Genomic DNA, 144179 nt, shown 5'->3' with positions numbered 1-144179 from the left:
AATAAATACTTCTAAAAGTGTATAAAGATTGGTTCCAGTTCTTTAAGTTACCACCTAGTTTTCTGAAATAGGACAGTGGGTTTTGTGGATTGTGAGTGTTCTGTCCTCCAAAGGCTGGACACTTAATGAACATATATTAATCAGGCTCCAATAGTACAATTGGGAACCTGGTTTAAATTTAACTGCTGCTTTGAGGGTTTGCTACGACTTAGGAAACCTGGCAATAAAAGGGTGGCAGGAATTGCCAACTCAAGAAGGCCTTTTACAGCACTCCTCGTGGGCCAGGCAGGGGAAAAGTGCTGCCTCAGTCCCTCAAGAAAATCTTTGGCCATCCCTTTACTGATCGCAAACTTTTTCTCCTCCCCCAACAACTTGGTTTGATCTCTAACTACCTTCCGATGGCCTCCTTACTTCTCAAGCCCTGATCTCTCCCTTCCTCTGACTCGTGATCTTCACTCTCCATCCGACCCCGTCGACAGCCCTGATCTCCCGCTCTGTCCTTCCCACACTGGCCAACCTCTGCCCCAAGGCCCAATCTCTCACTTCCTCACCCCTCCAGATTGTCAGAGTCCGTCTCCAAGGGCTGTTGGTTTTCCCACCTGACAGCTGGCTAGCCCGTCAATTCGTCCAGCTGCCAAGTGGTAGATGGAAGAAAAAAATTATAAGGTCCTGCTGTTAAATTCAGCAGAACCTCCACATCCCTGGCCTTGCCGGCTTTCCCTACAAGGCAGCTCTTCAACACAGCCTCGCTGCCTCTCCATAAGTATTGAGGCTGTTGTTTTAGTACCTTTCTTAATGCAGTCTGGGGTACAGGAATTCAGCCATCGTTATATGGTATAGTTTGAATGTCCAAAGAGCCAGTCCTCCAAACTTTCTTTTCCTTCAAAGACATATATGACATTTGATTGCCATAGAATAGTAGTGCCTACCAAACATCCATTTAAAAATAACTTCAAATGGATCTTTCCATTTGAAATGAAAATGCAGGCCCATCATTTTAACATAAATACTGGGTAAAATTATGGAATTGATGATCAAGAGTAAATTTGAAGATCTCCTCTATTATAATAATATAAGTTACATCCAACATGAATTAGAGAGAATATCCTGCCTAACCAACCATCCTGACTTACTTGAGAAAATGACAAGCCAGCTCTACAATGTAATGCACCTAGATTTCCAAACTGCTCTTGATAAATTTCCACATGATGTGCTACTTTCGTTTAAAGCAGAGGGGATTTAAGTAAAATGTAGACTAGATAAGATATTAGCTGAAGGTTAAGAAGCAGTGAGCTCTTGTCAGGGCAGTAATACTAGGTGAGCAGAAGTGTTAAGAGAAGTACTCCAAGGATTAGTGTTGGATCAGCTAATCTTTCTACTTTTTATTAATGGCTTGGATTCACGAGTTCAATGCAAACTGGTCGCATTTGCACATAACAGCAATTTGGAGAGGCTGTTGAACATGGAACCCAGAAAACTACAATAAATTAGACAAAATATGTGATTGGGTAGTACTATACTGCAGGCAAGCAATGTGTATGATATAAAGGAAAAAAGATGGCATAAATACTCAATTAATGGTGTTAAAACAAAAAAAATGAATTTTAGATAGGTATTAGTAGATTTGGTACCATTGATACGGAACATGTTCAGTTACGAGAGTAGCAATCAGCAAAGCAAATAAAATGCTGAGTTGTTAGCTGAAACAGTGGACAACAAGTAGAAGTATCCATGGTTCATGATTAAGCTCTATAGACCACTTTATACATGCTCTCTGCAGTTCTAATCTAGGCACAAGGCAGCAGTCAAGTACTGGTGGTTGTGCAGAAAAGAGCCACAACACTAATTCCTAACATTAGAGGTCTGAATAATTATGAAAGATTGGAGAAGCTTGGGCCTCTCTGTCTTCAAATGATGTGACGGAGGGGGTGATCTCATTTTTACTATATGAGACCCATGCTGGCACCACCAATTCCCAATACTCAAGTCTCATAGTTTGCATAGAATAAAAACAGCAAATTTAAGACAGTCAAGAAGTTTTTATAAAATGAGTGATCAACACATGGAAAGCTTTTGGTAGAGTGGGAAAGGCAAATATTCAAATTATTGAGACATTTTTGGATGCTGTGATGGAGGATCGGGAATGCACGGCATTTTTTAGAAAGATGGGCCAGATTAGCCTTCCTTCATCTACATTCTGTTACCTTGTAACACAGTTGTTTGAATGTTCATAGTAAAACTCATAAACTGTTTCTCATTTGTCCCTCATGTTTAACGTGCTCAGGTATGGCTGTCACACTTTCCACAGGCACTACAGTTTGGTTGCAGAGGTCTGAGAGATGCTTCCCTAACCCTAACTTCTTGATCGGGGTTAGTGCATGGCTAAGGAAGACAAGTGCTGAGTTGGGGACTGGGAGAAAGAATTCTGTTTTTTATATGCCAATTGGATCAGATCGTCCATAATTATATGCTGGTCTAGATTTCTGAGTCAGAATGGTATTACATTATTTAAACAATGATCAACATGCAAGACCAGAAAGAACATTGACTAATAATAGTCTATTAAGCATTACTCATCAACTTCCTGTATTAATCAGTTGTTCCATGAAAAATTACCGAATAGGCATCCAGGAGATTGCCAGTGAGAACAAACAGAGAGGAAAAGATTTCCCTGCACAAGTAGCAGAACTAATTAATAATGCCTTCATAACAAATTATATATGAGGGAAGAAGAATTTACTTTGTAGCAATGGCTGGGATTTTGTCTTGGCGATAGGGGTCTTGACCACCGACAGAAGTGCCAACGAGAGTGCTGTGTCGCCACATCTGGGGAAGGCCCACCAAATCAAGTGCCAATTAGGCACTTAAGCAGTCAGCAGTAAGCTTTCCCCAGGATCAAGGGCCAATCAGAGGCCTGCAGCTCTTTAACTGAGCAGGGCTACCACAGAGGCAGTGGCTACTGCTGGTAGAGCACTCAACCAAGGCCTGGAACCCGGCCACAGATAAGTCCCAGCAGATAGGGTTACGGGGTTGGGATTGTAGGGGGTCGGCAACAAGGGCAGGGAGGTGGCTCTCAGCTGGCCCCCCTTTCCTGATGCCAGGTCCCTCATTCAGGCACTAAGAAACCTTTAACAAGGGACCCCACACCACCCCCACCCCCACCACCCCAGAGCCAGTAAGTAACCTGCATAGGTTTGCTTGGCATGCTCCCTGTGCAGCGACATGCCCATCTGCTACTGGGCTAATTCCAGCAGCGTGGGATGAGGCCCTTAATTGGGAATTCATTGCCCACTTAAGGGCTTCAATGGTAGCAGGGCAGGAAAACCTTTGGCAAGGAGGTGGATTTTAAGTTAGGTCAATTCAGCACACTTGGGTGATGTTAATCCTTGACAGTGCAGCAAGGTAGAGAGCTTAGGCGAAAGGAAGCAGTTGGCATAGGTGATTTATTGGACACTGAGTTTGAATAATGTGAAGTTTCCAAGAGAGTTAAGAAGGAGGTGGAATACTGAGAGGCTCTTGCTCATTGGTTAGTCCCTGATGCTCTTTGATTGTGGGAAGATGATTGGAGTGTGTGTTATGCCAAGAATATAAATGAATTTTATTTTAAGGCCTCATGACCAATTGCTGGTGACAGGAAAACTGTTTTTGAGTCATTTCACTATATTTCCACTGCTCTGGTGTAACAGAAATAGAAATTCACGCTGTCACAGAGTTAAGTCTTTGGAGCATTAACTGACCCTGTTCTGGGAACTGATTGACCTAGGATACAAATGGTAGCAATTCCACCAGAATAAAATAACCTAAAATACTTTTCCTTTTGCAATTTTAGCTGCAAACAGCAGTCATTCAGCAAGCCAGTAAATTAATAGATTGGTATCACCTGAACTGATCTTCTTGTGCAAGGTGGAAGAAAATTTGGTTTGCAGCTTTCATTTTAATAAACTCCCTAGTGCTTTTGTGAGCAGTAGCTGTTCAACAAAGCAGGGTGCCAAGTGAAGTAACAGGATAATTACAGTGCACAGAAATAATGAACACACCCAGTACATACAGCAAACCAACAATTATGAACCTTGTAATTAGCTGGAATACAGGACTTTAAAATGAATGGATTAATAGCTGACTTTAGCAGCTTTACAATAGACCACAGTGCAACCTTGCAGTATATGGTATCTGCAAATGGCCACTGGCTGCAGCTTCATTTTAATTAGACTAACTGTTTTTATGAACTGCAGACCTCAGTGAGTCAAAACAAGTAAGCATTGTCTACAACTCTAACAAAAAAAAAAGTTTCTCAGTTTGTGGCAGCCTTACGTCAGAAATGATTTAATAACAATTTAAAAATTACTGAATACTGGTTGTCAGTTTTACTCTGTTGATAGTGCTCTTGCTTCTAAGTCAGGAGGTTGTGGGATCAAACACACACCTCAAGATTTGTGCATACTATCTCAGATTGAGGCTGCAAAATTTGGCTCTAAGTGCATGGTTTTTCGGTGCTATGAGTGCTGTTTTGGCTGCAAAATGGCATTCACGGTGTGCAAATCATGTCAGATGCCATTTTGGTGAGGGCATGCACAGCTGACAGATTGTGACGACAATCAGTGTAAATGCTGATTTGACACCAGCGTTGCTATTTTGGAGCTCAACATTCCAGCTAACGTTCTCTCTTAAAAATACACAGCTGAACATGCGTTCAGCAGCAGAAAGAACCCCCACTAGAACTACATAAAGGGGTCATCAACTACTTACAGGATAGTTGCTGATTGATTACTAATGGCTGTTGCTGTGATTGTAGAAATGTTTGCCGGTTTTCAGAGTTCTTTAACATTGTTAAAATCGATAGGGAATTGATAGATGATGGGATAGAAAGATACATATCCAAATTTGCCAACAACACAAAGATAGGTGTCATTGTAAGCAATGTATATAGAGGCATAAAATTACAAAAAGGATATTGAAAGATTAAGTGAAAGGGAAAAACTGTGGCAAATGAATTTCAATGTAGGCAAATGTGAGGGAATCCCATTTTAAACCTAAAAAGGATAGAATAGGGTACTTTCTAAATGGTGAAAAGCTAGAAATAGTGGAGGTCCAAAGAGACTTGGTGGGGGGGGGGGGGGGTCCAATTACATAGACCTTAAAATGTCATGAACAGGTACAGAAAATAATCAAAAAGGCTAATGGAATTCTGGCTGATATATATAGAGGCCTAGAATACAAGGGGGTAGACGTCATGCTTCACATATACAAAACCCTGGCTAGACCACACCTGGAGTATGGTGAAGAGTTCTGAACACCACACCTTAGCAACGATATACTGGCCTTGGAGGGAGTGTAGCAAAGATTTACTAGAATGATACCTGGACTTCAAGGGTTAAATTATAAGGAAAGATTACACAAACTAGGGTTATATTCCCTGGAATTTAGAATGTTAAAGGGAGATTTGATTGATGTATTCAAGATATGAAGAGGAACAGATAGGCTGGAATTTTATGGGCCCCCGAGGGACAGGAAAGGAGGCGGGGGTTCGCATAAAATAGCAGCAGAAGGCAGCAGGTGGAGTGCCCTTTCCATAGGGGGCGAAAAAGGTCGAAGATGGCCTTTCAGCCCAGAGGCCAAATGAGGCCCTTAAGTAGCCACTTAGGGGTCTCTTGCCACCGCCACTCATATTTTACCAGTTCCGGGGGTTGGGAGGGGGTGGTGGAGGGAGGCCTCTGCTACGTGAGGAGGTGGCCTCCTTGTGGGCTTGAATGGGGGCCTCCTCTGCGGGCAATCTGTGGCCCAGGGACGGCCCCCAGCGACAAAGGCCGCTACTCCATGAAACCACCACCTCCCACTCCCCCTCACCCTCAACGACCACCCTCACCCCACCCCCATCACTGGGGCTTGCTGGACTGGTCCCGGTGACCTCACCACGCTTAGCTGGGGTCCAAGGCTAGAACAATGGTCCTGGTCCTGGACCTCTTGTAGTACTGGCTTTGGGCCAATGCTCCAGGTGGCGCTGCCAATATAACTGAGCTGCTGGCCCTCTTATTGGCCAGCAGCTCTTGAAGGCAGGATTCCCATCCTTAAAGGGATGGGGACCATGGCGCCAGGCAGCTAATTGCCCGAGCACCAGTAATTGAGCTATGGGAGAGTCTCCAAAGGGCCGAGGCAAGGTTCCCCTCATCTTTTAGGCCTGGCTTCGGGACCCCTGACCCCTGAAATTAAGCCAATACAGTCGATGGAGAGAGACTATTTCCACTGGTTGTGAAGTCTAGAACTAGGGGGAATATTCTAAAAATTAGAGCCAGACCTTTCAGGAATGAAAATTGGGAACACTTCTAAAGCCTGGCTCGGGTATAAAATTAAAACCCAACCCGACAACAGCCAACCCGAACCCGACCCAGACCCAAGTCCTTTAATTTTTTTAGATGCCCGCTCCGACCCGAAAATAACAAACATATTATTGCAGCAGAAAAAAATCATAGATTGAAACAAAAACAATATGAAACAAAACACCACAGTCCAGCCCGAGGTGACCCGAGCCTGAATGATGGACACAGAATACAGACCCGACCCGACCCAAGGCCGACACATGTAGTTGGGTTTGGACGGGTTCGGGTTGGGTAGCCAGGCTTTAAACACTTCTGTACAAAAAGGGTAGTAGATGTTTTGAACTTCCTTCTGCAAATGCCAACTGATGCTAGATACGTTGTTAAATTCAAAACTGAAATTGATAGATTTTTGTTAATCAGAGGTACTAAGTGATATGGAGTTAGCTCGTGGATCAGCCATGGTCTCATTGAATGGCAAAACAGGATTGAAGAGCTAAATGGCTTACTCCTGTTCCTATCTTCCTATGTCCCTATGTGGCATGTGCTGAAGGACTTTGTCCTGACTTCAAAGCTTCTGCTCAAACCAGAAATAGGGTGCAGTCGTATGACTTTCCCTTGGACTACAGCATGACAGGGAGAATGAACAGAGGGCAGGGAGAGCAGGGCAAGCTGCAGAGGAAGAAAAGGAGTTGGAAGAAGAGGAGGAGGAGGAGGAGGACAAGGGCTCTCAGCAGGAGGTCATATTCACCCAAGGGTGTTCAGAGAGCAATTCTCGGTTTCTCGAACCTCACGGTTAACAGTGAGTTAGATGTCTGTGCTTCTCTAAGTACGCCCTCATTGAAATCTATTAAATGTTGCAGCCACAACTGCAATCTCAGAGCAGGGAAAGGATGCTTGCCAGTGGCTGTGGAGGGGATGGTGGTCATGAACTTTTATGCAGCAGGCTCCTTTCAGGTTGGAGCAGGGGATATTTGCAACAGCTCCCAGTTCACTGTCCTCTGTGACATAAGCGTAGTCACTAAGGCTCTGTATTCCAAGACAGCTGAAAACATTTCATTCTCTCTTGCCAGAGAGAAGCAGGCAGAGTGAGTATGTTGCTTTGCAAGGATGGCAGGCTTTCCCATGGTGTAGGGTGCCATTGACAGTACACACATTGCTATGCGAGAACTGTATGTCAACTCTGAGATGTATCACAACTGAAAGGGATTTCATTCCCTCAATGTTCAGAAGGCATGTGACCATACACATTATATCATGCAGTAACTACAAAAGCAAAATACTGAGGATGTTCAAAATTTGAAATTAGAAACAGAAAATGCTGGAAATACTCAGCAGGTCAGACAGTATCTGTGGAGATGACCTTTCATCATTGACCTGAAATAATGGGGGAAGATCTAACCTGTCATGGTGGGTGGGTTTCTTGTGGGCAGCAGTTCTGAAACTGTTGGGCCACCAGGAATCCAGCAGGAGCCTTTCAGCTTCCTCCTTTAACCCAGGCGCGAACTGCAGCATGCTGGAATCCCCGATGAGACAAGTGGGTCTTCTGGCTAAATATGTAAAATATCATAAGCTGCTATCACAACCCAGGGTTCTGAATTTAACAGTGTGGCACAGATTTTCTGGGCTTCCTGAAGCTCGCCAGAAAAACAGGATGAGAGAAGAATGGGATTTGACGGGGCTGAGCAACTGACCAGCAAGAGATGTGCTGAGATCAGACACACACTTCCTTGCCTAAGTGAGAGGATTTTGCTCACAGGACTTGGTCTGAGAGTGTGCTTTTACTGCTTTGGAGGTGATTTCCAGGGCTTTGGAGATCATTTCTGCTACCTTGAAGCTTGTTGCCTTTGATCTGCACTTTCCAGCTGTCAACGTTCAGATCAACATGGGAACCGCTTATGCAACTTTACTTTGGACCTCTGATGGGGAACAAGGGAAGCAGTGGCAGCAACACCAATAGAAGTAGGAGCAGAACCAGCAGGAGCAGCAGCAGCCTTCTCCGCTAACACCTGCTGCTCCACAGGACAGAGGGGATGAGCGCAGAGCTCCAGCTTGCAGGAGGCGATAGCCCCGGCACAGAATTTTTGGCAGAAGATAAGCTTCCTGGACATGATTGAGCACCAGTACCTTGGGAAGCTCAGAGCTTCCCATCAGCTCATTGTTGTCATTTGCAGCCTCCTGGAAGAAGACCTCCAGCCAAGTGTATCAGGTGAACACACATTGCTAGTAGCCATCAAGGTCATCACAGACCTGAATTTCTTCACCTCCTGCAGCTCTTTCCAGGGTTCTGCTGGTGATATTTGTAGAATCTCGCAATTTGCAGCCCATGAGTGCATCTCCCAGGTGACCAATGCCATGTTTGCCAGCGATGGCACATGCATGCACTTCGTAACTGATGAGGCTAGTCAGAATGAGCGAGTGCTTGAATTTGTTGTCTGTGCCAAGTTGGTGCCAGAATCCTCCCATGCTCCTTGACATTGAACATAGGCTTTCTGGTTGGCATCCCAATGCACCAAGCATTTCATCATGCAACCCATCAGCCTTCTTCCATAGGCTGCCCCATCGAAGTCCTCATCTGAGTGCTCTGCAGCAGAACTCATGTGCAACCTCACCCTCTGGCATGCTGGCAACAGAGCTATCATTACGGTCTGCCCTGGCTGCAGGCCATTTGTGTCCTGTGTCTCATCACGGGTAGATTGGGACCTGAAGCTATCCTTTAAATTATATGTAGTGTCAGTATCTGACCTAGTGGCTGCAAGTGTATGAGCAATTGATAGTGTTTCTTCTTCATCAACGTCTTGCTGCTCTTCCACCTTTTGCTCTTCTACCACTGTCTGGACAGATGACAGTTCTTGGGTATTTAAAAGGATAAAGGTGCAGAGGTAGGGCTGTGGAGAGTGGAGTGGAAAAGAGCCAAGTGCATGTTTACACCATCTGCAAATTGTAAATCAGAAGAGAATGTAGGATGATGGGGAAGTTGGATGTGAGAAGGATGGTTAGTTGTAAGGAAACCACTGATGTCTTCAGCCCCACTGCTGCCCATGTCCTCACCAATGGTCACTCCAATGATGGCAATCACCATCTCCTCCATCGGGGTAAGGAAACGCAGCTGTGCCTGTCCTCCACCAGTTAACTCCTACTACCTCTGGTTATGTGCCAACTTGCCCTGCAAGAGAGAGGGAAATGTGTCAGTGAATGTGGTGCAATGTGTTTGATGGTTTGGTGAACCTACGAATGTTAGGAACCAGTCTTGATTGAAATAGATTGTTGGTAGGTGAGTGATAGGTGTGTGGTGAATTGAGCAGTGTGTGAGGCTATTGGCGCAGTTGATGGGATATGGCATTTGAAGATGCATTCCCTGACCATTACCACTCATGTGAGTTCACTGCAATTTTTGCAGCACTCCATCCAGGTCCTCGGGGCTAGGCTCCTAGCATTGACCACCATGACTATCTAGTCCCACTGCCTTCACAAAGTTTGTTTGGAGGACCTCCTGGCCCCTATGGATAGATCACCTCTCTCTCTCTCCTCCTCTTCACCTGCTTCACTAACATCTCCAGTGCAGCATTGGCTGCTCTTTGCCATTTTGTGCCTTTACTGAGTATTCACCATGTCAAAGTCACTTTTAGAATGACTTCTAGCACCTGCCTCAGCCACAATGCATTTCCCCTTTAAGTAGTGTAGGCTGGTTTTAACTTGTGCTAACCTCTCATGATTTTACACCCCCTACTTAGACATGCAACCACCCAACAGCTACTCAGCACTAGTGCACACGACAATCATTTAAATTGGCAGGCAGCATAACGTTTGTGTATTGCCTGCATTGACAGTAATGGCTTGGGGTAATCCCACATCAGGAGCCTCACACTCATTTTTGGGGCCTGTCCAATTGTGCCCTCTAACACTTCAATGTTGCACTGAACAAGTGCTGGATTCTTGGGAGTGCCATCTAGCTGATGAGATGTTAACTGAGGGCCTATCTGCTGATTCAGATGGATATAAAAGCTATGAAGAAGAATAGGCAAACCATGGAATATTCAGCATGGAAGGAGGCCAGTCAGCAAGTACCAATGCGAGCTATTCAACTGAGCTTAACTACTTAAATCTCCTTTCTCCTGTATTATTTAATATTCCATTCGAAATCATAGTTCTCTCGATGTTCTGGCCAACATTCCTCCTCCAAACACTGTTACCAAATTAAAATAGCTTAACTGATCATTCAAATCACTGTTGTTTGTAAGATCATAGCTTGCAACATGGCTACTGCATTTGCCTGGGTAAAACTCATCAAAAGCAATTCATTGCAGGTGAAGTGCTTTCCAGCAATACAGCACTTCTTCAGTACTGCATGCAAGTGTCAATCTAGATTGCATGCTAGTCCAAAATGAAGGTATCAACCCACAGTCTTCGGATCCAGAGGCAAAGAACTATTAACGAAGAGATGCGATAAATTGCTCGATAAATGTAAGTCTTTTTTCCTTGTTTATTCTGACAAAAGTCGATAAAGTCTTGATTTTAACATCCTGCACCAATGAGAACAGGATGTGCATGGGGTTAAAAGTCTTGCATGAACTTAATCATCCGATCTCCACTGGACACACACTGAGTGCCATTTTAACAGGTGCGTTTTCGAAAGCCAGCGCAACCCTCGCATCAGGCAGGTGAGGCGTCATTGAAGTTTAAATGTTGCAGTCTGATGATGTCATTCGACCCCGACTATATTTTAGTCCCCAGCAGCGATCTCCTGCTGTGCTTGTCTGCTTCCCTGCTTGTAGACCTGACATTATTGATGCTGGGTTTGGGGGGCAGTCAGGCCTGGTATATTTAACTGAAGGACAGGTATTTAAATTGGCCTGGGCCTCAACTGGGCAAGACTGACACTCTCTCCTCTGGACGCACGGGCAGCTCTCGCCCCCCAGTTGAGTGAGGAGTGTGGCTCTTTGGACTATGAGTGAGTGAACTTGGGCAGATCTGAATTTTCACTTTGCTTTGCTACCCAAATAATAACAAAATAACACACTTTTTTTAAACTGACTAGTAGTTTATCAGAATGTTAAATAAAGTTCCATTATCAAACCTGTACTGAAGGCAGTCCTTCAGTAAACCGTAAACAGGGGAAGGGAGAGGAAGATGTGTTTGGTCGCTTAGGCCTAAGAAAAGGTTTGGTGTATTTTACGTGTAATTGGAGAAACACCTGCACCTTGACAGTTCTTGATTAATGTGGTTTTGTTTCTTCATTAGATCACAATATACTATTTTAAATCACTGTTCTGTGAGCTGGTTTATCTTCCCACCATTATTGCATTGCCTTAGGTAAAATTGTTGAAATGCAATAGCTACATTCTGTCTGCAGTAATTATACCATGCAGTGAAATAAGTCAAACATCTGAGTTTAAAAAATAATGTTAAAAGAAAAGTAACCTTGTGGTTATTAATGAAAATGTGATACATGTACTTCAAATTGAGCGAACAATTCATACTGGTATTGGCATAACCTGTAATATAACACTACTGCATTACAAACCAGGGCCTGGCACCACTCCCAGCCAGACCCATGGAAAATGTCAGTCTATGGATTCATGTCCTGCTCCGTCTAATATAAGGTGAGCATTCAAAACAATTGTCTTGAAACTGTGGGCTGGATTCTCCTTTTTTGCAGTGGGGTCAGATTTCTGATTGCTTCCCTGCTACTTCCATGACCCTGATCGAGTCCCCTGGTTCAGGTTTGATTATTTATGTAGGGAGTGGGCAATTGGGAAGATTATTGTGGCCAAGAGGGATCCCAACACTGTCAGAGCATGAAATTCCAATGCTGATGCAGCCCCTGAAGAAGTAATTGAGGATTTAAAGGGAGTTGAAGAGCCTGATGAGAGATTCTAGAATTTCTCCTTTAGCCTTAGCAAAAGCCCAAGTTACAGGGACAGGGTCATTTACACAGCCAGGCCGGATGCTTCATGCCTATAAGAGTACTTCAATAACTCCTTTCCCAAAATACTGGCCAGAATAATGAAGTTTCACCATACTGGTCAAAAGGCAAAGAGGAGGTCTGGCAAGGCTGTGAAGAAAATCATTCTCCTCACACCTTGTACTCCCAAAGGAGCAAGCAGGCTTATGGGGATGATAACCATTACTCTCTGGGCTTGATTATCACTCCCTTGTAAAGCCCCTCTGTAGGAATCACGCTAACTTTAGTTTCATTGAGGCCTATGGAGTGTGTAAAGCATGGAATTCCCAAGATAACTTGGGAATTGCCCCAGAGGATCTGCCCACAGTCCCACTTTGTAAAATTTAAAGAGCCAATCTAAGCAGGGCCTAATTTGAGTGTAGTCTGTTCCAAGCTCCTGGCTCAATATGGGTGGATGTTGGGACCCCAGGAATTTCAAGATCTGAGTTTTTCTTATTTGTTCATGGGATGCGGGTGTCGTAGGCTAGGCCAGCATTTATTGTGGATCCCTCATTGCCCTTGAGAAGGTGGTGGTGAGCTGCTGTCTTGAACTGCTGCAGTCCATGTGAGGTAGGGACACCCGCAGTGCTGTTAGGAAGGGAGTTCCAGGATTTTGATCCAGCGACTGTGAAGCAATGGCAAGATAGTTCTAAGTCAGGATGGTGTGCCAGTGTCAGAAGGCTGTTTGATCACAGTGATGGCAGTAGTTGGAAAATTGAAAAATAGATCCAATGGAGCGAATGACCTCCTTCTGTGCCATTATGATTCTATGGCCGGATTTTTACGTTGGGCGGGAGGCACTGTCCACTGGCCGAAAGGTCGGTAGCAAGCCCGCCTCTGGCGGGTCTTGGGAACGAGGCCGGAATTTTTCACTCCCCAGGCCCTTAATTGGTCTTGGGTGAGACTTCCACCTCCTTGAGGCAGGAAATCCCACCTAATGGAGCTGCCAGCCAATCAGCGGGCTGGCAGCTCTTAGTCCCAGCAGCATCACCGGGAGTGGTAGCCACTGCTGGGAACCCAGCCATCAGACAACAGGAAGGATGGCCCCAGAAAAAAGGAAGTTTTTAGGATCTTGCCGGCAACAATCGGCCAGACCTCCACGTGGCAAGATGGGTCGGTTGTGGGGGGAGTTGTGGAATATGTGTTCGGGGCGATTGGGGCTTCAGGGGCTGCCCTTCATGGAGCACAGGGTGTCCAATCAGGAGGGCCCTCACCCTCCAGCCCACAAGAAGGCTGCCTGATTTTACCAATTTATCAGGCAGGGTTCTTGAGGCCTTTGCTGTCTGGCCACTGAGGATAAAATACCCGCGGCGGAGGAAGGAGGCCCTTAAGTGCCAGTTAATTGGCCACGTAAGGGCCTTGATTGACCTGGAGTGGGAGGGCCGTTTCTCGCTGCCACCCTGTGTAAAATTGCAGCTGGGGCGGGAGGGGGTCAGGAACTGCCTCCCGCCTTGAACTCAATTTTATGCTCCCCCCCACCAACCTGCCACCAACCCGCTCGTTTGGGGGCCGTAAAATTCCAGCCAATGACTCCAAAATACTGAGTGTTACCTGTCCTTGCTTGACACCACTTTTCACCAAGAGTCACTGTATTATAATCAGGAATAGAAACTCTCAGCAATTATTCCCCACCTTATGCCAAGGATACTATCACCAATTTTAGTGTCCCTACTGTTGCCTCTGTTCAAGTATTTTAGCTCAATAATGACCACAGATTGAATGTATTGTTAATCAAGGAAAGTATTACAGCGGCAGAAAGGACGTTTGAGGACTCGTCTACTGAGGTAGTCTGGGCCGAGGTTAGAAACAGGAGAGGAGAGGTCACCCTGTTGGGAGTTTTCTATAGACCTCCAAATAGTTCCAGAGATGTAGAGGAAAGGATAGCAAAGATGATTCTTGACAGGAGCGAGAGTAACAGGGTAGTGGTTATGGGGGACTTTAACTTTCCAAATATTGACTGGAAATACTATAGTTCGAGTACTTTAGATGGGTCTGTTTTTGTCCAGTGTGTGCAGGAGGGTTTTTTGACACAGTATGTAGACAGGCCAACCAGGGGCGATGCCACATTGGATTTGGTACTGGGTAATGAACCCGGCCAGGTGTTAGATTTAGAAGTTGGTGAGCACTTTGGTGATAGTGATCACAATTCGGTTAGGTTTACCTTAGCGATGGGCAGGGACAGGCATATACAACAGGGCAAGAATTATAGCTGGGGTAAAGGAAATTATGATGCGATTAGGCAAGATTTAGGATGCGTAGGATGGGGAAGGAAACTGCAGGGGATGGGCACAATCGAAATGTGGAGCTTCTTCAAGGAGCAGCTACTGCGTGTCCTTGATAAGTATGTACCTGTCAGGCAGGGAGGAAGTTGTTGGGCGAGGGAGCCGTGGTTTACTAAAGAAGTTGAAGAGCTTGTCAAGAGGAAGAAGAAGGCTTATGTTAGGATGAGACGTGAAGGCTCAGTTAGGGCGCTTGAGAGTTACAAGCTAGCCAGGAAGGATCTAAAGGGAGAGATAAGAAGAGCAAGGAGAGGACACGAGAAGTCATTGGCGGATAGGATCAAAGAAAACCCTAAGGCTTTCTATAGGTATATCAGGAATAAAAGAATGACTAGAGATAGGTTAGGGCCAATCAAGGATAGTAGTGGGAAGTTGTGTGTGGAATCGGAGGAGATAGGGGAAGTGTTAAATGAATATTTTTCGTCAGTATTTACAGTGGAGAAAGAAAATGTTGTCGAGGAGAATACTGAGATACAGACTACTAGGCTAGATGGGATTGAGGTTCACAAGGAGGAGGTGTTAGCAATTTTGGAAAGTGTGAAAATAGATAAGTCCCCTGGGCCAGATGGGATTTATCCTAGGATTCTCTGGGAAGCCAGGGAGGAGATTGCAGAGCCTTTGTCCTTGATTTTTATGTCGTCATTGTCGACAGGAATAGTGCCGGAAGACTGGAGGATAGCAAATGTTGTCCCCTTGTTCAAGAAGGGGAGTAAAGACAGCCCTGGTAATTATAGACCTGTGAGCCTTACTTCGGTTGTGGGTAAAATGTTGGAAAAGGTTATAAGAGATAGGATTTATAATCATCTTGAAAAGAATAAGTTCATTAGAGATAGTCAGCACGGTTTTGTGAAGAGTAGGTCGTGCCTCACAAACCTTATTGAGTTTTTTGACAAGGTGACCAAACAGGTGGATGAGGGTAAAGCCGTGGATGTGTTCTATATGGATTTCAATAAGGCGTTTGATAAAGTTCCCCACGGTAGGCTATTGCAGAAAATACAGAAGTATGGGATTGAAGGTGAATTAGTGCTTTGGATCAGAAATTGGCTAGCTGAACGAAGACAGAGGGTGGTGGTTGATGATAAATGTTCATCCTGGAGTATAGTTTCTAGTGGTGTACCGCAAGGATCTGTTTTGGGGCCACTGCTGTTTGTCATTTTTATAAATGACCTGGATGAGGGTGTAGAAGGGTGGGTTAGTAAATTTGCGGATGACACGAAGGTCGGTGGAGTTGTGGATAGGGCCGAAGGATGTTGTAGGGTACAGAGGGACATAGATAGGCTGCAGAGCTGGGCTGAGAGATGGCAAATGGAGTTTAATGCGGAAAAGTGTGAGGTGATTCACTTCGGAAGGAGTAACAGGATTGCAGAATACTGGGCTAATGGGAAGATTCTTGGTAGTGTAGATGAGCAGAGAGATCTTGGTGTCCAGGTACATAAATCCCTGAAAGTTGCCACCCAGGTTAATAGAGCTGCTAAGAAGGCATATGGTGTGTTAGCTTTTATTAGTAGGGGGATCGAGTTTAGGAGCCACGAGGTCATGCTGCAGCTGTACAGAACTCTGGTGCGGCCGCACCTGGAGTATTGCGTGCAGTTCTGGTCACCGCATTATAGGAAGGATGTGGAAGCTTTGGAAAAGGTGCAGAGGAGATTTACTAGGATGTTGCCTGGTATGGAGGGAAGGTCTTACGAGGAAAGGCTGAGGGACTTGAGGTTGTTTTCGTTAGAGAGAAGGAGGAGAAGAGGTGACTTAATAGAGACATATAAGATAATCAGAGGGCTGGACAGGGTGGATAGTGAGAGCCTTTTTCCTCGGATGGTGATGGCAAACACGAGGGGACATAGCTTTAAGTTGAGGGGTGATAGATATAGGACAGATGTCAGAGGTAGTTTCTTTACACAGAGAGTAGTAGGGCGTGGAATGCCCTGCCTGCAACAGTAGTAGACTCGCCAACTTTAAGGGCATTTAAGTGGTCATTGGATAGACATATGGATGAAAATGGAATAGTGTAGGTCAGATGGTTTCACAGGTCGGCGCAACATCGAGGGCTGAAGGGCCTGTACTGTGCTGTAATGTTCTATGTTCTATGTTCTATGTATGACCCTGCCTGATGTTCTATTCACCTTTCCCTGACAGTTCTCACGATGTAAAAGACTGTCCAGCATTCTATAGGGACAAGCCTCAAGCCTCCTGTTATTTGTAATGAGTGCAGTCAGATGTTTGCAATCCAGGATTATACATAAGCAGAAATTTCAGCCTTGTGAGCCAACTAGTCCTGTTCTAAAAATATATTGATTACATTAGTTATGCACATTAGCAGCCATCTTAATAATAGTAAAGCTGACTGAGGACTTATTGAATCTGTTTGGTTTCTTTTTGGAATTAAGCATATTTTAATCTTGGTCAGACTCAATTTTAATCGGGCAAATCTGCTGTTAAAAAAAATTCATTCATTTATGCAAAGATTCCTAATGATATCAGGCCCTTAAATACAGATTGCAATGGATGAAACAGTCGGCTGGGAAGAGAATTCTGGGGAATTTCACCGATCGAAGAACAGAAGAGCACTTTAATCAACATTGTCCATTTCTGTGGAAGTAAACATAAACAAATCAGCAATAAAAGAGCCAAGTGACTTTTTAAAAAAGGACACTTTAATAAATGACATTTAACAAGATTAAAAACTGCATTCAACATAAAAGCCTTTAAGGGCCAGAGGATTGTGTTTGTTTTCTTATTCTGAAGCATAAATTTTCTTTTATGTAAAAGGAAACTAATGTGCTGAATCATAGTAGTAAAATATTACAGGAAAAATTAGATCACACAGATAATAGTTAGATACAGATAGATACATTTATTATAAGGAATTGACAGCTCTAAGGATGAATTACATCCATAAATTACAGAAATATTTAATAAAATACAAGCATTTCAGGCTATTTAATGTTATTACTACATTTAATACACTTATAGGCTACATTTTCGTAAAAAATGGATTGGAATAAGTGCTTCTTGTTACTCATATGGAGCTATTTGCAGAGCAATATATTTTGACTGTCTTTTTCATTCTTTCATTTTTTTTTACATTGATATGTTTGGGTGATTTTTTCCCCAGTCATCAAACTGAGATGTTAGCTCATTCTTGCAAGAATGATCATAGCATACTTTCCCCACTTTTGTTTTCCATGTCAGTACCAAGCACTCCCAGGTCGGGTGTACTATAGCCAGCTAAACAGTAAAGCTCACTTTACTGATCTGTATTTTCTTCTATTCACTACTTTAGCAAAGAGTGGATGTGAGTAAAAAGTGGAGTGATGATGAATAAATGAACAAATGGAAATAATCTTAAAATTAGAGCTGGGCCATTCCAAAGTAAAATCAAGCAGCAATATGTCATACAAAGGGTAGTGGAAATCCACAACTTTTTCTCCTGAAAGGTTGTGGATTCTGGGTTAATTGAAGCTTTCTAGACTAAAGTAGATAGGTGTTTGTTAGATCTAAAATATAAGCAAAGGCAGGCAAAAGGACCAGAGGTGCAGATCAGCCATGATGTAATTGAATGGCAGAACTGGTTCGAGGGGCTGAATGGCCTACTCCTAATTCTAATATGCCTGTTTTCCTAGAAAGCACTATTTCTAAGAACTGCTATCACTCCACAAATGGAAAAACAATCATTACAGAGAAGTGGGGGTAACAAAACTCTTTTTTTGCTGGTTACAGACCTTATAAAGTTAATAATGATTCTCTCACTGAACACATTACAGTTGATCAGCCAAATCAAAAAGTGAGTATTTCACGAATATTCAGACCTGAATTTAGTGAGTTATTCAAAGGAGAAGCTTTTAAAATAGCACCAAAGAAGCTAAAAATAAAAATATAGAGACATTTTTTGTTTTACTTAACAGGGAAATTTCAAATGATCACCACAACAATAATAGAAGTCAGTAGGACAAAGGAGATATCTGTTAGAGAGCTTGGTTGTTGACGCCTCTTATATGTATATTGCTGAAAACAGAGACGTTTTGTCGAAGCTTTTTGTCTTGCACTCATCAGGACAACTCGCAAGAAGGGAAAGTAAGTAAGGGAAAGTAACCAGTTTGTGGGTGGCACAGCGGTGCAGCGGTTAGCACTGCAGCCTCACAGCTCCAGCGACCCGGGTTCAATTCTGGGTACTGCCTGTGTGGAGTTTGCAAGTTCTTCCTATGACCGTGTGGGTTTTTACCGGGTGTTCCGGTTTCCTCCCACAGCCAAAGACTTGCAGGTTGATTGGTAAATTGGCCATTATAGATAGGTGGTAGTGGTATTGAGGGGATGTGGTAGGAATATGGGATTAATGTAGGATTAGTATAAATGGGTGGTTGATGGTTGGCACAGACTCAGTGGGCAGAAGGGCCTGTTTTTAGATTTTTTTAGATTTAGAGATACAGCACTGATAAAGTGCTGTATTTCTAAATAAATTATACAATATGAGATGACAGTGCTGGTTGGTTTGCAAGTGGACTCTGATTGGTGGAGGTGTTGCCATGGAGAATGCACCAGTTTATGGTGATTGACAGTTAACTGCCAAGCTTTGTTTGAAATTTAAAGCAGGCAGCTTGACTCTGATTGGTCAAGGCATTGCTCTGAGGAATGAACCAGCTTCCAGTACATGCCAATGTGCCACACTGTGAGCCCGAAGGACAATCTTAAATTGGTTGTCAGCGTAATTCTTAGCACACTGAGGATTATTTAGCAAATGTTGTCCAGTCAGTCGGGTTTGCAGGGTGACGCATTTGCACATACTGGAAGCTACATATATTAATATACAGGGCCCTTTTATTTGCAGACAGAAAGAACATGTACACATATTGTGCCAGTATAAATTTGTTATTTTCCCTTACATTGGTATTCTTGTGAATTGTCCTGATGAGTACAAGATGAAAAGCTTCAACAAAACATCTCTGTTTTCAGCAATACTCAAGTTCTATACTACCAAACGACTATTATATATATGTTGCAGTGGAGTAGGAAGAAGAAGATATGGTATCTGACACACATGGGGTATAACAGATGCACAGCAGGTACTATTAAGGTAACAGGCACACTGAAAGAGAGTCAGATATGTGGGGGTATGGTGGAAGAGCAGTACATGAGAAGCTTGGGTTCACCAGGGAGTTTGTGACAGTGTCATAGTTATAGAGTCATTTACGGCCTTTCGAGTCCATGCGGGCTTTCTGTAGAGCAATCCAATCAGTCCCATTCCCCTGCACTATCCTCGTAGCCCTGCAAGTTTATTTCCCTCAAGTGCGCATCCAATTAGCTTTTGAAATCATTCATTGTCTCCGCTTCCACCACCCTCATAGGCAGTGACTTCCAAGTCATTAACACACGTTGCAAAAAAATGTTCTGCCTCACATCCCCCTTGCATCTTTCACCCAAAACCTTAAATCTGTGTCCCCTAGTTCTTGAACCTTCAGCTAGTGGGAATAGCTTTTCTTGGTCTGCCTTCTCTAAACCTGCCATAATCTTGTACACCTTGTTATGAATGCTGAAGTTTGTAGCATGATTATATTTTTAAAAAACTGTGATTTATAATGTAGTGTAAGATGGAGTTAGAGGAAACATGTGACCTCACACCAAGTCTGCTTAAAGACAAAACAAGAATCTTAGTTAACAGGACAACAACAAGGACAGATCAAAGACTCCTTTGAAAAGCAGAGAATGCAAGATTATAACACCACGGACAACGGGTTTCACTTTCCCAAACTCTCAGATCGCAAACAAGGAACCAGTGGCTCTGAAAATGCATCTGCGAATTGCACTCGTTAACTCCTGGAAACAAAGCAAGGCCCCAGTGGCTTGGCTGTAGCCAGTCTGGTGGGCTCTGCATATTGAGAAAAAGACTATTGACCTTTTGTTTCTGGATAAATTCACATGACTTTGAGAAAACTGCAGGCTGTAAGGAAGACCAGAAGACAACAACCAGTGGTGGTACCCTCAGAAGGAAGAAAGAGAGGGAACACCTGCTCTCGAAACACTAATACAGTGAAAGGCTGCAAAGACCTGAACCTGATCTGAAAGTTGAGGTTTATGGAGAAGGAAAAGACTAACAGGGTCACCAGAGATTGTCTTATTCATGGATGTCCAGCTCGAAAGTGCTCTGAAGAAGTTAGTAAAGAAGACATTGACTTTGAGAATGTCTGGGAGATCCAACCCATTGCAACTGGGAGGAATTTGGCACTTTTAGTTGTAAAGATTTCACTGCAAGAGGACTTTGTAACATATAAATGTGGTGTGAGGTTGTCAACTATATCAATAAGTGAAGAAAATACCTTTCTCTGTAATTTAGAGTATTAGCTACTTACAAATTACCATTTAGCTAATGGTGACTTTTAGTTTAGTTGTTATAAGTCTTTCAAAGTGAAATCTTGTCTGGTAATTCCTTAAATTGGTCTGGGGAGTTCATATCTTGTGTTTTACCGTGAACAGTCTCACTGAGGTCATAACAAATTGGGGACTTGTCCGGGTAACAAATTCAGAGACTATAAAATGGGTGCATTGGATTTTGCGAGAATTTAAACAAACAAGATTTCACAATTCCTTTTGCTATACTCATAAATAAAAGTCACCACGTCTACTTTTAACACTCAAGCCTTTGCAGAGAGAGAAGATTTGACTCTCCATGATTTACCACAGTTAACAGTGGATGCATTTATAGCTATAGCAGAGCAAGTGGAGGTTGGTTTAAAATCAAAAGATAAAAAGGGAGAAATTATTGAAGTGTTTGCTTGGTATTTTAACCTTGAGGAGGAAAAGAGTGATCCTGGTAGCTCTCAGATTGAGTTAGCTAGAATTCAGTTAGGAATGAGGCGATTGGAACTTGACAAAAAAGAAAGAGAAAGGGACAGACAATTACAACTTGAAATGTGGAAGCTTGAATTCAAAGTGAAAGAAAAAGAGAGGCACAAAAAGAAAGAGAAGCCGGGAAATTTACACTGAACAAAAAAAAACTTAGTTTACATGAACGGGGGTAGCAGCAAAGTTGAATCCAATTTATCTCCTGGGTTTTGATTTGGTAAGGAATATTCGCTTAGTGCCTAAATTTGTTGAGAAAGGAGTTGAAATGTACTTTGGGTCCTTTGAAAAAATTGCTACAAATGTGACTGGCTGACAGAAAGTTGGACAATTTTATTTCTAAGTGTTTTAGTGAGAATATTCAACATATCTTTCCACAGATGCTGCCAGACCTGCTGAGTGATTCCAGCATTTCTTGTTTTTGTTTCATTAATACTGATACCTGCTTTTGATGAACCATTTCATAGGGTTCTTGTGGATTGTGTCAGACCCATACCCACAACTAAGTCAGGTCACAGCTTTCTCCTAACCATCATGGATCTGTCCACTCGATTTCCAGAGGCAATATCTTTGAAAAAGATCACAGCTAAAGTTGTGATTCAGGGGTTAATTTAGTTTTTCACTCAATATGGATTGCCAAAAGAAATTCAGTTGGTCCAGGGGTCACATTTCATGTTAGGGGTATTTCAAGAAGTCGTGTGTAATTTGGAATTGAAACAACTCAAAGTGTTCGCTTATCACCCGAGTCGCAAGGTGCTTTGGAAAGGTATCACCAAAACCTTCCCTCCATCATAAGTGAAGGTGTTCGTTGATGATTATATTCAATACCATTCACAACTCCTCAGATACTGAATCAGTCAGTGTCCATATGCAGCAAAACCTGCACAACATTCAGGCTTGGGCTGATAAGTGGCAAATAACATTTGCACCACAAAATGCCAGGCAATGTACATCTCCAACAAGAGAGAATCCACTCATCTCCCCTTGACATTCAACAGCATTACCATTGCTGAATCCCTATTATCAACATCCTGGGGGATACCATTGACCAGAAACTGAATTGGAGCAGCCATATAAATGCTATTGCTACAAGAGTAGGTCAGAGGCTGGGAATTTTGTGGCAACTCACCTCCTATCTCCCCAAAACCTGTCAGCCATCTACAAGGCACAAGTCAGCAGTGTGATGGTATACTCTCCACTTGCCTGGATGAGTGTAGCTCCAACAACACTCAGGAAGTTTGACACCAGGACAAAGCAGCCTGCTTGATCGACGCCCCATCTACCACCTTAACTATTCACACCCTCCACTACCGATGCACAGTGGCAGCGGTGTGCACCATATAAACGATGCACTGTAGCAATTCAGCACGTTTTTTCAACAGCACCTTCCAAGCTTGCGACCTCTTCCACCTAGAAGGACAACGGCAGCGGACTCACGGGAGAACCACCATCTGCAAGTTCCCCTCTAAGCCACACTCCATCCTGACTTCGAAATATATTGCTGTTCCTTCGCTGTCGTCGGATCAAAATCCTGGAGCTCCCTCCCTAACAGCATGTGGGTATACCCACACCAGATGGATTGCAGCAGTTCAAGAAGGCAGCTCACTACTACCTTCTCAAGGGCAATTAGGGATGGACAACAAATGCTGGCATTGCCAGTGATGCCCACATGCCATGAAACAAAATAAATAAATAATGATTAAGGCCTATTATTTTAAGTATCCTCATGATTTGGATCAGGAGATATCATTATTATTTAGCACCAGGGACACATCAAATGAGTCCACTGGTTTCAGTCCATTTGAATTGGTCTCTGGGCATGAGGTTAGGGGTCTCCTTAAACCCATTAAGGAGAGATTTTTAGCATAGGAAGAGGAAACTACTCTCTTAGATTAAGTGTCAGAGTTTCAAAAGAGACTCACAAAAGCTTGTGAGGTATCCAGAGAATTCTCAGCAAGTGATGAAAACCCAAGCAGATAGAATGTAGTTTTCAACCCAGAGACAAGGTGCTAGTTTTGTTGCCTTTGCCTTGGGAACCATTGAAAGCTAGGTTCAGTGGATATTACTTCGTTAAGAGGAAACTCAGTGAGGTGAACTATTTGGTTAGCATGCCCAGACAGACAGAAAGTCAAAAGGTGTGTCACATGAATATGTTGAAAAGATACTATGACCATGAATCTTGTCAGCCAGTAAATGTATGTCAAATGATAAAGAAGGAGGTTAAGGAGAGTGTTGCTTTCAATGAGCTGAATGAAGGGGCAGAGACTGAGAACTCTCAGATTGAATCCCCTGCGGTGCAACTGACAAACACTGAAGTGTTAGAAAATTTAGATACAGCTCTACACTATCTTTCTGAACAACATAAAATGGACACAACTGATCTGTTAGAAGAGTTTAAAGCATTATATGTAGATAAGCCATGTAGAATTCCTCTGGCTATTCATGGGGTTGATGTAGGGACAGGGACACCTATTAAACAGAACCCTTATCAACTCAATCCTGATAAATTGGCTCAGGTCAGATAAGAGGTTCAATATATGCTAAAGAATGATATAATTGAACCCAGTCAAAGTAGCTGGAGTTCTCCAATTCTGCTGGTACCAAAGCAAACTTTCATGACTCCAGATGGCCTATTTCTGTGTAAGGTCATGCTGTTCAGTATAAAAAATGCACCAGCCACGTTTCAAAGATTGACTAACCAGGTGATTGATGGACTAAACAATTGTGTTGTGTACACTGATGATCTGTTGGTATACAGTGACACCTGAGAAGATCATATTAAACACTTAAAGGCTCTGTTTACAAGTTAGAGAAAGCCAATTTGCTAATAAAGAGCACATTTGCCAAGACATGTTGTGGGCCAAGGTCAAATGTTGCCCAGAGAAGCTAAGGCTAAGGTTCAGGCAATAATAGACTTTCCAGCCCCCAAGACAAAAAAGGACATACTACGATTCCTAGGAATGTGTGGGTTCTACCAGAAGTTTGTTTCCAACTTCAGTACAGCAGTTACCCCTCTGATGAATTTGTTAAAAATTGGTGTGAAGGTCCAGTGGACAGAATCCTGTCAAATGGCATTTGAAAAATTAAAGGCCATTTTAATAAATGAACTCATCCCTGGCGGCACCAAATTTTAGCAAGCCCTTTAAAGGGCAATTGATGCCAGTGATGTAGGAAAAGGAGCAGTGTTACTCCAGGATGATGATGGTGGTATTGCACAACCAGTCAGTCATTTCTTTCAAAAACTACATAAGTACCAAAAGAAGTACTCTGCTATTGAAAAGGATGCTTTAGGTCTTGCATTGGCTCTTCAATATTTTGAAGTATATGGCAATAATGGCCAAGGGGAAATAACCGTTTATACTGATCATAATCCATTAAGGTTTTTAGCGACGTTCAACACAAAGAACACCAGATTATTTCAGTGAAGCTTAATGTTACAACCATTTACCCTAAAAACTGTACATGCAACAGGAAAGAACAACGTAATTGCCGATGCTGTATCCAGAATTAAAAGAAAGGATATAATGGAGGAAAACAACTCAGGGATATAAAATATTGTTGTCACCTATGTAAAGTGTAGAATGTTAATAATGGGAATATTTACAATGTTATATATTGATAATGTCGTAGAAAAAATCATTATTATGGTAATAAATCTTCTATTTTTAGGGTGAGGTATTATGAACACTGGACTTTGTAATATTATTATGTTTTAAAAAACTGTGATTTTTCATGTAGTGTAAGATGGAGTCAGAGGAAACATGTAACCTCACACCAAGTCTGCATCAAGACATGACAGGAATCTTGATTACCAGAGCAACAAGGAGGACAGATCAAAGACCTTTTTGAAAAGCAGAGAATGCAAGATTATAACGTCTGATGGACAATGAGTTTCACTTTCCCAGATTGTCAATTCGTAAACAAGGAGCCTGTGGCTCTGAAAATGCAAATGCGAATTGCACTCGTCGACACCTGGAAACAAAGAAAGGCCCAGGTGGTTCAGCTGTGGCCAGACTGGTGGGCTCTGCATATTGAAAAGAAAGAAATGACTATTGACCTTTTGTTTCTGGATAAATTTTACAGCCTTTGAGAAATCTTCAGGCTGAAAGGAAGACCAGAAGACAACGATTAGTGGTGGCCGCCTCAGAAGGAAGAGAGAGAGGGAACACCTGCTTTCAAAGTGTTGATCCAATAAAAGGCTGCAAAGACTTGAACGTAATTTGAAAGTTGAGGTTTGCGCAGAAGGAAAAGACTAACAGGTTCACCGGAGATTGTTCTATTCATGGAAGTCCAGGTTGAAAGTGCTCCGAAGAAGTTAGTAAAGGGCATTTAAGTGGTCATTGGATAGACATATGGATGAGAATGGAATAGTGTAGGTCAGATGGTTTCACAGGTCGGCGCAACATCGAGGGCCGAAGGGCCTGTACTGCGCTGTAATGTTCTAATTCTAATGTTCTAATTCTAATTCTAAAGAAGACATTGACTTTGAGAATGTCTGGGAGATCCAACCCATTGCAACTGGGAGGAGTTTGACACTTTTAGCTGCAAAGATTTCACTTCAAGGAGGACTGTGTAACGTATAAATGTGGTGTGAGGTTGTCAAGTGTTTCAATAAATGAAGAAAATACCTTTCTCTGTAATTTAGAGTATTAGCTACTGACAAAGTACCATTTAGCTAATGGTGATTTTTAATTTAGTTGTTATACTAAAAGTCTTTCAACATGAAATCTTGTCGGGTAATTCTTTAAATTGGTCTGGGGAGTTCATATCTTGTGATTTAACATTAGCGTTCTCACTGAGGTTTCAACAACTTTAATCAAATTTCCCCTCAATCTCCTTTACTCCAAAGAGAACAACCCTAGCTTCTCCAGCCTAACCTTCTAGTTAAAATCTCTCATCCCTAAAACCATTCTGGTAAATCTCCTTTGCATCCTCTCAAGGACCCTCACATCCTTCCTGAAGTGTGGTGACTAGAACTGGACATAAAACTCCAGTTGTAGCCAACCAGAGCTTTATAAAGGTTTAGCATAACCTCCCTGCTTTTGTGCTCTATACCTCTATTTATGAAACCCAAGATCCCATATGCTTTGCTAACTACACTCAATATGTCCTGCTACTTTCAAAGATCTATGCACATGAACACCCAGGTCGCTGTATCTCTGCATACTCTTTAGAACTGTGCCATTTAGTTTATATTGCCTCTCCCTAACCCTTTTGCCAAAATGCATCACCTCATACTTTTCTATATCAAATTTCATTTGCCACTTGTCTGCCCATTTTGCTAACCTGTTGCAGTCAATTGGTATCATCCTCACTGTCTGCCATACCTCCAAGTTTGGTATTATTGGTAAATTTTGAAATTTTACTCTGTATTCCAATATCCAAGTATTTTATATATATCACAAAAGCACTGATCCTAGCACTGAACCTTGGGGAACAGCATTGTCCACCATCCTCCAGTCTGAAAAACAACCATTTACCATGTCTCGCTATTTTCTGTCCTTAAGCCAATTTTTTTAATCCAAGCTGACACTCCTATTCCATGAGCCCCAATTTATTAACCAGACTTTTATGTAGTACATTGTCAAACACCTTCTTAAGATCCATATAGACAACATTCATTGCCTTCTTCATCAATCTTGTCTGTTACTTCATCAAAAAATTCAATTAGGATAATCAATATCATTCTGCCTTTTACAAATTCATGCTGGCTCTCCTTAGTTAATTCAAACCTCTTCAAGTGTCTGTTGATTTTTTCCCCTGATTATTGTTTCTAAAACCTTACCCACTGCTGATGTTAAACTGACTAGTTTGTTGATATTAGGAATGTCCTTACATGCTTTCTTGAATAAGGATGTCACGTATGCAACTCTCCAATCCTCTGACACCTCCCCAGTATCGAAGGAAGATTGGAAGATTATGGCAAGCCCTTCCACTATTTCTATTCCCACTTCCTTTAGCAAGCTCAGATGCAAGCCATACAGACCAGGCAACTTATCCACTCTAAGCATAGCCAGCCCTTCCAGTACATCCTTCCTAACTATTTTCACCACAACCATTACCTCTACTATCTCCGCTTCTACTGATATTTTCTCAGCATCCACTTCCTTATTAGACACCAATACAAAGTACTCATTAAGTATTCTCACCTTGTCCTGTGCCTCTAAGCGTATATTGCCCTCTTTGTTCCTAATATGCCCATCCCGTTTACTATTTACATGCCGGTAGAAGATTTTTGAGTTCCCTTTTATGTTAACTGCCATTCTATTCTCATATTCTCTCTTTGCCAGTCTTATTTTCCTCTTCACTGTGGTGTGGCACAGTGGCGCAGTGGTTAGTACCGCAGCCTCACAGCTCCAGTGACCCGGGTTCAATTCTGGGTACTGCCTGTGTGGAGTTTGCAAGTTCTCCCTGTGTCTGCGTGGGTTTCCTCCGGGTGCTCCGGTCTCCTCCCACATGCCAAAGACTTGCGGGTTGATAGGTAAATTGGCCATTATAAATTGCCCTGAGTATAGGTAGGTGGTAGGGAAATATAGGAACAGGTGGGGATGTGGTAGGAATATGGAATTAGTGTAGGATTGGAATAAAAATGGGTGGTTGATGGTCGGCACAGACTCGGTGGGCCGAAGGGCCTGTTTCAGTGTTGTATCTCTAAAAAAAAACTTCCCTTCTTAACTTATTGTATTTGGCCCTGTTCTCACTTGAAGAATTCACCTGATATGCATCATACACCCACTTTTTTTGTTTCATGATATTCTCTATCTTCCTCATCTTCCAAGGACTCCTGGCTTTGGTTCCCTTACCTTTTACTCTTGTTGGAATGTACCTAGTCTGCAATTGAAACATCCCGTCCTTAGAGATCACCTATTGTTCCATTACAGTTTTTCCTGTCAATCTTTGTTTCCATTTTACTCTGGCTTGATCCCCTTTAATCCCATTGACATTAGCCCTTTTCCAATTTAGAAGTTTTACTTTAGATTGTTCCTTGCTCTTCTCCATTACTAATCTAAACCTTATGACAAGTGATCACTCATACCCAAGGATGTCAAGGAGCTTACAGGGTAAGTTAAGGCAGAAAAGGAAAGCTTATATTTGACACTGAGAACTCAATACTACAGAAAATCAAGAGGAGTATAGAAAGTGGAGGGCTGAAATCAAAAAGGAAATTAGGAAAGCAAAGAGAGAATATGAAAAAATGTTGGCAAGCAAAATCAAGGTGAACCCAAAGATATTTTAGCAATACATTAAGAGTAAGAGGATAACTAAGGAAAGAGTAGGGCCCAAAAAAGACCAAATAGGTAACCAATTTGTAGGGCCGGAAGATGTTGGTATGGTTCTTAATGAATACTTTGTGTCTTAAGGAGGAGGAGTGTGAAGTATTGGATGTGATATTCATAGGGAGAGAGGAAGTATTAATGGGATTAGCATCCTTGAAAGTGGATAAATCACCAGAGCCGGATGAAATGTACCCCATGCTGTTAAAAGAAGCCAGGGAGGAAATAGCAGATGCTCTGACCATCATTTTCCAATCCTCACTGGATATAGGTGTGGTGTTGGAGGATTGGAGGACTGCTAACGTTGTACCTTTTTTAAAAAGGGAGTCAGGGATAAACCGAATAATTACAGGCCAGTCAATCTAACCTCAGTCGTGGGCAAATTATTGGAATCAATTCTGAGGGACAGGATAAACTGTCACTTAGAAGGGCACGGATTAATCAAGGATAGTCAGCATGAATTTGTTAAGGGAAGGTTGGTACCGAGGAGATTTACGAGGATGTTGCCAAGACTGGAAAAATGCAGCTATGAGGAAAAATTGGATAAGCTGGGATTGTTCTCCTGGGAACAGAGGAGGCTGAGGGGAGATTTGATTGAGATGTACAAAATTATGAGGGGCCTGCATAGAGTGAATGGGAAGGGTCTATTTACCTCAGCAGAGAGGTCAGTGACCAGGGGGCATAGATTGAAAGCGATTGATAGAAAGATTAGAGGGGAGATGAGGAAAACCTTTTTCACCTAGAGGGTGGTAGAGGTCTGGAACTCACTGCCTGTAAGGGAAGTAGAGGCAGAAACTCTCAACTCATTTAAAAGGTGTCTGGAAGTGCACCTGAAGTGCCATGACCTTGTAGGGCATGAGAGTCCCCTGCAGGGCTCCAGACCAAATGCTGGATAGTGGAATTAGGGTGGGTGGTTCTTTGATTTTGTCTGGCGCAGACACGATGGGCCAAATGCCCTCTTTCTGTGCTGTAAACTTTCTATGATTCTAAATGTTTCCCCACAGACACTTGGTCTACTTGGCCCACCTAATTCAACAGCACCAGATCCAGCAATGCCTCCTTCCTAGTTGGACCGAGAACATATTGGTCAAGGAAGTTCTCCTAAACACATTTCAGAAAATCCTCCACCTCCATACTCTTTATTCTAACATTATCCCATTCGATATTTGTGTAATTAAAGTCTCGCAATACCACCACTCTATAGTTCTGGCACATCTCTGTGATTTCCCTGCAGATTTGCTCTTCTATCTCTCTCTCTCACTATTTGGAGGTCTATAGAACACCCCCAGAAGCATGATCATCCCCTTTTGCTTCTCAACTCTAACCAAATGGATTCTGTCTTTGCCTGCTCAAGGGCATCCTCCCTTTCAAACACTACAGTGTCTTCCCTAATCAGTACTGCCACCCCATCTCCCTTCTATCCTTCCCGATCTTTTTTGAACACTTTGTATCCTTGAATATTAAGCACCCAGTCATCACCATTTTTAAACCACTTTCCATTATTGCCATGACATCATATTACCACATTGCTATTTGTGCTTGTAGTTCACCAACCTTATTCACCACACTTTGTGCATTTACATACATGCACTCTAAATCTGACTTTATATTCCTCATAGTCACTCTTAGTCTGCTGCTGTCGAATATAGTACTACTTCCTTTTCTAGTGTTATCCAACAGTCTTACTCCTTTATGCACCTTATTCCTCTTTTCTACTTCTTTATATTGGTGCCCATCCCCCTGCCAATTTAGTTTAAACCCCCCCAAGAACATTAATGAACCTTCCCATGAGGACATTGGTCCCACTCCTGTTGAGGTGCAACCTGTCCCTTTTTAATAGGCGCCTCTTACCCCAGAACTGGTCCAATGCCCCAAGAAACTGAAGCCCTCCCTCCTGCACCATGCATTGATCCTCCCTATCTTCCTGTTTTTATTCTTGCTAGCATGTGGCACTGGGAGTAATCCAAAGATTACAACCTTCGAGGCCCTACATTTTAACTTTCTCAGTAGCTCCTGAAAATCTGACGAAAGAATCTCAATACCTGCTCTCTCTATGTTATTGGTACTGACATGTATCACAACCTCTCACAGAGTCATAGAGTCGTACAGCATAGAAACAGGCCCTTCGGCCCACCGCGTCCATGCCGACCATAATGCCTATCTATACTAATCCCACCTGCCTGCATTAATTCCATATCCCTCTATGCCTTGCTTATTCAAGTACCTGTCCAGATGCCTCTTAAATGTTGCTACTGTTCCTGCCTCCGCCTCAGACAGCTCATTCCAGATACCCACTATTCTTTGTGTGAAAAATTTTTCCCCTTTGATTCCCTTTAAACCTCCTCCCTCTCACCTTAAATCTATGCCCTCTAATTTTAGTCACCCCGACCATGGGAAACAGACTCTGGCTATCTACCCTACCTATGCCTCATACAATTTTATATACCTCTATCATATCCCCTCTCAGCCTCCTTCGCTCAAGGGAAAACAGACCCAGCCTATCCAATCTCTCTTTGTAACTCAAGCCCTCCAAACCAGGCAACATCCTTATGAATCTTTTCTGCACCCTCTCTAGCTTAATCACATCTTTCCTGTAGTGCGGTGACCAGAACTGCACACAGTACTCCAAAGTGCGGCCTAACCAACGTTATGTACAACTGTAACATGACGCCCCAACTCTAGTACTCAATGTCTCGGCCGATGAAGGCAAGCCTGCCATACGCCTTCTTCACCACCCTGTCTACCTGTGTTGCCGCTTTCAGGGAACTATGTACTTGCGCCCCAAGGTCTCTCTGCTCAACAACACTCCCCAGGGCCCTGCCATTCACTGTATATGTTCCCAAAATGCATCACTTCGCACTTGTCGGCATTAAATTCCATTTGCCAATCCCTTGCCCACTTTCCCAGTTTATCTATATCCTGTTGTAACCTTAGATAACCTTCTTCACTGTCCACTATACCATCAATTTTGGTGTCATCTGCAAACTTACTAATCATGCCCCCTACATTCATATCCAAGTCATTAATATATATGACAAACAACAAACAACAGAGGGCCCAGCACCGATCCCTGCGGTATACCACTGGTCAACGGCCTCCAATCTGAAAAACAACCCTCCACTACCACCCTCTGCCTCCTGTCACCAGGCCTATTTTGTATCCAATTGGCTAGCTCACCCTGGATCCCATGTGTTTGAACCTTCAGGACCAGCCTACCATGCAGGACCTTGTCAAAGGCCTTGCTAAAGTCCATGTAGACAACATCCATCACCCTGCCCTTGTCAATCCTCTTGGTCACCTCCTCGAAAAACCCAATCAAATTCGTGAGACATGATTTCCCACGCACAAAGCCATGCTGACTATCCCTAATCAGACCATGCCTTTCCAGATGCATATAAATCCTGTCTCTCAGAATCCTTTCCAATAACGTTCTCATAACTGATGTAAGGCTCACCGGCCTGTAGTTCCCTGGCTTATCCCTGCTGCCCTTCTTAAATAAAGGCACAACATTAGCTATCCTCCAGTCTTCTGGTACCTCACCCGTGGCTAACGATGATACAAAGATCTCTGCCAGGGCCCCAGCAATCTCCACCCTTGCTTCCCATAGCATCCTAGGATACACCTGGTCAGGCCGTGGCGATTTATCCACCTTAACGCTCTTCAAAACCTCCAACACTTCCTCCTTTGTAATGCTGATATGCTCTAGGATATCGCTGTTCCCTCCCTCAGCTTCCATGACCTTCCACATGGTAAATACAGACGAGATGTATTCATTTAAGACCTCGCCCATTTCCCATGGCGCCACACATAGATTACCACATTGATCCTTAAGGGGACCTACTCTTTCCCTAGCTACCCTTTTGCTCTTAATATACTTATAGAATCTTTTAGGATTCTCCTTTATCTTATCTGCCAGGGAAATCTCATGGCCCCTTTTCACCCTCCTAATTTCCTTCTTAAGTGTACTCCTACATCCCCTATACTCCTCGAGGGACTCGCTTGATCCTAGCTGCCTATACCTGACGTATGCCTCCTTCTTCGTCCTGACCAGAACCTCAATATCCCTTGTCAACTAAGGTTCCCAAAACTTGCCAGCCTTGCCCTTCCAACTAACAGGAACATGCCGGCCCTGAACTCTTCCAGTCTCACTTTTAAAAGCCTCCCACTTGCCAGACATCCCTTTACCTGTAAAGAGTCTCTCCCATCCAACCTTTGAGAGTTCCTGTCTGATGCCATCGAAATTAGCCTTTTCCCAATTTAGGACTTCAACCTGAGGACCAGTCCTATCCTTTTCCATAACTATCTTGAAGCTACTAGAGTTATGGTCTTTGGTCCCAAAGTGCTCCCCCACTGACACATCAACCACCTGCTCAGCCTCATTTCCCAAGAAGAGGTCGAGTGTAGCTCCTTCTCTAGTCGGGCCATCCACATACTGCTTCAGAAAACTATCCTGGACACACTTAACAAATTCTTCCCCATCTGATCCCTTAGCACTAAGGCAGTCCCAGTCAATATTAGGGAAGTTAAAATCACCTACTATTACAACCCTATAATTCCTGCATCTATCTGTGATTTCCCCTATATATATATATGCTCCTCCAATTCCCTCTGACTATTGGGGGGCCTAGAGTATAATCCCATCAATGTGATCACCCCTTTCTTATTTCTAAGTTCTGCTGATATGACCTCGCTGGACGTTCCCCCTGGGATATCCTCTCGAAGTACTGCCATGATGTCCTCCCCAATCAATAGTGCAACTCCCCCTACTCTCTTACCTCCACCTCTGTCACGCCAGAAGCATCGGTACCCGGGAACATTGAGCTGCCAGTCCTGCCCATCCCTCAACCACATTTCCATAATAGCTATAATATCACAATCCCATGTACCGATCCATGCTCTGAGTTCATCTGCCTTACCTGTAAGGCTTCTTGCATTAAAGTAAATGCAGTTTAGCCTACCAGACCTTCCACGTTCCCTGTCCTGCCTCTGCCCGGCCTGCCTACTGGACTTGCTTGCTATAAACGCCACATTTGCTTCAACTATCTCATCGGAGAGACTACTACTTTGGGTCCTACCCCTCTGCAAGACGAGTTTAAACCCTCCCAAGTATTACTAGCAAACCTCCCTGGAAGGATATTGGTCCCCTTCCAGTTCAGATGCAACCCGTCCCTCTTGTACAGGTCACCTCTGCACCAGAAGAGATCCCAATGATCCAAGTAGCTGAAGCCATCCTGCCTACACCAGCTCTTCAGCCACGCATTCATTTGCCTTATGCTCCTATTCCTACCCTCACTAGCACGTGGCACAGGGAGTAATCCTGAGATTACAACCCTAGAGGTCCTGCTTTTTAATCTTCTGCCTAACTCCCTCTATTCACTTTGCAGGACCTCATCTCTCTTCCTGCCTGTCGTTAGTACCAATATGGACCATGCCTTCTGGCTGCTCACCCTCCCCTTTCAGAATGTCCTGCAGCCGCTCCGAAACATCCTTGACCCTAGCACCAAGGAGGCAACATACCATCTAGGAGTCTCGTTTGTGGCCACAGAAACACCTATCTGAACCCCTTACGATAGAATCCCCTATCACAATAACTCTTCCACCCCTTTTCCTCCCCTGCTGTGCAGCAGAGCCCTCCGTGGTGCCACGGACCTGGCTGTTGCTGCTTTTCCCTGGGAGGTCATCCCCCCCAACAGTATCCAAAGCGGTATATCTGTTTCAGAGGGGGATGGCCACAGGGGACTCCTGCACTGCCTGTCTACGCCTACTACTGCATCTGGTGGTCACCCATCCCTTTTCTGCCTGTGCAGCCATTACCTGCGGTGTGACCACCTCACTAAACGTGCTATCCATGACGGCCTCAGCATTGCGGATGCTCCACAGTGAATCCACTCTCAGCTCCAGCTCCGATATGCGGGTATCCATTAGCTGCAGATGGATACACTTCCTGCACACATGGTCATCAGGGACACTGGAAGCATCCCTGATTTCCCACATAGCGCAGGAGGAGCATATCACAGGGCTGAGCTCTCCTGCCATGACTTACCCTTAGATTAATTAGTTACTCCCTTAATTAAAAAATACTAATTACACTCAGGGCCTTGTTCTCCCCACTACAATCTAAAGTCCTTAATAAGCTACACTGAATTTTAAAAAAACACTTTTGTAGTACTCACCTTATCACCAGAGGTTTTATTTTTCAACAAAAAAAACTTTCCCCTTATTTTTTTAAAGATATCTAAATGCACTAACAGCAGTGACTCACCAACCAATCAGCTTGCAGCTCTCCTCTGATGTCACAGTTGTTTTTTTTTTAAACCTCCGGCGCGCTGGAAGTGTTCCTCTCCCAGAAGGTAAGAGAAGTCTCGCTCCTTCCCACCGCTGTACTTTTAAACTCTGTTGGTCTCGCTCAGTCTCGCTCCTTCCCGCTGCTGCTGCACTTTTAAACTCTGCCGGTCTTGCTCAGTCTCGCTCCTTCCCACTGCCGCTGCTCTTTTAAACTCTGCCGGTCTCGCTTCTTCCCGCTGCCGCTGCACTTTTAAACTCTGCCGGTCTCGCTCAGTCTCGCTCCTTCCCGCTACTGCTGCACTTTTAAACTCTGCCGGTCTTGCTCAGTCTCGCTCCTTCCCGCTACTGCTGCACTTTTAAACTCTGCCGGTCTTGCTCAGTCGCGCTCCTTCCCGCTGTTGCTGCACTTTTAAATTCTGCCGGTCTCGCTCAGTCTCGCTCCTTCCTGCTGTTGCTGCACTTTTAAACCCTGCCGGTCTCGCTCAGTCTCATTCCTTCTCGCTGCTGCTGTACTTGTAAACTCTGCCGGTCTTGCTCAGTCTCGCTCCTTCCCGCTGTCGTTGCACTTTTAAACTCTGCCGATCTCGCTCAGTCTTGCTCCTTCCTGCTGCCGCTGCACTTTTAAACTCTGTTGGTCTCACTCAGTCTCTCTCCCTTCCCCCATACTCTCTCCGTAATGTCCTTTACCCTGGCACGAGGGAGGCAACATACCATGCGGGATTCACAATGATGGTTACAGAAATGCCTGTCTGTCCCGTAATGACTGCATTTCAACTCTTTGCTATTCCATCCTGTGCTGTCTCTTGCCCAATGGTGCCATGTTCTGCATTGCACTCCATCACTGCCAGCAGTCTCCAATCCTGAGGACCAGTTTGAGAGTGGCACATATCCCTAAGACTCCTGCACTTCCTACCTCTTCCTATTCATCCGCATGGCCACCCATCTACTGTGCTGAACTCTCACTTCCTGTGGGGCGACCACCTCCTGGAGCGTATGATTCTGGAAACTCTCAACCTCTCTGATGCTCCGCAGTGACTCCAGCAGCCCCTCAAGTTTGGAAATCCTGAGCTTGAGCTCAACCAGCTGGTGACACTTCCTCTACATCTTGTGTCCCAAGACATATGAAGTGTTCTTAATTTCCCACATGGCGCAGGAATTGCAAGCCACAGGTCTCAGCTGCCCATTCATGGTCTGAGAAAAAAACTCTATTCCTTCTTTTAGAATCTAGTTAATATCTTGTATAAACTATGAATTGTTTTAATTAATGCCTCTGGACCTGCTCTGTGCTAATACTCTTAATACGAATTCCCTTATTGTTATACTTCATCAAACAAAATTTTCTTCATTAGTTTAACAGTTTATACTATAAATTTAATATAATACTTTATAGTTTCCAGTCTAAATCCTAATACTCACAAACCAATCACCTACCTGCTGTCCTTTGACATCATTCCTTGTATTTTTGGAAATATGTCCTCGCTGTTTCCCCTGCTCTCTCTCTTTTATCCTCTTTCATCGCTGCTGGTGTCTCTGATCAGTTCTGCGCTGCTCCCCCGCTCTCTCTCTCTCTCTCTCTCTCTCTCTTTTATCCTCTCTCACTGCTGCTAGTGTCTTTGATCAGGTCCACACTGTTCCCCCGCTCTCCCTCTACTATCCTCTGCCACTGCTGCTGATTTCTCTGATGAGGTTCGTGCTGTCAGGTATACTTTTTTTAATTCATGCATGGAAAGCATGGATAACAGTTTCAGCAGTTATGGACCAAGTTTATTTGTGGGTATCACTGGAAAAATCAGCATTTATTGCCCACCTCTAATTTCCTTTGAGAAGATACCATGGTGGTATCATCGTTAGTCACGGGTGAGGTACCGGAAGACTGGAGGATAGCTAATGTTGTGCCTTTATTTAAGAAGGGCAGCAGGGATAAACCAGGGAACTACAGGCCGGTGAGCCTTACATCAGTGGTGAGAAAGTTATTTGAAGGGATTCTGACAGACAGGATTTATATGCATCTGGAAAGGCATGGTCTGATTAGGGATAGTCAGCATGGCTTTGTGCGTGGCAATTCATGTCTCACGAATTTGATTGGGTTTTTCAAAGAGGTGACCAAGAGGATTGACAAGGGCAGGGTGATGGACGTTGTCTACATAGACTTTAGCAAGGCATTTGACAAGGTCCTGCATGGTAGGCTGGCCCTGAAGGTTCGAACACATGGGATCCAGGGTGAGCTAGCCAATTAGATACAAAATAGGCTTGGTGACAGGAGGCAGAGGGTGGTAGTGGAGGGTTGTTTTTCAGATTGGAGGCCGTTGACCAGTGGTATACCGCAGGGATCGGTGCTGGGCCCTCTGTTGTTTGTTGTTTGTCATATATATTAATGACTTGGATATGAATGTAGGGGGCATGATTAGTAAGTTTGCAGATGACACCAAAATTGATGGTATAGTGGACAGTGAAGAAGGTTATCTAAGGTTACAACAGGATATAGATAAACTGGGAAAGTGGGCAAGGGATTGGCAAATGGAATTTAATGCCGACAAGTGCGAAGTGATGCATTTTGGTAACATATACAGTGAATGGCAGGGCCCTGGGGAGTGTGGTTGAGCAGAGAGACCTTGGGGCGCAAGTACATAGTTCCCTGAAAGCGGCAACACAGGTAGACAGGGTGGTGAAGAAGGCGTATGGCAGGCTTGCCTTCATCGGCCGAGACATTGAGTACTAGAGTTGGGGCGTCATGTTACAGTTGTACATAACGTTGGTTAGGCCGCACTTTGGAGTACTGTGTGCAGTTCTGGTCACCGCACTACAGGAAAGATGTGATTAATCTAGAGAGGGTGCAGAAAAGATTCACAAGGATGTTGCCTGCTTTGGAGGGCTTGAGTTATAAAGAGAGATTGGATAGACTAGGTCTGTTTTCCCTTGAGCGAAGGAGGCTGAGAGGGGACATGATAGAGGTAGATAAAATTATGAGAGGCATAGATAGGGTAGACAACCAGAGTCTGTTTCCCATGGTTGGGGTGACTAAAACTAGAGGGCATAGATTTAAGGTGAGAGGGAAGAGGTTTAAAGGGAATCAAAGAGGTAAATTTTTCACACAAAGAATAGTGGGTATCTGGAATGAGCTGTCTGCGGAGGTGGTGGAGGCAGGAACAGTAGCAACATTTAAGAGGCATCTGGACAGGTACTTGAATGAGCAAGGCATAGAGGGATATGGAATTAATGCAGGCAGGTGGGATTAGTATAGATAGGCATTATGGTCGGCATGGACGCGGTGGGCCGAAGGGCCTGTTTCTATGCTGTACGACTCGATGACTCTATGACTCTATGACATGCCTTCTTGAACCACAGCAGTCCATGTGTTGAGTGGTTTTGTACAACCGAGGGCAGTTAACATGTTGGGGGAGGTGGTGGCATACTGGTATTGTCACTGGACTAATAACCCAGGTATTGCTCTGGGGAGATGGGTTCGAATCCCACCACAGCAGAAGGTGGAATTTGAATTCAATTAATAAAAATCTGGAATTTAAAGCTAGTCTAATGATGACCAGGAAACCATTGTCGATTGTTGTGAAAACCCATCTGGTTCACTAATGTCCTTTAGGGAAGGAAATCTGCTGTCCTTACCTGGTCTGGCCCACATGTGACTCCAGATCCACAGCAACGTGGCTGACTCTTACATGCCCTCGAAATGACCTCGCAAGCCACTCAGTTCAAGGGCAATTAGGGATGGGCAATAAATGCTGGCCTGGCCTGCAATGCCCACATCCCATGAAAGAATTTAAAAAAGTCAATCACATTGCACTGGGTTTGACGTCATATATAGACCATACTGGGTAAGGATGTAACTTCCCATCCCTAAAGGACATGAGTCAACTATATGGGTTTTTAACTAGCTACCATTACTGATACAAGCTTTTTATTCCAGATTTAGTTAATTAACTGAATTTAAATTCTCCAGCTGTTGTATTGGAATTTGAATGCCTCATTCGTTCGTTGGTGTCATCTTCTTCCCAGACGGTTGACTGCCATGGATCTCCACCTCTGTCTGTCCTGTGCTCTCCTTATTCATTCTGCACAGGTCAACTGCATCCAGTCCATTATTTCTGTCTTCCATTTTCTTCTCTGCTTCCCTCTCTTACATTTTCCATCGATCTTTCCTTCCAATAATTGTCTCTGTTTGTCTTCTGCTCTAATGATGTGACCGAAGTATCATATCTTTCTCTCTTTAATGTTATGCACTAATTTCCTTTTTTCTCCAGCCATTTCCAGCACTTACTCATTTGTCTTTCTGTCTATGCAGGATATGCGGAACATCCTCCGATATGTCCAGATCTCCAATGCATTCAGCTTATCAATAGTCTCTTGATTTTTTTTGTCCATGTCTCCGAGGCATAGATGACAAAATGTAGCACCTCAGCATTCTTTTCCTAAGATTCAGGGTCAGTTTCTTTGATGTTAACAAGTCCTTCATTCTGACAAAGCTGGTCTTGGCTATCTCAACTCTCTTTGGATCTCAGGCTCTTTGAATGCCTATCCCCTCGACTAATAGTTCAGGGCTCTGGATTACTTATCCAGTAACATAACTACTATGCCACGATTCCCACCATGTGGTCCATGAACACCTGCAGTGACATTCAACCAAATGCATTGCACACTAGTGGACGTGAAGCTTTGCAATGGTTGTCGATTTTTATGCCACAGAGAAGTTTTCAGAACTCAGCCATTCTATTTCTTTGGCTTTTGGACAACAGATGTTCTTCTTCCTGCACAATTAAACAAATAACATTACAAATTGAAAAAAAAAATTTAAAAGTGAATTAAATTTATAAAATGTTATACTTCTTGTGACATGCATGTTTAATGCATTTCCATCCTGTAATAGCCCTTGTGTACTATGAACCTCACCATGTTTGTTGTCCATATACCCTCCGACTAAGTAATCAGCTGGTCGAAGTTATCTGCATAGTTAAATGTAAAGTTACAAAGGATTCAGGGGGAACCTCTATCTTTATGCATTGCATCAGTTCTTGGGATCTTCTGTAGCACAGTCATTCTGGGCACCTTGCTTTCAGAGGTGATGTTTAATATGCATTGAAATACATTGGCACAGATCTGCCATTGACACCCATCCCAACCAGTTGTCTTTGTGACACCCTACACATGTCACTGGAGGGTATTTTATCACGATGCCAGTTAATCTTTCTGATCATAGACAAATGAATATGAATGTGGTCTCAGCATTTTTTTCTCATGGTTACATGTAAAATAGTAAAATGAAGATAGCCATGACTGCATTCTGGAGTTTGGAGTCGATATCAGCAGTGAGCATATTCATGAGAGAAGCTCTGTGAAAGATTTTTTACAACAACTTATATTTATGTGGCAAACCTTATACAGAGACCAATGTCTGATGGGGAGAGACTGAGCAGGAACAAAAGGAGAGAAGGAAAAGGAAAGGGTTAAGAAGGATAAATAAAAGGCATGTCAAAAAAAAGTGGTCGAAAGCAACTTCTAAAATTAGGATGGGCCAGAATGATTTGAGTAAGGAGAACCAAAGGATGGCTGAAGGAATAGTCATCAACTATAAAAAAGAAATAATAAAGAAGAGAGTGGAGAACAAGATGTAAACTGGTATCAGAAGAGTGGAAGCTGAGTGCATGGAGGTTCAGCTGTAAGATATCATGGATGTAGAGTGGGGCAAGGTCATGGAAGGTTTTGAAGTACAGTAGACTAATCCACTTTGGCAACAATCAGTGTGATGGGGAACAGGACTTTATATAGGAGCGGACCTATGTTGTTCCAGATAATTTGTATTTCGTGCAAGTTAGAGGCATGGAGACCAACAAGCAGGTATTGATCTTGGACACAACAAAATTCCATGCCTTTCCAATGACCTTTCCGTTATTATAAGGTCAGGAATGGAGCTGTTCACTAATGATTCTTCAGTGTTTGGCTCCATTCACAGATTGTTGAATAATGAATCAGCTTCATGTCAGCCTACAGCAGGAACTGAGCAACATCCAGGCTTGGGCTGACAATGGCAGATACATTTATGCCGCATAAGGTGACAAAAATGATCATTGTATTATGAGAAAAACCCAACCACCTCTCCCTGATATTCAACATCACCATAATTGCATCAACGTCCTGAGGATCATCATTGATCAGCAGCTTAACTGGACCAAGCATATCAACATTTAGCTATAAGTCAAGAGAGTACTGACGTATTCACTGCTCTCCTGGATGAGTGTAGGCATAGCAACATTCAAGAAGCTCAATACCATGCAGGACTAAGCAGTCCACTTGATTGGTGCTCCTGCCACTGAACTCAATATTCACCCCCCTCCCTCACTGATGCACTGTGACCATAATATGTACAATCTACAGAATGCTCTACAGCAATTCATTAAGCCTACTTTGACAGTCCTTCCCAATCCCGCATGTTCTATCACCAAGAAGGATAAGAGCAGCAATATTTTGGGATCACCATCACCTCCAGGGCCCCAAGTCACACACTATCCTCAATTATATATTGCTTCACTGTCATTGGGTCAAAATCCTGGGGCTGAATTTTGCCTCCACACTACCCCCCCTTCCGACGAGGTCAGGAGGAGGGTGGGGGGGGGGGGGGGGGGGGTCGGGCCCAACAAAATGGCGCCAACCAACGTGTCACTTTCAAGACGCTGTTCCCGGTGCCAGCAATGTTAACCAGGCTGGGGGGAGGGCGGGACAGCAAACCCACTCACCACCCCCCACCCCCATTGAGGCCAATTAAAGTACTTAAAAAGCTCATTAAGAGCTTCTGATCAGCTGAAGGGAGACAGGTACAGAGTGAGGAGCCAGTCATGACTGCCCAGGGAATTACCCTGGCCCTATAAGAGGGTCAGCGGGGCAAAGGGGTCTTGGTATTTGCAAAGGAGTCTTGGTATTTGCAAAGGAACTACCCTTGGCCCTGCGCAGGTGGTAGGGAGAGTGGACAGTCAGTGCTTGGGTATCGAATGGGGCTCTCATCACCCTGGCATCACAGGGCAGAAGAGCAGAGGGAAAGGCTTCCAAATATAATAAGGCAGCCACCTGTCCAAAAGGAAGTCTGCAGCTGGCTATGGGGGCATGACTGTCAGATTTTGGGCCCAGTGGCAGAGGGGCAACACCCTCCACAGGAAAGCAGAACCCCGAACATCAGGAGGGCACAGGAGAGGAAAGAGGGGCAGGAAGGCAAGGGAGGCTGTCCCCTCACCACAGGATCTACCACCAAAGACAGCTACCTGGAGATGACTGAGATCCAGTGCCGCAGAAGACTGCAACCTTTTGGGCAGATGGTCACAGAAATCTGTGCCCTCGTTGTCGAAGACCTTTCACCTCACCGCATTGTTCACCATGTCCTAATAGTAGCCATCAAAGTCACTGTGACCTTGAACTTCTCCATCTCTGGCTCCTTCTAAGAGCATCTGTGGACCTTAGTAACATCTCGCAAATGGCTACATACTACTGCATCTCGCAGGTCACTGAGGTCCTCTCTGTCAAGGCTGGACAGTACATTCACTTAACAACAGATGAGACCTTGCAGGGTCATAAGGCAGTGGGTTTTGCCACGATCATTGGTTTCGCCCAGGGGAAAGGGCATAATCAAATGCACCCATGTGGTCATCAAGGCACCAGCTGACTGCCCAGTAAAATTCATTACCAGGAAGCGCTTCCACTTGTTCAACATCAAATTGGTCTGCAACTACAAGAGCTTCCTCCATGTGTGTGTTTACTTCGTGGCAGTATGGATTTGTTAATGACAAATCATGTTTAACTAACTTGACTGAATTTCTTGATGAGATAACAGAGAGGGTTGATGAGGGTAATACAGTTGATGTGCTGTACATGGACTGCCAAAAGGCATTTGATAAAGTGTCATCTAATCGGCTTGCCAGCAAAGTTAGAGCCCGTGGAATAAAAGGGACAGTGGCAGCTTGGATACGAAGTTGGGTGAGTGTTAGGAAACAGAGAGTAGAGGTGAATGGTTGTTTTTCCGACTGGAGAAAGGCAGATAATGGGGTTTCCCAGGGGTTGGTATGAAGACCAGTACTTTTCTGATTTTAATGACCTGGGATTTGGGTGTACAGGTCACAATTTCAAAATCTGCAGGTGACACAAAACTTGGAAGTATTGTGAACTGTGAGGAGGATAGTGATAGCCTTCAAGAGGACATAGACAGGCTGGTGGAATGGGTGGATACATGGTCGATGAAATTTAATGCAGAGAGCTGTGACATGATACTTTTTGATAGGAAGAAAGAGGAGAGGCAATATAAAATAAAGGGTATAATTCTAAAGGAAGTGCAGGAACAGAGAGATCTAGGGCTATATGTATACAAATCATTGCAGGTGACAGGACAGGTTGAGACAGTGGTTAAAAAGGCATATGGGATCCTCATGGGCATAGAGCACAAAAGCAAGGAAGTTATGATGAGCCCTTATAAAACTCTGGTTCAGCCTCAACTGAGTACTGGGCAGAATCTTCTGCTCTTAGAATATTTGCAGGCATCAGGTCCATTTTCGGATTCCAACCTTGAGCGGGTCAGAGGTGCGCCGATAGGAGGAATCTTCCAGGCTGCCTCCTCTCACTTGCCAGGGGCCAGCACAGTGGCAGGGGGGCCCTTGTGCTGCCCGCAAAATCTCATGGCACTCTCTGTAAGCTGCTTAATAGACAGTTAATTGATCGTGAACATCATCTAAAGTTTCAGGTCCTCCCATGTTTAACATGAGGATGCCAGCTTTCGGTTTCCCTTTAATTGCCTACCCGCCACAGCTGGGCAGGTGGACATTGCCACATTGACTCCGCCTCCAGCAAGATCACTCGGAGGCGGGAATGTCTAGAGAGCTGATCCGACATGCATCTTGCAAAATTTTGCAACTGGCCCCTCCTCCAAGCATGTCTCCATTGGGCCGGGAAGATCCCAACCATTGTGTCTAATTCTGGGCACCACACTTTCGGAAGGACGTGAAGGCTTTAGAGAGGGTGCAGAAAAGATTTATAAGAATGGTTCCAGGAATGAGAGACTTCAGTTACCTGGATAGATTGGAGAAGCTGGGTTTTTTCTTTTTAGGGAAGAAAAGGCTGAGAAGAGATTTGATAGAGGTGTTCAAAATCATGAGCGGTCTGGAGAAAGTGGGACAGTAGAAACTGAACCCATTGGTGGAAGTTTCAAGCACTAGAGGATACTGATTTAAGATGAATCGCAAAAGAACCAAATGTAAAATGAAGAAATTCTTTTTCACACTGAGTGGTTAGGATCTCGAAAGCACTGCCTGAGAGTATTGTGGAGGCAGATTCAATTGTGGTTTTCCAATGGGAATTCGAAAGAAAAAAATTGCCAGGCGACAGGGAAAGGGAGGGGGAGTGCGACTTGCTGAGTTGCTCTTGCACGGAACTGTCACGACCAGGGCAGGCCCAATGACCTCCTTCTGTGCCATAACCATTCTGTGATTCAAGTCTATGATTCTACATTGCATACTATAGGCACTGCAACCTGTTGTAGCCTTTGTGAGGACAGGTCACCAAATTCTCTGCCCTCCCTGTGAGATACAACAACATTTTTTTTTTATTCATTCATGGGATGTGGGCATCGCTGGCGAGGCCAGCATTTATTGCCCATCTCTAATTGCCCTTGAGAAGGTGGTGGTGAGCTGCTTTCCTGAACTGCTGCAGTCCATGTAAGGTAGGGACACCCACAGTACTGTTAGGAAGGGAGTTCCAGGATCTTGACCCAGCGACAGTGAAGGAATGGCGATATAGTTCCAAGTCAGGATGGTGTGTGACTTGAAAGGGAACTTGCAGGTGGTGGTGTTCCCAGGCATTTGCTGCCTTATCCTTCTAGTTGGTAGAGGTTGCGGGTTTGGAAGGTGCTGTCCAAGGAGCCTTGGTGTGTGGCTGCAGTGCATCTGGTAGATGGTACACACTGCTGCCACTGTACGTCGGTGGTGGAGGGAGTGAATGTTGTGGATGGGGTGCCATTCAAGCGGGCTGCTTTGTCCTGGATGGTGTCAAGCTTCTTGAGTATTGTTGGAGCTGCACCCATCCAGGCAAGTGGAGAGTATTCTATCACACTCCTGACTTGTGCCTTGTAGATGGTGGACAGACTTTGGGGAGTCAGGAGGTGAGTTACTCTCGACAGGATTCCTAGCCTCTGACGTGCTCTTGTAGCCACGGTGTTTATATGGCTACTCCAGTACAGCTTCTGGTCAATGGTAGCCCCTAGGATGTTGATAGTGGGGGATTCAGTGATCGTCATGCCATAGAATGTCAAGGAGAGATGGTTAGATGCTCTTTTGTTGGAGATGGTTATTGCCTGGCACTTGTGTGGCACAAATGTTACTTGCCACTTATTAGCCCAAGCCTGGATATTGTCCAGGTCTTGCTGCATTTCTACATGACTGCTTCAGTATCTGAGGAGTCGCGAATGGTGCCGAACATTGTGCAATCATCAGCGAACATCCCCACTTCTGACCTTATGATTGAAGGAAGGTCATTGATGAAGCAGCTGAAGATGGTTAGGACTAGGACACTACCCTGAGGAACTCCTGCAGTGATGTCCTGGAGCTCAGATGACTGACCTCCAACAACCACAACCATCTTCCTTTGTGCTAGGTATGACTCCAACCAGTAGAGCGTTTTCCCCCTGATTCCCATTGACTCCAGTTTTGCTAGGGCTCCTTGATGCCATACTCAGTCAAATGCTGCCTTGATATCAAGGGCAGTAACACTCACCTCACCTCTTGAGTTCAACTCTTATGTTCATGTTTGAACCAAGGCTGTAATGAGGTCTGGAGCTGAGTGGCCCTGGTGGAACCCAAACTGAGTGTCACTGAGCAGGTTATTGCGAAACAAGTGCCGCTTGGTAGCACTGTCATTGTCACCTTCCATCACTTTACTGATGATTGAGAGTAGACTGATCGGGCAGTAATTGGTCGGGTTGGACTTGTCCTGCTTTTTGTGTAAGGAACATACCTGGGCAATTTTCCACATTTCCAGGTAAATGCCAGTGTTGTAGCTGTACTGGAACAGCTTGGCTAGGGGAGCGGCAAGTTCTGGAGCACAGGTCTTCAGTACTATTGCTGGAATATTGTCAGGGCCCATAGCCTTTGCAGTATCCAGTGCCTTCAATTGTTTCTTGATATCATGCGGAGTGAATCGAACTGGCTGAAGTCTGGCATCTGTGATGCTGGGGACGTCGGGAGGAGGCCGAGATGGATCATCATCTCGGCACTTCTGGCTGAAGATTGTTGCAAATGCTTCAGCCTTATCTTTTGCGCTGCAGTGCTGGGCTCCCACATCATTGAGGATGGGGATATTTGTGGAGTCACCTCCTCCAGATAGTTGTTTAATTATACACCACCATTCATTGCTGGATGTGGCAGGACTGCAGAGCTTAGATCTGATCCATTGGTTATGGGATCGCTTAGCTCTGTCTATTGCATGCTGCTGACGCAGTTTGGCACGAAAGTAGTCCTGTGCTTTAGCTTCACCAGGTTGATACCTCATTTTGAGGTATGCCTGGTGCTGCTCCTGGCATGCCCTCCTGCACTCTTCATTGAACTAGGGTTGGCCCCCTTGCTTGATGGTAATGGTAGAGTGGGGGATATGCCTGGCCATGAGGTGACAGATTGTTTTTGAGTACAATTCTGCTCCTGCTGATGGCCCACAGTGCCTCATGGATGCCCAGTTTTGCATTGCCATATCAGTTCGAAATCTATCCCATTTAGCACGGTGGTAGTGCCACACAACACGATGGAGGGTATCCTCAATGTGAAGGCGGGACTTTGTCTCCACAAGGACTGTGTGGTGGTCACAGATGCATCTGCAGCTGGCAGATTGGTGAGGACGAGGTCAAGTATGTTTTTCCCTCTTTTGGTTCCCTCACCACCTGCCGCAGACCCAGTCTAGCAGCTACGTCCTTAGGATTTGGCCAGTTCGGTCTTGAAGTCCCCCACCCTCAGTGCATTCTCCAAGTGGTGATCAACATGGAGGAGTATTGATTGATCCGCTGAGGGAGAGCGGTAGGTGGTAATCAGCAGGAAGTTTCCTTGCCCATGTTTGACCTGATGCCATGAGACTTCATGGGTCTGGAGCTGATGTTGAGGACTCCCAGGGCAATTCCCTCCCTACTGTATGCTGCTGTCCCACCACCACTGGTGGGTCTGTCCTGCCGGTGGGACAGGACATACCTGGGGATGGTGGTGGCAGTGTCTGGGACATTGTCTGTAAGGTGTGATTCCGTGAGTATGACTAAGTCAGGTTATTGCTTGACAAGTCTATGGGACAGCTCTCCCAACTTTGGCGCAAGCTCCCAGAAGTTAGTAAGGAGAACATTGTAGGATCAACAGGGTTGGGTTTGCCGTTGTCGTTTTCGGTGCCTCGGTCAATGCCGGCTGGTCCAGTTTCATTCTGTGTTATTGACTTCGTAGCAGTTAGATGCAACTGGGTGGCTTGCTCGGCCATTTCAGAGGGCATTTAAGAGTCAACCACATTGCTGTGGGTCTGGAGTCACACGTAGGCCACACCAGGTAAAGACAGCACATTTCCTTCCCTAAAGGACATTAGTGAACCTGGCTATGGACATGGCCTGCCAAATCCAGAAACTCACCTGCAAAAGCACTCCACAATACTTCCAGATACTTTGCAACAGCAGAGGTTAATCTAAATCATCTCACTTGAAAGTTGCGTGCTTGGCCCTATCAATAACCTTAGTCCTGGAACCCTCATGCAGCTGGACGAATGTTCTTTGGTGAGGGACAAGCAAATACGTTGAGTGTTCCTGAGTGGTCCAAGTTTGCAAATCATGTTTAAATCAGCCGGAATGGCTGTTTGATATCATGATCTGGCCAATTGGGAAGCTTCCAAAGCATGCACGGAGCACCCGTGGGAGTGCCCATCCCAGGTGGGGTGCCACAGGGGATGTGACAGAACCACACAGAAGCACTGTATGCCCAGCTTGGAGAGGAGCCAGTTTTTGTAACATGAACTCCAACGATAGTACAGAGCCCAAATTCGTGCCCTAAGTCTTCTGAAAAGCACTTTTTATCAATCATTTTCAATTTTTGAACTGTTGTCACGAAAATGTGCAAAGCTGAATGATGATTTTAAAATCCACTAGCTGGAAACCAGAATATTAAACATGTGGAGACAAATCACACAAACCTTGCAAGCTTTGAACTCTGCCTGCTGACTGTGAGCACCGAGGCATTGTTACAACTGAGGCGAGAGGTGTGCACCGTCTTTTCTAGTTCCACTTCTCCACAGGTCACTACATCTATTTAAATGTTTACTCTTTTTCTTATCCCAGAATAAAATACACCAACCAAGTTTCTTTAACAAACATCAAAATTATCAGTTAATTATCAAACAAGACTTAACCAGTAACGAAGCAAAGCATGAGCACACCGATTAAAAAATTAAAGTTCACTTTTTAAAAATTCCCCAATTCCACTCACACACATACTGGTAAAAATACAGAAATTCACTTGCAGAGGTCTGTTACAAAAAAACCCAGAAAATCTACTTTGGACAAGTACTTGCTAATTCTTGATGAAAAAAGAAAGATATGGAAGGAAGTCAGTTGTCTCTTTTTTGGTCTGGCATCTAGGTATATGGAGACGGGTCACTGGGTTCGTTTCAGAAGCAGCATGCGATAGACAGAGCTAAGCGATCCCATAACCAACGGATCAGATCTAAGCTCTGCTGTCCTGCCACATCCAGCCGTGAATGGTGGTGGACAATTAAACAACTAACTGGAGGAGGTGGCTCCACAAATATCCCCATCCTCAATGATGGGGCAGCCCAACACATCAGTGCGAAAGATAAGGCTGAAGCATTTGCAACAATATTCAGCCAGAAGTGCGGAGTTGATGATCCATCTCGGCCTCCTCCTGAAGTCCCCAGCATCACAGATGCCAGACTTCAGCCAATTCGATTCACTCCGCATGATATCAAGAAACGACTGAAGGCACTGGATACTGCAAAAGCGATGGGCCCTGACAATATTCCGGCAATAGTACTGAAGACCTGTGCTCCAGAACTTGCCGCGCCCCTAGCCAAGCTGTTCCAGTACAGCTACAACACTGGCATCTACCCTGCAATGTGGAAAATTGCCCATGTATGTCCTGTACACAAAAAGCAGGACAAGTCCAACCTGGCCAATTACCGCCCCATCAGCCTACTCTCAATCATCAGTAAAGTGATGGAAGGTGTCATCAACAAACGGCACTTGCTTAGCAATAACCTGCTTAGTGATGCTCAGTTTGGGTTCCGCCAGGGCCACTCAGCTCCTGACCTCATTACAGCCTTGGTTCAAACATGGACAAAAGAGCTGAACTCAAGAGGTGAGGTGAGAGTGACTGCCCTTGACATCAAGGCAGCATTTGACCGAGTATGGCATCAAGGAGCCCTAGCAAAACTGAGGTCTATGGGAATCAGGGGGAAAACACTCTGCTGGCTGGAATCATATCTAGCTCAAAGGAAGATGGTTGTGGTTGCTGGAGGTCAATCATCTGAGCTCCAGGACATCACTGCAGGAGTTTCTCAGGGTAGTGTCCTGGGCCCAACCATCTTCAGCTGCTTCATCAATGACTTTCCTTCAATCATAAGGTCAGAAGTGGGGATGTTCGCTGATGATTGCATAATGTTCAACACCATTCGTGACTCCTCAGATACTGTAGCATTCCGTGTAGAAATGCAGCAAGATCTGGGCAATATCCAGGATTGGGCTGATAAGTGGCAAGTAACATTCACGCCACACAAGTGCCAGGCAATAACCATCTCCAACAAGAGAGAATCTAACCATCTCCCCTTGACATTCAACGGCATTACCATCGCTGAATCCTCCACTATCAACATCCTAGGGGCTACCATTGACCAGAAACTGAACCGGAGTAGCCATATAAATACCGTGGTTACAAGAGCAGGTCAGAGGCTAGGAATCCTGAGGCGAGTAACTCACCTCCTGACTCCCCAAAGCCTGTCCACCATCTACAAGGCACAAGTCAGGAGTGTGATGGAATACTCTCCACTTGCCTGGATGGGTGCAGCTCCAACAACACTTAAGAACACCATCCAGGACAAAGCAGCCCGCTTGATTGGCACCCCATCTACAAACTTTCACTCCCTCCACCACCGACGCACAGTGGCAGCAGTGTGTACCATCTACAAGATGCACTGCAGCAATGCACCAAGGCTCCTTAGACAGCACCTTCCAAACCCGCAACCTCTACCAACTAGAAGGACAAGGGCAGCAAATACATGGGAACACCACCACCTGCAGGTTCCCCTCCAAGTCACACACCATCCTGACTTGGAACTATATCGCCGTTCCTTCAGTGACGCTGGGTCAAAATCCTTGGAACTCCCTTCCTAACAGTACTGTGGGTGTACCTACCCCACATGGACTGCAGTGGTTCAAGAAGGCAGCTTATCACCATCTTGTCCAAGGCAATTAGGGATGGGCAATAAATGCTGGCCTGGCCAGTGACACCCACATCCCATGAATGAATAAAAAAAAATGTTTGTATGCAAAGGAGGTAAGTGCACGTTATCGGTTGGTGGGCCATCACGAGGAACATTTAATCCGAAGGGAGGTGGTAGGGCATGAGATTGCAGAAGGGGAGAGCTGACATTGTCTTGTGGGGCCTGGAAGAGCACATCTGTTCCTTCTGGCTTAGCAAGGACATTTAAAAAAAATTCAACTTTTCAGTTCATTTCTCTTCTGGCCCCAATCCATTCCCACGCTAAGTTGGCCTGGTAGGACGCTCACTGCCATTTCTTGCTGAGGCCTTCTAAGTAAAACTTGCAGTTAGGTCACAATAAAATCTTCCAGACTGGACATGCATATATTTAAATGGACCATGTCTGCTTTGGTGGGTGTCTTGCTACTTGCTCAGGAGAGCAAACCTGTCATCTCCCAGTGGCTCCAGAGTGCTTATTGCCGCTAATTGGCAAGTACACTGTGTGTGACATGGAGACATGGTGTCAAGAAGAAGTTGGTGAAGGATGTTGGGATGTGTCAATAGTTTCAACTTTGTGTGAAATATTGAAATATTTAACTGTTGGTTAACAGCCACTTTTATCTTCAAAGAGGCATGTGATTGTTCATCTAATTACAGAAGCTTATTTAAGTATTGTTTTGAAACCAATAGCAGCTGTGGGCCTATGCCTAACTTCCAAGGGCTGCAAGAAAAAGTAGCAAACATCACTGTCTGCCACAAGAATGAAAATGAATCTACTTCCTTAAAACCCTCTCCAATACCAGCACATTACTTCTCACTTAGATCTATCACCTCTTGACATAGCAAGAGAAAGTATACCACAATCCTCAGGCACATCAGCTTCACTGATACAACATTTAGCTCAGTCCTTAAAGGCTCCAGAGAAATCTTACCAGCTACCCACCTCTCAACTTCATATCACTCATGGTGCACCACATAGATGCAGGTTAATAGGAACTGGAGTAAATAACTTAGTTGGCACAATGGATAGACACAGCTAACCAGTAGATGTAATCAGTCTTTTAAATTATTGGAATCAGTTGAAAATATTATACTGGAAAGTAAAAATTGATGAACCACATAGATTTCAGAGTTCATTTTTCTGGATGAATGTACTGAGTTGATGAAGTCTGTGAATGTGAGATTTCAATTGCAGGTACCTTTGGGAATGCAGGCCTTAATGAGGTAGTTGGCAGTATGGAAAGGATTTCTATTTGTCTCCACAATTGTTTTGCATTTGAAAGCATTTTGCAATAAGTTGCTGCCTCCTTTACAAAAGTGTGGATGCTAGAAATCTGAAATAAGAACAGAGAATGCTGGAAATACTCAGCAGATCTGGCAGCATCTGTGAAGAGAGAAACAGTGTTTAATGGGCTGAATTTTAAAGGACCATTGGAAATGGGAATGGAGGCAAGAGGGACATAAAATCTGGGCGGAAGGTGTTGGACAGGAAGTCTGACATCTTGACGTCCCTTCTGCATTTTACTCTCGGTGGTCAACAAGGAGGGTGGACTTGACACATCCACGTGGCAGGAAGGCAATTAAGGTATTTAAGAGCTCAATTGAAAGATATTTTACTCACTGGGTCCAATTTAACAAATGGTGCATGGGAATCATAGGGCTGCAGAGCCTTCCCTGGTTATAGGAGGTGGCAAGGAGCTCAGTGATGGTTTTACTGGGAGGCCAGCAGGTGAGGCAGTGTCTTTTGGCAGCAAGGGTGGAGGAGGAAGGGCATATGGAACCTCTGCCATGAGTGGGGACAAAACTGCCAGCACTGCAGAGAGGTCATACCAAGGTGCCATGCATTGGGGCAGTGCCACCTCAGTAGACATGGCAATTGAAGCGGGGGGCCTTGCATTCAGAGAGAGCCAACCTGACATGGGGCCTCATTCACCCTGGCTTTGGGACCCATGTTGAGAGAAGAGGAAACAGCATAGAGGGAGGGAGGCACAGGCATGGGCAAGGGCACGCCAGCAACTTGGGGGCCCACGAGGTGGCCAGCCTCAGGAATGGGAGGCTGGAGAGTGATGCAGAGGAGCACGCCAACAGCCTCCTGCGCACAGAAGCAGCTCTGCTTCAAGGAGGGTCAACAAGCCAAGGCTCAACTACCTGCAGATACCTGAGTGGCAGTGTCTCCAAAGACTCCACCTCTGCAGGAAGGCTGTCACTGACCTGTGCATCATGATGCAGGATGAGCACCCAATACCAGTATCGCTGAAGGTCACTGTGTCACTGGTCATCGACACCGGATCATTCCAGGGATCAACTGGAGATATGTGTGGAATCTCTAAGTCTGCGGTACATTGCTGCATCAAGGAGGTCACCAATGCCCTGTTTGTGAGGACCGGCAACTATGTATGCTTCCACACTGATCCAAACAGTCAAGCTGAGACAGCTATAGGATGTGGGGCCATCACTGGATTCCCCCAGGTGCAGGGTTTCATAGACTGCATGCAGATCAAAGCTCCCACAGATCAGCCAATAGCCTTCATCAACAGGAAAGGCTTCCACTCCTTTAACATACAACCGGTCTGCGACTACCACAGAAGGATTCTTCAGGTCTGTGCACAATTCCCCAGAAGCAGCCCTGATGCCCACATATTTCGCCAGTCACAGGTGCCAGAACTTTTCTGCCCCCCACCCCCGCGCAACTTCAGGGATGGATACCAGGAGACAAGGGCTACTCACTGAGGACATGGCTACCGACGCCTGTGAGGAAGCCACACACAAATGCAGAGGAGAGATACACCATTGAGCGGGCCACTGGGCTGCTTAAGAAGAGATTCCATTGCTTAGATTGCTCTGGCAGAGTCCTTCAGTACGCCCCAGTGAGGGTCTCGCTGGTCATGGTGATTTGCTGTGTAACAGACAGGGGATGGGCTGACCACTGAGGATACCATGGGGTGTGATGCCTCCTCTGATGATAAGGATGTGTAGGAGGATGCTGGCCAGACAAGATGAAGGACCCCAGGGACAGCAGGACAGGCATCGTGAGATACGCACAAGGGAGACTCGAGATGCCCATATACGGTTACGTTTCCTATAGCTGTTACCACTTTCTGGAGCCACACCAATAGCGCCTTACCTTGAAGCAGCCCTGTTGTCGCCTCCTTTCCTTCTGCACTTCAGTGCCCAGGAAAATATTGCACAGTGGCAAGACCAAAGCATGGCACACTCGCACCTTGGACACTCACATCCAACCGCTTGAAAGGCAGAGTCTACATGAAGTCGCAACAGACAATAGGAAGGAGACATAGTGAGAACAATGCATATCGTTATTCCCCATGACACCAAACGGAACCCCTTCCTTCTGGAATGTACCTTCACCCGTGAACCCCTAAGTGCATCTAGGTGCTCTTTTCAAATCTTTTCCGGATGCTCCTACGTGGTCCTCCCCTACGCTGTCCGCTGAGGTCGAGACATGTTGCTGACCTTGCTGCACCCTGGCTTGGGATGACTTTGGCAGCTATCCTCTGGTTGCCTGAGGCCTGGAGGGCCCCGGCATACTGTAGGCCTCCTGCACAGGTGATGGACACCCCCTTTATCATTGGAGATAATGGAGGTGCTGGCATAACCATCACTGGCAAAGTGCTGAGAAGCAGTTGCTCACACCAGGAGCACCCTGAAAGGACCTCCCAGATGAGGCACTCCTCCTCCCTTGAAAGGCACACTCGTACCTCCCTGCTGACCAGAGAGGGATGAGGAGCTGGTGGAGAGTCCAGGTGCCTCATCCCCCTCTTGCTTTGCCACTGCTGCATTGAACCCATGGACAAAGCAATGGTATGCAGGTCTGCACGCCTCTACGGCCGCCACTGAATGATCTGCTGGAGCAAGCTTTCCGTGAGAGTCGCCAATCTCTCCATCGAGGAAATCATGCTTGCACCAGTCAGAGACATGGCAGCACTCAAGGCCTGGATGGACTCCTTCATCATCCAAACCTGGGCATGCATAGCCTCTGGCATCTCTGTCAAATGTTGCCTGACTTCTCGCCGCAGCTCCAGCATCTCTTGTGTTGCTGGTGACTCCAGAGTCATCAGTCTGGAGCTCAGCATGGGCCTGATCTCCAACAATCCCCCGACTGCCAGCAGCCTCGGCTGTCACAGCCTCCATCAGCTGCTCGCGTACATCTGTGATGTGCTCACCAGGTTGTGTGCCATGACCGGATACCCACTGATGTGATAATATCTGTCCTGGTAGAGGGTGCGGGGGAATGGTGCATGTGATGGTGCACCCTCTAAGGGTCTCCCCTCCTCCTCAGAGGCAGATAGCTGTCCCCCAGTCTCTCCAGCTCTTTGTTGCTGTCCATGGGCATGGCCTGCATGAGAGAACAGATAGATTGAAGGATTATGGGTTTCCCTTTGCAACATTCCACCCATCCCTACATGGAGCTGCATGAATCCAATGGGGAACACATGAGCACCATGGCTTGTTTGTGCCACATACATCCTTGTGGTCCAGGACATCCACACTCACTGTCTTGGATGGGCACTTCTGTCTCACCATCCGCTATGGAATGGCTGCCTTGCTGCCCTGCCAGTTCCATCACCTCCTCTTCCATTGGACTCAGAATGTGCAGATAAGACACATCACCACTGATCTTGGCCTGCTGCTTTCTGTCGTGTGCTGGCTTCACCTGCAAATGCAAATGGATGCAATGTTATTTCATCAGCGGGGACAGGCACAGCATCTATGCTGGTGGTAGTTCAATGGCCTAAGATTGGGGCACGCGAATGCCTTCTGCTTGTGGCACTCTTAAGAGAATATCCAGAGGACCACACTGACAGACGGGCACCTCTCACTGAGACACTGCCATGCGTCAGGTGGCATTTCCAACTTCATAAACCCATTGCCCATGGCTGGTGGCCACTCCACCAAACACACCCTCTCGTTCTGACACAAGCTGGGTCCAAAGACTGGGAAGTGTATGGAGCTGTCACCTTGGCAGACCGGATCAGGTCATTGAACCTTTTCCAGCTCTGGATGCAGGCCTTAGGGGTGACCCCAGGACGACTGACCTCCTCCGCTATCTCTGTCCAGGCTTGCTTGGTCAGGCGGGCTGGTCTCCACCTCCCATCCCTTGGGAGAGGACCTATCGCCTTTCCCTTGCAGCCCTGGAGAAGAGTCAGGAGGGAAGCATCACTAAACTATAGGGCCATCCAGGGTCTTCCTTCTGCCATTCTGCCTGCAGGCTTCTGATCAGATCCTTGGCAGTTATGAATGTAGGGCCTCTGGAACAGCAGACATCATTCCGGCAGGGGCTCTGGAACAGCAGAGACCAGTCCGGCAGGGGCTCTGGAACAGCAGACACCAGTCCGGCAGGGGCTCTGGAACAGCAGACACCAGTCCGGCAGGGGCTCTGGAACAGCAGACACCAGTCCGGCAGGGCTCTGGAACAGCAGACAACAGTCTGGCAGGGGCTCTGGAACAGCAGACACCAGTCTGGCAGGGGCTCTGGAACAGCAGGTACCAGTCCGGCAGGGGCTCTGGAACAGCAGACACCAGTCCAGCAGGGGCTCTGGAACAGCAGACACCAGTCCGGCAGGGGCTCTGGAACAGCAGACACCAGTCTGGCAGGGCTCTGGAACAGCAGACACCAGTCCAGCAGGGGCTCTGGAACAGCAGGTACCAGTCCGGCAGGGGCTCTGGAACAGCAGACACCAGTCTGGCATGGCTCTGGAACAGCAGACACCAGTCCGGCAGGGCTCTGGAACAGCAGACACCAGTCTGGCAGGGCTCTGGAACAGCAGACACCAGTCCGGCAGGGCTCTGGACCAGCAGACACCAGTCTGGCAGGGCTCTGGAACAGCAGACACCAGTCTGGCAGGGGCTCTGGAACAGCAGACACCAGTCTGGCAGGGGCTCTGGAACAGCAGACACCAGTCTGGCAGGGGCTCTGGAACAGCAGACACCAGTCCGGCAGGGGCTCTGGAACAGCAGACACCAGTCCGGCAGGGGCTCTGGAACAGCAGACACCAGTCCGGCAGGGGCTCTGGAACAGCAGGTACCAGTCTGGCAGGGGCTCTGGAACAGCAGACACCAGTCCGGCAGGGGCTCTGGAACAGCAGACACCAGTCCGGCAGGGGCTCTGGAACAGCAGACACCAGTCTGGCAGGGCTCTGGAACAGCAGACACCAGTCCGGCAGGGGCTCTGGAACAGCAGACACCAGTCCGGCAGGGGCTCTGGAACTGCAGGTACCAGTCCGGCAGGGGCTCTGGAACAGCAGACACCAGTCCGGCAGGGGCTCTGGAACACTAAGCAGTATTGAATGCAGTGCTGGCAGACTTTTAAATATTGCGCCAGGAGCTTCTGCTGCATCACCTGATGCCACCTTTGCTACCACCTCCATCCTCTCACTGCCTTCCGACTCTTAATTAGCTGTCCGCCGCTTAATCGTGTTTGGCCAGCCACTCATTGTCCCAATGGAAGCCACACATGCTTCCGGTCCTGACGCGGGATCTGCGGCCTACAAATAAAATTCAGCCCAATGTTTCAGCTCAATGATCTTTCATCAGAACTGGGAAAAGTTAGAGATGTAATAGGTTTTAAGCAAGTGAAAGTGGGGAGGGTTTATCTCTATCACAGACCTTAACTTTTATTCTTTATTAAGCAAGTGAAAGAGTGGGGTGTAGGAAAAAGAACAAAAGTTAAGGTCTGTGATAGAGATAAACCCTCCCCACTTTCACTTGCTTAAAACCTATTACATCTCTAACTTTTCCCAGTTCTGATGAAAGGTCATTGAGCTGAAATATTAACTCTGATTCTCTCTCCACAGATGCTGCCAGACCTGCTGAGTATTTCCAGAATTTTGGATTAATTGCTGCTTTCTTTCTCTCGCTGCATGTAGATGGATCTGTTGCTCTGCCTCCTCCCTCTTGTGTGCAAGATTCTCCTGTTGTGGTTATAGAGAATTGTCTTTCTAGTTTTTCATTGATCTTTTTATCTTCAGGAAATAGTATTTTTTCCACATTGCAACATTATGCAGCATGCAGCATACTTGTTGGGTTGCACTGCAGAGCTCCACCTCATTTTCCAGGCACCTAAAATTAAACTTAAGAATGACAATGGAAAATCCAGCTCACCAGTCCTAAGTCGAAAACAGTTTTTTTTAGTTGGAGTTGTGCATGATGTGCGGCTACTCCAATTACAATTGTCTCCTAACCTCTGTCTTGTTTCCTCAGTCCTCACGTTCATCTCCCCACCAGATAAGCTCTGATGTTATAGTACATTTAATCATTTGCAGATGTTCAAAGTTCTGAGAAATGAAAGTTAATCATGGTTGCATGGTTTCTTATTGCACTCCTGTATTAACCCCAATCCAATCCAGACACATTCCATTGGCAGTATGACTCTTTGTTCTCTGTTGATAAAGCTTATTAGTCATCTTGAGTGAGTTAATAGCAACGCATTGCCTGCAAATCAATTAAGCATGATGTTATCATACAACCGCTTAATAGCTCACACCAAACTTTTCACTCTGCTATTTTAACGGAGGGTGTTAACTTGCTTATTTTAGATCAGTTAATGCCCTCATTAAAATAACTGAGAGAGGAATTTGATATGGGCATGTATGTTAAGCATTTATATGACAACATCTGTCACAGTAGCTTCCAAGATTTGATTACTCATAAGAATCACTTGAATGATATCAACTGGATTATTGTTTCTTTATTCATGTTGCTATTTTCAATTTCAAACCTCCTGCCTCACACTCTGAGTGAGTAAAAACAGAGTGTACCCAGCTATTCGAGTGTCACTGTCACCCATTGTTTGGAGGGCTGTGAGACCATTGTGTTGCTTTGCGCTCATTTTTGACTTTTCCTCTCATTGCATGTTTCCATCTTGTGATTAACAATACAGCACCATCAAACCTTGACACACCCATTGATGGTAAGCTCTGAAACTTTGAAGTACGCATTGGCAATCATTCAGGATCCTGAGACATGAGCAGGGAATTGGCTCAAGACTGTGTTTCCTATGACAGAAAAGTACAAAGATATACGCTGACACTGTTCTTCATACTTCTACAGACTTTGCCAGCATGATAATGAGGTTTTGAATATTAATATGTAAATCCTCATGACAACATTATCTATTATTAATTGGTGTTAATAGAATTGCTTGTTTTGTGCAATTGTATGGTGTGGGGCCAAAATTGGAAACATAAATATTGCTTTGTGTCACCAAATAAACTTTTATAATTGTAGCAGTGCATGCCTAAATTTTGGAAGTTGCATTGGGAGTGAAGAAATGGCCTCATATACAGTGCTAAAGTAGGACTGAACTATTAGTATGCATTGCATTGAGTAAATGTGAGTATTTATTTAAAAGAACAGTTTTGTGCTTGTGAAGCCATTTTATATCAATGAGAGTTCGGCCTGTGAAAACCAGCGTTGTCACAGATTGAATAGTTTCCATCAAGTCCTGAAAGCCCTGTGAAAATATTATACTTAGTCTGACTCTCAAACGGACAATTGAAATGTACAGAAATGTACAGAAGTTACAAAATAGAAACCAACCATTTGTATGTCACCAGTTCTGATCACATTTACCTACCCTTTCCATATTCCTTTGACCCCATTTTCTTCATCCACCTATCCAATCTAATGGTAAATTTTGACATTGTTGCTGTCTCAGGTTTTTACTTTCAAAGTTCATTCCACAGCCTCAGAACTCTTTAGGGTGAATTTCTGATCATTCTAATGGCTGAATTTTATGCAGCTGACAGGTGTCCTGGCAGTAGTCTAAAAGGCAAGGGGAACCCCGGCTCAGCCATTTGGAGCTGCATTTCATGGTGCTCTGGCAATTAACTGCCCAGTGCCAGAGTTGCATCCCTTTAAGGCTGAGGATCCAGCTGGCCAATCAGAGGGCCAGCAGCTCAGCAGTCCGAGCCATGCCACCAAGAGCGATGGCCACAGCTGGAACTGCAGCTGTCACCAGAACAGGAGCAGCCGTGGAGCCTCGGAGAGAAGGTCAGTACGAGCAGGCATGCCCCAGCAAAGGGGAAGGGGGTGGCTGGATTGTTGAGGGTAGCGGTGTGGGTGGTGGCACAGGGGCGATGTTTGCTGCCAGGGGCCTTCCATGGGCCATAGATTGCCCAGGTCGGAGGCCCCCGCCCACCATCAGCCCACAGGGAGGCCACCTGGTTTTCCTGGGTGGCCTCCCCACATGGCAGAGGGCCCCCCTCTGCTGGTGAAATGCCAGTGGCAGCAGAATGAGGCTCTAGTGGCCACTTAAGGGCCTCAACTGGCCTCTGCGCAGTAAAGCTGTCCTTGACCTTCCTCACCCCTTACTCAATTGAATGGCGAGACTACTCCACCCCCTGCCTTCCCTTGCAACTTTATAGGTGCCCCCCGCCACCCTGCCTGTCCTTAGAGTGCTCATAAAATTCAGACCTACACTTTCTTTTGTGACGCCAAGAGGAACGAGTTAAAATCCATCCCTCTGCGTAAAGAAATGTCTGCTGTCCTCTGATCTATGTCTTTTACATTTAATCTTGTTTCTGTGGCTCCTCATTCTTGATCCTTCAAATGCTGGAAGCATTCTGCTTCAATCTACCATCTCCCATCCTTTCATGACTTTATATATGACACTGGTGATTGTCTCTCTGAGAGTGGCCGATGTCCTTACAGCCTCCTATTGGCTTTTTGCTGTTGCAGAAATCTTCTGGACTGTCACAATCTCCAAAGTGTTCTGCATAACATAAGGAATTTCATGCACTGTGTAGCAGATGCATGTCGTGGACTCACCCTACTTCTCCATCATCTGCACAGTATGTACCATCTATAAGATGCACTGCAGCAACTCACCAAGACTTCTTCTAAACCCGTGACCTCTACCATCTAGGGCAACAGATGCATGGGAACACCACCACCTACCACTTCCCCTCCAAGTCACACACCATCCTGACTTGGAACTATATCGCCATTCCTTCACTGTCGCTGGAGCAAAATCCTGGAACTGCCTTCGTAACAGCACTGTGGGTGTACCTATACCACATGGACTGCAGCGGTTCAAGAGGCAGCTCACCTCCACCTTCTCAAGGGCAATTAGGGATGGGCAATAAATGCTGCCATTTTTGTGATGCCCACATCCCATTAACAAATTTAAAAAAGCATCGTTATCATCTCTGATGCCTGCACATGAGATCAATGCTCGTGAATCATCTCCTATCCAGACACCAGGCAATGTGAATTTAGACAGTTGTATGAGGCTGGATTTTATCAAAAGCCAGGTAGTCCTGCCGCTGGGTCCAAAAGTGGGTCACCAGCCAACGTGGACGGACAGTGAGACCCTGGTCGGGATATTATCAGTGGTGGCCAATTAAGAGGTCGCCGCCGGGACTGCCATCCAACTGAGGATGGCAGCCAGTCTCTGAGATCTGCTGGCCCAATCAAAGGGCCAGCAGCTCGGCAGACTTGGCAGTGCCACCGATACAGCTAGCCGCTGCTGAGGCTACAGGGAGAGGAACAGGGTACCTCCATGTTGAAGCGTCCTCAAAGGGTGGGTTTTTTTTTTACTGTGCTGGGGCCAGGCAAGCAGAGCCTATCAATCAGAAAAGTGAAGCCTCCAATGGTGGCGTTGGAGCCGCAGAGGCAACCATTGTGGCCGGGTGTCCCCTCTGTAGGAACCTAGGGAAAATATACTCATGCCTTACAATTTAACAACCTAATGTAATGCTTTCAATAACAGACAATGAGAATTATATTACAATCTTGCGTACAGTTCTGGTCACCACATTATAGAAAGGACATAATTGCTCTGGAGAGAGTACAGAGGAGATTTATAAGAATGTTGCCAGGGCTCGAAACTTGCAGCTATGAGGAAAGATTGGTTAGGCTAGGGTTGTTTTCCTTAGAACAGAGGAGGCTGAGGGGTGACTTAATTGAGGTGTACAAAATTATGAGGAGCCTAGATAAGTAGACAGGAAGGACCTGAATAGCGGAGAGGTCAATTACCAGGGTCACAGATTTAAGATGATTGATAGAAGGATTAGAGGGGACATGAGGAAAATTATTTTCACCCAGAGGGTGGTGGGTGTTTAGAATTTACTGCCAGGAATGGTGGTGGAGGTAGAAACCCTCAATTTTTTTAACAGGTACCTGGACATGCACCTGAAATGCACCTGTAACCTACATGGCTATGGACCAGGTGCTGGAAGGTGGGATTAGATTGGGTGGCTGGTCTTTTTGGCCGGCACGGACATGATGGGCTGAATGGTCTCCTTTTGTGCCATAATTTTTCTATTGTTCTATGATTCTAATCTTGAATTCCTTCAATACCTTCAGCACTTGGATCTCATGGGGTTTATAAAGCTGTACGCTTAGATGTCTTTCTAGTTGGTAAGGAATTAAGCAAGCCCGCCCCCCTACCCCCACCCTGGGTACCTATTGGGAGGCCGCCATGGTTTACTAGCGGTCGCCCCACACAGCAGGGGCCCATCTTGATGCCGGTAAAATGTTGGGGGCGGGTGCGGGAAGTGGCCATTAATTGGCCAATTAATTTGTTTAATTGGCTGCCCACCACTGGTCAGTGGACGGCCTTGCCACTGACAGTCCCGCCATTGAGAATATCCCCATAGTGGTGAAAAGACATCAGGCTCCCCTCTTGACACCTTCTGCTGACATTTTACAAAGCCTCCCGCCCTCCCAGCCTGCCTCCAGAGGGCTGGTAAAATCCAGCCCATGAAGTCAGCAAGTTGCAGTATTGACAGCAGTGATTCTTTGTGAATAGTGCATGGTTCACTTCACCCAATTAATTAAGTTAAAAGGAAATCACAAGTCATAGGACTCCAACTCAAACATGGATAATACTGGCTTCACTGACCTTGCCCAACTTTGTGTGGTCAATAAACTTCTTCTCACATTGTGCAGCAGTTCTTGGGATGGTGGAGGTTGTACTCACATAGTTCAACAATATTCATAATGACCCAATTATAACACATCAATGGATGTATCAGAAAATCTGGGAGCCATTCTTTAAACTGACCTCCCACATCCTCCCCACACTGTCCCTCGCCCCAACCCTGGCCCCACTCATGCAGATACTTCCACAGTCACTGTTGCCCTTTATGGTGTGAACATGCTTAAATGTATGGAAAAATCATTTTATCTGCATTATCTGCCATTACTACGAGGTGAAAGCTGTCTCAGACTTCAGGGGTAACCTTACCAACTAGAAAGAAATCTAAGTGTACGGCTTTATAAGCCCCATGAGATTCTAGTGCTGAAAGTATTGAAGGAATTCAAGATCATAATATAATTCTCATTTTTATTGAAAGCATTACATTAGGTTGTTTAATTGTAATGCATGAGTATATTTTCCCTAGGTTCTCTAAAATTTCTATCATTCCACACTAATGCATGAAATAAAGCATTTGCAGAAAATAATTTTGCACTGTTTAGGCTAAATGCTCCATTTGAACAAATGTTTTCTCAATCAGTTTAAAGAATCACCATTCAAAGGTAACCAAATCTTGCACTGTGTATCCATCACCCAGTACAGAGATGCTTGAGCATTTGCCCTTTGTCTATTTAGAGATTATGTTAGTGGTGTGTATTCTCAGATCAGTCGCATAAAGCTCTGTACAATATCAACTTCTGGTTGATATGCAGACCATTCAGTACAAAACTGCCATTGTCACATCTAAGGTTTGTCATTCTTTGCCCCTGAAATAACTTTTGATATGAACATTCTGAGAATAAAGACTTGTAGCCGAAATGTTATGAAAACAAACAGCAGGCAATAACATAAACCTTATGAAAATAAATGAAGTATAGCTACAAAATACCAATATAGCCTGAAACTTTAAACTCTGAATCAACATTACCCAGCCATCAAAAACTAAGAAACGCAAAGATCATGGTGGAAAACTTAATAACATTTTAATCATTGATGACCTTATTTTTTACCCTTGAGTTAACGATTAGAACAAAGTGGGGAGCTTTAACTTACCTGACCCATAGGTCAGTCAGAAAGTTGTAGAAAACCCGCAATTCAGTAATCCCCCACGTGAAACTCTGCAGCGTGTTTGTGACCTCACCAATCAGTTCCCTGATTGACAGGCAGGGTCTCCAGTTGGGCAAGGAACCAGATGGTGAAGGCCACAACAGCTAGTAATTCCACACTGGTGGGAGACAGTGGGGGGGGGGGGGTGGATGTTGATCAGGGATGGGGGGAAGAGGAGAGGTCGACCAGGAAGGGGGAAAAGGGGTGGTTGATTGGAGGAGGTTAGATGGGAACGGAGAGGTGGGGGCATGTCGATTGGAAAAAGTTTGATCGTTGGGGAGAAGGATGGGGAAAGGTGGGGGGGGGGGGGGTCGATCGGAGTGAGGGCCGATCGGAGGAAGGAGGAGAGGGAGGAGGGTCATTTGTTGGGGGGTCGATTGGAGCAGGGGAAGGGGAGGTCGATCAGAGAGAGATCGATAGGAGGAGGGAAGAGGGAGCGATTGGAAAGAGTTCGACCGTGGGGGAAAGAGGGGAAGCAGGTAATGTCAATCGGAGGGAGGGTCGAGTGGGGAGGAGGAGGAGAATGGGTCAATTGGAGGGGGGCAGTCAGAGAGAGGGGGGCAGATCAGAGGTGGGGTTGATTGGGAGGAAGGGTGCCGTTTGGAGGAGAATCAGTGAGTGGGGGTGGTTGATTAGGAGGAAAGGGGTCAATCAAGGGGTGTTGATTGGGTGGCTTGCTGACCCTTGGGGTGAGATTGGGGTTTGGGGTGAGGGGGTGGGGGTCAGAGGCTTTGTGGTAGGGGGCATGGATGAATTGCAGGCCAGAAGGAGTACTGTAAGCCTCAGGGTGGGGGTTTGGATGCCTTGGGGGGTTGAGTGGGGATCAGAGTTTGGAAACTAGCAATGGGGATTGGAGACCAGGTGGTTGCAGGGGGATGTGGGGAGGAGGTCGGAGTCCTCATGGTGGGATGGGAGGCGATAGGTGGAATGTCATTGGTGGGGGAGTCCTGATCAAGGACAATCCTCAGGCAGCCACCTGAACCTAGGAGTTAGAAGTGAAGACTCTCACCTCCTGAATCCACCAAGTCCTCTCCTTGATAAAGGTGCTAGGTTTTCTGATGATAAGGAAGCCCAGACAACAGCAGTTAAAGTTTAAAACTGGACTGACAGTAAGCCTTGCAGCCCTATTATCATATTTAAAGTTACAACTCGCCTCCTTGAAACAGATTAGTTGCCCATCCACCTTCTAGTTAAACTGGAAATGGGAGGGTTGGAGGCAGGTTTGGATCAGGAAACTTTAACACCCACCTGGCCCAAACCCCCACCTTTTTCTTTAGGTTAAACCCGCCTCACCGCCCCCACCCCCCCACATAGAGACGGATTTTCAACTGGGGTCAATGGAGCTAAAGCTTTTGTTCTGCAATTTTTTTCCAGATATATGGGGCTGAATTTTATGGGCCCCCTCGGCTCAAGAACAGAGGCATTTTCAAAACAAAATTCAGCCCCTGAATGTTCCTAATTTTCAAACTTCACATTTGTGACTCAGATTTTTGAGTAGCTCATAACACCTCAATAAAGTAATGGGCCCACCCTTGCATTTTAAATGTGTGCTTGAGCAGCATCACTTTTTTGCACTATTTCCACCTCCTGGAAACAATAAAATCACAAGAAACAGGAGGATAGAAAAATTATTAAATATAAAAACGGTCAATAAAGAATCAAAGGTTCACCAATGCTTGAAGAGAGATTTGTTTCGTATCACTTTCAAGCAAGCCAGTTTTGACTTTGGACAATAGTGCAAAATGGGTGATCACAAATTGGCAACCTGTTTAACATCTCTCCCTATTTTTCTTTTTGTTGAAGTCAGTGGAAATATGAATAGAGAAAGCAAAATGGGATCGCAGTTTGCTATCACTTATTTTATACTATTGCACAAAGTCAAAATCACACCCATTGTATTAATGAGAGATGGAGGCACGGATTTGATAGATTAGAATTGATTTTGAGCTAGCTCCTCTGTTAAAACAATTAAGTAGCTGAACCGTACAGACCTAGAAAATCCAACATTTGATGCAAAAATTTGTGCTGAGTTTGCCACTCTTAACCAGGGTGGCAGCAGGAGCAAAAAATCAGACAGGGTTCCCATTCCTCATCAAGGGCCCCTGATGGATGTGGACATTGGGTGAGGTAGGATTGGGTTCAAGTGTGGTGATGCATCAACATATCATGAAAGCTAGTAGCTATGATGGATCAGCTCAGTGCAAATGACATTAAAGCCATTTATACTGAGAAAGGGATACAACAAAAAGATTGAACCAGTATTCATCTCTTGGTACAAATATTGGAAAATGAATTAGGCTACTGCTAACAAAATTCCATATTCATAATGAATTCATTGTTTTGGAGTGCATAGCAAAACTGCGTTTTTAATAAGTTGTGGCCTAGAATAAAGCACTAAATAAAAAACTGTACAGATTTTCCCAACTGTAAAGACCAGATAAACAAATCTTTTATTCAGCTTGATGTCCTCAATTTGACTTCCACAAGCTTTATCTTTTAATCATGAAATCCTAATTGTTTTTGATAGCATTTTTAGGTATAGTTAGGTGGAAAAAATTTGCTTTGGTGGGGCTGCTTGAAAATCCCATTAAAGTGGGTCAGAGTCAGGAATGTACTACCCAACTGTAAATGTCAAATCTGAATAAATAAATACCTTCTACGTCTGAAAAATGCTCTGCACTGTCCTCTGTCAGATGATTAGCTGTGATTGTTTGAATTCAAAGAATTATTGATTCCTTGGTTTTAACTCAGTGAGCACTGAGTGACCTTCTACAGTTTTAAAAATATACACATCCATTCCATTATTAATCACAAAAATTGTGCAAGAACTTTTAGCACACTTTTGATGCTGAAAGTTATGAGCTGTGAAGCAAAATGGCATAACTCTATAAGTTTAATTATATATGATTTGACATAACATAACAGCCCATGGAAATCCTGTAAGTTTCTACAGTTTCCATGTGTAGCATGATTTCCTGCTCATTTCCCAAATTTTGCTGAAAAAACTCCCTGTGTCTGCGTGGGTTTCCTCCGGGTGCTCCGGTTTCCTCCCACATGCCAGAGACTTGCTGGTTGATAGGTTAATTGGCCTTTATAAATTGCCCCTAGTGTAGGTAGGTGGTAGGGAAATGTAGGGACAGGGGATGTGGTGGTAATGTGGAATTGGTGTAGGATTAGTATAAAATGGGTGGTTGATGGTCGGCACAGACTCGGTGGGCCGAAGGGCCTGTTTCAGTGCTGTATCTCTAAACTAAACTAAAACTAAACTTAGTGAGTGAAAATACCAGTGTCATGAATTTGAGTCTGCTGTAATTTTTTCTTGCTCCGTTATGTAGTCTAAGTGTCTTACTTTTATCAAAGTTGACTCATATTGCTGTTTTTCTACTTGTATAATAGTATAACTCAGGGAAGAGGCCGAATGCTCATCTCTTTTGCATGTATATTTCTTCAAGCTCTCAGAAGGTAGATCAAGCATACAATTTGTGAGGCAAGATGGCATGAATCATTTAGTTGCAATAGTTCCCATCAAGTGAACATATAGACAATTATGATCAGATTTACTTTTTTTTAATAGTCATGCTCAGAAGGAGCCATGATGAAATAATCAATGAACTGGAGGAATGATAATAAAAAAAATAACTGTTAAACTAAACTAGAAGAAAATGGACACATCTGTACCACAGACAAAATGGAGTAGAGGTCAGGTGACCCCCTCCTATACGGGCAATCAACAAGCCTGTCTGCAAAGTCGAAATTCATTAACTGTGTCTGAATTAGCGCCGGGGAAAACCCATTGAAATTGAAAGGAGCTCATTATATGTTACTGGCTCTTACCTACAGGAATGGGACAAACAAAGGTTCTGTAAGACAGACCCCACAGCCCAGACCCAGATGAATGGGTGTGAAATAGCACCATTGTAACAGAATGGTCCCCATTCAGACACCAGCATAGCAATGGTTTCCATATCCTGGACCATTGTGTGGTCATACCAGGGGAGAGGGCCCTGTTTCATCTAACAGATACTCAAATGTGATCGCTTTTACCTTAAAATGATAGCCCTCTGCAGACAAATAGGAGATCAAGAAAAAGACCACTAAAAGCCAGTTTCAGTCAAAGGCTGTATGACTGGTCCAGCCTGAGGAAGAAGCCCTCCTGTTGATTCCATACTTCAACTTGCTGCAGCAGAGAACTTAAAAGTGACCACTGCCTCTGATCTGAAGTTTTATCCACAGGAAATATACAGCACCTCAGCAAGCTCATGACTACAAACATTCAGGCCTGCACCTTTTGAAAAGTCTTTCTGTGAATCATGAACTCTTACACCATTTTGGACTTTAAATGCATCCTACCCTTTTTCTCTTTATCTACCTACTACTCAGCTCTGGGGATGGGATGGGGGGAGGGTCCCTCATGAAAAGGCATGTGAAAAGTGCCTGAACGAGGGACCCGGCATCATGAAGGGGGGCCCACTGAGAGCCACCCCTTTGCCCTTGCGAGCAACACCCCTACACCCCTCCCTCATGACTCCCACTCCATGAGACCCTCCCGCCCTGACCTACCTGTGGCCTGGAATCAGCACAGCTCCTGGGCCTCCAGTCGGTGGTCCTCCTGCAGCAGCCACCACCTCAGTCGCAGCGCTACATAGTGGAAGAGCTGCTGGCCTCTGATTGGCTGGCAGTTCTCCAAGGGCGGGACTTCCGGCAATGGGGACCTTGATCTTGTGGAAGACCCACCGCTGACCATATAAGTGCCTGACTGGCATTAGATTCAGCGTGCCTTCCACAGAAGAGACAACGCAGGGTTCTCGGCATCGCTCTTTCTGGACTTTGACACCCCCCTTGTGAGCATAAAATCCCGGCCTATGTCTCTCTTTATTTCTGGTTAATTTTCTAAGCTTGTACTGCTGGGAAAAATATTTTTTCAGACCCCACATACATATTTGAAAATTGCAGGCACAATGCTAACATTGCAAAATGGAAAATTACCCCTCATTATTTTTATACTTTTTATTCCTCCAATTCTGGCCTCTTATGCATCTGCAACTTCCTTCACCTCACCATTGGCAGCCATACATTCAGCTGTTTTTTACCCTAAGCTCTGGAATTCCCTCCCTAATCCTCTCTATTTCTTGTTTAAGACTCTCTTAAAATCTACTTCTTGAACTAAGCATCTGGCTACCTGCATAATACCCTTGTATTGGTGTCCTGTGAAGTGCTTTGGGAAGCTTGATGACATTAAAGGTGCTATATCAAGGCAAATTGTTGTTATCAATTCAGATTTTGTCTAGGTGCACCCGAGAGGACTTTGCATTCTTCGTATTGAATATCTTTTGAAGCTTATAATGTTGACAGAGTCTGGGAATTTCCAATCTCTGAGAAAGTCATTTAGTAAGTTTTTATTTCAAGTGTTCTGATATTAAAACAAATATTAATATAATAGAAATAAAGTAATTGAAATGTATGGATAGCTTTATTATTGCAGGAACAACCCTTGCCTGCCATGCAACGAGGATCATCTTGGAACGCAACGATAACCTTGGCTTCTCCTCTCCTACAAACCATCTTAGACACCGCTTCCCTGCCTCTACCACCCTCACCTCGAGCAACAAGTGCAAAGAGCTCATGGCCTTCTTTGTCACTAACAATGAAACCTTATGTTCAGCTGCCTCTGCCGCTTCCCTCTTTCCCACTAGCTCATCGGGCCAAACTTCCTCCAATGTTCCCCCCTGTCCTAGCCCTAAACGCACTTCTTTCTTTAATTTCCCTTCTAGCTCCCGTCAAACCTTCTCTAAGCTTATCCTTTCCATGAGACCCAACTCTGTTCCCTCAACCCTGTTCCCACCAAACGACTGACAACTCAACTTCCTTTTCTGGCCCCCAAGTTAGCTAATATTGTTCATGTTTCTCTCTCCTTATGTAATCTTTTCCTCCTCTTTGAATTGGCCATCAGCAACCTCTCCTTAAAAAACTCAGCTTTGACCCCTCTGGCCTTGCAAACTATTGCCCCAGTCCATTTTCTTTTTACTTCCAAAGTCAATGAGTGTGCTGTCACTATCCAAATCCTTGCCCACATTTCCCAGAACTCCATGTTTGAATCCCTTCAGTCAGGTTTTGACCCCCACTAAAGTACTGAAACAGCCCTTACCAAAGTCACAACTGACATCCTATGTGACTGTAACAAATGTAAACTACCCCTCCTCGTTCTTCTGTTATTGTTACTTGCTATTCATTAATCTTTCTTCATACTCTCCTATTCCTATTTACTTTGATTTTACATTTTCTTTTGCTATCCAACCTACCCTAATCTTTTCATTCTATATTTCTATCTCTCCATTCTATATTTCACTTAAACAATTTTTTTTTGTCACATAGGTCCCATTCATTTTCATGCAGAAAGCCGGCACTGATATGCTGGACCAGATAGCGTCCTTCTGTGTTGTAACTATTCTATGATTCTATGATTTTGGAGGAGCGTACAAATTTTGGATAAATGTTAAATGACAGTTTTTCAGCTAATTGTGATCCAACTGTCAAAAGATTGAGGTGATTACATCATAGGAATGAACAAATCAATCCTTGATGTTATTTTCTTGGGTCAATAACAAAGCATTGCAAGGTTTCAGTCAGAATATTCTGGTGACACATTTTTATGATCTATGTTGATCTTTATTTATAATGTAAGTTGAAATTATAGGTAATCATTTGTTGCTTCTAACTAGCTAAAGTGACAGTGTATATATTACAAATTTCACGGTTCATGTAGGATGAGGTCAAGTAGGTTTTTCCGTCTTGTTGGTTCCCTCATCACCTGCCCACACCCAGTCTAAAAGTTATGTCCTTTAGGGTTCGCCCAGCCTGATCAGTAGTGGTGCAACTGAGCTACTCTTGGTGATGGCCATTGAAGTCCCCCACCCAGAGTACATTCTGTGCCCTTGCTGCCTTAATGCTTCCAGCTGGTGTTCAACTTGGAGAAGCACTGATTCATCAGACGAAGTGGGGGCGGGTACATGGTAATCAGCAGGAGGTTTCCTTGCCCATATTTGACCTGATGCCATGAGACTTCATGGAGTCCCGAGTCAATGTTGAGGACTCCCAGGGCAACTCTCTCCCGACTTTTTTTTAATTCATTCATGGGATATGGGCATCGCTGGCTGGGCCAGCATTTATTGCCTGTCTCTAATTGCCCTTGAGAAGGTGGTGGTGAGCTGCCTTCTTGAACCGCTGCAGTCCATGTGGGGGTAGGTACACCCACAGTGCTGTTAGGAAGGGAGTTCCAGGATTTTGACCCAGCGACAGTGAAGGAATGGTAATATAGTTCCAAGTCAGGATGGTGTATGACTTGGAGAGGAACTTGCAGGTGGTGGTGTTCCCATGCATTTGTTGTGCTTGTCCTTCTAGTTGGTAGAGGTCACGGGTTTGGAAGGTGCTGTCTAAGGAGCCTTGATGTGTTGCTGCAGTGCATCTTGTAGATTGTACACACTGCTGCCACTGTATGTCGGTAGTGGAGTGAGTGAATGTTTGTAGATGGGGTGCCAATCAAGCGGGCTGCTTTGGCCTGGATGGTGTCGAGCTTCTTGAGTGTTGTTGGAGCTGTACCCATCCAGGCAAGTGGAGAGTATTCCATCACACACCTGACTTGTGCCTTGTAGATGGGGGACAGGCTTTGGGAAGTTAGGAGGTGAGTTACTCACTACAGGTTTCCTAGCCTCTGATGTGCTCTTGCAGCCATGGTATTTATATGGCTACTCCAGTTCAGTTTCTGGTCAATGGTAACCCCTAGGATGTTGATAGTGGGGGATTCAGCGATGGTAATGCCATTGAATGTCAAGGGGAGATGGTTAGATTCTCTCTTGTTGGAGTTGGTCATTGCCTGGCACTTGTGTGGCGTGAATGTTACTTGCCACTTATCAGCCCAAGCCTGGATATTGTCCAGGTCTTGTTGCATTTCTACATGGACTGCTTCAGTGTCTGAGCAATCACGAATGGTGCTGAACATTGTGAAATCATCAGCGAACATCCCCACTTATGACCTTATGATGGAAGGAAGGTCATTGATGAAGCAGCTGAAGATGGTTGGGCCCAGGACACTACCCTGAGGAACTCCTGCAGTGATGTCCTGGAGCTCAGATGATTGATCTCCAACAACCACAACCATCTTCCTTTGCGCTAGGTATGACTCCAGTCAGCAGAGGGTTTTCCCCCTGATTCCCATTGACCTCAGTTTTGCTAGGGCTCCTTGATGCCATACTCAGTCAAATGCTGCCTTGATGTCAAAGGCTGTCACTCTCACCTCACCTCTTGAGTTCAGCTCTTTTGTCCATGTTTGAATCAAGGCTGTAATGAGGTCAGGAGCTGAGTGGCCCTGGTGGAACCCAAACTGAGTGTCACTTAGCAGGTTATTGCTAAACAAATGCTGCTTGATGGCACTGTTGATGACACCTTCCATCACTTTACTGATGATTGAGTGTAGGCTGATGGGGCGGTAATTGGCCGGGTTGGACCTGTCCTGCTTTTTGTGTACAGGACATACCTGGGCAGTTTTCCACATTGCAGGGTAGATGCCAGTGTTGTAGCTGTACTGGAACAGCTTGGCTAGGGGCGCGGCAAGTTCTGGAGCACAGGTCTTCAGTACTATTGCCGGAATATTGTCAGGGCCCATAGCCTTTGCAGTAACCGGTGCCTTCAGTCATTTCTTGATATCACGCGGAGTGAATCGAATTGGCTGAAGACTGGCATCTGTGATGCTGGGGACTTCAGGAGGAGGCCGAGATGGATCATCAACTCGGCATTTCTGACTGAAGATTGTTGCAAATGCTCCAGCCTAATCTTTCGCACTGAAGTGCTGGGCTCCCCCATCATTGCGGATGGGGATATTTGTGGAGCCACCTCCTCCAGTTAGTTGTTTAATTGTCCACCACCATTCACGGCTGGATGTGGCAGGACTGCAGGGTTTAGATCTGATCTGTTGGTTATGGAATCGCTTACCTCTGTCCATCGCATGCTGTTTACACAGTTCTGCATGCAGATAGTCCTGTGTTGTAGCTTCATCAGGTTGACACCTCATTTTGAGGTATGCCTGGTGCTGCTCCTGGCATGCTCTCCTGCACTCTTCATTGAACCAGGGTTGGTCTCCTGGCTTGATGGTAATGGTAGAGTGGGGGATATGCTGGGCCATGAGGTTACAGATTGTGGTTGAGTACAATTCTGCTGCTGCTGATGGCTCACAATGCCTCATGGGTGCCCAGTTTTGCATTGCTAGATCGGTTTGAAATCTATCCCATTTAGCACGGTGGTACTGCCACACAACACGAAGGAGGGTATCGTCAATGTGAAGGCGGGACTTCGTCTCCACAACGATTGTGCGGTGGTCACTCCTACCAATACTGTCATGGACAGATGCATCTGCGGCAGGCAGATTGGTGAGCTCGTGGTGAAGTACGGTTCCCTCACGACCTGCCGCATACCCAGTCTAGCAGATATGTCCTTTAGGACTCGGCCATCTCCGTCAGTAGTGGTGCTATCGAGACCCTCTTGGTGATGGACATTGAAGTCCCCCACCCAGAGTACATTCTCTGCTCTTGCCACCATCAATGCTTCCTCCAAGTGCTGTTCAACATGGAGGAGTACTGACTCATCAGCTGAGGGAGGGCGGTAGGTGGTAATCAGCAGGAGGTTTCCTTGCCCATGTTTGACCTAATGCCATGAGACATCATGGGGTCCGGAGTCGATGTTGAGGACTCCAGGGCAACTCCCTCCCGACTGTATACCACTGTGCCACCACCTCTGGTGGGTCTGTCCTGCCGGTGGGGCAGGACATACGCAGGGATGGTGATGGCAATGTCTGGGACATTGTCTGTCAGGTATGATTCCGTGAGTATAACTATGTCAGGCTGTTGCTTGACTAGTCTGTGGGACAGCTCTCCCAACTTTGGCACAAGCCCCCAGATGTTAGTAAGGAGGACTTTGCAGGGTCAACAGGGCTGGTTTTGCCATTGTCGTTTCCGGTGCCTTGGTCGATGCTGGGTGGTCCATCCGGTTTCATTCCTTTTTATTGACTTCGTAGCGGTTAGATACAATTGAGTGGCTTGCTAGGCCATTTCAGAGGGCATGTAAGAGTTAACCACATTGCTGTGGGTCTGAAGTCACATGTAGGCCTGACCAGGCAAGGACGGCAGATTTCCTTCCCTAAAGGACGTTAGTGATTCAAAGCTTGTATTTTTTCTGAGACAGTCCTTTACTGGAAAATGAAGCTGAAAGCTTCAGAGTTCTGGAAAAATCAGAAGTGGATGCAACCAGGTAAAACAAACAGTCACATGATCAGAGTTGCGACCAGAGACATGTGGCTGGAGCTCAAATTTCAGTTTTCAAGATTACAGACTGCAGTGTTAAAGCAAGCACCAAGCTGATGTTTAAAAAGACTAGATGCTGTGATTGTAACCTGCTTTCTGGGAGCTAGCCTTTGGCAAATATAAGTTGCTACAGCTGTTTTCAGTGCCTTAATGAGTTATTCACGGAACCACATTATTGAAACTGTTGTGAGCAGGACCTAGGACATTAAGAGGCGACAAGACCAAAGCATTGAAGTGAAGACTGCAATGCTCGCTATCGATGAGAAGGCATCACACCTGTATCAGCATCGTGGAACATGAGATCTGGAAATCTTGAAAAGTTCAAAGATCTGAAAGTCTTTTTAGCCGAAACTTTTGCTATCTTTGCTGAGAGGACTACGCAGAAAATTTGTAAGACCGATCTTTGTTGTATCTGATAATTAACATGTAATCTTTAAGCTATATAAATATATCTATCAATCATGATTTAACTGTTCGTTCAAGTTTAATTTATGGTGGTTTTGGTTTGTGTGTTAAAGTAGAATTTATAAAAGTGAAATCTTGTATGTTTGTCTTTTTTTCTAAATTGGGTTCAGTCGGTGGCTTGGATTTTTTTGGTTTGCGATCTCCACAGAGATCGTAACAACATTTATTGTGTATTCCCTTACCCTGTTTGCCCTCCCCAAAACGCAAAACCTCACACTTCTCCGTATTGAATTCTGTTTGCCACTTTTCTTCTCACCTGACCAGTCCATTGATATTTTCCTGCAATCTACAGCTTTCTTCTTCACTATCAACCACACCGCCAATTTTTGTAACATTTGCAAATTTCTTTATCATGGCCACTACTTTTAAGTCTAAATTATTGATGTACACTCCGAACAACAAGGGAACCTCATTGAAAATAGCCTTCCAGCCACAAAAACATAAGCCTTCGACCATAACCCTTCTTGCCTGCCACTGAGCCAATTTTGGATCCAACTTGTCACTTTCTTTTGGATCCCATCAGCCTTTAATTTACTAAACAGTCTGCCATGTGGGACCTTGTCAAAGGCCTTGCTAAAATCTATGTAGACTACATCAGATGCACTACACACATCAACCCTCCTCGTTACCTCCTCAAAAAATTCTATCATGTTAGTCAGTCATGATCTTCCCTTAACAAATCTATACTAGCTATTCTTGATTATCAACTTAAGCAGTTCTTCAATCCTTCGGCACCACTCCTGTAGCCAGAGAGGATTGGAAAATGATGGTCAGGTCTCCCTTGTATCCTTTAGCAGCCTGGGATACATTTCATCCAGGCCTGGTGGTTTATCCACTTTCAATGATGCAAAGCACTTCAATATTTCCTCCCTCACTATGTTTATCCTATCCAATATTTCACACTCCTCCTCCTAACTACAATGTCTGCTTCATCCCTCTCCATTAAAAACTATGTCCCTGTCCTGTGCCTCCACACACAAGCTATCTTTTTGGTCTCCAATTAGCCTTACTCTTTCCTTAGTTATCCTCTTGCCAAAACATCTTTGGGTTTTCTGTGATTTTACTTGCCAATATTTTTTCATGCCCTCTCTTTGCTTTCCAAATGTCCTTTTTAATTTCACCACTGCACTTTTCGATACTCCTCTAGACTTTCTTATGTTGAGCACTTGACATCTGATGTAAGCTTTCTTTTTTTTGCCTTGTCCTACTCTGTATGCTCTTTAACATCCAGGATACTCTAGATTTGTCATATAATATATTAACAATCTTACATTTTATGAATCCCGTGGCATTTCCAGCACTTCCGCTTCTGTCCTTTTTGCCATTTCCCACGTGATTACAAATGTAAATTACTCTTCCAGCAGTGGGCATGGGAGACATATGTGATCATGCAGCGGTGATGGATTTTCTTTGGCGGAAACCTTCGTCATTCTTCAAAGCACCATTAACGCCACAGTTATAAAGCATTCCACATTGCAAGCCTACAGGATCAGCAGCCTGCCCGTTGTTTAATCGTCTGCAGAAAATAGTTATTAACATTGCTGTATTTTGTTTGCCCTTCCTCATCATTGCCATCTCTCCCACCCCAGCACCAATTCCCCTTCAGATTTGACTTCTGTTATCATCAGCATCCACACCAATGTCAGCCAGCAGGTAGCATCCTGCCCCATGGTTCAGTATGCCTCCTTGCAGGTTCTCCTCCAGGCCGTCAGGGTAAGGCAGGAGGTCCTTTTCTCAAGGGGTGGACTCAGAAGACCCTCCTGCCTGACCAAGGTGGCCTGGATGGAGGTAGTGGAGGAGGTGTTGAAGCGTGAGATCACTCATAGAACCTGGGTAGTGTCAGAAACGAGTCAATGGCTTGCTCATATCGGCGAGGGTAAGTGATGTCGCTGAAGCTGTTCAAATGCTTTTCTCCTTGGCTCCGTGAGAGTCTGTTACTAACAGTGGGCAGATATGGCATGCATTTGAATGTGTGAGCAGCCTTGGTGCCAAATACCAATTGATTCTGCAGAAAGTGTAAGTTTGGTGTCTGTGCTTGGATGTAGTGTGCGACTGACAGTCCACAATGAGTGATGTCAGTGCACGTAGACAATAGGTGTGAGGCACCATTTGACATGTCATTAAATTGGCACTTTCTCCTGCAGGAAGAACAGACCCATAACCAAAGGGAGAAGACCAAAACAGGTGGAGGAGTGCCTGACATAAGATTCCTGACCCCAGCAGAGGAGGAGGCAGAAGAAGTAGCTGGAGAGGAGGGAGGAAATGCAATTGCAGATGGTGGCAGGATTGTCAAGGCATAAGAATGAAGTGTCAACTTTACTTTTGCAGCCATATGTGAACACAGGAAGAATGTGTGAAAAAATGTCGACCTCAAGCTGCGATGATGCTTTCTGTGTCTCTTTTTGTTTTCCACTGCAGGTGCCCACATTTGAGTGACTCAATGCCACAAGGCGCAAGACACCACCTCTGGAGAAGATGCTGCTAATGTCCCAGAGGGTGCACCATTTGCTGTCTCTTTTTCCACCTCCGCCAGCACTGATACATACACATGGTCCATGGAGGGTTTGAGATTGGAAGCAGGGTCATAATCTGGTGGGCACAGCACAGGCACGGCCAAGCAACTGAGGGAGCATGTGTCAGCTGGACCCCCTGACAATCGTAGTAGTACTGGGGACCAGACGCCTGCTCAGCCCCATGCTGTTGATGATCCTTTGTTTGAGATTATAAGACGTCTGCTGGAAGTGCAGCGACCTCATGGGGAAAATATGTCAGCAATGTCTGAGGTCCTGCATGACTTTGCGCGTGCCATGGAGGAGTCCATGCAAGCCATAACTTCTACCATGTCCCAGGCATCTGAGCATATGGCTTCCTCAGTGGAGTGTGTGGCAAGCCCCATGGCAAGTCTGGTTGAGCACTTGACCCATATGCATTCAGACCGCACTCCATCGCTTTAGCCATGGGCTCTTTGCAGCAGCGTCTAAGTGAAAGGAGGATGAGAAACTTGGACCTCCCTCCAGGTGTCCCTTCCCCTAACAGGCAGGTGCCATCGTGCACTCATATGGAAGAGGAGTGCATGCCAGCTGCCCCGGGGCCTTCCTCTCAGAAGAGCCCCAAGCTAAGCAGCGTCTCATCTTCCACCCCCCCACCCCCACCAACCGACATTGACCCCTTTACCTCAAGCAGGCGAGCACACGGGGGATGCTCAAGCACCAGTGCTGGAGACCCCCAGAAGCATGGAGCCCTCAAGGCTCTATTCCTCCAGAGGACACCTGCCATGGTATTCCAGGGCAAGGGGTCAGCACACTGAGCAGACTACCTCCACCTCAGCTGCAAATGTTGGGGTAGCACCTGGACATAGTCGAAGAAAAAAGAAAATGAAGGAATTATGAGCATGAATTTGGCATGGGTGTTTCAAATAGTGTAACTACAAATGATAATGTTTTTAAATACATTTATTTAAGTTAATCTTTGATACATTCTCATGTATCATTTGAATTTGCCGAGCTAAAAAGCAGAATGATTATTGGTGCCTTCGGACTAGCATGCATTTATGCTTACAAAGGATTTTTGGAAATGAACATTGTGTTATCCTTGACATTTGTGCTTTCAGTCTTCAATGACAGCTGCTTGTAGCTTGAAGATTTGTCGCAGGATTCCACAGCGACATGCATTTCAATGCAAGTTCTGTAGGCCCTCCCTTACATGCTTTGTATAGGAGCTGTTGTGGTTCCATCACAATCCGGATCTCTTTTGCTGTGTCGGTCTAATCAAAGTGCTGTAACGGTGTAGCAGCTTATGTTCAAGGGGTAATGCTTGGATACAAGACACTATTTCCATGGAGACGCAGGTAGTTTACAATGAAGTTTATAACAGACAGGGCGTTAAGCACAACTGCACTGCAGGTGTAATTGTAGATGGTAAACGAGGCCTGCTTTTAGATTACAGCAATGATTCAAGTCACAGGGGTATGTGACCATTCCGAAAAGTTGAATTCTTTTTCACGTTTGAGCTTTAACCCTGTATGTGCCTCATTTGTGGCTGAAACGTCCAAAGATGAGGTTTTCTCTGATGTCCCTTGCACTTCTCTCCATGGCCCGAACATCCATTATATTTACATTCACATTATTGGCCTCCTCCTCAGGCTTTTAATATTCATCCTCATCTGAGGAGGACTGCTGCTCCTCCCATTCCTCCTCATGCAAAATACGTCCGTGTTGCATTGCCAGGTAGTGCAGTGCACAGCAGACAATGATTATTTGTGAGACCCTCTGTGGTGTGGACAGAAGAGCTCTTCAGCATTTTCAGCAAGTCAATAGTGTGTTTGATGATTGCTCTGGTGGATGCATGAGCAGCATTGTACCTCCATTTAGCTGTGCTTTGGGGATGCTGCACTGTCAGTAACCATGTCCAAAAGGGGCAACCCTTGTCATGGGCGGCACAGTGGCGCAGTGGTTAGCACCGCAGCCTCACAGCTCCAGCGACCCGGGTTCAATTCTGGGTACTGCCTGTGTGGAGTTTGCAAGTTCTCCCTGTGTCTGCGTGGGTTTCCTCCGGGTGCTCCGGTTTCCTCCCACAGCAAAAAGACTTGGAGGTTGATAGGTAAATTGGCCATTATAAATTGCCCCTAGTATAGGTAGGTGGTAGGGGAATATAGGGACAGGTGAGGATGTGGTAGGAATATGGGATTAGTGTAGGATTAGTATAAATGGGTGGTTAATGGTCGGCACAGACTCGGTGGGCCGAAGGGCCTGTTTCAGTGCTGTATCTCTAAATCTAAATCTAAATCCAGGATCCCAGTCGTCAACTTGGGCTTCAAAAACTCCTGGCAGTTGTGAGTTTCACAAAATGTATGACTTGTGACAACTCCCTGGGAAACGAGCACAGACCTGTATGAATTTTTGCTTATGATCGCAAACCAGTTAAACGTTCAACGAGTGAAAGCCTTTGCAATTAACAAATACAGTAGGCTGGTCCCATGGAGCCCTAATGACCGCATGAGTGCAGTCGATCACCCCTTGCACTCTAGGGAAACAAGCAATGGTGTCGTAGGCCGCTGACCTTGCTGCCTAGCTGTTCTCATCTACTGGGAAATAGATGAAATCATTGGCACAACGGAAGAGGGCATTGGTCACCTCTTTGATGCACCAATGAGTCGCAGCCTGTGAGAAGTCATCTGTTGAACTCTGGAAAGCAGCACCTACAAAATAATTGAGTGCAGCAGTCACTTTGAAGACAATTGGCATGGGATTCCCACCAAAACCACACGGTTGCCCGTCATGCTGTATGATCCCACAAATTTCAGTGGCCATCTCACGTGACATCCTCAGGCATCTCTGCCATTGCTTCTCTGACGTCTGGAGGTAGTTTGTCCTTGTGCTGAGGAGGCACTAACGTGCCAGCGCCCATTTTCTATAATGCCTTACCAGGATGGCATCTTTCTGTGCTGCCTCCCTCACTTATGCTGCCTGCTGTTGGTGTTGCGGCATCAGCCGGTGAGCTGTAAGAGCCCTCCTCAGTCGCATCCGTTGCTCTTCTTCTCGAGGTAGTAGAAATAGTGGATGTATGAGACCCATGTCTTTGCAGTTTTGCAATATTACAATGAGACCAGCGCTAAAAATCACCCTTGTTTTGCACGGAGCTCTAACATTAAAATAATGAGCAGATAGCTTTTATGGGCCGAACATTATATCCAGCCTGAAATCCAACCACCCATCATTGGTCTCTTCCCAGTTGATTTGCAATCCTTGAATTACCATGTGATTTCCAGTATCATTTGGGAAAATTATGCATGTAACAACAGAGGTGAGTTTTCCCACCTTCCACCCTCCTCCTGCCACCTTCCAGCCTACACCAATCACCCTCGACCCACCCAACGTTACCTTACACTTTCCCTCTGTGAACCTTGAACCTTCCCCCATTACCTTGGACCAGATCATTATTAATGTGTACGGTCCATCTTGCTCCCCTGTTCCCACACCCATCACCATCTGTGGAGCCGGAGGATACAGGTGAGGTTTTAAATGATTAATTTTCATCTGTGTTCACTATGGAGAAGGACAAAGTAGGTGTAGAGATCAGGGAGAGGGATTATGATATACCTGAACTAATTCGTATTGAAAGGGAAGAAGTATTAGCTGTTTTAGCGGGCTTAAAAGTGGATAAATCCCCAGGCCCAGATGAGATGTATCCCAGGTTGTTATGTGAGGCAAGGGAGGAGATTGCAGGGGCTCTTACACAAATTTTCAAATCCTCTCTGGCCACAGGAGAGGTACCAGAGGACTGGAGGACAGCGAATGTGGTACCATTATTCAAGAAGGGTAGCAAGGATAAACAAGGTAATTACAGGCCAGTGAGTCTAACATCAGTGGTTGGGAAACTATTGGAAAAAATGCTGAGGAACAGGATTAATCTCCACTTGGAGAGGCAGGGATTAATCAGGGATAGTCAGCATGGCTTTGTCAGGGAGATTGTGTCCAACTAACTTAATTGAGTTTTTCGAGGAGGTGACTAGATGTGTAGATGAGGGTAAAGCAGTTGATGTAGTCTACATGGACTTCAGTAAGACTTTTGATAAGGTCCCGCATGGGATATTGGTTCAGAAGGCAAGAGCCTATGGGATCCAGGGCAATTTGGCAAAGTGGATCCAAAATTGGCTTAGTGGCATGAGGCAGAGGCTGATGGTCGAGGGTTGTTTCTGCAAGTGGTAGCCTGTGACCAGTGGTGTACTGCAGGGATCAGTGCTGGGACCCTTGCTGTTTGTAGTGTACATTAATGATTTAGACGTGAATATCGGAGGTATGATCAGTAAGTTCGTAGATGACACAAAAATTGGTGGTGCCGTAAACAGTGAGGATGAAAGCCTTAGATTACAGGACGATATAGATGGACTGGTAAGATGGGCAGAGCAGTGGCAAATGGAATTTAATCCTTAGAAGTGTGAGGTGATGCATTTTGGGAGGACTAACAAGGCAAGGGAATAGACAATGGATGGTAGGACACTAGGAAGTACAGAAGGTCAAAGGGACCTTGGTGTACTAGTTCATAGATCACTGAAGGCAGCCGCACAGGTAGATAAAGTGGTTAAGAAGGCATACGGGATACTTGCCTTTATTAGCTGAGGCATAGAATATAAGAGCAGGGAGGTTATGATGGAGCTGTATAAAATGCTGGTTAGGCCACAGCTGGAGTACTGTGTACAGTTCTGGGCACCACACTATAGGAAGGATGTGATTGCACTGGAGAGGGTGTAGAGGAGATTCACCAGGATGTTGCCTGGGCTGGAGCGCTTCAGCTATGAAGAGAGGCTGAAAAGGGTAGGGTTGTTTTCCTTAGAGCAGAGAAGGCTGAGCGGGGACATGATTGAGGTATACAAAACTATGAGGGGCATTGTTAGGTTAGAGAGGAAGAAACTTTTTCCCTTAGCAGAGGAGCCAACAACCAGGGAGCATAGATTTAAGGTAAGGGGCAGGAGGTTTAGAAGGGATTTGAGGAAATTTCTTTTCACCCAGAGGATGGTTGGAATCGGGAACGCACTGCCTGAAGAGGTGGTAGAGGCAGGAACCCTCACAGCATTTAAGAAGTATTTAGATGAGCACTTGAAACGCCATAACATACAAGGCTACGGGCCAAGTGCTGAAAAATGGGATTCGAATAGATAGGTGCTTGATGGCCGGCACAGACACGATGGGCCGAAGGGCCTGTTTCTGTGCTGTATGATTCAATGACTCTATGACCATCAATATGTTCTCTCTAACCCTTGATCCTCCAGTTATCCACCTCAATGTAATTGCTGAGTCCTGTTCACCTCCCTGTGAATACCCAACCCTAAGTCTTAACCTTTTCCCCTACCAAATCCAACTGCCCCGTTACTGTGACCATTCCCTCCACTAGCCAGTACCCTGGGTTCACCCCACTGGGCCCCGACCTGGACAGCACTGATCTCTCCCTTTAGGCCCGTTTTGACAATCACTTTAATCTTCTGTTCAAAACAACGCCCCCGGACCCCACCCCCACCACCAGCCAACATTAGCAGCCAGAACACCTATTACACACGCTAGATGCAAGGCCACTTCCTCCCATGCACCTCCACCCACCTGATACCCCAGCCCGTGTTCTCCCAGGCTACCCTCCCCCGCAACTCCACCCACCTGAGACACCACCCTGTCTCCTCATTGGCTACCCTCTCCTGCACCTCCTTCCACCCATGACCCCAGCCTGTACAACACCCCTGCCATGACTTCCCTGCCTCTCCCGCAAAGGAATCGCCCTTGCTGGTCCTGAGCCTGGAGCCAAACGTCCATTCCAATGATGGCCTTCCTTGTACCAAAGAGTTCAAGAAAAAAAACCACTGACCTCAGACACAATAACACAAAGCTGTTTGGTGCACGCTACCTTTAAACCAACATGAACTGGGTGCCACAAGATTCTTGTGTGCCATTGACTTAATCTCACAAGTTGGACTTAATTTGAAATAATTATACAGTAATGGGCATTCATGCTATGCAAATGTATGAGAAGATGGAACCCTACACAGGACAGGGTGAACATCGATCTACCGAAAACATGCTGCAGACTTAATCTAAAAAAAAAAATCTGCCATTAGGAATGTGAAATATCAGCTCGTGCCTAATTAAGTCACAACCTGCCACGAAAGCCGCTCTTGCAGTTCCCATAAAATTCCCCCCTTCCTGCCCGTGCCAATGGATTTCCTGTTGTCACAGTGGTGTCACAGTGTTGTCATACTTTCTGTGTCAACTTTTTCCATTATAATTTCTTATGTCAACATTTAGAATGAGAAACACCTATGTTATCTTGTCACACTGTAACTACATAGCCAGAGCACCAGGTAGCCCATGGAGTGTAATTGCGAGCTTTCTCTGAAAGCTGCACAGCTGTCGTGCCTTCTTTTTAATGTAATTTTGAGTTTTTTAAAGTCTTTTTAACTTAATTTCTAACTTCAAATTGTTTTATTTTTACCAATTATGAATATTGGGCGGCACAGTGGCGCAGTGGTTAGCATCGCAACCTCACAACTCCAGCGACCCAGGTTCGGTTCAGGGTTCTGCCTATGCAGAGTTTGCAAGTTCTCCCTGTGACTGTGTGGGTTTCTGCCGGGTGCTCTGGTTTGCTCCCACAGCCAAAGACTTGCAGGTTGATAGGTATATTGGCCATTGTAAATTGCCCTTAGTGTAGGTAGGTGGTCGGAGAATGGTGGGGATGTGGTAGGGAATATAGCATTAATGTAGGATTAGTATAAATGGGTAGTTGTTGGTCGGCACTGACTCAGTGGGCCGAAGGGCATGTTTCAGTGCTGTATCTCTCTATACTTCAAGACTTACTTTCACAGTTTCCTTTCCCCTCATTTGCTCATTTCAAAGTATAGCAAGGCCCTGGTCAAAGGCCCATTTTACTTGTCAATTTTGCAACTCTCATACTTGATGGCCTTTTTGGTCCCTACAAAGCCCTATTGCTCAATATGATTGGCTGCCAGTCTTGTCGTATTCATGTTACCATCAATCACCAGTCCATTATTGGCCTCAGAAGGCCTGCAAACTGTTCTCATGGAGCTGATCTGTACTGATGAGGATGCACATGGGAAACTGCTGCTATTTCCATTGAAGCTCACAAGATTAAGAGGAGAATTAACTGAAGTTTTTAATATTATGGATGGCTGTGATAAAGTGAATCAGGAAAAACTATGTCTTCTGGTTGGGGAATCAGTCACACATGGTCATCAATTTAAACTAGTAACAAGCTGATTGTTATGATAGATGAGGAAGGATTAAAGGGCTCCCCTCTTTTTCCTCCCCTTGTTTGACCACAACAGATTTATAGATTTATTTCCTTTTTCAGTGGAAAGACTTGCCAATTCAATGAGTGTTTAACTTGTTTATGTGCTGTGATCATAAAAAGAGCCAATTGGACAGGTTTTCTCGAGTTTAACAAAAAAAGACGTTAACTTTATTGTACTTAAACCGATCTAAATAAAATAATGAAATACGCTCCAACTTCCACATACACACACACACAAATCGGTTACAGAGTGTGGAAGGATAGATTGGTTGAATTAGAGTCCAGAGAAATAAAAGGGGCATACAGTCTGTGGAGGTTGCTGACTCGGCAGGCTTCAGGCTGAATTCGGTGGTCCTGAGGCTTCCAGTTTGAAGATGTGGATGCTGATTCAGTGGTTCTCCAGGAGACATTGATGCAGCTGAATTCCTTCGAGGAAGGTCTCTGTCTGTTCTTTCCAGAAAGTTCTGCACTGTGTAGCTGAAGCGTGTTTCTGTCCCTTCTTTCCAGAAAGTGTGTAAGTGAAGGAGGTTTCTGTGTCTCGAGCTCCCCCTCGGGCTTAACTTATTAAGCACAGTGAGCATCAATCAGTGAACTGCCGAACACAATCAAACACAGATCAATTAAACTACTGAACACTACAGTCTGCATCGGAAAATGCCTCAGTGTTCACAGTCAACAAACAGAACTGAAGTTTACAAGGTTTGAATGGTGCGTCTTCATCAGTTTAATATTCAGGTTTCCAGCCGGTGGATTAAAAAATCAACCTTCGATCTGGCACATCTTCATGACACCTCCACTCCATGCGCAATGAAATGCGACAACAGAAGCATTTCATTATTAAGTTGTAAAAAATAAAACTGCACACACACTCATCCTCAAACATTCACTTATCAATCTTACACTGTCAAAGCTATGTTCTGGTTTATTTTCCATCCAGAATAAGTCTGTGCTCATTTAGACTCTGGATAAAGCATCAGATATCACATTGTTTTTCCCTGCAATGTGGGTAATCTGTTGGTGGTAAGGTTGCAAAAGTCATAGAATAGCCTTGTATTCTGGATTTAGAATTTCTCCATAATTATCAGGATTGTGGTAGGTTTAGGCTACGGTGTCTCTATATCCATTTCGGGCATATATTTCAAAGTGCTTGAGAGCTAGTAACAGTCCCAGAGTTTCTTTCTCCACAGTAGAGTGCCTCTTTTGGTGTTTGTTTAATTTCTTAGGGAAATACCCAACTGGTCTCTCAATGCCTGACTCATCATCTTGGAGCAGGACGGCACCTATCCTTAGGTCACCAGTAACAACTGCCATTTTAAGTGTTTTGTTAAAGTTTGCAGCTGCTAGCACCGGTTTGTTGGTTAAAGTGGCTTTCAGCCTCTGAAAAGCTGTTTGGCACCGGCCTGACCACACTACTGTCGCTCTTTTCTGTTACAAGTCTGTCTGTGGGCGGCTATAGTGCTGAAGTTTGTGATGAACTTGCGGTAAACCCACACATTCCAAAAAATCACATTATTTCCCGTTTGGTCATGGGAACCTTCACTGCTCTGGGCAGCATCTGCCCTTAACCCACAACATGCCCCAGGTAGGCTACCTGAGCTTTAGCGAACTCGCTTTTTGCAAGATTTACCACAAGGTCAGCCTACTGTAACTTTCAGAAGAGGGCTTCTAATTGGTGTGGGTTGTTCCCCCAGGTACACTATACAGTTGGGTAGGCCAGCCACTAACTGATTCATCAGCCTTTGAAGGTGACTAGGGCATTTCTAAATCCAAAGGGCATCGCCTGGCACTGGAATAAGTGGTCTTGGGTGACAAAAGCCGAGATCTCTTTAGTTTGTGTGGTTAAGGGAACCTGCAGATATCCTTTTAACAATTCTATTTTGGTTATGTAGGTGGCGTTTCCTACTCTATTGATACAGTCTTCCAGGTGGGAAATTGGGCTGGAGTCAGCTCTGGTCACTGCATTAACCTTCCTGTAATCAATGCAGAGCCTTGTTGAGACATTGGGCTTGGGCATAAGCATAACTGGGGAACTCCAGCTGCTTTGACTGGGCTCAATCAGCTTGTGCTCCTGCACAATTTCCTCCCGAACCTGGGACCTAGGCAATAGGGATTTTGATTTGTGGGAGGGGTCTCTCCTACATCCACATTGTGTAGGGCTTGGGTTGTGCACCCTGGTTTGTCTCTTTAAATGCTATGAACAGCCTTATTAGGTCTCCTCTCTGTTCTGCATTTAGCTAACCGGACAGTAGGATGTTAGATTTGGGAATCCTCCAGACCTCCCTCTAATTCATTCTCACTGTCCCTTTCACCCCCTTCTTTCCTAACTGCCTGACAGACCTGTGCTTGTTTGTCCTCTTTCCGGCTGTGATACTACTTTAACATATTGATGTGGCACAGCCTTTCTTTTTCCTTCGGTTCAGGGTGTTTATTAAATAATTCACCTCGCTAATGTTCTTTACTACTCTGTATGGACCACTGAACTGGGTTTTCTGTAGTTCACCCTGTATTGGTAATAGCACTAACACATGGGCTCGGGGCTGAAATGTTCTAGCCTTGACATGTTTATCTGCCTGCCTTTTCATAGCTGTCTGAGAGGTTTTTATGTGTTCCTGAGCCACTGTACAGGCTCTCGTGAGCTGCTCACAGAATATGGAGATGTAGTCTAACATGGAAGGTTCATCCCTGTGTCCTAAAACCTCTCCTTGATTAGTTTAATAGGGCCTCTCACCTTGTATCCATAGGGTCTGGTGGTACAGTTCCAAAGCCCCTTGTGACTGTGGGTGGTAGGCTGAGGACTTTAGCTGAGTTACGCCCATGACCTTTTGAAAAATACTGGACTTAAAATTTGTGCCCTGGTCTGATTGGATCCCAGCAGGCAGCCCATAACGGGTGAAGAATTGAGTTAGTCCCTCCACCACTACAGTGGCAGAGATAGTTCTTGGGGGGTGACCCTGGAAATCAGGTAGACACGTCCATAATGGTGAGAAGATTTTGTTTTTTGGCAGGGGCCCCACACAATCCACCAGCACTCTGCTGAATGGTTCCCCAAAAGCCAGTATGGGAATTAAGGGAGCAGGTTTTATTGCACAACCTGGCACCTGTGGCATGTTTTACAGAACTCCACCACATTGTCATAGCCAGTGAAAATGCTGTCTTATGCGGGCTTGGTTTTTCAGATACCGACATGTCCAGCCATTGGAATTTTGAGGGCTATCTTCAGTATTTCCCTACGGTACCTCAGCAGCACCACTACCTGGTGGACTACTGTCCACTCTTCATCCACGTATCTGTGAGGGGGTCCCCACTTCCTCATCAGCACCTAATTTTTTAAATAGTAGCACTCATGAACTCTGTCTGCTTCAGCTTCAGTTTGGGCAGTCTGTGCTGACTTTATTAACACTGGGTTGATTTGCTGAGCCTTGACCAAGGACAACCTGCTTAACACTTCCTTTGGTTCCTCTAAATTCCTGAAGAAGGCTTTGGATAACTAGACAGCAGGATCATCCATCTGCAGCGCCAGTTCAGCCTCCTCTGACAGAGCTTGTTTGGCCATGTACTGAGTCACTACACAGTCAGGGAAAATGCCAGGGGCCTTCTCCTAGAACTGCTCTGTCTCCCTGACCTCTTTAGGCCTCTCTAAGACCACTGGAGAAGCTGCCACCTTCACCCCCCTGCCAGATCATTACCCAGGAGTAGGTCAACACCATTCACAGGTAAACTATGGATGATCCCCACAGTTACCGGTCCTGAAATAAGGTTGAACTCCAGGTGCACCCAGTGGGTATGGGCATATACCTTCCCCCCATACTGTTCACTAATACTTTGGCATTCCATGCACTCTCTGGGGAAAGGTCATGCCTTTTCTCAGCAGAAGGGTTTGGATGGCCCTTGTATCCCTAAGTATTACTATGGGCTTATTTGCCTCACCCGAGGAGTATGGGTCACTTTTACTTTAGACACAAAAGCCTAGTTACTCTCAGGGATCTTGTTAAGTTCTCCCGCACTCACAATGGTACTTTTATAGGGACTTACTGCCACAGTTAGAGCCACAGCCTGGTTTACTGCCCTTTCCATCAGGGCCCCCTTTCCTGCACTGGTCTGGTGCACCCTGACTAAATCTATGGATTCTCCGTGTAACTTGCAGCAGTCAGCTCGAAGGTGACCTGCCATGTTGAAATGGAAACATACAGGCTTTAGGATATCATTCCTATTCTCAGCACCTTCCTTTTTAGCATGAGGAGGGCCCCCCTGTTTTTCCAGCTTTCCCTTCTCACCGATGGCTGTTCATCCTCCTATCACCCTCCCACCTTCTGTCCTTCTTAGGTTTTTGGAGATGTCTAGGGAAGGGTTTCTCTTCGGGCAGGGGCTTGTGTCAAACTCATAATCATCAGCCAGAGTTGCTGCCTGCCTGGCACTTGGAACCTTTTGTTCCTCCACGTGGGTTTTTATGGAAAGGGGAAGTGAGTTTTTGAACTCCTTGAGGAGGATCATTTCTCTGAGGTTTTCATAGGTGGGCTCTATCTTAAGCGCCCATATCCATCAGTTGAAAGTGAGTTGCTCAACCCTTTCAAACTCAATCTAAGTTTATTTAGGCCATTTTCAGACAGATTGGAATTTTTGGTTGTACCAGCTCATATGCGGGCAGGGTAGCATTTTTAGTCATCTTATAGTTTGATGAACTCTTGTTGGACATTAATGAATAATTCTTATGGGCTTTTCCTGTTAATTTTCTTTGCAGTAGCAGCGTCCAGCCCTCTGCTGGCCACTTCAACTGTTTTGCAAGCTTTTCAAATGAGATGAAAAATGTTTCCACATCCCCCTCATTGATCTTTGGTATCAATTGGGAGAACTTTAAGAGCTCAGTACACTGTCCTAAGCTAGGGGTGGTTCCCTCATCAGCAGTGCCTTCACTAGGTACATTGGATCTTCCCCTATTCAGTTCAAGCTTCCTTAACTCTCTTTCCTGCTTCTCCTTCTGGAAAACTTTTTCTTTCTCCCTTTCCTTGAATTCTCTCTCCTCCTTCTATTCCTGTCTCTCCCTTTCTTTTTCATGGAATTCTAATTCTAGTCTCTGCAGTTCCAGCTGAATCTTAGCCAATGCTATTCTGTCTGTTTCAGATTCTATGCTGGTCTCCGGTTCTTCAGTTTCAATTTCAAAATGGTCGGTCACAAGTTTTAGGATTTCAGATTTCCTAGGTTTTGGACGGATATTTATCTCTAAATGCCTCGCTATACTCCTTAACTTATCAATAGATAGTGCTTTTAAACTGTCCCAAATTACTTCCCTCTGTTCTAATAAGTTACTGGCCTTGAATGTGGACATTTTTGTACTCTAGCACTGAATCACAAGCAAACCTGTGTTGAAGTTTTTTTTTAAATTATTGCGAGGGATCAATTCAGTTTTCTGCTTCCAATTTCTCATTTGTCCTTGAGTTTGATCTCAGATGTAGAGCCCCCAAATTTCTGTTATAATCAGATGAGCAGAGGTCAATCTCTTTTCCCTCTCCTTGTTTGACCACAACAGATTTATTTCCTTTTTAAGCGGATATACTTTCCAATTCATTGAGCGTTTAACTTGTTTACATGCCATGATCCTAAAAAGAGTCAATCGGACAGGTGTTCTTGAGTTTAACAAAGAAAGATGCTAGCTTTATTGTACTTAACCCAATCTAAGTAAAATTACAAAATACGCTCCAACTTTCACACACACGCACCCAAACAAACACACACACACACATAGGTTACAGAGTAGGTAAGGATAGATTGGTCGAATTTGAGCCCAGAGAATCAAAAGGGGCATACAGTCTGTGGTGGTTGGTGACTCAGTTGGCTTCAGGCTGAATTCGGTTGTCCTGAGGCTTTTGGTTAGAAGAGGGGACACTGATTCAGTGGTTCTCTGGGAGACATCAATGCAGCTGAATTCCTTTGAGGGAGGTCTCTGTCTGTTCTTTCCAGAAAGCTCTCTACTGTATCTGAAGGAGGTTTCTGTTTGTTCTTTTTGGAAAGTTCTCACTCAACTGTGTAGCTGAAGCAGGTTTCTATCTCTCTAGCTCCCGCTTAGGCATAAGTCATTAAACACAGTGAGCATCAATCAGTGAACAGACGAACACAATCAAATGCAGATCAATTAAACCACTGAACACGACAGTCTGCAGCAGGAAATATGCCTCGGTGCCATGGTCAGCAACCAGAGTTTAAAGCTTGCAAGATTTGAGTGGTTCGCCTCCACCAGGTTAATATTCAGGTTTCCAGTCGGTGGATTAAAAAATCATCCTACTTAGTACGTTTTTGTGACAGGGTGAATAGTAATAGTCTGAGAAATTTCTTGACGTGGAGCATTGTTTGCGCATGAAACCCTTTGCCACAGAGAGCAGTCAAGGACATTGCTTCTTGAAACTGAAAGTATATAAATATTTGAAGTAGTGAAAGATAAAGAGCCACAGGGATAGGGTGGAACAATTGAATTTATTACCTTTACAACAAGAAATGTGGAGCTTAATGAAAAAAAGCAATAGTGTACTGAGTATACTGGCCCCTGTTTAGTCTTTATTCAACAAAATCAAAATCTATGAGAAGTATACCACCCACCTATGGCCTTATGTCTGCTGCTGTTCTCGACATACCTTGGGCCTGTTGTTAAGTGTTTCTTGAACCTCTGTGTTTGTATAGGCTGTACACAAAGACTGATCACTCAAGATAGGATCAGTAAAGCAACATTGTGGGTTCTTTATTGATTACTGAGACAGCAGCAATTACATTGAGATAGTAACTGTACAGGTGTATCTTCAAGACTAACTAACATTCAGAATCACATAGTGTGTTACATCATAGCTCTTACAAGACTAAAATGATCTTGTGGCCACACCTCTTAAAGGTGTACACACACACTGGTCATAAGCCTGTAACTATGCAGCTACAGTCTTTCTTCTATCTTCCCCTTCAGTCCTCCAGCTACCCTCTCTCCCATGTTCCCTACCCCCTCCCCACTACTCTCTTCCACCCTCCCTTCTCCTTCCTTTCTCCACTTCACCCCTGTTCTATGCTCTCTCCTCAACCCCTTTTACATTTTGCATGCTCCTACACCACTAACCTCCTCTTTGTCCTTCTCACATCTCTTTTCTCCTTGCCATCTGTCTCCCTTTCCCTCTGCTCTCATTCCCATCAGACTTCACCCTTATCTCTTACCTCCATGCTTTCTTTCTCCCCTTCCCTTACCCACTGCTGTCTTCCTTCTGCTCTTTTAGCCACTCTCCAAGTCTTCTCTTCCTTCCCTCACTTTGTCCTTCCTCCTCTGTTTCTCTCTCATCTCTGTTACCTCCTCCTCTCCCCTCCCCTCTCATCCTGTCCTTCTTATTCACTTTCCTATTTCTGCTCTTCCTTCCCAGATCCTCCCTGAATACAAATAGCCGGCTGGGAAAAGGAGCAGAGCTGGGACTCAGTCAGACCAGCAGAGAAAAGAAACATGTAGAACAAATTGTGCAGAAACCTGCTCCGTTATCACTTCAACTGGTTAGTAGGTGGCTCACACAAAGGCTTAAAATTACTAAGCTCTCTGAAGTCATTGTTATTTTAAAACCTTCACATTGATGCAAGGGGTTTGAGGTACCCGTCAACACCACTCGCTGCCTTCTCATAGTGATGCTACATTGAAGTGGGATGGATAGAGTTTGCATTACAGTACTCTTAGGTTTTTGCTCCCATGTGGGCACCTATCATGGAAGTCATTATTCTGTCAGGTTTGTGGACAGTGCAGGAGAGGAATGTCAATAAGTTAAGGTTTTATAATTAAGCCATTTTTAATCGTTACTGATAAGTAATAAAATTTCAGCAACATTGCCAAGAATCTAAATCACATTGACTCAATTATTAAGCATACAAAGGAATGCTTTTGTTTTTATAGTTTCCGTCATTGGAAACTTATTGCTGCTCCAACATTTTTCATGATGATTACAATGAACCTTTTTGCCTGTTCTAATTTACTTATTTGCCATGTATTCTCATAACATATTCCCTTTGCCATTTGCTCCCCCTGTTGTCCCCTTATTTCTGGAAAATGATGATGCTATGTACTGGTACTGGCTTTCTGCCAAGACCTTGGCCAAGGACGAACAGGCCAACTGTTACGCCATTGCTGACCCAGTTAGGATCAGTTTACTCATCAGAGAGCAAGGGTCAATCATGTGACTATTCTGGTATGCAGTGCGGTTTATCCACAGTGCCCAACTGATAAATTGTTCTAGAGGAATCAATTGATACATTTTTTTTCTATTGACTAATTCTAAGTAGCTGGGATGTAAGCACATAGAACATATGAACATTAGAAACAGGAGTAGACCATTCAGGCCTTCGAGCCTGATCTGCCATTCAATTAGATCATAGCTGATCTTCAGATCAATTCCACTTTCTATTTTTGTTCGATATCGCTTGATGCCTTTAGCTAACAAAACACCTCTATGTGGTCATTGTATAATATTAAACCTTACAATAATATTGCTGTAAGAAATTTAACAAATGAAAGATTAAGTGTAGTTCAGAAAAAAAATTAGCTGAACCCCTTTATTGTGGTGATGCAGATGCCAGTTTACCCATGGATCTTCCAGTCAAAGACTGATGACTATCTCCTCCCATATTCCCACACCAAGAATATTAGCCTGGATGATGTAAAAGGTTAAACAGTAATAGTGTACTGATTGCTTCACGAAAAACAACTAAGCACGTCGACAGAAATAGAAGCTTTAAATTTCCAGGTATGCTGTGGGCATCTATTTCTGCAAAAAGCGATAGTCTATCAAGGTTCCAGTTTCTTCAATCCCTTGTAATTGCATATCAGTGTTATACCTGAGAGTTGCTCTCACAGATTGTGACCTATTAAATCCACCCAGAGTTTGACTGAAGATTTCTCAGACTGCACAGCTGTCCTATAAGTCAGCATGACAAGCACTTGGTATACAAAGCCTGGGAATTACATGCAGCTATTTTATTGCAGGATAGCCAACGGCAGTGGCATTGGGACAACATGTCCTCCATAAGCTGAGTGCAGTAACTAGTATGTTTCAAGCAATACAGAGTTGTGTTAACATAAAGCCTCATACGACAGGATTAAATAGGGAAACAGTAACAAACAAGACGGACACTAACTCTCCAAGGATTGGTATTTATCATCAGGCATTAATTACCTAGTTAAATTATTCTTGGCTTCATGTTAAGCACAGATCCATATTTAGTTTGCATTTACCCCTCTTCTTCCCCCAGGTATGTGCAGTGAAGAGGATTTTGCTCAATCAAAATGTATCTGTCAGCTAAGCAGGGCACAATTTATCAAACATCAATGTAGATTAAAGTTTCATTATATTCCCTATGGGGCCTGTTATAGACCTGTATGGATTTCTAGAAAATAGATAAATACATGCTGGTACACCAAAAAGTGCAGTATCACTTTCTTTCTGTAATCATACAAATCTGAAAATGTTTCTAAAATAAAAAAAATCAGAACCATTTGTTTACTGTTCAGCTTATTCTTCAATCAAATGAAAAACACCAAAATCCATTTTTGTTAATCCAATTATATATTTGACTATGTAGTGGTTTTAATTTTTCTAGCTTTAACAGTAACACTAACTAAAATACAAGACCCAGGTTATGTTGTGAACAATCAGTAAGTCTAATTTAATTTTTTTGCATTAATATTAAGCTGTTTTTGTACCAGATATTGTGATGTGGATCGCCTTCAGTGGCTTTAAGTAAAGCGGGGATATTTTAGAAATGTATTTTATGAGGTTCTGTGTTTGACCACTATGTAGCGGGACAAGATCAACTTAAGTTTTCTTTTCAAAGAATTGTTCCAAACAAGTGCAATTCAATCTTTGAGTTGCTATTACAGGGCTGGGAGGCTAAATACGGTGTTCAGTGAAGTAATGAGCCCTCAACCTGAACAGAAAGCTTGTTGTCACTGTCAAGGCACATGGAAGAGCCTGGCTCCAACTTGGCATAGGACTTGGCGTAGAGCTTGGAGCCCATCCTTTCCAGTGTGACAGTGGTGGTCAACTGCATGACGATTGCAGAACCAGCCATGATGTAGCATTTGGTGGTCCATGTCTCAGCTTCTATTGCAGCACAGACAGAAGCAGCCCAATGTCTGAGTGTTGCAGTGGAAGCTCAGACTGAGTTTATTAAATCTCAACTTAGACTGCTGCCATCATGGCTGTGGATAAAACTGCTCAAAATGACTTTCAGGGTCTCACAGTAGTCGAGCAGTCTGTGCTCCAACAGATTACTCGGATTGCTGAGGTCCTGCCCTGGGGAAGTGGCAGTGGTTCTGTGGAGCATAAGCCTGCTGCTCTCTCTCGGGATGGCAGCATTTGTGTTCCTACCACTGTCACTTGGCTGGTGCCTTTGCTGTTGCATGTCAGCCAACCAGCCCAGTCTGCTGCTGCCCATGCCAAGATAGTGCAGTCCAAAGCTTGGCCTTCTAGGTCCTGAGCTGCTCGACAGCGTCCTGCAAGGTCAAGATGCACTCACAGACAGCACATCCAGAATGTGAATGTGCTTGCTGCTTCCTTCCTTTCCTCTTCCTCCTCCTGCCCCTCCTCCTCAACCTCCCTCCCTCTACCTCCTCCTCCTCCTCCTCACCAAATCCCTAGTATCAAGGGCTGTGCTCTCATGATGGCTTGGTGGCGGACGATGCAATGGACACCACGAGTCAGGACACTCTCCCCAGCGAGTACTCAAGGGCTCCTCCAGACAGGTCGAGACAGTGAAACCATTACTTCAGCACTCACAATTGTCTGATCAATTATGTTTCTCATAGCAGCATGGCTCTTATTATATGTGTAGTTGGTTTGACGAGTGATGTTATTAGCCAGGTGTAGAGTGGATAGCCCTTTTCGCCTACAACAACCCTTTAGACAAGCATATGAGGGAGAAGGGAATAAAGGGTTACAATGATAGATTTAGATGGGGAAAGATGGGAGGAGGCTCAAATGGAACATGACTGGTTGGACAGAATGGCCTGTTTCTGTGCTGTATATCCAATATATAAGGTGGCTGAAACATTGCTGGAACAGCAGACTTGTGCAGAATGAACACATTTTGACTGCTGCCATGATAGTGGGCATTCACCAGCATGATGTACTGAACGTGCACATTGAGTGGCTGATAACCTTTGTGGTTTCAGTACATCTCAGCATTGATATGCGGCATTTGGAAAGCCACGTGAGTGCAGTCGATGGCTTCCTGCACCATGGGGAAGCCCATTTTCCTGGCAATGCGACGTGTCGACTCTACCTGCTTCTTCTGTTCAGGGAGAAGACAATGAAGTGCTCTCATCTGGCATAAAGAGCTCTGTCAACTCTCTGACACAGCAATGGACGGTGAACTATGTCACCCCCACTCCCTGAAGGATCGAGTTACAAAGAAATTGATAGCTGCGTTCACCTTCATGGTCACTGGCAGTGCCATCCTCTCCCTGCTCGGAGGCTGCAGACCTGATTCCAAGAGGTAGCAACATTCTGTGAGTATCTCCTTCATGAACTACAGACACTGAACTATTTGCTCCTGGCTTAGGTGGAGGTAGGTTAAGAGCTCCCAGAAGACCTTGGTGGGTAAAGCCTCCTGCTAAGAGCCCTTTCCTCCTCCTATTCCTCCCTCTATTAGCAGCTTATCCTCTTATTTGCTGCCCCTGTACCATCTTCCTCTCATGATGCATGGCTGGAAGCAGTTATGTGCCCAGAATCCTTGTCGTCACAGCCAACGCCTTTCCCACATACAGCACCACTGCCTGGAGACTTTACCAAATGTAAGCAACTGCTCTAAACACTCACACAGCACTTATACAAACTCAAACAGAGCTAGTAAAAGATAATCAACAATTAACCTGTGTGTCGATGATGAACCCTATAAATAGCATTAGTGGGAAGTCCTTTATGCTGTTGAATGCAAGTTCGGCTGTGCGTGTTTAAGAGAGAGCATTAATTAGAGCAATGAGGCCTAAAATGGCAGGGCTGGCATCAAATCAAGGTTAGACACTGTCTGACAACATGATCTGCTGACTTTGCATACTTCCAATGCATGCTTGTAATGCCCAAGCTAAGACCCTCACCAAGATGCGCTTGGTGTGGACTGCATTGGAAATGAGTGGAAGCAGTGTTTTGGGGCTAAAAAGGCACTCAAGTATTGAAACTAACGGTGCTATGGAATGGTATGTTGCAGCTGTCATGTTTTAAAGTAGCGAGGCGGCTGGTAAAAGAGCCTCAGATGCACCTTCTCCATTCCACATTGATACAGATCTGCAAGAATAGCAGAGTTCACGCCAGCATGCCAGAGGTAAATGTAAATTCAAATTTATAGATTAAGGGATACAGTTAATTACTGTACACTATTACCTATCAATCTGTTTTCTCCTACAATCCACAGGCTTTCAAAAACTGAATCCCAAATTCTTGATTTACCTCTTCTCTTCTTTTCCACATGCTGGTTCTTGTGATATGGGGCTTAGTATTTCATCTGTTTTACAATAAAACTAAACATATTCACACTATAGGAAGAATGTGATTGCACTGGAGAGGGTGCAGAGGAGATTCACCAGGATGTTGCCTGGGCTGAAACATTTCAGCTATGGTTTTTATTTTGCATAATTTCAGTGTTCCTTAAGTTTGTTTATTATTAACTCAGACAGCCTATCTGACATCCAGTTCTGGATGCGCAGAAATTTCCTAAAACTAAATATCGGAAAGACTGAAGCCATCGTTTTCAGTCCCTGCTCCAACCTCCATTCCCTAGCTAATGACTCCATCTCTCTCCCTGGTAACAGTCTGAGATTAAGCCAGTCTGTTCACAACCTTGGTGTCACATTTGACACTGAAATGAGCTTCCAATCTGATGGTCACACCATCACTTAAGGCCATCTATTTCCATCTCCATAACACTGCCTGACTTCACCCCACCTCACCTCATCAGCTGCTGAAACCCTCATTCATGCCTTCAGTACCTCTGGACTATTCCAATGCACTCCTGGATGGTCTCCCACATTCTACTCTCCATACACTTGAGGTCATCCAAAACTCTGCTGCCCGTGTCTTAACTTGCACCAAGTCCTGTTCCCCTATCACCCATGTGCTTGCTGACCTACATTGCCTCCCAGTCAAGCAATGTCTTGATTTTAAAATTCTCATCCTTGTATTCAAATCTCTCCATGGCTTTGCCCCCTCCCTATCTCTGTAATCTCTTCCAACCCCACAATCCGCCGAGATATATGTGCACCTCTGATTCTGGCCTCTTGAGAATCCCCAATTTTAATCGCTCCACCATTGGTGGCTGTGCCTTCAGTTGCCGAGGCCGCAAGGTCTGAAATTCCCTCCCAACACCTCTGCCTCTCCACTTCATTTTCCTCCTTTTAAGACACTCCTTAAAACCCACCTCTTTGACCAAACTTTGGTCATCTGACCTAATATCTCCTTGTGTGACCTAGTATCATATTTATTATTATCTTAAAGGCGTTATATAAATATAAGTTGTTGTACTATTTGCTCTCTACTTCAATTTTCATTTTTGCTGTTATCTATTACATTGGGTGGCACAATGGCGCAATGGTTAGCACTGCAGCCTCACAGCTCCAGCGACCCAGGTTCAATTCTGGGTACTGCCTGTGCGGTGTTTACAAGTTCTCCCTGTGACCGCGTGGGTTTTCGGCAGGTGCTCTGGTTTCCTCCCACAGCCAAAGACTTACAGGTTGATAGATAAATTGGCCATTATAAATTGCTCCTAGTATAGGTAGGTGGTAGGGGAATTGAGGGAAGGTGGGGATGTGGTAGGAATATGGGATTAATGTAGGATTAGTATAAATAGGTGGTTGATGGTTGGCACAGACTCAGTGGGCCGAAGGGCCTGTTTCAGTGCTGTATCTCAAAATAAATAAGAGAGTCTGCATAGGCTAAGGTTGTCTTCCTTAGAGAAGAGAAGACTGAGGGGGGGACCTGATTGAGGTACACAAATTTATGACGGGGATAGATAGGAAGAAACTTTTTTCTTAAGTGGAGGGGTCAATAACCAGGGGCATAGATTTAAGGTAAGGGACAGGAGGTTTAAAGGGGATTTGAGGAAAAAAAAGTTCACCCACAGGGTGGTTGGAATCTGGAACACACTGCCTGAAGGGGTGGTAGAGGCAGGAACCCTCATAACATTTAAGAAGTATTTAGATGAGCACTTGAAACACCGTAGCACACAAGGCTATGGGCCAAGTGCTGGAAATGGGACTAGAATAGATAGGTGCTTGATGGCCGGCACAGACACGATGGGCTGAAGGGCCTGTTTCTGTGCTATATAACTCTATGACTCTATGACACACCAGTGTTATTGATGAGTTGCCAACTGGGTTGAATGTCCATATTACAATATATCTCATGTAATAACAATTCTTTCATTTATGTAGTGCCTTATAATAATTTAAGGACAAAATCAAAATACTGCGGATGCTGGAATAAAAAACAGAAAATGCTGAAAATACTCAGCAGGTTAGGCAGCACCCGTAGAAAGAGAAACTGAGCTAATGGGCTGAATCTTATCAAACCTCTGGAGATGGACTGGGAGGCAGGAGGACTTGTAAACTGGTGGTAAAAGGCATTGGGAGGGAACCCCCGTCTTTCCGACGACCAAGATATTCCCAGAAATGGGAATGGCAGCAGCATGGCCACCTAGCGACTGGAGGCAGATGGCCAATTCATTCAATTAAGCAGCCAATTAATGGCCTCTTTCTGCCCCATCATCATTTTACTGCCGTTGGGACAGGCCTCCGCCACTTAGGAGACCGCCAGCGACTTCCTGGGGGCGGGACCCATCCTTTCTGGCCACTTCATGGCCCACGGAGCAGCCCCCTGGTGGCAATGGCTACTCTTGTGGAGGGTTCACTTCTCCAATCACTGTGGCCTGCCTGCCTGGCCCTGGCACATCAAAAAAAAACTCACCTGTACATCAAGGGTGCCTCCATATGGAGGCACCCTCTTCATTTCACTGCAGCCTCAGCGGCGGCCATCTGTATTGGTGGCGCTGCTGAGCTACCGGCCCTCTGATTGGGCTGGCAGCTCTGAGAGGTGGGCTGCCAACTTTAATTGGATGATTGTCCCAGCGGTGGCCTCTTAATTGGCTGCCACTAAAATCACGGCTTGGGACCCACTTTCGGTTCCAGTGGTGGGACTTCCAGTACTCACATAAAATTCTTGCCAGTGTTTCAGTTTGATGACCTTTCATCAGAACTGGCTGATGATCTTTCATCAGAACAATATTAGGAGTTGGCCTTTGACTTAGTGGTAGCTTTTGTGCCACTGAACCAGAAGGTACAGTGTACTGAAGCCCATTCCAGACAGTCCCAACAAGTGGAGATTGGAGTTCTGGTTCTGAAATCTGGGTTGATATCCAACGGAAAACTGGCATCTGGAGTGTGGGTGGCCCCACCTCATCATATGGGTTGTGGGAGTCCATAAAACCCTCCCACTGTAGAAGACGAACCACCCTATGAGCTAATAGAAAGATAAAAGAAAAAAATGTGCATTTATATACCACTTATCATGACCTCAGGATGTTCCAAAGTGCTTTACACCACTTCCAGATATGGTTCCTGTCATGGAAGTGGCATTTACGTCACAGCATATGAATCCTGCTACAACTTCACACCATTCTCTATGTGAAGAGCATAAAAAGCAACAACATTACACTATTGAAATGTGTCACATAATGAATAACTTCTGTAGTGCAGTGACTGTTGTTATACACGTCAGCAATAATCAATTAGCTTGACTGGAAGTTCACTAACCAAAAATGTTATTGACAGTGAGTCTGAAGTTCCCAAATAGATGTGAGTGAGTTGAAATTGTACTACGGAATATTAATGCAACACCTTAAACTGTTTGTCACTTATTTTGAACAGTACAATGTCACAAGTCAAAGCCAAGCAACACTGATATTTTAAAAGCACCCACTTCACAAAGACTCTCTACCTCCTCCCTCCCAGTACTCGTGTCCCAACCATCCATCCCAGTTCACAGAGACTCATATCCTATCATCCTCCAGTTGATAGAAAAGCTCTATCAATCTAATGCCCCCTCAATCTAGTTCATGCAGATACTCATTCCCCCCGAATGATCCAGTCAAAAATGAACTCTTATTGTCCAAGTTTACCACTTAATGCTATTCCTTAACTTGTTCCTGCTGCTTTGCCCAGGGATCCTAATGGGTTTTAAACAAGTGAGTGTGAATTACTGGTCGCACAGTGGAGCAGAGCATTTAATAATGTTGTGGTCTTCTGCAATCCACATGAAACAATTACATCAGTCATTCTGCACTAGCAATTTACCACAAAGAAACCATCTAACCTTTGGTGCCGTTGACTGAGGGAAGGCTGTTCGGCAGGATACCTGGGGAAGCTTCTGCTCTTCTTTGAATAGTGGGGTGCAATCACTAATATCCACCTGAACCACCCACAAAGGGAGGCTGGCTCTTAGTTTAATGTCTCATTCAAAGAATGCTGACTTCTTAATACTGCACTCAAGTATCAGACTGAATTGTGAGTCCAAATGCTAGAATGGGGCTCAAACTCACCACTTTCTGACTGAGAGATATGAGGAGTGTCAATTCAACTACAGAAAGCAGGGATGGCTGAAAGGTTATGGAGACAGTCATTGATAATCTTGACCTCTGCAGCAGCTCTTTATCTAGTTTTATATCGGTGTTGCTGTGATTCATACAGAGTATCCCTTAATGACATTACTAGAAAACAACCATATTTGCTTCGTTATAATACATATATCTCTTAGATATTTTTCGTATTTGGAAGCCCTCAACCTGCCTGTTTTGATGGAATAAAGACTTGCATTTATATAGAACCTTTCATGACCACAGGATGTCCCAAAGCACTTCAAAGTGTAATTACTGTTGTCGTGTAGGAAACCATAGCAACCAATTTGTATACTGCAGCTTCCACAAACAGCAAGGTGATAATGACCAAATAATCCGTTTTTTGTGTTGTGGATTGAGGGACAAATATTAGCCAGGAAACCTGGGATAACTCCCCTATTCTTCTTCAAAATAGTACCATGGAATGTTTTCTGTCCAGACAGGGCTCTCAGTTTAACATCCCATCCAAAAGATGGCACCTCCAAGATGGCAGTACTCATTCAGTAATGTACCAAAGTGTCAGCCTAGATGTTTGACCTTAAGTCTCTGGAGTGGGACTTCGACCCACAACAGTCTGACTCAGAGGCAAGAGCACTATCAACTGAGCCACAACTGAATACAGAAACAGCACACAGAATCATTGGCCTTGGAATTCTCATACTTAAGCCAAGTAAACATTTATGCTTTCTTTTGCATTTTAATTACTTAACTTTGTTTATTTATTTATTTTTCCACTAAGTTAATTTAAAGTGAAAGTAAGAGTTGTTGCGAACAATGGGGCTTTTCATTCTCATGCAAGAATGCTGCCAGATATGTAATAGATATCCAGCAATATTCCAGGGCAATTTAGTCCATAGCTGAACCTAATGGATGATAAATTATCTGTCACTCTATTTTAGTTTACCACAATCATCACTTGCCTTATTTCCATAAGTTTCAGTGAGCCTCTTATCTAATTCCTATTGAGTTATATGGAAAATCAGAAAATATCAAAATAGCTTTCCCAGACAAGCAATTCCACTTAAATAAACCCATGAAGAACAGCTGTTTGGATTTCTTTTCCTTCATAACCAAGAGCTTTCCACACTGGCCTCCGAGCACTGACTATCTCATCTGCTATTTTCAATATTCGTATAAAGCCTAAAGCTTAATATTAGAGGAGACTCAGTCAACTTTCTGAAAAGTTTCACAATTTGACTTTACACTAGTTACAATTAGATTCCTTCAAATGATCCAAAAAGTGGGGAATTAGTGATTTGCCAGAGTTTCCATGCTCGCTTTGCATTGGTGCAATGTAAAAGTATGCAGGGCTGGATTTTACAGCCCCCCCCCCCCCCCGATGTTGGGGGCCATAGCAGTGAGGGAGGTAGGCCGGGAAGTGCCTGTGGGAGAGGCCCACCACGCTCCCCGATGCCGGGAAGGCCTGGCCCCATATTGCCAGTGGTGGCAAGCCCTCGTGACGGCCCCCTCCCACCACTCGGCGAGGAGAGCCAAATTTACATAGTCAATAAATGCTAATGAAGGAATTAATGACTTACCCACTACTGTCATCCGTTCCTCTCCGATATTGTTAACAGAGGCCAGCACTCGTGCACCTTCGGATCTCCATCAGGAGATCCGAGGCATAACACTAGTGGGGAGCGGGGAACAGGAAATTATTTCAGTGCAGGGTTGGGGCGGGGGATGGGCAGCAAGGTCAAATTCTTCTGATTGTTGTAGGGGATGGTGGGAAGGGGTAAAGATTAAAGTTTGCGGGGGTGGGGGAGACGGTTAGGTGCACAAGGTAAGTATTTTAGGAGGGGAGAAGGCAAGGAATTAAATGTATGGTTGTTGGGCGGGCGGGTGGGTGGGAGAGGATCTAGATCAATAAGTTTTACTTTTTACAACACATTTCCCTTTTTAAAATTTAAATTGCAATGTAGGGCTCGAAGCCATTTAAAAATAGCATCGGCGCCTTCGTAGTGGTGCCTGCCGCCGTTGCTGGGGACGGACCACTAGCCCCCTCCACATCATTGGGAGGGGTGCGGTCTGCCCCGGGCATTTAAATGAGCCACCCCGTTTAATATCATTGTTTACAGCCACTGCTGATCACGGCGGCGGCATATTAAATTTCAGCCTGTCGTATAGGTGTCCAATCAGAAATTATGTCTAAAAATGGTTGAAAATCATACAGGAGATTCAGGGTTCTCAGCCCACAGACTGAGATCAAACTTTGATTGTAAGACTCACTAGAATGGATTTTGCAGGGCAGTTGACAGTGAATTTTCAGTGTTTGCCCTCGTTATTTTTCTGAAAATGACCGTAACTTCAGGTTGGAGCACAAGCGCAGATTAGTGCAGAAATTGGAAGTTTATGTATTTATTTATTTCGAGAGGCAGCACTGAAACAGGCCCTTTGGCCCACCGAGTCTGTCACGCCCAAGAACCACCCATTTATACTAACCCTACAGTAATCCCATATTCCCTACCACCTACCGACACTAGGGGCAATTTACAATGGCCAATTTACCTATCACCTGCAAATCTGCAAACTCCGCACAGGCAGTACCCAGAATTGAACCCGGGTCCCTGGAGCTGTGATGTGGCGGTGCTAACCACTGCGCCACTGTGCCACCCACGCCCACGGTGACAGTTGTGATCTGTCACTGAGTGCTCCGCCACAGACTGGGCTGTGGATACCCCCCTGCCCCCCAGAGCTGGGAATCATTGAAATCAGCGAGAACTTCAACCTTCCAGCCTTATCACTGTTAGAAATCACATCTAAAGTTATACCTTGTTCAATCAAGTGTAACTAGTTTTTCAACGCGATGTGATTAATAAAATTTGATGAACAACAGACTGGCACTGAAAGATAATTTGATATTCATGGAGTGCTGTTAAATGATTAATTATTTTTTTTAAAACTTTTTTCAATAATTTTTTTAAAGACTTTTCTCAGTATATTGTAGCTTCTACTTTCATCACAGTTGTACGTTCTAATCTTTAATTTGCTCCATGTTAATTTTTTTTTAAATGTTTTTATTTTACTGCTTTTTGTTTCCTAGGTGGGGGGGGAAGGTCTGTGAAAATCCTTTAGTGTGATTTAATGTGGCTTTCAAAAGGGAATTAGATAATTATCTGAAGAGAGAATATTTGTAGGGCTACAGGGAAAGGGGCGTATGACAGGCTGAATGGCCTCCTTCTGTGCTGTAACCATTCTACAATTCTATTCTATGTGATTGGCTGCTTGGCCAACTTGATGACATTACTCCAGCTCCATGCTGGGAATGCCCAGTAAATAACTTTGCAATTAGTACCATTGCACGGCGATGAGGTGAAATTCTTGTTAGCGAGATCTCAGCAAGACTTACTTTGAGGTCAGTGGTGAGCACTCTTGCTTTGCTGCTGACCGCAAACCCTGGCCCATTATATATTCATTCAACCTTTGATCTCAGCACATTTACTGAGAATTGAGAAATAGATTGGAAAAGCTGGGATTGTTCTACTTAGAGGAAAGGAGATTGAGAGGAGATTTGATAGAGATGTTCAAAATCATGAGGAGCCTGGACAGAGTAGATTGAGAGAAATTGTTCCCGTTGGCAGAAGTATTGAGAACCAAAGGATCAGATTGAAGAAGAATGACAAAAAAAAAAGACGACATGAGGAAAAGCTTTTTTATGTAGCCAGTAGTTAGAATCTGGAATGCACTGCTTGAGAGGGTGGTGGAGGTAGGTTCAATCATGGCTTTCAAAAGGGAATTGGATAAGCACCTAAAGAGAAAAAAAATTCAGGGCTACAAGGAAGGGGTGGGGGAGTGGGACTTGATAAATTGCTCTTGCAGAGTTGGCAAGGACTTGCCAGCCTGAATGGCCTCCTTCTATGCTGAAATCATTCTAGGATTCTAAAATTCTAATTGAACTGGTCTCCCTTACATCAAACCTAATACTCTTTGCTGTCACACTGTTCATGAAGAGTGCTGATGGTGTGTATAGAATAAAAAAGGTGGACCTAGAAATTTGAACATGGAGTCAGGAATCACAGGAGTGCTCCTCAAGATAAGTTTAAAGTTTTTTTTACTTAACGTGAAGCCAGGAAAAGCAGAACTGCTCCTCCTGTCTCCACATTAAAATGGCCACTGCCTATCATTCTTGACTCCTTCCGATTGCCTCATCCCCTCCCCGCTACCCCCCCCCCCCCCCCCCCACTCACCTGATGACCTCGATCAGCGTTGCAGCGGGCCAAATTCGCTCCCCCTGCGACCAGTGAACTGCCTCTGGGAACTGCAACTGACACATAGCTCAGAATTGTAATATGTCATGGTCCTACTGGCTGGCTCAACACATGCAGCTTATTTCAAGGGTGATCCAATTTTTAGGCCATAGACAGGAAGAGCCACAATCAAAAAATTTCTATGATGCCTTTTATTGCAAAACCAACATCTTGGTGACGACTAATTGTTTTGTCAATCGAAAATGTGTGTTATTACTGAATATCTGCTAACTTTATGACATATCTACGGGTCAACCTTCAGGCTGGACATCATGATTACACCACCTGTCCAATGGGGCCAGCCATTTAAATGTGTCAGCCTCATTTGCATAATTGAGCTGAGCTGCTAGGGCTCAACAAGTGCTGATAGGCAGCACACCAAGTGAAGAGAAAAGCCTTGGAGAGGACGAAGGGAGGAGGGGAGGAGGTATCAATCCTGACTAGGGGTTTAGGGGGAAGAAGGAAATCATGGGGTGGGATCAGCGGACATGACTACAAGACTGCCAGCAGGTAGAAAGAGGTTTGTGTGCCATAAGGAGCATAAAATAATGGCACTTTTATGTGGCTGTTTTTGGAGCAATGGTCTCTTTAAGGACCTACTGGTTTAGCAGTATTGGTGCTCTTTTCATGGAAGCTAAAAATTCTAAATCAGATACCTGTTCAGTGCTGGTGATATTCTAAAGCTTTTGCGCTGAAGGCAAGCTCACTTGACCAATGGAAGTGTGTTCAAATTCTCTAATTTTGGTTTTTGCCACTGTTTCTAAATTATCTTAAATTATCATGATAGCTGTTTAAATGTGACACAATAGGTACCATTTTAGGCTGTGTTATACTTAAATTTTTTAGTAATACATTTGTAGGCCACAATATAAATAGTTAAAATAACTGGAATGATGTAGGCTCAACTGAGACCTTTTGCCTCTTTGAGTGAATGATTAAACAATAAAAACAAGAAAAATAGTTTCTGTGTGTTTTTATTAGGGTTATACATTTGTCACAAAGATAACAGTTATCATGGGAACCACAGAATGTCACCTTCATGCAGTACCCTGCGCACATATTAATATAAAACTCTGCAGGATGGGGGAGGATAGGATGAAACTACAAACTGATTTAAGAGGCAGAAAGTGACCTGAAGTGGCACCATAGGAAGCAACCAAAGGGCTGTGCAGCAAATAGAGTGGCATCCCAGAGCCTTGCAATTTTGAAGCAGCTCTCAAGCCAGTTTAAGCATGTTGTTTCCTATGGGGCCAATTCAGAATGCTTATCTCACCTGAGAAACCTGGCAATGTGGGAGTCCATGCTGGTGTCCATGCTGCCAGTAAAACTGGCATTTCTACCAAAAATTAAATAAAGTAATAGTCAACCTATTATTTTTCTTTATAAAATGATGGAATACTTTGAATTTAAAATTACCTGCCCCACCAGCCCTGCCCCCTCCAAACCTGCCTTTCTCTTGAGTAATAGCAAGTACCACTCAAACATGCACCTGCTGTGTCTCAAATAGGTCAGCAAAAGGCATGGAAAGTGAGTTGTACTTTTGGAAAGAGTTGTGACATTTTCCATGAAAACAGTCTCACTATCAAAAGGCTCAATTTTACGCCAACCCATCCACCCCCACGCAACTATCCCACCCACTGGGGTGGGGTAAAATTCAGCAGGAGGCTCCGGGAGGCTTTCCTGTCCCACTCCTGCCTCCAGCCAACTTTACAGTGGTTGGGCGGGGGGAAAAACGGCCCGTCTGCCCGAGGCCACTTAACGGTCACTTAAAGGCCCTCGCCCGTCTCCACGGGTATTTTTCCCGTGGCAAGCAGTCGTGCTGGGGATGTGAAAGCCCGCCCAGCGATAGATGCCAGTTTTTCCGTGTGCCAGGGAGGTGCCATGGCAGTCGGGCACAGGGTGCCCGATTGAGGGCTGCCCCATCTCCCGACCCAGCCCGGGTCGCAAGACGCCGCCATTCTCCCAAACGACCACCCTTGCCTCGCTGGGGCACACCTAATTCCCTCAGCGAGGCATTGACTACCTACCTTGGATCCCGACTCCATGGCATCCTCCTCGGTCAGCTGGGCTGCAGTCCCAGCAGGTCCGCCGGTCCCGGTGATGCTGCTGGGACTAAGAGCTGCCGGCCCGCTGATTGGCCAGCAGTTCACTGAAGCGGGACCTCCTCCCTCAAGCAGGTGGAAGTCCTGCCTCGGGACAATTAAAGCCTGGGGCCCCGAAAAATGCAGGTCGGATCCATGGGCTAGGTGGAAGTGTGTTCGCCACCGGCTTTTACGTTGGTGGCAAAGTCCCGTCCGCCTATGTTAAAATCCAGCCCTTTATTTCAGTAATAGAAATGATCTCTTCAATGGGTTATTTCCTCCTTCGGCAATTAACTTGGCCTGTAGCTCCTTGCAGAATTATTGCTAAGAGAAAATAGCCAGCTCTTCAGTGGCACGCTTCGCTGGTGAGTCTCTCAGTCTTATGCACAGTCAAATCAAAACATTATACTATGTGACCTCTCTCTCCTGCTGGGGCCTAGGTAACAACTGCAGCTGGCACACTGTGCCTCATAAATCCAAAAGCTTCTCTCACTGTCTTAAAGGTGCACTTTTCAATCTGAGGAGAAAATAAATACGTTTCCGTGACAACAGCTCAGTTTTCTTGTGATTGTGACACAATTATGAGGCAATATTTCTGTAATAAATGTACAACGCTAGTTACTATAAATGTATCTAGCTTGGTCTGCTGTTTAGAGATATATCCCATTCCATTGCTGCTTTTTGGTTCTGAGTTCATAAAGGAGGACACAAAATACCTCCCAGAAATGTTGGGGAACATAGAATCTAGTAAGAAGGAGTAACTGTATGAAATCAGTATTAGTGGGTGTTTGGGAAATTGATGGGATTGAAGGCCAATAAATCCCCAGTGCCTGATAATCTACATCCCAGAGTACTTAAGGAAGTGGCCCTAGAAATCGTAGATGCATTGCTGGTCATTTTTCAAAATTCTATCGACTCTGGAACAGTTCCAACAGATTGGAGGGTAGCTAATGTAACCCCACTATTTAAAAAAGGAGGTAGAGAGAAAACAGGGAATTATAAACCGGTTAGCCTGACACCAGTAGTGGGGAAAATGCTAGAGTCCATTATAAAAGATGTAATAGCAGAGCAGTTGCAAAACAATGAAAGGATCAGACAAAGTCAACATGGATTTACCGAAAGGAAATCATACTTGACAGATCTACTGGAATTTTTTGAGGATGTAACCAGTTGAATAGATAAGGGGGAACCAGTGGATGTGGTGTATTTGGACTTTCAGAAGGCCTTCGATAAGATCCTACATAAGAGAATAGCGTGCAAAATTAAAGCACATGGGATTGGGGGTAAGGTACTGACATGGATAGAGAACTGGTTGGCAGACAGGAAACAAAGAGTGGGAATAAACAGGTCTTTTTCCGAGTGGCAGGCAGTGACTAGTGTGGTACCGCTGGGATCAGTACTAGGACCCTAGCAATTCACAATATATATTAATGATATAGATGACAGAATTAAATGGAATATATCCAAGTTTGCAGATGACCCAAAGCTGGGTGGGGGTAGGAGCTGTGAGGAGGATGCAGAGAATTTGGACAGGTTGAGTGAGTGGGCAAATACATGGCAGATGCAGTATAATGTGGATAAATGTGATGTGATCCCCTTTGGCAACAAAAACAGAAAGACAGATTATTATCTGAACTGCGATAGATTGGGAAAGGGATTGGTGCAGGGAGTCTTAGGTGTCCTTGTGCACGAGTCTCTGAAAGTAAGCATGCAGGTGCAGGAGGCAGTTAAGAAGGCAAATGGTATGTTGGCCTTCATAGCGTGAGGATTCGAGTACAGGAGCAAGGATGTCTTGCTGCAATTATACAAGGCCTTGGTGAGACCACATCTGGAGTATTGTGTGCAGTTTTGGTCCCCTTATCTGAGGAAGGATTTTCTTGCTATGGAGGGAGTGCAGCGAAGATTCACCAGACTGATTCCTGGGATGGTGGGACTGACGTATGAAGGGAGATTGGGTCGATTAGGCTCGTATTCGCTATAGTTTAGAAGAATGAGAGGGGATCTCATAGAAAACTACAAAACTCTAACAGGACCAAACAGACAAGATGCAGGAAGGATGTTCCTGATGGTGGGGGAGTCCAGGACTAGGGGTCACAGTCTAAGGATAAGGGGTAAGCCATTTGGGACTTAGATGAGGAGAGATTTCTTCACCCAAAGAGTGGTGAACCTGTGGAATTCTCTACCACGGAAAGCAGTTGAGGCCAAATCATTAAATATATTCAAGAAAGAGTTAGATATAGTTCTCAGGGCTAATGGGATCAAGCGGGAACATGTTACTGAGTTTGGATGATCAGCCATGATCGTATTGAATGGTGGAGCAGGCTCGAAGGGTCGAATGGCCTACTCCTGCCCCTATTTTTCTATGTTTCTATGTTTTCTATTACATCTTCACACAGGATATCACATTACTGCCTTTCAACTTACACATTCATGTTTCAGCTTTAACTCAAGTGATGATTTATCAACTTCCTACCTTCTCCCTACTTTATAATTATTATATTTAAAAAATCACAAAAAAGCCACTGGATATCACAGAGCTTTTAAAGTATTTATTTAATCCTAGAAATAGCAATACTAAACATATTAACCATTTGTTGGAAGGCAGTTAATGCTAGATTAAGTAATTCCTTTAAAGAAGAACTATGTACATATGTAACAAGGGACTTGATAGGTTGAAGTTAGGCATAGATAATCTAAAGCTCCATGGAATGTTGTGAAAATGTCAGTTGTGGAAAGCCAGCCTTGATTACAAAGATTTAAGTGCAAATGAATAGTTTGCTGTTCTATTTGACTATTTCTTTTTTATTCATTCATGGGATGTGGGCATCGCTGGCAAGGCCAGCATTTATTGCCCATCCCTAAGTGCCCTTGAGGAGGTGGTGGTGAGCTGCCTTCTTGAACTGCTGCAGTCCATGTGGGGTAGGTACACCCACACTGCTGTTAGGCAGGGAGTTCCAGAATTTTGACCCAGCGACAGTGAAGGAACGGCGATATAGTTCCAAGTCAGAATGGTGTGTGACTTAGAGGGGAACTTGCAGGTTGTGGTGTTCCCATGCATTTTATGCCCTTCTAGTTGGTAGAGGTTGCAGACTTGGATGGTACTGTCTAAGGAGCCTTGGTGCGTTGCTGCAGTGCATCTTGTAGATGGTACACACTGCTGTCACTGTACGTCGGTGGTGGAGGGAATGAATGTAGATGGAGTGCCAATCAAGCGAGCTGCTTTGTCCTGGATGGTGTCAAGCTTCTTGAGTGTTGTTGGAGCTGCACCCATCCTGGCAAGTGGAGAGTATTCCATCACACTCCTGACTTGTGCCTTGTAGATGGTGGACAGGCTTTGGGGAGTCAGGAGGTGAGTTACTCACCGCAGGATTCCTAGCCTCTGACCTGCTCTTGTAACCACGGTATTTATATGGCTACTCCAGTTCTGTTTCTGGTCAATGGTGGCCCCAAGGATGTTGATAGTGGGGGATTCAGCGATGGTAATGTCATTAAATGTCAAGGGGAGATGGTTCGATTCTGTCTTGTTGGAGATGGTCATTGCCTGGCACTTGTTTGGCGCGAATGTTACTTGCCACTTACCAGCCCAAGCCTGGATATTGTCCAAGTCTTGCTGTATTTCTACACATTTAATGCCGTCACCGAGAGATTTTGCAAAACTTTACCTCAGGAAATTAATTGATGGGGTAAGATCAATGACAGGTGAATTGTACATGGTCTGTGGATGCAGCAAACTTACTAGGCCAGACAGCCTTCCTCTTTCCATTCGTTCTTATGTTTATCAGAAGCTCTGATATATTTGCATGTCTTACAATGAGGCGTCAGTGCATTTCCTCTCTTTGCAGTGAGAAGGTGTCATTTCAATTGTTTTTGGTATTAACCTTTGTTTATTCCAGACAAGAAAAATGTGTACATATGATTTTCTATTCCTGGCTACCTTTTGTCAACAAGTTGACTTCAGAGGAATTCCCATGGTCTGCCAATTTCCATTAAGTCAATTCAAAAAGGCAAGTTCTTGATCCATATTGGAGCCAGTGCTGACAGCTCACCGAGGAGAAGGGGCAGGAAAACACATGTCAGCAACCCGTAAAAAGTAATATTGCTTTGTGGGAAGTTTGAAATTTTGCTTTATTAAGACAGTATTATGCAGTAGCCTAGTTCTCTTCAGATTCCACATTCAGTTAAGTACTTTTAAAACTTGCTTAAATGTATGCCTGGTTTTCCTGAGTGCAGCCAACAATCAGATCTAGCAGTGGGGGCATCAAACAGATGTTATGCCATTTATTTTATTAGATACAAAGGGCCTAATGCCTGATTCTGTCATGGACACATCGTTGATTTATTGGCCGATTTTTGTTGGCTGGTGTTACGACCAGATGAGAAAGGGGTCTAGGGGTCTTTCTCAGCCTTCATCTGGTCTTATTGTAACAGGATTTAATTTTAAATACACTGTGTTTTGAGCTCCCCTTTGGTAAATCCTTGTTCACTTTCCAATTATAAGGCAAAGAAATGAGCGTAAACAGGCTTTCTTAGGTTTAAAGAAGAAAAGTGAAATTTATTAAAACTTAAACTTAAACTCTAATTCAATTAACGCCTACAGATACATGCGGCACCCCACGCTAGAATGCCTATATGATATGCACATGCAAATAGAGACAGAAAAGAGCAGAAGAAAAATTAAAGTAGAGAGGTTTGAGGCAATATCTGAAGAGTTTTTTGTTACTGTGCTTCGAGCTCATTGTAGTCCTTTTGCAGGTAGTTCTTGCTTGAAGGTAATTCTTGCTTTTCATTGGGCACCAGTATTCTTCTTAAACCTTGTTCACTGCAGGAGACTTTTCTCCCTTGGGGTTCCTGTGTCTTCATTGGTTTCTAAAGTTGATGAGAAAGAGATGAACAGACAGGAGAAAGGCGGTGGCAAGCCAGCCATGAGAGGTCTTTTCCAGTCAGCTTTCTGAGTTAACATTCTATGTGGCAAGTTCAAATTCAAAAAACTCCAACAGCCAGTTAGTCATGTGATGAAACTTTCTGGCCACATCTGTTACTGCATTCGTCCATCTTAGTAGTTAACTGGGACTGCTAGCCTCTCCACCTTCAACGTCTGGTGATCAAAAGTCCATTTTGGATTAAATTGGAGCAGGGAATGACCCCGTCATCCTTTCCAAGTACTGTCTGTTACTATGCAAATGTCTTTCCAGTCAAGGGTCTGGTGGGTTTGTTTTAAACAAGTTATTTCTTTACTCCGGTAACAGTTTAAAAATCAATGTTCATGTGCCGAAATTAATGTCTCGTTCCTGGCAGTTGGGGGCCTGCATAACAGCTGGCAGTGCACCTCCAGCTCATAATGAGCATGTACCTCCTACCTGTCACATCAGAAGCTTAGAGGGCAGTATGGTGGAAAGGAGCAGCTGAATTTCTGGGCGCATGTATTTAAAATATTTTCTGTTGTGTAAAGGTGAACAGTTCACAGTGGCTTCTTCTAAAAAGAGTTTGAGTAACTGAATATTTTCTTTCACTGTGTCGGTGGCTCTCTTGCTTTTCAGTATGCGTTTGAACAAGAATAAAAATGTTATTCCTTTTGAAAGGTGGAATTAGCTGAAAAGTATTGGGCAGCCTTCACTGTGGCTACGTGGCTGCTTTGACCACAATTCATGTTGCTTTAACTTCTTTCAGTTGGGAACCTTAGCGGCCTTAATACTATTACTCTGGGCTGTGTTCAAATCTAGTTTCTTGGAACTGAATTACGTGGATTATGGTCCATTATTTTACTATAGTGTATCTCACATTTCCTTTGAGATATTGCAATTATTTACTTTTTGGTGGGGTAATAGTATATTAATGAAGTTTTCTGTTTACACTGTAGCAATGAGATTTTAAACAGATGTGGTTAACTCTGCGTTTGACCCTTTATGCACTGTATTGCTTTTGTGTCTGATAGTGCACGATCATGTTCTTAATTGTGGGTTTCCACAGAAATGCTCTCATTCATTATAATACCTGATGTATGAAGTCAAAGTGCAGAGAGTAAGGGTTATCTTTGTTTTGTATTCCATTCAGTTTCATAAAAGACAGCATCTTGGAAATCAAACTCTTTTGATGTGCTGCAAACAAGTTAATGTGGGTTTCTAGAATCATTGTTGTGATGAACATATTTTTTGTTCAGATCCCTAAATAGCTGAGAATTTCTTCACCTTTCTAACCTGAAAGGTATTATAGGTTAATGGTTTATATATGTGGCTTAATCCTCCCCTGCATGCATAATATCAACCTCTTTGCATAAATAATAGCAAATAATGATGTGCAATAAATAATTGATTGCATATTAATGCAAGTGAAATAGATTCCAAAGTCACCATCTTTATCAACACTGCAAGAGGGAAAGGCAGTCAGGAATTGAACAGCTTAGGAGGTGGTGCAAAAATCAACATTCAGCTGACTGCAAAGAAAATTCCAAACATAAGTCCGACTGTTGTTTTTTGGATTAAATTTTACTTGAGTCTGGGTGATACAATACATTTTTTGAACCAACAACACTCTCAGTGTATAGATCAGGCTCTAGTGGAGTCAAGGATCTCCACTCACTGATGGCTAGTAAAGGTCAAAACAAGTAAGGAAAAATGTTGGTCTCAATCTAGATCTTGGTGACCATCTTATGGGAGATACGTATTATCCCAGCCAAAAGTAAAGCAACACGAGAAGTGAAAAGGGAGAAGCGAGTATAAGTTGCAAAAAGACAAAGTAATCACTTATTTCTCAATGATTCTGGTAATTGACAACCGAAATTGAATATTTAGATATATCCAGCTTCTTGACAAACTCAATCCACCAGTGGATCTACATTAGAGAACTTTGGAACAGAAATTCATATTATCCCTAATTTTAGCAACCACTAAAAAATAGTCGACAAGCCAAATGTGATATCGCCACCAAATTCTCATTGGCATCAGAGTGACATCACAATTAACAGTGAGAGCAGGGAAACAGAGAGCCGCCGGGGTGAGTATACAGGCAAGCTTTTAATATAATTTAAATCAAACATAGATCAAACATCACCGGAAAGCAGGTAGGTGATTGGTTTGGGAAGAAGCTATCTGTTTGGTGAGTATCTGGTAAGTGATTAAGGTCAATTCTAATCCTATCGTTTAAAATAGTAAAGGAACTAGTGGTAAGCTTAATAAAACATATAAAAAAGGAAAATAAAATAAATGATTGAATAAAATAATTAAGTAGTTAATTAAAACACATTAAGGATGGCAGGACAGGTAATGTGTCATGGCTGCAGCATGTGGGGGCTCCTGGATGCCAGTGTGATCCAGGCAAACACGTCTGCAGTAAGTGTTCATGGCTCGAAGAGCTTCGGCTCAGAGTCATTGAACTAGAGTCCGAGCTGTGCATCAGGGAGGGGGAAAGTTATCTGGACATTTTGCACCAGGAGGCAGTCACACACCTTAGTATAGGGTCTTCTGATTTGGTCAGTTGTCAGGGACAGGACAGTGTGGCTGCAGCTGAGGCAGGTAAGAGGACACAGAGGGCAGGTGTGCAGGACCGTCAGCTATTGCGATTGTCCAGCAGGTTTGAGGTTCCTTCAGCCTGTTTGGATGAGAGTGGGGGCTGCAGTGTGGATAAGCAAGTTGACCATGGCACCATGGTACAGGCAGCCATTCAAGTGGAGGGAGAAAAAAGGAATGTAGTGGTAGCAGGGGACAGTATAGTTAGGGAGATTGACACTGTTCTCTGCAGCAAAGAACGAGAGTCCAGATGGCTGTGTTGCCTACCTAGTGCCAGGGTTCGGGATAACTGCTCATGGCTGGAGAGGAACTTACAGTGGGAGGGAGAGGATCCAGTCACCGTGGTCCATGTCGGTACCAATGACATAGGCAGGGCAAGGAAAGAGGTTCTGTGTAGTCAGTATGAGGAACTAGGCGACAAATTAGGAAGCAGGACTTCAAAGGTAATAATCTCTGGATTATTACCTGAGCCATGTGCAAATTGGCATAGGGCAAATAAGATTAGAGAAATTAATGCGTGGCTCCAAGACTGGTGTGATAGAAGTGGGTTCCAGTTCGTGGGGCACTGGCACCAGTACTGGAGAAAGTGGTGGCTGTACCATTGGGACAGTCTACACCTGAACCATGCTGGGGCCTGTGTTCTAGTGAGCTGCATAACTAGGGAAGTAGAAAGGGTTTTAAACTGAATAGTGGGGGCAAGGGATTAAATTTGGGAAGATATGGTAAATCAGGAAGTAGAGTCAAGGCAAGAGAGAAAGATGTTAATATGGGAAATGATAGACTGTGACAGGAAGGGACAGAGCATACAAATCTAAGAGTAAATCAACACATATGGCTAGAGGTTACAAAAATAATAAAAGGACAAAACTAAAGGCTCTGTATCTGAATGCACGTAGCATTCATAACAAAACAGATGAACTGAGAGCGCAAATAGAAATAAATAAATACAATCTGATAGCCATCACAAAGACATGGCTGCAGGATGACATAGGTTGGGACCTGAATATTGAAGGGTACATGGCAGTTCGGAAGGACAGGAAGCTAGGAAAAGGTGGAGGGGTAGCTCTGTTAATTAATTATGGTATTAGTGCAATAGAGAGGGATAACCTAAGCTCAGGAGATCAGGATGTAGAAGCGGTTTGGGTAGAGATGAGAAATCATAAAGACAAGAAGTCACTTGTGGAAGTGATGTGCAGGCCACCTAACATTAACCACACTGTAGGATGGAGTATAAAGGAAGAAATAATGGCAGCTTGTAAGAATGGTACAGGGATAATTTTAACCTACATATAGTCTGGAAAAATCAAATGGGCAGAGGTAGCCGAGATGAGGAGTACATAGAATGCTTTCGGGATAATTTCTTGGAACAATACGTTCTGGAGCCAACCAGACAGCAGGCTATACTAGACCTGGTATTGTGCAACGCGATAGCATTAATTAATGATCTCATAGTTAAGGCATCCCTAGGTAGCAGCGATCATAATATGATTGAATTTTACATTCAGTTTGAGGCAGAGAAGAGTGGGTCCAAGACTAGTATTTTAAACTTAAATAAGGGCAATTACGAGGGCATGGAAGCAAAGCTAGCTAAAGTGAACTGGCAAATCAGGTGAAAGGATAGGTCAATAGAGATGCAGTGGCAGACATTTAAAGGGATATTTCATAATACACAGAATAGATACATTTCAACGAGAAAGAAAAATTCCAAGGGTGGGACCCGCTATCCATGGTTAACTAAAACAATTAAAGATAGCATCAAACTTAAAGAAAAAGCCTATAATTGCGCAAAGGTGGGAGGCAAGGCAAGAAGATTGGACAGAATATAAAAAAAAGCAAAGAATCACTAAAAGATTGATAAGAAAGGTAAAATTAGAGTACAAGAAAAAGCTAGCAAGAAATATAAAAAAAGATAATAAGAGTTTATATAGATATTTAAAAAAGAAAAGATTTAACAGTGAGCGTTGGTCCGATAGAAAGCAAGTCTGGTGAATTAATAATGGATAATAAGGAGATGGCAAATGAATTGAACAGATATTTTGCATCGGTCTTCACTATTGAGGATACAAGTAACATCCCAGTATTAGCTGTAAGTCAGGAAATGGAAAAGAGGGAGGAACTCATAAAAATTACGATCACAGGGACGTGGTACTGAACAAATCGTTGGAGCTGCGGGCTGACAAGTCCCTGGGTCCTGATGGACCAAGGGTGATAAAAGAAGTGGCTAATGAGATAATTGATGCATTAGTTTTAATTTTTCAAAACTCCCTAGATTCGGAGAAGGTTACGTTAAATTAGAAAAATATTCAAAAAGGGAGGCAGACAGAAAGCAGGAAACTATAGCCCAGTTAGCTTAGCATCTGTCTCAGGGAAAATGTTAGAAGCTATTATTAAAGATGTTGTAGCAGGGCATTTAGAAAAATTCAAGGTTAGCAGACAGAGTCAACATGGTTTTGTGAAAGGGAAATAATGTTTAACCAATTTATTGGAGTTCTTTGAGGGAGTTACATGTGCTGTGGATAAAGGGGAACCAGTGGATATATTGAACTTAGATTTCCAGAAGGCATTTGATAAGGTGCCACATTAAAGGTTATTGCAGAAAATAAAAGCTCCTGGTGTAGGGGGTAACATATTGGCATGGATAGAAGATTGGCTACCTAACAGGAAACAGAGAGTAGGCATAAATGGGTCATTTTCTGGTTGGAAAGATGTAAGAGTGGTGTGCCACAGGGATCAGTGCTGGGTCCCCAACTTTTTACAATTGATATAAATGACGTTGATGAAGGGACTGAAGATATGGTTGCTAAATTTGCTGATGACACAAAGATAGGTAGTACAGTAACTTGTGAAGAGGACATAAAGAGGCTGCAAAGGGACATAAATAGGTTAAGTGTGTGGGCAAAGACCTGGCAAATGGAGTATAATGTGAGAAATTGTGAAATTGCCTCTTTGGCAGGAAGAATAAAAAAGAAGCATATTATCTAAATGGTGAGAGATTGCAGAGCTCTGAGATGCAGAGGGATCTGGGTGTCCTCGTGCATGAATCGCAAAAGGTTAATATGCAGGTACAGCACGTAATTAGGAAAGCTAATAGAATGTTATTGTTTATCGCGAGGGGAATTGAATACAAAAGTAGGGAGATTATGCCTCAGCTATACAGGGCATTGGTGAGACCACATCTGGAGTACTGTGTACAGTACTGGTCACCTTATTTAAGGAAGGATGTAAATGTGTCGGTGGCAGTACAGAGAAGATTTACTAGACTAAAAGCTGGAATGGGCCGGCTGACTTACAAGGAAAGATTGGACAGGCTAGGTTTGTATCCATTGGAATTTAGAAAAGTAAGAGGTGACTTGATTGAAACATATAAGATCCTGAGGGGTCTTGACAGGGTGGATGTGGAAAGGATGTTTCCCCTTGTGGGAGAATCTAGAACTATGGGTCACTGTTTAAAAATAAAGGGTCGCCCATTTAAGACAGAGATGAAGAGAAATTTCTTCTCTCAGAGCGTTGTAAGTCTTTGGAATTCTCTTCCTCAAAAGGCGGTGGAAGCAGAGTCTTTGAATATTTTTAAGGCAGAGGTAAATAGATTCTTGATAAGCAAGGGGGTGGAAGGTTATCTGGGGTAGTTGGAAGTTCAGCCATGAATGTATTGAATGGTGGAGCAGTCTCAAAGGGTCGAGGGGCCTACTCCTGCTCCTAATTGATATGTTCATATGTTCATATGGCACAGATAAGAACTTTGCTTGCAGAGTTCTCACAAAAACAAAATGTCCCCAGAGTAACTACACTTCAGAAAGTACTTCAGTAATTGCGAAGCACTGAGATTGTGAAAGGCATATTATCATTTAATTTTTTTTTCCTTATCATCATATGGCTATGGAATAATTAGATCAAGGGAACCCATAGCAGAAAATGAGTGATAAGCAGAAGGCTAATTTTGACTTGGTATAAAAGTGTAAAATGGGTGATATCTATTCAACTACCCAATGTACATCTCTCTCGATTTTCATTTCCATTGAAATCATGGAAATGAAAAGCATGAGAGATGTATAACCAAAAGCTGAATCAATATTGCCTATTTTACACTATCACTCAAAGTCAAAATTACCCCAAAGGTAATTAAAAGGAGGTAAATGTGTAATTATTATAAGATAGGGAGCCTGCTCAAGGAAATATACATGTAGACATGTGGGGAAAATGGCCAGCTCAAGTTTCAAGAATATAAATCAGAAACGTCCAAGAGTTTGCAGACTAGATCAAGAATTAAGGACACCTGAGAGAGCACAAGCTGTTGAGAAAAAGCAATCTACCTAATCTGGGTAACCAGCTGATAATTTACTACTAATTATCAAGCTGGGTGATAAAGAATCCAGTCTTATGAAATGTGCTCCCACTGTAGAAAAGCCCAGAGGCAATATATAACTAACGCAATTGTTACGACTGGGTGAGGAAGGGGTTTCAGGCTGCCCTCTGGCCCCTTTCCTGGTTTGGCCGTAACAGCGTTTAATTTTTTAAAAATCAATGTTTTTAGCTTCACCTCAGTGAGTCCTTGCTGACTGCTCTCTAAGTGTTATTGTAAATGAACCAATCAGACAGGTTTCCTTAGGTTTAAACAAGAAAGGTGTAAGTTTATTCGCCTTAACACTCTAACTCAGATAAAGTTACTAAAAATACGTGATGCAACCATGCTAGCATGCATTTGCGATAAATACACACACACAAATAGATACAGGGGGGGAGAAAGAATAAAGGTGGGGGGGGGGGGATTGGAGTAGTAAATGGAATTCAGTTACTGTCTTTGGCTTGGAAGTAAAGACCTTGATTGTTGTTAAGTCTTGCAGTTCTCATTGGGGACCAGTGCATACTTTCAAACATGTTTCACTGCTACAAGAAGGCTGAAGAAATCCTTTCAAGCTGCTTCTGTGGGTCCCTGGAACATTGCTGGAGAGAGAGAGAGACAGAGAGAGAGAGGTGTGCTTTCTTCTTGAAGTTCAATTGCAGTCTGCTCCAAACCTTTCAGTGAGGCACAATTCAATCAATTCCCAGGTTGGCCAGCAGGTTAGTCATGTGACCAGCTCTTTGTTTGAAACAGCATTGCCTGCGAGGGTTGTTGATTCTTCAAAGCTTACTAGACACACTCGGTGGAGGAGGGCGCTGGTGGAGTGCTGGCTCTTACACAGGCATGATGTGGATTATCATTGTTGCCCAGCCCAATCTTGCTAATTGAATCAGGGAGCACTTGCATTGTCTCTCTATTCAACTGTCTCTCACAATGCAAACGTGCAGCCATGTTTTCAGCCATTCAGCTCTGTAGTCTTTTTAATCAAGTTATGTTCAATTATTGTTCCACATGACGAAATTGATATGTTTCCATTTGGCAGGTGTGGTTTTGTCACGCAATATTGAAACTTCATAGAATGCATAGAACAGTAATTCATCACTATCTCTGTAATTTAATAAAATATAAACTGCCTATTCACCTTCCCTCTTCTGAGTTTGCATCCCTTTCACATTATTTGAGATATGGGGGTAAAGCTTCATCCATATAACCTTGGCAATAACCTAGCAGAGTGGAGCACCATTTGTTATAGGACCCATCCAAATTTAATTCCAATGAAAATGAAAATTTACTCCATTGAATCAGGAAGGTATAAGATGGGATGTATATAGTATATATTGTAGAGATTGTGTTCTCATTTCCCATATATTCTTCGCTTTAAATTAAAGCAAATGCCCATGGTGGATTAAAATTAAATCAAGTGGGGCGGCACAGTGGCGCAGTGGTTAGCACTGCAGCCTCACAGCTCCAGCGACCCGGGTTCAATTCTGGGTACTGCCTGTGTGGAGTTTGCAAGTTCTGTGTGTTTGTGTCTGTGTGGGTTTTCTCCGGGTACTCCGGTTTCCTCCCACATGCCAAAAGACTTGCAGGTTGGTAGGTAAATTGGCCATTATAAATTGCCCCTAGTATAGGTAGGTGGTAGGGAAATATAGGGACAGGTGGGGATGTGGTAGGAATATGGGATTAGTGTAGGATTAGTATAAATGGGTGGTTGATGGTCGGCACAGACTCGGTGGGCCGAAGGGCCTGTTTCAGTGCTGTATCTCTAAACTAAAATAAAGAGTTTATGACAATGAAGGCTGGTCTAAATAATGAAATCTTTGGTTTTAGGAACATACAAGCATGATTTGGCTGCTTGGTCCATTGAATTCTGTTGCATCATTTCTGTTAGATACTGCTAGCTCTATCTTTTTAATGTGAAAGTTGAAGTTAACACTGGCAGGAAATACATTGAGGAATATTCTAGGAATCAGATGTTGCTCCAATAGCAGGTTGAAGTAATAGATTCTTAAGGGTTGTGTTTCCCTTCTTCCAAATGTATTTGCCGAGTTCAGAGTATTCTAGAAGCACCTACCAACCCCCAGTTCCACCATCATTCCCATTATCAGAAGGACAGTTTGTAAATCTTGTGAAGGTAAAGCCTCAGATCAAACATGGTGTAGGGAAAAGAAAAGCTTGTCTGTGGCTTATAGGTTTGCTTAAGTCTATGACTTCAAAGTATTAGCTGTGGTGGAGCCTCAACTTAACTCATTCTTAATCCAAAAATCCAAAGTATGGGGAGAAAAAATAAAACCCATAGTTTAGTCCACATCTGACTGTCATTTTAAGAACTGTGTCCATCCAAAACTAATCTCAGCAGGATAATATTTTACGGACTGACTATGCTTTTGCTGGGAAAATCCCACATATCTTCAAACACTAACAGCAGCAATGTAAACAACAGTAGTGTAAAACAATCTCTCAAAGATGATATTCATTCACAAGCACCTTGCAATATACACTGGGAGAAAGAAAATTAAATCAAGAGAATTTGGCTAAGTTACAGTGTGTTTGATGCGTTGAACAAAGCCCTAAAACTTGACAATACCTCGAGTGGATCAGCATTATGTTCAATGTGTACAGGATGATTTAAAGTGCACTAAGTCTCGCTGATCTGCTGCATATGTTGCAACATCAATATGCTAGCAAGGTCACTGCCATATCATGCAATATTAGGAAGAGTAGGAATTCTTCAAGATTCCAGATGCCCAAAGTAGGAGTATATATTGTACTTAAGTTGTGGCGGAGTTGTTTATCTTTTGAGACTCAGACAAAAGATGTGTAGAACCTGCTTAGACAGAGGATTGAAACAAATATTGTTTTGTGTAGAAATGATGACACCTTCCAGAAGCTGAGAATCATCAGTTTTATTAAATGACTGGGCACAGTCCACATGCAATCAATGTGAAAGCTGCATTGCCACCTCATATGAATGGGCTGAACAATAAGCCCTACCTGTTGCCAGAAAATTTACAGAGATACCTTATTTAAAGCTCTGCTCTGCTGTCAAATGTTCTGACCATTGGTCATAGAAGCACTGTAAATCTCACCACACCTTAGTAGTATTCTGACTCTCATAGGGAAACATGGTGAAAACTAATGTTTCAAGATGATAAAGCATGAACCATATAATGATGCAGCTGTCTACACAGCTATGCTTTAGTTTCACTGGATCTAGTCTCTTACATTTTGTTCTGTGTGAGTCTGGTAATCCAAACTTTTAATTGTATCAGTCATTAAAATAATGCCATCTTAAAAAATGTTATATCCCCAGTTGCATGTTTTAAAACTGCCGACAGGTCAAATCCAACAATCCTTAACAAAATGATCTACCAGGATGCTGTAGTATAGTATTTTTTCAGCATCCATGAAAATGCATTGAGTGAAAAGTATGAAGACAATGGTATAACAAGCTGGACTGCCTCCAGACCACAGTGAGGGCCAACTTGATTCTACAGTGGCTGCTTGTACTGTGGGAATATCTAAAGCCTACAAATTGTGGGCAGAATTTTGTACGGCCGTTTGAAGCAGGAATGGTGGCGTGAGAGAATGGAGAATTGCATTGGAAGTGTCTGCCTGGAAATCTGGTGTCGTGACATTGATCCTGGATTTAGTCAGTGGCGGGGAAGCACCAAGGCAGAATGGCCGCCCCGACACAAGGGGAATGTAATTTAAATTGCTGAGCAGTTAATTTCAATTTATTTGCATATAATTCTTCATGATTCAATGGGGGGCTTGGGATTAAGTGGATGGAGAGTGGCACTGACATGCCTTTGGGTTCACAACCGTTGAAAGCTGGCAGCACCACGGCAAGGCTTCAGTGTCGTGACGGGTAGGAAGCCATAAGCAGTACTGCAGTGGGGAAGAGGGGGCTGCGGAGGCCATTTTCAGACTGCAGTCCTGTTAGCTTTTCAAGGGTGTGGGGGTCGGAGTCTCAGGGGCTGTGTAAAGTGGGGTCAGTGTCACAGGAGCTCTGTAAGGGGATTACGGTCTCGGGGGTTCTGCGGGGTTTGGGGGGTAAGGATCTTGGGGGCTCTGCAAAGGGAAGGGGCTAGGGTTTGTGTGGCTGTATCAGGTGAACGAACTGTTGGGTGAGATGTATGGTTGCCAATACTGCTGGATGAGATGGCTGACCATCAGCAAGGGTGGGCACTGAGGGTCATCAGAGATTCTGCCAGGAGAAGCAGCAAAAGCTCAGTTGCCAGGGCAGGAACATCTCTGCGTCAACAGTGTTCTGTAGGCCTACTGGTCACGGCATTGGTCTCATACACCCTGTCTTTTTGGACTCCCGTGGCATGATATGTCACCTCTGACAGAGGGAGGACTAAGAGGCAGCTGCAGACGGCCATGCCAAGAAGGGCCCACCTGCACCATAGAGTGTACTAGACTCCGATCAGCTGCCTCCAAATGTCCAAGCAGCATTATCAGTGAAGACTGCTCCTCTCCAGGTTGGCCATCACTGACTTATGTGACCAGCTGCAGGACCAGTTGTGACCTATGGGATTTGGGCTCAACCTATGGCAGTGCCATTGAAGATCACAGTGGCACTAAACTTTTATGCATCTGAATCAATCCAAGGATCAACCAGGGACATGTGGGCTCTCACAGGCAGCATTCCACTACTGGATTAAGGAGGTGTCCAATGTCCTGTTCAAGAGGGCTGGTGACTACGTGCGCTATCAGACCGACTATGACAGTCAGGATGAGGGGGTCATCAGAATTGGGGCCATCGCTGGATTTTCCCAGGTGCAAGGTGTGATAGATTGCATGCATGTGGCCATCAAGGCTCCCATGGACCAACCAGCCACCTTCATCAACAGGAAGAGCTTCCATTCCATCAGTGTTCAACTGGCCTGCGACCACAGAAAGCGTTTCCTGCAGGTGTGTGCCCACTTCCCAGGAAGCAGCCAGGATGCCTACATACTTCAACGGTCCCAGCTGCCATAGCTTTTCAGGTCCTCCGCTCGCCTTCATGATTGGATTTTCAGGGATACCCATTAAAAAATTGGCTACTCATGCCTGTGAGGAACCCTTGCAATGCAGCAGAGGAGAAGTTGATTCCGCTGCTTGGATCAATCCGGTGGAGCCCTGCAGTTTGCCTCAGTGAGGGTCTTGTGTATCATCATGGTCTATGGTGCACTGCACAATCTAGCACTGCAAAGGGGGAAGGACTTAAATGATGATGAGATGCCTGAGCAACACTCCTCTACTGATGAGGAGAAGGTGGAGGAGGGAGATGAGCAAGCAGCACTGGATGTTGAAGCCCTTGTAACAGAGGCCAGGCACACTGAGTGATGGGCCAAGGAGGCAAGAGACAATCTCATAATTACCTGCTTCCAACCACAGCAAAAGCAGCATGCGGCAGACAGATCTAAGCAATCCCACAACTAATGGACCAGATCCAAGCTCTGCAGTCCTGCCTCGTCCGGTCATGAATGGTGGGGGACACTTAAACAACTATCAGGATGAAGAGGCTTCACAAATATCCCCATCCTCAATGATGGGGGAGCCCAGTACATCAGTGCAAAAGACAAGGCTAAAGCATTTGCAACCATCTTCAGCCAGAAGTGCCGAGTGGATGATCCATCTTGGCCTCCTCCTGCAGTCCTCAACAGATGCCAGTCTTCAGCCAATTTTATTCACTCCATATGATATTAGGAAATGGCTGAAGGCACTGGATACTGCATAGGCTATGGGCCCTGACAACATACCATCAGTTGTACTGAAGACTTGTGCTCCAAAACTGGCCATGCCCCTAGCCAAGCTGTTCCAATACAGCTACAACACTGGCATTTACCCGGCAATGTGGAAAATTGCCCAGGTATGTCCTGAACGCAAAAAGCAGGACAAATCCAACCCGGCCAATTATTGCCCCATCAGTCTACTCTTGATTATCAGCAAAATAATAGAAGGTGTCGTTGACAGTGCTATCAAGTTGCACTTACTCAGCAATAACCCCGCTCACTGATGCTCAGTTTGGGTTCTGCCAGGGCCACTCAGCTCCTGACCTCATTACACTCTTGATCCAAACATGGATAATGGAGCTGAGCTCAAGAGGTGATGTGAGAGTGACTGCCCTTGATATCAAAGCAGCATTTGACTGAGTGTGACATCAAGGAGCCCTAGCAAAACTGGAGTCAATGGGAATCAGGGGGCAAACTCTCCACTGGCTGGAGTCATACCTTGCACAAAGGAAGATGGTTGTGGCTGTTGGTGGTCAATCATCTCAGTCCCACGACATCACCGCAGGAGTTCCTCAGGGTAGTGTCCTAGACCCTACCATCTTCAGTTGCTTCATCAATGACCTTCCCTCCATCATAAGGTCAGTAGTGGGGATGTTCACTGATGATTGCACAATGTTCAGCACCATTCACGACTCCTCAGATACTGAAGCAATCTGTGTCCCTATGCAGCAAGACATGGACAACATTCAGGTTTGGGCTGATAAGTGGCAAGTAACATTTGCGCCACACAAGTGCCAGGCAATGACCATCTCCAACAAGAGAAAGTCCAACCATCTCCCCTTGACATTCAATGACATTACCATCGCTGAATCCCCCACTATGAACATCCTGGGGGTTACCATTGACCAGAAATTGAACTGAACCAGCCATATAAGCACTGTGGCCAATAGAGCAGTTCAGAGGCTGGGGATTCTGTGGCTAGTAACTCACCTCCTGTCTCCCCAAAGCCTGTCCACCAATTACAAGGCACAAGTCAGAAGTGAGATGGAATACTCTCCACTTGCCTGGATGAATGCAACTCCAACAACACTCAAGAAGTTTGATGCCATCCATGCACCCCATCCACTACCTTCAACATTCATTCCCTCCACCACCGACGCACAGTGGCAACAGTGTATATCATTTAGAAGATGCACTGCAGCAACTCACCAAGGTTCCTACAACAGCACTTTCCAAACCTGTGACCTCTACTACCTAGAAGGACAAGGGCAGCAGACGCATGGGAACACCAGCACCTGCAAACTCCCCTCCAAGTCACACACTATCCTGACTTGGAACTGTGTCATTGCTCCTTCACTGTCACTGGGTCAAAATCCTTCCTCACATCACTGTGGGTATGCCTACACCACATGGACTGCAGTGTTTCTAAATGGCAGCTCACCACCATCTTCTCAAGGGCAATTAGGGATGGGTAATAAATGCTGGCCTAGCCAGTGATGCCTACATCCCATGAAAGCATAAATAAAAAAAAACCTGATGTCCACTGACAGAGAAGCCAATAAAGACTGACCTCAATGCATGCAGTCTGTCACTTGCTTTCAATTTGTGTTCCATGCCTAGTGCCCAGCTGAATCACGTGTTATTGCCCATGAGAGATCTTTAAATGAGGGCTGTGCTTACATTGGCATTTCACTAAGGGGGAAGGGGGAAGTCAGCAACTCACAACTAAGGCTTGATAGAATAATCACTTTTACACAATGAACATTAATGGCTTAAACAAAAGAACTTTATATGAAGCATCACATGTCAGTTATCAAACACCCGTGAACCCACAAGTGTGTCTAGGTGCTTTTCTTTATACATTTGTGAGTGCTTCTACAGGTGTGAACCCATCACCAGCAGCTGGGCTGGAGACAGACTGATGATCAGGCCTGTGATAACTTCAGCAGCTGTCCTCTGGCTGCCTGAGGTCTGGAAGGCCCTGACTGCCATTGGGTTTCCTGCACTGCTGCAGGACTCTCCTCAGACGTCGAGGAACCAGTGTCCACATTCGGAGCACCCTGAGGGGGGGCCCCCAGCTGTGGAGGCCAGCAACTTCTCCTCAGTTTCAAGGCTAACTTGAACCTCGCTGCTCACCAAACAAGGATGAGGAGATGGAGAAGTTCCAGATGCCTTGTCCTTTTCTCACCTTGCCAGCCACGCCGAGCCCATGGCCAAGGCAATGGTGTGCAGGTTTGCGCCCATCTGTTGGATCTGGCTCTCCGTGAGGGTTGCCAACTTCTAGATGGAGGTAGCCATGTGCTCACATGCCTGAGACATGGCAGCAGTCATGGCACTGTTGGACTCTTGCATCATCTGCTCAAGGCTGCGCATGACCTCTGACATCTCTGCCAAATGTTGCCTTACTTCTCTCTGCAACCCCAGCATGCCCTGTGCTGTCGACACCGGAGGCTCATCATCAGCCTGGGGCTCAGCATGGGCCTGGCCACCCACAGTCCTCCGACTGTCAGAGGCCTCGGCTGTCTCACCCTCAGCCAGCTGCTTGGGCGTGTGTGTGGTGCTCTCACCAGCTTGTGACCCTAACTCTAGAGCCTGGCAGAAACCCACCAATGTGAAAGGGCCTGCGCTGGTGGAAGATGCAGGAGAGTCATGGGAAGGTGCATCCTCTGAGTGGTCCTCCTCCTCAGAGTCATCTTGCCCCCTTCTGGTTGAGCCTCCTGACAAAAACATGCCAGTTAGGCTGTGCAGATCTTGTCATGCCAACCAAATGTGATGTGCATCTCCAGAAGTGACCTGTCTGTTGATGGAAGTCAATCCTCACTCTCTTGCCCAGAAACTCCAGTATCTCCATCAGATATGGAGCAGCTGCCCTGTGTCTCTGCGAAGTCCAAAGTCTCTTCCTCAGCTGTGGTGGAAGTCCAAAGATCTGGTGTGCCTTTGCCTGTTTGTGTTGTCTCTCTTTTTTTTTAAGAGATACAGCACTGAAACAGGCCCTTCAGCCCACCAAGTCTGTGCTGACCATCAACCACCCATTTATATAAATCCTACATTAATCCCATATTCCCTACCACATCCCCACAATTTTCCTACCACCTACTACACTAGGAGCAATTTACAATGGCCAATTTACCTATCAATGTGCAAGTCTTTGGCTGTGGGAGGAAACTGGAGCACCCAGCAGAAACCCACGCAGTCACAGGGAGAACTTGCAAACTCCACACAGGCAGTACCCAGAACCAAACCCTGGAGCTGTGAGGCTGTGGTGCTAACCACTGCGCCACTGTGCCACTGTAGTGGGCATGCTTGTTCTGCAAGAGGAAAGATGGAGTTAGTCATACTTCACAGAGAGATCAACATGACAGTTCTACTAGTGTCAGCCCCTCGTCCTCTTCTGGGCTTTCACAAATAGCTCATGCTCCCATCTGCTCTCAGGGAAGTTAAGGTGGGGGGGGGGGTGGACTGTGAAAGAAGCAGGCCTGTGGCTGAGATGCAGCTATGCATCTGTCAGGATGAGGTGATGCCTAACCCCCTCTGCCATTGGAACTGTAGTGCCACCCTCCTCATGCCCTGTTTCCTCCTGCTACTTCCAATCCTTAAAAAGGAGAGAGGTAAGGAACAATCACATTGGCAGAACAAAGGAGGTTGTTGACCCTCTTGCAGCATGGTACCCAGTTCTGGGAGTGTGACCCTATGGCTGTTAACCTTCTCAGCTATCTCCATCCATACTTGCTTGGTCAGATGTGAGGAACTTTTCTTGGCCATCACTGGGCGAGAGGACGTCCTGCCTTTCCCTTGCAGCCTGGAGGAGAATCTAGAGGGAGGCATCACTAAACCCTGGGGCCACCCTATGTCTCGTCTCAGCCCTCCTGCAATGTCCTCCTTGTGGGGTGGGGGAGGTTAGGGGGTTCAGACTCAATGAAAAACGAGTCACAGTTTTAAGCAGCTAGCAGCAAGTGAATGCAAGGAAGCATTGCAAGCAGGGCTGGCAAAGCATTAAATGTGGTGCCAGCAGCTGCTCTGGAGTCATCTGCCACCGCAATTGGCGTCTCGCCTCCGGCCCCCACCGTGTGATTAACTGGCCCCATGCCTCCATTGTGCAAAATGGCCACCCACTTCATGATCACAGTGGGGCGGCCGTCCACAAGACAAATGGGAATGGTGTTCATTTCCAGGTCCAGCCCCATGTGCGCATTATCTTCTCATTGTCTGCTGAAGCATCAGCAACAAATACGTTTTTCAATGGTTATTTGTTTTCTTTGATTATAATTATTTTCAAGGAACAATGACTTTTAAGGGGATCAAACATGATTTCAAATGAATTTTTCCAATGGTCTAACACTGCATCAAGTTTCATTCACGTAGCTCAGAGTTTATGGCTGTTCTCAATCTCAATTATTGCTAAAAAGGCACCCAGACAGAAAGGGGTATTTTAACAGGAATATCTTAAAGATTGTTGTTGGAGTTAAAAGTATACCAGATACGCTTCTTGAGAATAAACACAAGATTTGTATGGCCTCCTACAGCATATTCTTTAACCAAATTATTTTGCAGCAAGCACTATTCAATTAACTCTTTCAGTACTAGGTGTCCCATTGACATTCAATGTTTGCTGTAAAAAGTTAATTTTCTGCACACTTCTAATGCTGATTAAAGCAAAATATGCAAAATGAACTTTGGCTATTCACCCTAAACTTGCAGTAAAGGCCAAAACTGTCATCCTGTAGCAGAATACCAAAGCTGAAGTCTATCACCATTGAAGCAGATGTTAACACATATACAGATAAATCAGTGATTTCAAACTTCCAGCTTCACATATTAATTGTCCTGAATTTGAAATATCTACTATCCACATAGTCAGGATGAGATCTGAAGTCAATGTTCAATCCAAAATGTGCTGAATTATGTTTTCTATTCATCCTAATACAATACCAGACATCTTCTAACAAGCAAGAGAGTTTCAAAATACACCATATGGATATTATGTAAAATAATGAATGTCTATGGTGAACTTTCAAGGGTTATGTATTCCATCATCAGCTTTCTTTTCCTTACATTTGCGCTAATGAACTGCAGAATCCACCTTAGAACATCATTATTACATATCAATGATTATCCTCTCATTTGCATTGAGGTTTTGAAATGGGGCTGCATTTTCGGGCCCTGCCAATGTTGGCAATGGAGGCTGACAGGGCCCAAAAATTACGAGGCTGGCCAACGTGTCAGCTTCCTGACCCCATTCTCAATGTTGGCCATTTTGGGATTTTCCAGTCAGCCTCAAGTTTACTGACACGACGGATGGACAGATCAACTGCCTGGAGACGGGCACCCAGCGGCAGGCTGGGATACCAGCTCTTCTGGCAGGTCCACAGGCCCTCCATGCCTGCTTGTGGGGTACAGCCAAGAACTGCCCTACAGGGGGGCTTCCCCACCCCCTAACCCACCCAAACCCCCTCCTATCCCTCCCACCCCCCACCACCACCACAGCGGTGGACTGGCTGCTTTTTATATTTAAAAAGTGGCTGAGAGAGCACATTCCTGTTGAAGCGCCCTCCCATTTACTTACTTGGAGGGTGCTTCTCTCCCTCCAGCTTTGAGAGCCTGCCCGCAGACCTTAATTGGACAGGAAACCTGTCCATGCCAGTTGAGGGCTCACCTTTGTGTTAATCTTGACTTTGATCAGTTTCCCATCAGAGGAGGGTTCAGGGCCCGAAAACAGCCCCGACTCCTGTTTCCTGCCTCCATGGGGAAAATATAGCCCATGATGTCACTTTCTTCAATGCCAAGCAGTTGACTATGAAAATTAATAAAGTTTCTGCTATGGTATAAAATGAAATATTTCAAACTGCTAAAAATGTCATATTAATGTAAGAAACTTTAATAATCACTTGATTCAAATAAAAGATGTTGCTTATTCATGGTATTGATTTCCAATTCAATATTCCAGCTATTTCACATCAAAAACTTTCAGGCAGATGTTTTCATTGTTAAGGGTCTGCCCTTTTAAACTTTGGAGCAACATAATATTTCTGTGGCAAGGTCAACAGTGCTCAATGTACATCATCACTAACTTATTAGATCTTGGGGCAATTAGTTTAACACAAACAGAACAGACAAGACTAGCATTGAGCTACAGAAATCAGAAGAAAATAGCCCATGGCACTTTGTTATTTTAGACTATCATCAAAGCTAACCCATTCGCATTGGCAGAAAAAAGAAGTGCATTGTTTTGGTGTAATATGTAATACAGTAGGAGGTTATATTGCATTATTTTTCCACAGATTCAGGTTACTTTCAGGATTACACAGTTAGATTAGCACAGTGGAAAGAACTTTTCACCTGGGCACTATTTGGAATATGCTGCATGACTAGCTAAGGATTAAAATCCATTCAGATCTATCCCAGACATGGAAATTGAGCCACTGCTTGTGAAGGAAAAGTGAATCCCTGTCATTAACATTGAAATGTATTTCATAGTATGATTTAAAGAGAGAGGAAACGAGAAGATGAGGGAAACAAATCTTATCCTGGAAATGTTATGTAGAGTGTTGAATAGAATGGAAATGGTGTGTCACTGAGTGACTAGATGAATTTTATTAGATATGGTATTGTAATATGGTATTAAAGTACTGTTTCAGAACACAATTAAATCAGGTAATGGATAATATCTAAGATTAAATAACCACATTCAAATGTCTGTGTCCTTTTTGTAACATTTGCATAGAATTGCAGCTTTCTGGTCACTTTCCTCATGAATTAGACAGTTGCTGCCTTTACCTGAAACATAAAATTTGCAAGGACTGAACAAAGTGCTCAAACTGAATGAGATTACTTTGAATACATGTAGTCCAATTTGTGCTAAATTTGAGAAATTTTTGAAAGCTAGCATTTAATAAATGGTAGTTTTTTGGTTATGTAACCACAAGTTGAGGCAGTTATCTTCCTCATATTTGTTTTAAAAAAATAGTTATTTGTCCAGTAACTAACAACTACAGCCCCTCTATCTTTTGGCTTTACCATAGAACAGCAATATTTTGCAAATATTTTTGGAAAAGTGAATTGTGACAAAGGAATGGAAGGTGGCAAAAGTTACATGCCTGTTTCAAAAATGGGTAAAGGATGAACCAAAAAATGAAAGGTTAATGAGTTTTACCTCAGTTGTTGTACACTTCTGGTGGGAGACTTTTTAATTTTGTGTTTGGATGTAATTAATCACTTGGGTGAAGCCCATCGAGAAAAATTAGATGGAGAGGATTGCATGACCAGGATGGAGGCCACCTGATTTAAAATCTACTGAGGGCGGCACAGTGGCGCAGTGGTTAGCACCACAGCCTCACAGCTCCAGCGACCCGGGTTCAATTCTGGGTACTGCCTGTGTGGAGTTTGCAAGTTCTCCCTGTGTCTGCGTGGGTTTCCTCCGGGTGCTCCGGTTTCCTCCCACATGCCAAAGAATTGCTGGTTGATAGGTTAATTGGCCATTATAAATTGCCCCTAGTATAGGTAGGTGGTAGGGAAATATAGGGACAGGTGGGGATGTGGTAGGGATATGGGATTAGTGTAGGATTAGTATAAATGGGTGGTTGATGGTCGGCACAGACTCGGTGGGCCGAAGGGCCTGTTTCAGTGCTGTATCTCTAAACTAAACTAAAAGTATAGAAAATCAGATAGGTGTGATCCTCTCCATTTGATTTTTTTCATTTAAATTAATGGAAGGCAAGTTGGGCAGATTGCTTTACACCATGTCACCTGATTTTCTGATTCTTACTCTGCCGAGATGCAACAGTTCATGTTGATTTTATATTTTTATTGAAAAAACTTGGATTTTTGATTTTTTTTTTTGCATTGTTCATCATCGTTATTTGTAAATTCTTACTGTAGTTATGTGACAAGGGTTGCCATGTCACATTTTGGGTTCAACAGGAAATATAAAATTATAATAGAAAAAATACAAAAATAAAAATATGAATATAAAATAACAGTTTCCAAGATTTCTCTCTCTCATTTCTTACACACAGACATATTTTAAATTTGTTACCAGGTCTGTTACAAATCTGGGTCTGCTGTAGTTATTCGCTCAAGTTCAGTGACATTGATCACTTTCATTAGCAGTTTGAGTCTTACTATTATGGGAGTTGACTGACACCTATATCTACATAGACAAAAGTTGGATCCATATTGTATTATCTCAAACATCATCTTAAACAATATGATATTGTAATCACCACTCACGAGATATTCTCCCATGCTTACTTCTCTTATCTGCGCTGGTTCATTTCCTGTTACTAGATGTAGCAGTACTGCCTCCCTTGTTGAGCTTCTTCTGTATTGGGTCAGAATGAAGTCTTGTACACATTGTGAAGACTACAATCCCTTCTCCCGTTTCAATCCCTCTCCTTACCACTTTATTTGGGACAGATGAAATTCTGCTTACATATTTTTCTCCACACTTCCGTTCCACTATTTGCTCATCTGCCTTATACCACTGATAGTATTACCAATCCCTTAATCTCCACTTAATCTCAATCCATGTGGATTCTGTTTCTGTCTCTTTTCTTAGTCGTGTCCCTCCTTGCTACTTCCATTATGCTATTTTTGATTAACACAGCTACCCCAACCACTCATTCTTCTTTTCTTATCTTTTCTCAAACGCACTAATATCTGCAATATTTAACTACCAATCCTGTTCTGTCAGAGACCATGGCTCAATATTTACTCAGAGACACGTTGGGTGTGGTGGGGTCCAATATCAAATGAAAAATTCGGACGTTCTCTGCAGCTCTGAAGGGATATTCTGAAGTTTATGTTGACTGCCCGATGCCAGGGTGAAGTGTATCTCATCACGGCTGGAGAAGAACTTGGATAGGGAGGGGGAGGATACGGTTGTTGTGGTCCAAGTAGGAACCAACGAGATAGATAGAACTGACAATGAAGTTCTGTGGAGGGAGCTTGAGGAGCTAGATTCTAAACTAACAATCAAAAGCTCTATGGTGATAATCTCTGGAATGCTACCTGAGCCAAGTGAAAATTGGCATAGGGTCAAGCAGATCAGAGAGTTAAATGCATGGCTCAAATAGTGGTGTGGGAAGATGGGCTATCAGTTCATGGGGTACTGGCACCAGTGCTTGGGAAAGAGGGACTGTTGGGATGGGCTCCACTTAAACCAGGCTGGGATCAGTGCCCTAGTGAATCAAATAACTCGGGCTGTAGATAAAGCTTTAAGCTAAAAAAGGTGAAGGGGTGAGAGGGTGGTGTGGTGAGGGGTCAGGTGAGGGGAAATTTAGAAATCTAAAGAGAAAAGTCAAGGCAAAAGAGCAGTGTAGTGATTTAGGTAAAGATACGCCAAGTGTGACAGGAAGGGACAATGAGTTTAAAGGTTATCGTGTATCAGTGAATAAGGTCCAGCAGGGAATAACAGTAAAAGTACAAAGCTAAAGTCTATTTACCTGAATGCACAAAGCATTCATAACAAGAAAGCCAAACTAATGGCACAAATAGAGATACATGGATTTGATTTAATAGCCGTTCCAGAGACGTGGTGTTAAGGTGACTAAGATTGGCAATTAAATATTCCAGGGAACTTGACATTTCAAAAACACAGGCAGAATGGAAATGAAGGGGAAGTAATCCTGATAATAAAGGATGGCATAAGGACAATAGTGGGCAAAGATCTTGGCTCAGAGGTCAGGAGGTAGAATCAGAATGGGTGGAGATAAAGAATAACAAGGGGCAGAAAACACCGGTGGAGTAGTTTACAGGCTGCCTAACAGTAGCTATTGATCTGGACAAAGTATTAATCAAGAAATAATAGCAGCTTGTAACAAAAGTAATGTAATCATTGCTGGGGACTTAATCTTCATATATATTGGACAACTCAAATTGGCAAAGGTAGTCTGGACAGCAAGTTCATAGAATGCATTCAGGACAGTTTCCTAGAACAATATGTTGTGGAACCAACCAGGGATAAGGCCTACATTAGATCTTGCATTGTGTAATGAGATAGAGTTAATTCGTAATCTTGTTGTAAAGGATCCTATGAGGTAGAGTGATGATAATATGATCGAATTTCACATTAAGTTTGAGAATGATGCACTTAAATCTGAAACAAGAATCTTAAATAATGCCAATTACATAAATATGAGGGGCAAGTTGCCTAAGGTTGATTTGGAAAATAGATTAAGTGTTACAGAGGTAGACAGGCAAAGGCATATATTTAAAGAAATAATTTAATATTCTCAATGAAAATACATTCCATTGAGAAACAAAACTCAATGGAAAAGGTGATCCATCCATGGCTGACTAAGGAAGTTAAGGATAGTATTAGACTGGAATTAAAAAGTTAGTCTAATGATAACCATGAAAGGATTGTTGATTGTTGTAAACACCCATCTGGTTCACTGATGTCCTTTAGGGAAGGAAATCTGCTGTCCTTACCTGTTCTGGCCGACATGTGACTCCAGACCCACAGCACCGTGGTTGACTCTTAAAATGCCCTCTGAAATGGCCGAGCAAGCCACTCAGTTCAAGGGCAATTAGGGATGGGCAATAACTGCTGGTCTAGCCAGAGATGCCCACATCCCACAAACGAATAATAATAAAAAAGAGGCTTATGTTGATGCAAAGAAAAGTAGTAAGCCTGAGGATTGGGAGAGTTTTAGAAAACACCAAAGAATGACCACAAGGTTGATAAAAAGAAAAAAAAAAGTAAACTAATGAGAAACATGAAAACAGATTGTAAGAACTTCCACAAGTAGCTAAAAAGAAAGAGAGTAGTAGAAGGAAACCTTGGTTCCTTGGAGGCTAAGATGGGAGAAATTATAATGTGGAATAAGGAATGGCAAAGAGGTTAACCAAATATTTAGTATCTATCGTTATAGTAGGAGACACAAAATGCATATAAAAAATAATGGGAAACCAAGGGGCTAATGAGAATGAGGAACTTAAAGCACAGTAGCGCAGTGGTTAGCACCGCAGCCTCACAGCTCCAGGGACCCGGGTTCAATTCTGGGTACTGCTTGTGTGGAGTTTGCAAGTTCTCCCTGTGACTGTGTGGGTTTTCCCCGGGTGCTCCGGTTTCCTCCCACCGCCAAAGACTTGCAGGTGATAGGTAAATTGGCCATTGTAAATTGCCCCTAGTGTAGGTAGGGAATATGGGATTACTGTAGGGTTAGTATAAATGGGTGGTTCTTGGTCGGCACAGACTCGGTGGGCCGAAGGGCCTGTTTCAGTGCTGTATCTCTAAAAAAACTATATATATATATAATAGAGGAAAAGTACTAGAGAAACTATTGAGAGTAAAAGCCTATAAATCCCACGGATCTGATGTCCGACATCCTGGGGTTCTAAAAGAATTGGCTATACAGATAGTGGATGCATTGGTTGTGATTTTCCAATGTTTCCTAGATCTAGATTTGCCCCAGTGGATTGGAAGTTAGCTAATGTAACACCATTATTCAAGAAAGGAGGGAGAGAGAAAACAGGAAATTACAGGCTAGCTAGGCCTAACATCAGTCATTGGAAAAATGCTGAAATCTATTATTATGAAAGTGTTAACAAGGCACTTAGAAAATCATAATATGATCAGCGGAGACGACATGGTTTTATGAAAGGGAAATTGTGGCTGACAAATTTATTAGAGTTTTTTGAGGGTGTAACAAGCAGAGCACATGAAAGGGTGTGGTATATTTGGATTTGCAAAAGAAATTTGACAGGCTGCAACAATAAAAGGTTATTACACAAGATAAGGGCTTATGGGGTTGGGAGTAATATATTAGCATGGATAGAGGAGTGGTTAATGGACAGAAAGCTATAATTTGTGGGGTGCCACAAGGATCAGCGTTGGGGCCTTATCTGTTTACAATATACATTAATGGCTTAGATGAAGAGACAAAGAGAAATGTATCCAAGTTTGCTGATGATACAAAATTAAGTGGAATTGTTGGTTGTGAACAAGACACAGAGAGGCTGCAAAGGGATATAAACAGGTGAAGTAAGTGGACAATAAATTGGCAGATCGAATATAATGTTACAAAATGTGAGATTATTCATCTCAGTAAGAAGGATAGAGAAGCAGAATATTTTTAAATGGTGAAAAACTTCTAAATGTTGATATTCAGAGACATTTGAGTGTCTTCAGACAAAAAAACATAAGTTAGCATGTAGGTACAGCAAGCAATTAAGAAAGCAAATGGCATGATGGCCTTTATTGCAAGGCGGCTGGAGTTTTTTAAAATTATTTATTCATGGGACGTGAGCTGACAGGCAAGGTCACCATTTATTGCTCATCCCTAATTGCCCTTGAGAAGGTGATGGTGAGCCATCTTTTTGAACCCTGAAGTCCATGTGGTGTAGGTACACCTACAGTGCTGTTAGAGAGGGAGTTCCAGGGTTTTGGCCCAGTGACAGTGAAGGAACGGTGATGTCATTCCAAGTCAGGATGGTGTGTGACTTGGAAGCAAACTTGGAGGTGGTGGTGTTCCCATGAGTCTGCTGCCCTTGTCCTTCTAGGTGGTAGAATTTGCAGGTTTGGAAGGTGCTGTCAAAGGAGTTTTGGCAAGTTGCTGCAGTGCATCTTGTAGATGGTACACACTGCTGCCACTATGTGCCAGTGATGGAGGGAGCAAATGTTTAAGGTGATCGATGGGGCGCTGATGAAGCGGGCTGCTTTGTCCTGGATGGTGTCGCGCTTTCTGAATGTTGCTGGAGCTGCACCCAACCGGGCAAATGGGGAGTATTCCGTCACACTCCTGATTTGTGCCTTGTAGATGGCGAACAGGCTTTGGGTAGTCAGGAGGTGAGTTACTCACAGTAGAATTCCCAGCTTGTGACCTGTTCTTGTAGCCACAGCATTTATATGGCTGGTCCTGTTCAGTTTCTGATCAATGGTAACCCCCAGGATGTTGATAGTGGGGGTTTCAGCTGTGGTATGCCAATGAACCTCAAAGGGAGATGGCTAGATTCTCTCTTGTTGGAGGTGGTCATTGCCTGGCATTTGTGTGGTGCGAATGTTACTTGCTGCTTATCAGCCAAAATTTAAATGTTGTCCAGGTCTTGTTGCACCTGGCCATGGACTGCTTCAGTATCTGAGGAATTGCAAATGGGACTGAGCACTGTGCAATCATTCATGATCATCCCCACTTCTGACCTTATGATGGAGGGAAGGTCATTGATGAAGCAGCTGAAGGTCATTGGGCCTCGGACACTACTCTGCAGAACTCCTGCAGTGATGTCCTTGGGCTGAGACGTTTGGCCTCTAACTACCACAACTATCTTCGTTTGTACTAGGTATGACCCCCAACCAGTGGAAAGTTTTCTCCTTGATTACACTGACTTCAGTTTTGCTGGGACTCCTTGATGCCACACTCGGTCAAATGCTGCCTTGATGTCAAGGGCAGTCACTCTCACTTCACTTCTGGAATTCAGCTCTTTTGTGGATTTTTGGACCAAGGCTTTAATGAGGTCTCGAGAAAAGTGGCCCTGGTGTAACCCAAACTGAGCATTGGTGAGCAGCTTGTTGTGAGTAAGTGCCACTTGATAGCACTCTCAATGACACCTTCCATCACTTTGCTGATGATTGAGAGTAGGATGATAGGGCAGCGATTGGCCAGATTTAATTTGGCCTGCCTTTTGTGGACATTGTTGTGTGGATGCCAGTGTTGTAGCTGTACTGGAACAGCTTTGCTAGGGGCACCTATAAAAGTAAGGAAGTCTTGCTACAGTTGTACAGGGCTTTGGTGAGACCAAACCTGGAATACTCTGTATACTTTTGGTCTCCTTATCTAAGGAAAGATATAGTTGCCTTGGAGGGTGTGCGGTAAAGGTTCACTAGATTGATTCCTGGGAAGAGAGCATTGCCCGATGATGAACAGTTAAGTAGATTGAGCCTATACTCGCTGGAGTTTAGAAGAATGAGAGGTGATCTCATTGAAACATATAAGACTCTGAGGGGGCTTGACAGTGTAGATGCTGAGCAGTTGTTTCCTCTGGCTGGAGAGTCTAGAACTCGGGGCCATAGTCTCAGGATAATGCAATGATCATTTAAGGCTGCGAATGAGGACTTTCTTCACTCAGAGGCTTATGAATCTTAAGAATTCTCTACCATAGGTGGCTGTGGATGTCAGTCATTGATATATTTAAGTCTGAGATCGATTGATTTTTGAACTCGAGGGGAATCAAGGGATATGGGAAGGGGGTGGTAAAGTGGAATTGTGGTCAAAGATCAGCCATGATCTAATTGAATGGTGGAGCAGGCTCGAGGGGCTGCATGACCTTCTCCTGCTCCTAATTCTTATGTTTTTATGTTCTCAAATAAGTTCAACTGTCTGTGACTTTTTTAACATGACCATCTCATTATCATTTTACTTTTGGGTTTGGTATACTATTTGCGATAGAGGGCAGGATAAGGACCTGCATGAAGCAATCTGAAATCCAGTATTTCAAGATCCAATCCAAAGATAAACTTTGGAGGAGCTGGAGTTGGAAGCAGCAGAGGAAGAAACCTCAGTATGCATTCAGGATGATCAAAGGCTGCAATTGCTTTGCTGATACTGATGTGCTGTTGGGGCTGTGAGAAGCTGGAGAGAGCTACTCTTTCCCTGTAACAAGGTGAAGAAACCTGCTGCTGCAACAGAGAATATGTGCCTGGAGGTGGCTGAGGAGATCAACAGGAGGAGCATAGTACCACCCTCATGGATTCAGTGTCGGAAGTGCTTCAGTGACTGAACCAGTTCAGGAAAGGTGAGTACAGTTACATATTCACCTGTATCCTGCTGTGCACATCAGCTCACTCACTTTCTCTGCCTTATTAAGTCTACTCTATCACATCACTCTACCACATCAGTCATCACAACCACTTTCTTTGAGAGTGCACCATTCCTTCTCTTTCTGATATTCCCATCTATCCATCCACCATTGGCACTCACCCTGACCCTTATGCAATTTCATGCCTCTCCCTGGTATTTACCTTCACCAAATCCACTGCATATATCGCACCAGCATGTGCCATTACAGTCACTCATAGGTCTGTTCTTTCCTTCCTTTCAGGAGATGAGAGCATGGAACACGACCGAGAGGGAGAGAACTGGAGTTGGGCCTCCATAGATCTTGCAGCTCACAACTGCAGAGGAGGAAATGCTGGAGATGAATTGCATTTCGTCATCATTGACCATTGGAGATGGGGAGATGGAGACATCCAGCTACCTGGTGATACAGTTAAATATCAGTGACCTGATATCAGTGATCTGAGTCCTTCTGAGGGTGCATTGTAACAGGACTCATGCATACCATGCTCCACCTCAAACATTCACACATTTGTGAGACAAGTAAGGCAAATAATTGTGTTTAAAACTAGTGTCTCATATTTTATAAGTGAGCAAGAACAGATGGTGCTGGCATTGGTCCACTGCAGAAACCTAATTGACCCTCCGTGGAATATCAAATACGACAATTATGAGTCCATGCCCGCCTTGACCATGGCTGTGCAGACTTTGGATGTCAGTATGTCTGTTGCCTTTAATAGTATGTAGGACATTTTAGCCTTGGTTTTACAGTGCCACACTGATTTGCACCAAAGTGCTTTCCAGCAGAGTGGTGGAAGTAAACTGTGGCTGAGCTATTAGAGGGATGTTGGCAAAAGGGAACTTGAAAATGGGGAGTCCACTCAAAAGGCATCCCTGGCAACCCAGGCAACAATGTGAGCAGCTGGTAGTGCAATGTTCTCATCACCTTCCTTCTCCTCATGCTCTTCTCTACCTCCTCCTGGGAATCATTCGACGAGGATCTGCACTCTACACTTTGTTCCTCCTGCAGGTCCAAAAGCTCACTACTGCAAAGTATTGTACAAAGCGCAGCACACCATAAGCATTCTGGATACCCTGGCTAGTGTGTACTGAGAGATGCTTCCAAATCTGCTTAGGCACCTGAAGTTCATCTTCATCATGCCAATGGCTTGTTCAATCACATATTTGGTGGTCAAATGGCATTCATTTTAGCACATTAAGTTTGAAGTGTCATTTTAGCACATTAAGTTTGAAGTGGCTTCCCTTTTGTCTGAGCAGCCACCCTGTTTGTCTGTTGCAGGTCTGAAAACATCAGGGAGCTTGGACTGATGCAGAACAAAAACATCATTGCAGCTTCTTAGGCGTCTTGCGCATACCTGCAGAATTACCTTTCTGTGGTTGCATACCAGCTGCACATTGATGGAGTGGAAGCCCTTGCAGTTGATGAATATTAATGGTTGATTTGGGGCTGCCTGGATTTCCATGCCCTGCCCCTGTGGGATGCCAGCCAGAGGCACAAACCTGGGTGCCCACTCATTCTGACTGGCGTCATCAAAGGCAAAGTTCACATAATTAGCAGTCCAGACAAACACTACATTAATCTTATGCATTTGTGGGCCACCAATTGGGAGATCTTGGATATGTCTCCGGCAGAGCTCTGGAAGGATCCAGATGAAGGCAGAGGTGACTTTGACAGCTACTGTTAATGTGTGGCCACCAGATCCAGTAGGCAGCAGGTCTTCTTCTAGCTGGTTGCAGATGTCTGCCGTCACTAGATGTGACAACCTGAACCTTCTAAAGTATTGCTGTTCCGACATGTCAAGGAATCTTAGCCTCTGGCTGTACACACCCTATGTCATGGGTAGTGCCTCCTGTGTGCTGCACTCTCTTCTCTCCAACTGTAGGTCTCTGAATACCAGGCCGTTGCTGCTGCTGGCGCTGGTGCAGGTCATACTGCTCCTAGTCCAAGGTCCAATCCCAGGCAGCCAAAGTACCACCCATTCTGATGTGATTCAGATACCCTCTAAAGTGTAGAAAGTTGACGACCACCAAAAGTACTGTGAGCAAGCCCTTTCTACTCGCAGGTAAGAAAGCAGTTGCGAGTGCTGGATATGTATTGATTCAGCCTCTCAATTTTCAGTGCATTCTCGCCTTGCTTTCACTGGCAAGTTTCAGTAAGCCCAGGAAACCCGTGGATGCACAGATAAATTTGAAATTCAGACCAGGTGCTGGAAGGTGGGATTAGACTGGGCAGCTAGTTTTACCAGCTGGCACACGCCTCTTTCTGTGCCATAACTTTTCTATGGTTGTAGTTAAAATATTGCTCCAATTGAGCAATTAGCATGTGTTAATAGGCAACCTACAAGCAGTCTAACAGGCTCAAGTTAAATGTGGGAGTCAGTAGGTTGGAGCCAACTTCCCAACATGCTCGCTTTTTCCCAGTTTACACCTCTCACCCAAGCCCAAACCCATGTGCTCCTCCAGGTTAAAAATTACTCTGTTTCATTTATACCAATTAGAAATATATCCTCTCTTGTAATTATTGCCTCCAGTTCCCCCCATTTTATTTGTTTGGGGGATGTGGGCATCATTGGCAAGGCTAGCATTTATTGCCCATCCAAATTTGTCCTTGAGAAGATTGTGGTGAGCCACCTTATTAAACCACTGTAGTTCATGTGGTGTAAGTACTCCAGTGCTATTAGGCAGAGAGTCCAAGATTTTGACCCAGCGACGATAAGGAACGCCGATATATTTCCAAGTTCGGATTGTTCTTCTAAGTAATAGAGGTTGCGGGTTTGAAAGACAGCATTGAAGAGGTTTTGGCAAGTGGCTGCAGTACATAGGGTACACTCTGCAGTCACAGAATGTCGATGATGGAGGGAGTGTTTGTTTAAGTTGGTGGATTGGATGCCAATCAAGTGGGCTGTTTTGTACTGGGTGGTATCGAGCGTCTTAAATGTTTTTGGAGCTGCACTTATCTAGGCAAGTGGAGAGTATTCCATCACACTCCTGACTTGTGTTTTGTAGGTGCTGGAAAGGCTTGGGGGAATTAGAAGGTGAGCCACTAAGGTTGCAGAATACGCAACCTCTGATCTGCTCTTGTGGCATCAGTATTTATGTGGCTGGTCCAGTCAAGTTTCTCGTCAGTGGTTATTCCCAAGCTATTGATGGTGGGGATTCAGCGATGGTAATGCCATTAAATGTCAAGGAGAAGTGATTAAATTCTCTCTTTTGTTAGTTCTTTCACTACCTGCTGCGGGCCCATTCTGCTTCAAGACATGGCCAGCTCGGTCAGTAGCGGTGCGACCAAGACACTCCTGGTGATGGACATTGAAGTCCCCCACCTAGGGTACATTCTGTACCCTTGCTACTCTCAGTGTTTCTTTGAATTGGTGTTCAACATGGAGGAACACTGATTCATCAGTTGAGGGGGAGTGCGGGGGTAGTAGGTGTTAATCAACAGAAGGTTTCTTTGCCGGTGTTTGACCTAATACCATTAGACTTCATGTGGTCCAGACACAATGTTAAGGACTCCCAGGGTCACTGCATCCTAACTATATACCACTGCGCCACCACCTCTGTCCTGTGAGTGGGACAGAACATACCCACATATAGTGATGGAAGAGTCTGGGATGTTGGCAGAAAGGTATGATTCTCTGAGTATGAATAAGTCAGGTTGTTGCTTGACTAGTCTGTAGAACAGCTCTCCTAATTTTGACACAAGTCCCCAGATGTTAGCGAGGAGGGCTTTGCAGTGTTGACTGGGCTGGGTGTGCCTGTATTTTACCCAATGCCGGAGGCAGTGACCTAATGGTACTGTCACTAAGCTATTAATCTACAGGTCCAGGGCATAGGTTCAAATCCCTCCACAACAGCTGGTAGAATTTAAAGTCAATTAATTGATAAAAATCTGGAATTGAAAACTAGTTTCAGTAATGGTCCTATGAAACTATCATCAATTGCTGTAAAAACCCATCTGGTTCACTAATGTCCTTCTGGGAAGGAAATCTGCTGTCCTTACCTGGTCTGGCCTACATGTAACTCCAGACCCACAGCAATGTGGTTTACTATTAACTGCCCTCTGAAATGGCCTAGCAAGTTATCAAGGGCAATTAGGGGTGAGCAACAAATGCTGGCCTTCCCAGAGACACCCACATCCTATGAAAAAGTAAAAAAAGTCCATCCAGTTTTTTTTCTTACAGTTTTTTATAGCAGTTTTATACAACTGAGTGACTTTCTAGGCCTTTCAAAGGGCAGTTAAGAGTTGTTGTTGATCTGGAGTCACGTATAGACCAGATAAGGACAGCAACTTTCCTTCCCTGCAGGACATTAGTAACTAGATGCATTTTTTATGACAATCCAGTAGTTTCAAGGTCACCATTACTAAATTTTTATTCCAGATTTGTTTAAATAACTAAGTTTGAGTTCCTCAGCTTCCATGGTAGGATTTGAACTCTCAAACTCAAGCCTTTGGAATATTAGTCTAGTAACATACCAACTCTGCTACAGTACCCACACATATTTTGTTGCTGATGGGCTCTACATTGATATGCAAGCAAGCTAATATGCTTTTATTTTTCATTACTCCTGCTTGATTTTTTTTGGAATTTTATTATTAGTTCCTATATCCTTTCTGATTCCCAAGGTACTTATGTTATTTTTATCTCTTTTTGCTCTTTGATTTTTTTCTCTCAGACCTCCCTTTTCTTATCTTCAGCTAACTATTATATCCACCCAAACCCTCTCACCCATCCTTTATTTGGAAATTCATAGTTTACTTCACCCTCACACACACAG

The sequence above is a fragment of the Heterodontus francisci genome, chromosome 2, assembly GCF_036365525.1.
Source record: "Heterodontus francisci isolate sHetFra1 chromosome 2, sHetFra1.hap1, whole genome shotgun sequence".
NCBI lineage: Eukaryota > Metazoa > Chordata > Chondrichthyes > Heterodontiformes > Heterodontidae > Heterodontus > Heterodontus francisci.
The sequence above is the reverse complement of the archived record's forward strand: the minus strand, read 5'-3'. Positions refer to the sequence as shown.